The sequence below is a fragment of the Zootoca vivipara genome, chromosome Z2, assembly GCF_965207765.1.
Source record: "Zootoca vivipara chromosome Z2, rZooViv2.hap1.1, whole genome shotgun sequence".
Classification (NCBI taxonomy): domain Eukaryota; kingdom Metazoa; phylum Chordata; class Lepidosauria; order Squamata; family Lacertidae; genus Zootoca; species Zootoca vivipara.
This window is the reverse complement of record NC_142585.1, coordinates 22,815,805-22,937,700: the sequence shown is the minus strand read 5'-3', so window position 1 is coordinate 22,937,700 and position 121,896 is coordinate 22,815,805. Positions and strand designations below refer to the sequence as shown.

At 43.7% G+C, this 121,896-nt stretch overlaps 1 protein-coding gene and 1 long non-coding RNA gene across 4 annotated transcripts; both read right to left on the bottom strand.

The window, feature by feature from the left end:
- Nucleotides 1-1,091: 1,091 nt before the first annotated feature.
- Nucleotides 1,092-59,532, bottom strand: CYSLTR1 (cysteinyl leukotriene receptor 1). Of its 3 annotated transcripts, XM_088664611.1 has the most exons (3): nt 59,130-59,532; nt 51,164-51,289; nt 1,092-2,716 (listed from the first exon to the last, which is right to left on the bottom strand). In XM_088664611.1, the coding sequence occupies exon 3, from the start codon at nt 2,697-2,699 to the stop codon at nt 1,662-1,664; it is 1,038 nt and encodes a 345-aa protein (XP_088520737.1). In that variant the 5' UTR covers nt 2,700-2,716; nt 51,164-51,289; nt 59,130-59,532; the 3' UTR covers nt 1,092-1,661. The 3 variants fall into 3 exon arrangements, with proteins under 3 accessions (XP_088520737.1, XP_034957969.1, XP_034957967.1); XM_035102078.3 differs by lacking the exons at nt 51,164-51,289; nt 59,130-59,532 and adding an exon at nt 26,448-26,772; XM_035102076.3 differs by lacking the exons at nt 51,164-51,289; nt 59,130-59,532 and adding an exon at nt 26,475-26,772.
- Nucleotides 59,533-72,789: 13,257 nt separating this feature from the next.
- Nucleotides 72,790-79,835, bottom strand: LOC148686584 (uncharacterized). Its single transcript, XR_015948788.1, has 3 exons — nt 79,716-79,835; nt 73,911-74,020; nt 72,790-73,299 (listed from the first exon to the last, which is right to left on the bottom strand). It is a non-coding gene; the product is annotated as an uncharacterized LOC148686584 (long non-coding RNA).
- Nucleotides 79,836-121,896: the final 42,061 nt, after the last annotated feature.

Sequence of the window (121,896 nt, the reverse complement as noted above, 5' to 3'; positions counted from 1 at the left end):
ACAAACTGATGACCTGAGAAAGCTCTGTGAGCCTCCAGGATATAATGGAATGTCAAAGTGCCTGTTGAAAGGGAGGGGAAAGAAAGTGAGAAGAGGAAACTGGATTACCGAAGCCAGGTGTGGAGAACGTTTAGCCCTCTGGGTGGTGTTGAACCACAACTCCCATCAACCCCAGCAAGCATGGCCAATGGCCAGGGATGTTGGGAGCTGCAGTTCAGTAACATTTGGAGGGCCAAAGGTTCCCCACTTAAGTCCTTTGCATCTTATACTAAGTACACTGGAAGGTGGGATTAAAACTGGTGTGTGTATCCAGTTCCCCTCAGTGTTCAGAGGGCATTTGGCTCTGCCCGCTGACTACTTGCGGTGTCACATGCATGACGCCAGGACATCACATCGGGCCCCCTCAATCATCTTGAAAGATGGCACCTCTGAAACAAAGTACAGTGGTACCTCGGTTTAAGAACAGTCTGGTTTAAGAATGATTTGGTTTACAAATTCCGCAAACCTGGAAATAGTGTCTTGGTTTGAGAACTTTACCTCAGTCTAAGAATGGAATCCGAACGGTTGAAGGGCACTGGTGGCGGGAGGCCTCATTAGGGAAAGGGCGCCTCGGTTTAAGAATGGTTTTGGTTTAAGAACAGACTTCTGGAACAGATTAAGTTTGTAAACCGAGGTACCACTGTACTTCTTCACACAGCACATATTTAGGGTAGTGATGGTCACCGATCTAGATGGCTTCAGAAGAGGATTAGAGAATTTCATGGAGGACAAGGCTATCAATGACTACTAACCATGATGGCACTGTGTTCCTGAATGCCTGTTCATAGGAGTCATAAGTGGTGGAGAGCACTTAGGGGTCCTAGGTTCCTATACCTATTCCCTTTCCCATTCTCCGGAGGACCTTCACCCTCCTTTACCCAGTTATAGCTATGCACTTTCTGCGAATCAGATCACTAGGATGGGATAGTGACTTTGCAACACTTAAAAATTAATTCATTTCTCTTAATTTGGAAAGAATCTTGTGGTTGGTTAAGTGTTACTGGGAACTGTAACTCAGTGAGGGGTAAACTACAGTGACCAGATTTTTGGGGTGTGTGTGTGTATGTGCTTCAAAAGTGCTGTGTGTTCCTTTATCTTACAACAAGCAGTATTTAGTCATTGTTTACTCTTTAGCATTGCCTCCACAAGACCACTTGTTTGCAAGTCAAGTTGTGAAGGACACAAATGCTTGTGCACAAGCAGTCCTGGATGGATGGATGTATTGATGTATTGATTGATTGCTTACTTGCAATGCACAATTACTGGGCAACTGTGAGATAGCCACTATCTTTCAGCCCAATCTACCTTGGAGGTTTGCTCTGTAGATAAAATAGAAGGAGGAGAGAGAACCATGTACACTTCCTTGAGCTTGGAGAAAAGGTGGGACATAAATGTGGCAAATAAATATGACAAATCATCCCGCACATCTACTAAACCACCAACACACATGGGATAATGCACCTCAGAGGGTATGACTGCTGCAGAGGTATCTGAATGACTCCAGAGGTCATGCCAGTTCCAGGTTGCCTTGCACCATCATGTTCATAACTTAAGAGTTAGCAGTGTGCCAGCTTTTTTGGGTTCCCACCCTGTACAGAACTTTTTTGGAGCTTCTGCAAAGTCTATAAGCCCATCTCTTCTCGTGCCTTCCCATTAGCTGGCTCCTCCTCAAAGTTCTTTAAGGACATCTTGAACTTGTGTGCCTGTGACACACTGGAGGCTGAGCCCTTTCGGAAGGTAGAAAGCCTTTTGCGAAAGTTGCCTCCAGAGAAGAAATAGAGAAGCGGGTCGAAGCAGCAATTGAAAGCTGCCAGGGAAAGCGTTATCACCACAGATTTCTGCATGTAAAGGATATCCTCACAACGTGAACCCCCTTTCATCATGAAATGAATGTGGACGGTGCGTTGGACATGATAGGGAGCAAAGCTCAAGAGGAAGGTCAAGGTGACAATGACAATCATCCAGATGGCTTTTCGGTGGGCTGCTTCTTTTTTTTGCAGGGAATTTTTCAGCAAGGTTCTTATGATCATGGTGTAGCAGGCGGCGATGGTGGTGACGGGAATGATGAAGCCAATAAATAATGCAATATAATGGAGGACCACCAGTTTCAGCATCTGATCTATTGGTGGGGGCTCAAAGCACTTAGTCTTGTTGCTCGAACTGTCCAGGTATGAGCCACTCAGCAGAAATGGCACACTTGTCAGTATCACGAAGATCCAAATGGCCCCGCATACCAGCACGGCTTTCTTCCGAGTTACAAACCTGAGGTTCTGCATGGGGAAAACAATGGCAATGCAGCGGAAGAAGCTCATGGCCGTCATGAACATGATGCTGCAGTACAAGTTGACGTACATGGCGTAGGAGCTGATCCGGCATAGGAAGTCACCAAAGAACCAGTCTCCCTTGTGGACATAGTACACCACCCGCAGAGGCAGTGTGCACACAAACAACAGGTCTGAAGTAGCAAGGTTGACCATGTATATCTGGAAGGCTGTTTTCTCCTGGAATGTTCTTATAAGGACACACAGCACAAAGCCATTTCCTAATAAGCCGAACACCGAGATTATAGAGTACGTTGTAGTGTACACTTGATTCCGGAAATCATCAATGGTGGCACTGCATGTCGTCACGTTGCTCTGCATATTTTCGCCACGAGTCATCAAATTGAACTCAGATCCTGTAGTGCAAACATGGGGGTTGGAGGAAAGGAAAGGAAAGGAAAAGGAAACAGTATTATTGTGGTGATTTTATACAACTTTTGCAACTGCAAAAGTGAAAGTGAAAGAGATGGCTTTACAGGGCTCCCAGTGAGCCAGTAAGCTGCAAATTAATAATCGGATCTGAGACATCAGTTATTTGAGCAAGCTGGTAGAGACATTATTTCAGTGACCTCTGGATGTGAAGTAGTTAGGGAGAATTGTGAAACCATTATTCAATATCAAGCTGAATAATCAGATCTATCAATCAGTTAAACATCTGGTGATTTCAAAAGGTACCCCCTTCGTTTAATTGTTGCACTTAAGAAAATGCAGCAAATTAAAATAATTCTAATTACTTGAGCACATGTCCTTGTACAAGCTCCACCTTAAAAGAAGCATTTTCTTCCATGTGTGGAGAAGACATTTAATTCAAAATGAATCTTAGTCTTCCATTTCAAACTATTGCTTCTGTAATATGTGAAGGTGTCTGTATTTACTTGACAGATTATAATTAACTGAACAAAATTCAGGCATTTTATTGATGACTAGCTGGCCCGGCCACGTGTTGCTGTGGCTCATCCCTGTGTTTCCCCCCACCCTGTCCCAATCCATGACGCATCCCATCTCCCCCCCACCCCCTGGCTCAGCCCTGTGGTTTCCCCCACCTTGTCCTGACTCATAACCTATTCCGCCTCCCCACCCACCCCCGGTTCATCCCTGTGATTCCCCCCACCCTGTCCTGACCCATGACCTATTCTGTCCCCCCCTCCCCCAACACACACCCATGTGAGTCCCCACCTCCATTCAGGCTAGTTCGGCCTAGTCTGTAAAGGCGAGCCGAGGTGCTGTGGAGAGGGAAGGTTTTCTAGCTACAGTATTAGTGTAGCCGCCGATAGAGGGCGAAGGTTTTATAGTTGCGGTAGCAGTGTAGCCGCCGCTAGAGGGTGCTGTTTTGCAACCTCTTCTGGCTTCTTTTCCCCAGCATGCACTTGGGGGTGAGTTGTGTGTTCTGAAACATGGTTTTTGGGGTTTTTTACATTGTGCAGGTGTGACATCTGTCTACACAAACGGTATATGCTTCCTCTCACATTAGCATGGGACGTTGTGTGCAAATTTGAACGCTATCGGTCAAGCGGTTTCGGTGAAAAGTGGAAACACATTCACATGCCCTTTTTACATTTATATATATATAGATGAATGGTCACAGGGCAGGGCTGAATAAGGGGAATTGCTCTTTGAAACCTGCTTTTGGACCAGTGAATTATAGCAATGTTGGTTTTGTTTTGAGCTGGAAATCTGCTAAGCGAGTTTGAGCAGTTGTCCAACATGCTGGGAAAGGGAATTTTTTTACATTTTAATGGAAACCTACAGAATTCACATTTCCTTAAAGAAATAGTTTTTAAACTACACAAAGTGAAGCACAGCTATCCACCAGAATTTGCAGATGGTGACAGCAGTCACGAAATTAAAAGACGCCTGCTTCTTGGGAGAAAAGCAATGACAAACCTAGACAGCATCTTAAAAAGCAGAGACATCACCTTGCATACAAAGGTCTGTATAGTTAAAGCTATGGTTTTCCCAGTAGTGATGTGTGGAAGTGAGAGCTGGACCATAAAGAAGGCTGATCGCCGAAGAATTGATGCTTTTGAATTATGGTGCTGGAGGAGACTCTTGAGAGTCCCATGGACTGCAAGAAGATCAAACCTATCCATTCTTAAGGAAATCAGCCCTGAGTGCTCACTGAAAGGACAGATCGTGAAGCTGAGGCTCCAATACTTTGGCCACCTCATGAGAAGAGAAGAATCCTTGGAAAAGACCTTGAAGTTGGGAAAGATGGAGGGCACTAGGAGAAGGGAACGACAGAGGACGAGATGGTTGGACAGTGTTCTCGAAGCTACGAACATGAGTTTGACCAAACTGCGGGAGGCAGTGGAAGACAGGAGTGCCTGGCGTGCTATGGTCCATGGGGTCACGAAGAGTCGGACACGACTAAACGACTAAACAACAACAACAACAATTTTGCAATGCAGAGCTTTAAACGCAAAATGTACAAAAATAGGGGAAAGCGTGTATTAACAACAGACACTTTAACTTTCAAAAATGCATTGTATTAGGGAAAGTATGATTTGCAAAAAAAACCTTGAGAATGGAAGAATGTGAAATTGAGAGAATTTTAAAGCGACAGAGGCCAGAACTTACAGATTCATCTATCCCAGAAGATTCCCTGGACAGAAGCTCATGCATTCAGCCTTGTATCCTGCGCAGTTATCTGCCTATTCACTATTTCTGTTGGCATGGCAGACAATGTGATTACCAGAAGGGGGCGATCCTGTTTAAAGAGAGGAGTGCTTTACCAATGAAAAGAACTTACTGTTTCCTTTTACTGCGAGTGGCTGGCTCTGTTGGGAAGGCTTTAATACTAGCAGCTAGCTCTCCTGCACTGCCAAACTGGGAATCTGATAACACGGAAAACAGATAAAACGGTGTCTGATTTTGCCTTGTGCACAGATTATTATTTTTCTACCACACAGTTTACTTGCCGGGGGCGGGCGGGCGCGTGGGGGGGGGAGTAAGCTGCATTGAAAATAGCAGGACTCACTTCTGCATAAAGATGTTTAAGGCTTTATTGGAAACCTGTTATCCATGTGCACCAGTTGGGATTGCAGAGCTGAAAATCAGAACACACTGGCCTGTGCCATCGTTCAGGGGGTGAAGGCCGCTGGGGAGTTAAACCCCCTGCCTCCCAGGAAGAATATCACAGCAAGGGGGAAATCAGCCTGGGCCCAGCTATTGGCCAAAAAGTGCCAGCACCAAAGAGCTTACTCCTTTACCCCTTGCCAGACAGAACACTTATAAGAATTTTGTAACTAAGAGCTGGTTCCCTTAATATTCATTTTTCCTCCTCTCTCCCAATTTCCATTTCTTTTATGTTGAGCCTTTTAGACTGCGCAACCTGAGACCATTGACCCTCTTATTACTGATACATGCAGAAACTATTTTAGGTGTGTCTGATATGTGCGCAAACGTGCACACCACAGTGAACCTGGAAGTGATCTAAAAACATCACAGAAAGGGAGCAGAGGTGCTTTGGCACGACCTTTTTATGGTTGCCAGGCACCTTCCTGGAAGGTGCTTTGGCAATTGTAAAAGGGTCGCACCCAAGCAGCTCTGAGAGGCTCTGGGAAGTGGTGGTGGTCGAAACAGGGGGGAAGCAGGGGAAGAGAGGGAGGAGGTGAACAAGCAGTGGTGGTGGGATGGTGGCAGAGGGAGTGCAAGCAAACGGCGACAGGATGGTGGGGGAGATGGTGGGCACAGTGTGTAGCGACATTTTTCATAGAAATATGGCACTGCCAATACCTCCCCCCCCCACTTACTCCGGACTTTATGCACCATTTCAAAGAAATCAGATGAAGGCTTGCAGAGGCAGACGCCAAACCAAAACCACAAGCTGCCATTAGAAGTAAGGGTGTATCTACTTAGACACGGCTCAAGGTATTTATTTCTACAGTAATTGTTATGCTACTTGGGGAAATGAAAATAGTGATCCTGTACAGGCTTACTCAGAAGTATGTCCAATCAAGTTCAATGGGATTCCCCCCCCCAGGTAAGTGTGGGCAGAATTGCTGCCCCTGAAGGACCAGGTGTGCAGCCTGGGAGTCATTTTGGACTCACAGCTGTCCATGGAGGCACAGGTTAATTCTGTGTCCAGGGTGGCTGTCTACCAGCTCTATCTGGTATGAAGGCTGAGATCCTACCTGCCCGCAGACTGTCTTGTCAGAGTGGTGCATGCTCTGGTTATCTCCTGCTTGGACTACTGCAATGCACTCTACGTGGGGCTACCTTTGAAGGTGACCCGGAAACTGCAATTAATCCAGAATGCGGCAGCTAGACTGGGAGTGGCCACCGGGACCACATAACACCGGTCCTGAGAGATCTACACTGGCTCCCAGTACGTTTCCGAGCATGATTCAAAGTGTTGGTACTGACCTTTAAAGCCCTAAACGGCCTCGGTCCTGTATACCTGAAGGAGCGTCTCCACCCCCATCATTCAGCCCATGGCTGTCTCGAGCAGGTCGGGCGCCTGGCGCTGAGGCGCGGAGATCTCTCTGGCGCCCCTGCCCTCGCAGCGCGCAGCGCCTCCCCTGCCGGCCCGGCACCCTGGTGCCCTGCACCACCAGGACTGCACCTAGAGCCAGGCCTGATTCAGCCTGGACACTGAGATCTGGCACCGAGAGCCTTCTGTTGGTTCCCTCATTGCGAGAAGTGAGGTTACAGGGAACCAGACAGAGGGCCTTCTCGATAGTGGCACCCGTCCTGTGGAACGCCCTCCCCCCCTCAAGGCAATAAGCAACTATTTTACTTTTAGAAGACAATTGAAGGCAGCCCTGTTTAGGGAAGTTTTTAATGTTTGATGTTGTACTGTTTTTTTTAATATTCAGTTGGAAGCCGTCCAGAGTGGCTGGGGAAACCCAGCCAGATGGGCAGGGTATAAATAATAAATTATTATTATTAATTATGCACCACCACTTTGGGCCCTTCCAGACTGGTGTTTTATTGCAGGAGAATTCTGCAACATGTTCTTGACATAATGATAGTGCACTGGTAGTGGATTTATTTTGCTTTAGTTTGTTCTGTGATGCTTCCCCAATGCTACTACTGATAGCTCAGTTGTTTAGAGGGTGGTGCTCATAATGCCAAGGTTGCAGGTTTGATAGCAGGTTGCAGGTTTATGGGACAGCGGTGTATTCCTGCATTGCAGGAGGTTGGACTAGAAGATCCTCAGGATCCCTTCCAACTTCACAATTCTATGATTACAGCCTGGAGAGGCTATAGCACAACCAGATCAGATCAGAAATAAATCAGAATGTTTTTGGCCGGTGAGGAGTACTGAAGCAGTCACCTTGGGTGGCGGGATTCCATGGGGACACCCCGCCCTTGCAGCCACTGGGGTGGCATGGCAGCAGCTTCTGGCAAGGTCTTGTGGAAATCTCATGAGACCTCACCAGAAGCCACCATTGCACAACCCCAGTACGTGAGGCTTCAGCAGAGGCAGGGCAGCGCCTTCCTGTTTTGCCTCAGGCGGCTAACCTCTTGTTTGTGATATAAAAAGTTATGGGATTTCTGCAGGAAGTTATATTATATGGATTGGCTGGAAATTAGGCAGTGTGAATAACCCAAAACCTTTGCAAGCACAAACAGTATTGAAAGCAGGGTTGCATCATGAACACAAGTCATCATGAGTATGCAGTAAAAAAAAAAAAGGATGTCTGGAGCGGCGTTGTTGCAAAATTTCAGAGTGTGTACCCTTAAATCTTCCACTAAAAGTAAAATGAAAATCTGCCTGCAGGCCTATTGCCAGTTTCATTGGAGAAGCCCCAAGTTCTACTCTTTTGAAAGAGAGGAAACAATTGCTCTGACCACAATGCAACCAGGGAATTCCTCGCCGGAATTACTGTTTCTGATTGTGGTTGTGCATTTCTTGGAGGATACCCAGAGCATAACTTAGAAAAGGAGTGGTGCTGAAACCTAGGCATTCTCCCCTAGAAGTCATATCATTTGGTCTGAAAGATCATCCGCCCAATCCTAGAAATCTTGAGTGGGCGGGGGGTCATGCAGAGGCTCAATGGGATTGTATCATACCCTGCTTGGGCTGAGGAAGGCTGTAGCCAGGTGAGCTGAGTCCCTACTTGGTTTGCTATTCCAGTGATGGGCAACTTCAAGGCTTGTGTTCTCATTATTTAGGGTTCTTTATATTTGGACCTGGACTTTGACAGCCGTTCCAGAGTATTGCTGTCTCTGACGTAGGGGAAAGGAGCATAGCTCAGTGGTAGAGCACCTGCTTTGCATGCAGAAGACCCCACAGTTAAATCCCTGACATCTCCAGGTAGGGCCAGGAGAACCCTGTCTGAAATCCTGGACAGCTTCTGCCAGTCAGTGTAGACAATACTAAACTAGATGGACCCAAAGTCTAACATGGTCTATAGCAGCCTCCTATGGTCTTATGTAAAGTAGGACAGATGCCCCCCACCCCCAGCTGAGTCCTGGGGCTGTTAAAATGATACAGGTCTGAACTGTGACAAGATCTGACTGAAATTAAGTCTGAGATTCAGTAAATTTGCATAAACCACCCTAGTTTTTATCAGGAACTTGTCTAGAAAAAAACCCTACAAAACATTTCCTGGTAGTTTTAAAACCTTTCTGGCTCCACTAAGTGGAGCATTTTACCATATCATAATTTATTTCTGCTAGTTAATTTCAACTTGTTAACTGATATCATTTTGTCATTATTATTATCTGCAGCCCGATTTTATTTTTGTAACTTAGTTTTAATCTCTGATATAAACCTGCTGTGGTCTTCACTTTGAAGCAGAGTGTAATAAATATCTTTTAAATATAAAGGGTAAAGGGACCCCTGACAATTAGGTCCAGTCGCGGACTACTCTGGGGTTGCGGTGCTCATCTCGCTTTACTGGCCGAGGGAGCCAGCGTACTGCTTCCGAGTCATGTGGCCAGCATGACAAAGCCGCTTCTGGCGAACCAGAGCAGCACATGGAAATGGCGTTTACCTTCCCGATGTAGCGGTACCTATTTATCTGCTTGCACTTTGACGTGCTTTCGAACTGCTAGGTTGGCAGGAGCAGGGAATGAGCAACGGGAGCTCACCCTTTTTTTTATATATATAATTATATTTATTGGAATTTTTACAATAAAAAAAAATACCACACAAAAATACAAAAGCTTAAAAAATAGAAAAGAAATATTAAGAAAAACAAAAGAAAAAGCACAAAAAGAAAAAAAGAGAAAAAAGAAAAATAATATCTCTAACAATATCTTGTCCCCGACTTCCCCGTCCCTCCCCTCCCGGGTCTATTCCGTATCAAATTTCACAACTTCTTTTTTTTACCCCACACAACAATTTCTATTAAATTTTAAACTACATTACTTTTAACTATTTCTAATAATTTCCTTTAGCCTATAATTTCCCCCTAAAAAGATAAACTATTTCCTGATTCAAATTCTATCCAATCTTATAGCTAAACCTCAAATCCCACCCCCTCCCTCCCCAGGTAGCAGTTTCCCCTTTTCCCCGGCCAGCGTCTTCATACTGTCCAATTTCAAGCCTTTTGATCCATCCATTCATCTACTTTATATTCCTTCTTTACCCCACACCCACTCTTAGCCATTCTAAACCACCCCATTCCTCCTTCTTCCCCTTCTGTTGTTTTAATTCTTCCACCAGCCTCCCACCCTCATCTTTATTTCCAGTATCCCCTATTTCCAATCCTCTGTCTGGTCTGCGTCCCCTCACTCTCACTGGGGGGGCAATGGCCAGACTCTTTCCTCCCTCCTCAGTTCCTTTGTTTCTATCTGGGATCTGGTCGCCCTCTCTCACTGGGCAGACCAGGTCCCAGAGTCCATCTTGGTCCTTAGCATCCAAAATCACGTAGGTGGTCAATGCTTCCTCTCTCACAGGTTGCATTGATTTCTCAGTCCATTGCTCCTTATTTTCAGTCCGTTGTTCAATGATTTCTTCTTCTTCTTCCATTTCTAAAATTTCCGTTGGGGATATCTGTTGTTGGTCTTCTTTTAAAGTCTGGATGTTAACTTTGCCATAACGTACTTCCTCTGTCATTTCTCTAATAAAGTCTAAAATATGTTGCAGCTCAACCTCCTCCATTTGCAAGCGGGTTGTTTTGGCTGGCAGCCTTCTTTGTCCTTCTATGTTCCCGTGGGAATTATAACCTGATCCGCCAGAGATGGTGCTGTAGTGTCCAAACTAATTCCTTTGTTTGTTTCCAACCATATTTGTCATTTATAATTCAAACAATCAACTTAAATGTAGTCCAAAATGTAATCCAAAAAAGAGAGATCACAGAATCGCAACAATTACTCTTTATAAATCCTTATATTATCAACTGGTCGCGGCTTTAGGCTCCTGCCCCCGGTTTCCGGGAGGGGGGTTCTTGATCACAATATCAAATTAACCAACACAGTCTAAAATGTATATATTCCCCCCCCCTTAGTTCTGCCTTCTAAGGGGGGATACAAGTTCAATTTTCAGGGGGATCCGCACCCCTTCTCTTCAATCGGCTGCAGGCAAGTTAGTTGTGGCACAGCCTTCCGGGTAGGGGGGGGAACGACCTCCGTTTTTTATTCCCCTCCCAAGTCCAAATTCTTCTTTTAAAAACCAAATTGAATTATCTTACTCACAGTCCAGATCTTAATTTGAAGGTATCTGCCGCTCCTCTGTCTCCGGCTCGGAGCTTCCCGCTACCGGGGTAGCAATGGACCCAAGGCTCCGCCATGTACAGCCTGCTCTCGGAGGCTCCGACGGGGGCTCTCCGGGCGGTTTCCATGGCTTTTTTTGGAGCACTGCTGGGTATCAGCCCCCAGAACGCTCAATCTGGGGATTCTCCGGGAGGTCGCGGCGCCCGCGCGACTCTCCCCCTCCCCGGTAGCGGCGGGTGTCTCGGAGACCGAAACGAACCCCGCCGGCGGCTGATGGCGGCAGACCGGAAGTCCGAGCAACGGGAGCTCACCCTATCGTGGGGATTCGAACCGCCGACCTTCTGATCAGCAAGCCCTAGTCTAGGCTTTGTGGTTTAGATCACAGCGCCACCCACGTCCCTTTTGTTAAATATTGTAAAATATATTTTACAATGAAGCTAAAACCATTTTCATACCAGTGGTTAATAATAAAGTTTTTGGTGATATCTACAAAGAATAGAAACGAAGGAGAAGAATTATAACTTAGAGCAGAACAATAAAAAAGTACCATCTTTATGGGTGGTCAAAGTGACTTTTAATATAAATATTAGATTGAACTGAGCTGGGGAGTGGGAGAGAGGTGACAGCCAGGTGAGAAGTTGGGTCCAGTGTGGACGCACTGGTGCATACAATCCAGTGCTCCTACTGGATCAGCTGCATGATTTGAGATTACCCCATTCTGTCCCACTTAAGCCCCATTCAGGTAAGCTGCAGTGATGCCCATGTTGGGATAGTGGTTCTGTGGCTCAAGGTATGCAAAGTTCTGGCCAAAATGACAGAGGGAGGGAAATGTCCCTGGAACCGTTCTTGAAAATGTTTACTTGAGAAAATAACTTGCAACAACTGTAAATCCTTTCAGTAGAAAAGCATGCCCAGAAACATGCCTAGCCTCCTCCCATGTCTATAACTGTCCATGCCTATGATGTGAAATTCAGTTTCTGTTTATGTCTTTGGTGGCCTTGATCCAACAAACATAGAAGCTGAATCATATATCAGAGGCTTTTCAAGCATCCTCTCAGTAGGCTATGTGCACTTTGCCCCTGGGATTCCACAGAAGTTGAGCACTCTCTGAAACCTCTTCCCAATCAGCCTACAAATTTGCAAGCAGGACAGGCTGTGCAAAGGTTAACAGGCTTTCTGAGAGGAGAAGAGGGATATGACATGGAAGGAATTTTAGAAGTGGGAGAGTAGGAACAGGAAAGGGTGCAGCCAGAACTGATAAATGGACTAAAAACTTGTCTCTTCTTCTATGCAAGTCACCCTGAAGAGCCATTACCTGGCAGTGGAGGCTGATCCATTAGGGTGAATGGGACACCTCAGTTAGTCCTCAGCAAGTTTCACCCACCTGCTTGCCTTATCTACAACCAGTCCAGTACTGCCTGCCAGCTTCATCCTCCTCCGTAGTCTTTATGTAGCCAGCCTTTATGGATAGCGACAATTCACTAGGATTAGTTGGGCCTGCCTGTCTTTGGCTCTGGCTCCGCCTACTCTTGGCATTTTAGCAATCCCAATAGGCACTAGGCACCTGTGCCTGAGATGGTTCTCATTTTCCCCACTCAGGAAGTTCATATGCAGCTGTTCAAAGGTGGAGCAATTCTCCACTAGAGAGTAATTCTGTTTCTCAAAGTGCTTCCCAACAAATGAAGGCATGGTCTGTGCATCTTTGTCTGGGTGGCCAATATAGAATTAGAGAGTTGTAAATAACCTGTAAGTCATCAGGTTTGGACCTATGCTAGTTGCTTCATTTTCCACACCTAAATCTTGTCTGAATGAATGAATTCATGTGATGGCCTCTGAGGCAGATGCATGAATACCTACGTCCTGGAAATAGTGGTTGCCATATGTCCTCTTGAGAGTCGGCACAGCAATCAATAGTTAAAAGTAGAAGTTGGCAAATGTGTCCTATTTTTTGCTCTTCAAAATATGGCAACCCTATTTTCACAAAGGGATGGATCTTGGAAATCAACCAACCCTAGCCCTTTGCTCAGTGCAGGACCTGCAATTCAAGATGCAGCTACGTCATCCCTGGCAGATGGTCCAACATCTCCTTAAATTCCTCCAGTGAAGGCTTAACACCTCCCAGGGGCAGTTGGCTCCAGTGCTGAACAGCTCATAGCTAAGTACTTGAAAGACTTGGGGTGCATGCTCATGACACAATTTTGCATAAAATCTCCACATGCTAATTTATATCTATAGAAGCAAATTTTAGTTGACTTTCAGAGAGGAAGAGCATTCTGGTCTTTGTTGTCATGGCTTAGTCTGAGTAACAGGGTGCCAATGGGATGTAGCTCAGCACACTATGTGTGGATCAGACCCTCTGCTCTACCAGTGGCAGACTTCAGTACCATGGTGCCCTGTGCAATGCCAGGTAAGTGGGCACTGTGTTTTGGGAAGGAGACACAAGGTTCTGGCAGGTTCCTACAGCCCTCCCACTTCCTTCCCAAAGCTGGGAAAGTGCTAACTAGTCTTTGAGAAGGAGGAAGGAGATTTCTAGGACTCTGTCAGAGCCTCACACTTCCCTCCCAAAGCACAATGCCTCACTAACCTGGGTTTGAAATAGTGCCCCCTTGGCTCAGAACTGGGTGCATGCACACCACTGACACAGCCCCCAATCTGCCCCTGGCCTTACCAACAATGTATTGGAAATAACTATTGCTTAGTACTAACACCACTCCTCTCTCTCACACACTCTTATACATATTATTTGCACACACTTAGCTTTCCTAATTCTATCCACCTGTTGCAAGGTTGGAGAACTTCAGGCACAGGGACCAAATGTGGACCCTCAAGCTACTCTATCTGGCCCTCGGCATTCCCTCCCTAAGCCATACCCCTCACCATCCCTGCTCTGCACCTTCATTGGCTAGAATGTCTCCTTGAACTCTAACCATGCCTCTTGTCTACCTACATAAAAGATAGAAGATAGATAGATAGATAGATAGATAGATAGATAGATAGATAGATAGATAGATAGATAGATATAGATAGATAGATGATAGATAGATAGATAGATAGATAGATAGATAGATAGATAGATAGATAGATAGAGCCAGGACTCTGGTCCACAACAATACTTAGCCAAATTATATATATGGGTATTTATTTAACAAAATTGCTACACCACTTGATTGCAGTAAAACCGCTAAGCGCTTTACAAGAAGTATTAAAACTGTCAACATGAAAAGAAATTAAAATAAAGATAAATAAAATTAGCAGCAAGAACAGCTAAAGCACGTCAACATCTGCCTGGGTGGATAGGCTTGCATAAGCAAAATGTTTTAAGCAGACACTGAAAAGAGTGCAGCGAAGAAGGCTCCTGCCTGACATCTACAGGCAGGCAGTTTGAAAGCGTAGGTCCTCACTAAAAGACCAATTTCTTACAACTGAGGAATGAGTGGCACCTGTATCAGGGCTAGTTTTGCAGATCAAAGGGGTCAAGTGGGCACATATGGGGCAAGGCAATCCTGGAAGTGCACATGAAGGGCTTTGCATACCAACAGCAACACCTTGAATGTGGTCCTGAAACAAATCGGGAACCAGTGCAGATCTCCAAACAGAGGTGTTATACAGTATGTGGAAAGGTTCTTCCTTCTGTCAGCAACCGTGGCGCAGCATTGTGTGCTAACTGCATTTTCCAGATTAAGTGGAACCTCTCACACTGTGGAGATTTCAGCCAATGGATCCCACAGTGTTTGAAGGATGGTTTTAATATTTATAATTCATTAAGGTGATTTCCATTAAAAGAAATTAAGTGATACAGAAAAAGAAGAAGGAAAAGTGAACAACAAAGATACATATAAAAGCGTATTAGTCTTAATTTTAAAACTAATGACACCTTAGGTATTGAAGCTAATACATTTTCCCACTATCTGGGTAATAATGAAAGTTCCAATCATATTTTACAGTCTCTATATTGAACTTATGTATTGTTAATCTATAAAAAGTAATTGCTGGCTTTTTATTTTTGAATGAATTGTCCAATTGCGCCAATATCTCAGGTATCTCGGAAGTTGAAAGGGCTGGCAGCTCAAACACACTGGTTATGAGATGATGTAATTGAAGATATTGCCATTGGGCTGCATCTGATAGATGATATTTTTGCCTTAAAATAGCAGAAGTATAAAATTCCATCTTCCCTATCTATCAGTTGGTGCAATGCCAATACACCTGCTTCCATCCAATTTTTCCATATCCCCATCTTTTTTTTTTGCAATTCTTAGTGTAGGGTTTCCCCACAGAGTAAGTTTAGCATGTGAAAATGGATCAAATTTGTTTTTATTAGCCAATATATTCACCTGAGATTTCAAATATTTTGATGCTAATATTGTCCAGCCAACCAACCAAAGGTACATATATTCTAGGGTTGCCCACATTGGAAAATTAGGGCCAACAACTGGATTCCAAAATTTAGTACTTGACTGTCAATGCTTAGCAATATAATTCCAAATTTGGAATTCCAAAACCGTCTTCTTTAATTTGTAGCTGCATTTTGTGCAAGGATATTTTTGGTGTTGCTGAGCCCCAAAAGCATTTCCTAAACAATGAATTTATTTATTTTTAATATGATCCAGATATAAAAACTGGAAGTCCTCTCAGAATACAAATGAATCTGGGAATAATATTAATTTTGAGTGTTAGAAGGGATGGTGTCTATCTGCACCTATTAACTTAGATATCTGCAGTGGTGGAGCTATGAAAGCTATTCTACATTATCTGTTCTCTGGTTCCATTTATATGAGGCCATTTTTACGGCCTCATAAAAATCAGTGGAATTTCTAGGTAATGATAACAAAAAGCATACAAACGACAGCTAACTTTTCTTTGGCTGCGGTGAGAGGGCAACGGAAGTGTTTTAATGTGAAGGCAAACACCTTCTTATCCCAGATAGTTTTTCAATAAAGATACTGTGGTCATACAGTGGTACCTCAGGTTACAGACACTTTAGGTTACAGACTCCGCTAACCCAGAAATAGTACCCCAGGTTGCTTCAGGATGAGAACAGAAATCGCATGGTGGCAGCGGGAGGCCCCATTAGCTAAAGTGGTACCTCAGGTTAAGAACAGTTTCAGGTTAAGAACGGACCTCCAGAATGAATTATTAAACTGAGGTACCACTGTATAGGGTCTTAAATGGCTAGGAGGGTGTGTAACGTTTCAGCTCGAAAGTGGGTTCCAGCTTCCATCAGTCCCAGCCAGCATGACCAATGGGTCAGGGATTATGGGAGTCATAATCAGTGCTTTTTTTTTAAAGGTGCTAGTACTCACAATGAAGTCATTGCAAAAAGTGCCACTTTTAACACTGGGGGAGAGAGGAAGGTATCGGTATTGGGTACCTTTGAGTACCCCCAGAAAGAAGCACTGGTTATAATTCAACATCATCCAGAGGGCTACAGGTGTCCCAGCCTCCCATCACTATGTTAAAGGTAATAGCTGTTCTCATTGTGTACCTGCCAGCAACTGGTATTCAGTGGTATTGTGCCACAGTGGAGTCCTGAAAACATGGAAGTTCCAAATTGCCCTAATAATGAGTAATCACTGATTGAAGATAGGGTCTGTCTCGGTGGGGGGATGGATGGACCTCGGGCTCTCCACACATTGTTCGACTACTACAACTCTCATCAGACCCAGCCAGAATGGTCCAGGGTGTGGGATGACAGAATTTATAATCCAGGGTCACAGGTTAGTCACCTCTGGTTTTATTATGCTGGTGTTACTGGGTGCCTAGTTATGGCTGGTGTTATGTTCATAATAATGCTCCAACTACCGCACAATTGCGCTCATTTCACACGCTAGCAAGGTTATGCTTAAAATTCTACAAGGCAGGCTTAGGCAGTATGTGGACCAAGAACTCCCAGAAGTGCAAGCTGGATTTCGAAGGGGCAGAGGAACCAGAGACCAAATAGCAAACATGCGCTGGATTATGGAGAAAGCTAGAGAGTTCCAGAAAAACATCTACTTCTGCTTCATTGACTATGCAAAAGCCTTTGACTGTGTCAACCACAGCAAACTATGGCAAGTTCTTAAAGAAATGGGAGTGCCTGATCACCTCATCTGTCTCCTGAGAAATCTCTATGTGGGACAAGAAGCTACAGTTAGAACTGGATATGGAAGAACTGATTGGTTCAAAATTGGGAAAGGAGTACGTATATTGTCTCCCTGCTTATTTAACATATGCAGAATTCATCATGCAAAAGGCTGGACTAGATTAATCCCAAACCGGAATTAAGATTGCCGGAAGAGATATCAACAACCTCAGATATGCAGATGACACAACCTTGATGGCAGAAAGTGAGGAGGAATTAAAGAACCTTTAGTGAGGGTGAAAGAGGAGAGCGCAAAATATGGTCTGAAGCTCAACATCAAAAAAACCAAGATCATAGCCACTGGTCCCATCACCTCCTGACAAATAGAAGGGGAAGAAATGGAGGGAGGGAGAGATTTTGCTTTCTTGGGCTCCTTGATCACTGCAGATGGTGACAGCAGTCCCGAAATTAAAAGACGCCTGCTTCTTGGGAGAAAAGCAATGACAAACCTAGACAGGATCTTAAAAAGCAGAGACATCACCTTGCCGACAAAGGTCCGTATAGTTAAAGCTATGGTTTTCCCAGTAGTGATGTATGGAAGTGAGAGCTGGACCATAAAGAAGGCTGATCGCTGAAGAATTGATGCTTTTGAATTATGGTGCTGGAGGAGACTCTTGAGCGTCCCATGGGCTGCAAGAAGATCAAACATATCCATTCTGAAGGAAATCAGCCATGAGTGCTCACTGGAAGGACAGATCATGAAGCTGAGGCTCCAATACTTTGGCCACCTCATGAGAAGAGAAGACTCCCTGGAAAAGACCCTAATGTTGGGAAAGATTGATGGCACTAGGAGAAGGGGACGACAGAGGACGAGATGGTTGGACACTGTTCTCGAAGCTACGAACATGAGTTTGACCAAACTGCGGGAGGCAGTGGAAGACAGGAGTGCCTGGCGTGCTCTGGTCCATGGGGTCACAAAGAGTCAGACATGACTAAATGACTAAACAACAACAATGTTCATAATGCCTTTTTATAGAATCCTAGAATTGTAGAGCTGGAAGGGACCTCGAGTCATCTAGTCCAACCCCCTGCAATGCAGGAATTGCAGCTAAAGATAGCTTACTATTTATACAAATCTGTAGTGAAATTCCTTTGCTTTTGGTATTCCTAACTTCCCCAGAGTTGACCAACTTATAGGGCTCGTCCACACTGCTTATTCCACCGCTTATTCCACCACTTTCTTTCAGGAAAACTGGCTATTTACTGCTGTTTATTCTGTGGATTGACGTTTGTTTCAATTAAGGGGTAAACAGTGGGTTTTCCCAGGGAAAGTGGCGGGACAAATGAGAAACAGCTTGGCCTATGCCTAGAAAGTGTGGGACAAGCGGGAAAGCTCTCAAACCCCTGCTTTTAAGGAACAGGACAAGCAGAAGTGTGGACGAGCCCATAGATTTTCTGCCATCAGTCATTTAATAATATAATTCTTCTTTTCTGTTCCAATTCTGCCCATATGCGGTTGTATAGATTGCTGCACTTTCCCTTGATCTTCCTCAATCTCTGGACCCCAAACGTTTGAATAACTGGATATTTTCACAGACTATCCATTCCTGTCTGTATTACAATGTTTACGTTTCCAACTAGTCATATCTGTTTCAACTGCCATGTGCCATCTAGCTGTTATTTTGCAAAAGTTTCTCAGTAGATGTATCTTTGATATCATCAAATGTACTCTTTCTCCCAAACCTTCTCTGAGATTTCATTATTTGTACCAGCAGACCAGCTATTACAATATAATTATTCATTACATTTAACTTTATCAGACTATATTTTTTTATATTTGAATATTTTCAAGATAATTCATTCATGTTAGTAACTTTTCAGACTTACATTTCCTTACCTATCCTGTTCTATCTAATTTACTTTGGGAGCTTCCAGCTGGGAGCTTAATATTGAAAATAAGTCATTCAGATATTGCAAGCTGGATATGGGGTTCAATGATTTTATGTCTTATTGGATTTTCCAAGGAAAGGGAGAATCAGTAATAAATGTGGAGGATGAGGGCTGACATTCTGATGTCAATGGCATTGTGTAGATACTGTGAAAAAAAATGCATGCATCAGCACCCACCCCATAATAAACCCCTTTCTGCTTTTCATGCAGAAGGTCCCAGGTTCAACCCCTGACATTTATTTATTTATTTGATTTCTATACTGCCCTATACCAGAAGGTCTTAGGGCGGTTCACATAAAGGATCACATACATAAAATCAAAATGCAAACGACAACCCAATAGAACCCCCTAAAAAGAGCCAGCATTTTAAAAAGGATGTAGTTCAGGTCAGGCAAAGGCCTGGTTAAAAAGAAAAGTTTTTGCCTTGCGCCTAAAGGTGTATAGTGAAGGCGCCTGGCAAACCTCCCTGGGGAGAGCTTTCCACTGACGGGGAGCCACTGCAGAGAAGGCCCCGTTCTCGTGTTGCCACCCTCCTGACCTCTTGAGGAGGAGGCACACAAAGAAGGGGACATCTCCTGGTATGTACTTATAAAAATACAATTTCATTTTTTAAAAAATGGTTTACAACAATCACACACACACACACACACAAAAAAAACTTTAAAAAAACAAAAAAAACCCAACCAGATCACCAACTAACTATTACGGAAACTGCCCACCTGAATTGCCTGCATAAGCCTGGCACTAAAGAAATGTGTTCTGCAAACGTTTAAAGGTCAAGGCAGAAAATACCTGCCCAGTTTGTATTGGAAGAGCATTCCACAGAGCTGGGTCAATGACCATATAAACTCAATTTCATGTCAGTATCACATGAGCCTCGCCAACTCAGTGCACAGCCAGTATTGCTCCCATACAAGATGATAGAGATTGAGTTGAGATATTAGGCTTCAGGAGGTCCCTAAGATGGGACCAAAGTTATTTAGGGTTTTGTATATTAATACAAGGATCCTGAACCTGGCTCAGAAATGCAGGTGAAGCATATATATATATATATATATATATATATATATATATATATATATAAATTTATTTTTTATTTATTAAGGATTTTCTTGGGTTACAAAGGTAGTGCAATGTCTCAATTATTATTATTTCCTTCTTCCATGTATCATTTTTACAGAAGCATATTGTTGACCATGTTCCCAATTGGCATTATGGCTGCTGCACTCTGCACCAGCAAGTGCTTCTGCACCAGTTCCAAGCGCAGTCCCACATAGAGCACATTGCAGTAATCCAGCCTTGCAATTAGCAACCCACAAACTACAGTGGTCAGGCTATCCATGCCCAGATAATATGTCTGCAGCTGGAAAACCAGACAAAGATAGTAAAAGGTGCTCCTGACACAGAGGACATGTGGGCAGAGAGCACATATAGGAGAACCCCCAAGCTCAGTGGCGGAGCTTCATGCTCTGGCACCGGGGGTGGGGGCAGGGCTGGTGCCCATTCTGGGGGCGGGGTGCACTTCCCGGAGGGGCGGGGCACATGTTCCAGGGCCGTGGCGCACCTCCCGGGGGCACACCGTGACTCCCAGAGGGGCGTGGCGTGCATTCCGGGGTTGGGGCGCGACTCCCAGAGGGCCGTGGCGCACGCTCCGGAGGCAGGGCAGATGCCCGTGATGGCGCCCCTTGGAGCCCGCCGTTCGGGGCGGCCCGCCCCCACTGTCCCTATCTTTCTACGTCCCTGCCCAAGCTACATATCTGCTCCTTCAGAGGGAGCACTTTCCCATACAGAATGGGTAACTTGCCTGTCTCCCGCACATGGGAACCACCAACTCAAAGAGCATTCATCTTCCCAGGATTTATTGTTTATACCAGTTTTTTGCCAATAAGGTGGAAAGACCTTTCTGTGAAATCTTATCAATTGCTGCTGGCAATCAGTGGGCTCGTCCACCTTTCTGCTTGTCACATGCCTAGAAAGCACAGCCTGGCGGTTTTCCACTTGATCCATGCTTTCTAGGCACAGATCCAAATGGTTTCCTTCTTGCCCCATTCCTTTACGAGGGAAAACCTGCTCTTTAGCTCTAAACTGGAGCAAACTTCAACCTGGAGAAAACCTGAATTGCTGATTGCTCTGAATGAGTGCTAAAGAGCGGTTTCCCCCCCAGGGAAAGCAGTGGGGCAAAAGGAATAAGGATAAGCCCAAGTGTCAACAATACTGAACTAGATGGACTAATGTTCAGATTTTATGTAAGACGGTTTCCTAAGTTCATGTAAGAGGAACTTGCCCTTCACATGCCCTTCTGAGGAACTAAGTTGCTCCTTGGGGAAATGCACTCGGTTATCACCAAAAAAGAGGACACGTTCAAGCCTAAATTTCAACATACTAAAGTCTCATTGGCTGTTTCAATGGGAGAGTTAAACGTGTGCGTAGGTAGGTAGGTAGAATTGTGGGATGGATTGTACTAAAGATTTCTTCCTGGGCAAATTTTAATGCCCTGAAGAGCCCTGCATAATCAATATGAGGAGTGAAGTAATCATGCCTGCCAGCCCCACCTCCTTACACATTTTGCATGCATTGCTTATTTATCTATATCTATACTATACACCCGTGGGACGCTGGTGGTGCTGTGGGTTAAACCACAGAGCCTAGGGCTTGCAGATCAGAAGGCCGGCGGTTCGAATTCCCGCGATGGGGTGAGCTCCCATTGTTCGGTCCCAGCTCCTGCCAACCTAGCAGTTTGAAAGCATGTCAAAGTGCAAGTAGATAAATAGGTACCGCTACAGCGGGAAGGTAAACGGTGTTTCCGTGTGCTGCTCTGGTTTGCCAGAAGCGGCTTTGTCATGCTGGCCACATGACTGGAAGCTGTACGCCGGCTCCCTCGGCCAATAATGCGAGATGAGCGCCGCAACCCCAGAGTCGGTCACGACTGGACCTAATGGTCAGGGGTCCCTTTACCTTTACCTTTATATTTTTTTGCATCCAGTGCACCAAAATTAAAAGCACTACAAACTCAGTTAAAGTTGTACCATAATAGAACAAAAATACATATACTGTATTAACTGAATATCAGCAACTCACAATAAACCCTCACAAAGGAGGGGCTTGGAAGGAATGATGTGATCTTTACACCACATAATTTGCAATGCACAGATCACACAATCCATCACATTGGACATGGGTATCCATGTACATCTGGCCTCCTTACGGATGCTATAACTTAATGCAAGGGTCCAGGAGTAGCAGGCACAACCACAATCCCACTTCATTATACCATCTGCACATGGCTTCCATGGATGAAAAGATGGCAAGCTATTTACCCAGATCCCTCTTCCCTTCAAAGCTCTTTTAATGCAAAAAACATGCACACCCCCACCCAACAAAGGCAGTGGTGGTTGGAACCCATTGAGATGGGGGGGGGCTTACACTTCCACTTATCCTGCTGGTTTCCCCCAGGGAAAACTGCTCTTTAGCGCTCAATCGGAGCAAATGGCAATTCGAGTTTTCTCCAATTTAGGGGTAAAGGGTGGGTTTCCCCTTGAAAACATGCAGGACAAGTGGAAAATTTCTTGGACCTGTGCTTTCTAGGAATGGGACAAGTGGAAATTTGGATGAGCCCTGGTAGCGCAGAAAGCAGAGATGACCAAAAGTAGCTGGAGGCAATGCCAATGAAAAATAGAACCAACTAACTCTAGTTTTGCCTTTGTCCTACTGAGCTCTAAAAGAGGAACACTGAAACTTAAGAGGAGGAAGTTACAGGTAGGTAACCGTGTTGGTCTGAGTCGAAGCAAAATAAAAAAATTCCTTCAGTAGCACCTTAAAGACCAACTAAGTTTATATTTTGGTATGAGCTTTCGTGTGCATGCACACTGTGTGTATCTGAAGAAGTGTGCATGCACACGAAAGCTCATACCAAAATATAAACTTAGTTGGTCTTTAAGGTGCTACTGAAGGAATTTTTTTATTAAGAGGAGGAAGTTGACATCCAGTGCCACCCCCTGGAGAGAATTTAAGCTTAAAGCAGACAGGACAGACTGAGATCGATGGGCCTATTTGCCCTATTTGCCCTAACAAATCAGCCCCCAGGTGTTACAAAATGATACCTCTGCACATCTCCTTCCACATCCTTGCTATTTTCAGAATGTTTATAGGAGTGCTAAAAGGAGACATCATTTTTTCTATTTCCAACTTAATTCTCCAAGCACCTCTCTTTTTCTATTTCTGGTGTTCCTAAGGTCTACAAATATAAAAAGAAAGAGACTAAAAAAACCATTGCTGAATGGTAATATCTTCAATGACAGCACCTTTTGGTGCCTGTTTATGAACTGTCAGCTTCAGAACCTCCTGCATTGGTGGAGGGAATAATTGGATCATTATAGGGTTGCCATACGTCTGGAATTTCCTGGACATACCTGGAAGATTGCAGTCAAAAGTAGTTTCCTGGCAGAAATTGGCCAAATATCCGGAAAAATCCAGACATGTCAGTAATGCCGCTCCCCACCCCCCCACATTTTCCTCAAAAATAGCTTTAAAATGTCCATTTTTGTGATTTTGTAAAAACAGCTCAACAACTTTTCTGTCTGGATTTTCACCTTTTGAAATATTGCAACCCTACATTACAGAAAGTTAAACCTGTAGTTGTTGGTTTTTAAAAATAATTATTTTTGGAATGTTGTAAAGTGAATACTCAAAGTGCTTAAGGAGCAACATTAGAATCTACACTAATGTTGGTTTTAAAATTGAGGCTGCTTCAGCAACCACAACAAAGATGTTTTGGGTATACTGAACTCAGCAGTGTCTTTACAGGAATGGTTGGTTCAGAGAGACTCTGGTGATGTAATGATGATAATGTCTCATTGCAACATACGATGTTGCAGTACCCTGTGGTGTCTCACTTTTGGTCAGAAACAGCTTCTTGTATTAACTTCCTTTTAGAAATATCTTTGATGTTCACACACTTTTAAACTACATTCCTATGATGTAGGAACTCACAGACGAGCTGTTACGGTTGCAAAGAGACTTATACTTCAAGGTCGGGTTGCACTGCTCTTTCTAAATTTGAATGGATTTATTTTAATCATTAATCTTGGATTTATGGACAGTTTATATTCATGTATATATTTAAATTAGGATGGTTGGATTATTATTATTATTATTATTATTATTATTATTATTATTATTATTATCTTTTCTTGATGGAATATTCTTCTTGGTAATGGAAGCCAACATTGCTTCTTTCATCCCTCCCCCTTATGTTAAATTTTAAATAACCAGTATTGAAATCAGTAAAAATAATGACAACCCAATTCTCCAAGTGTTGTTGCTTATGCAGGCAAAACTGTATCACCTCCTCCACACAGGAGGAAGATACTGGGCAGCCTGTACACACTGTACAGTCACAACCTACATTTAAAGCAGTATCATGCCACTTTAAGCAGCCATCAGTTCCCCAAGGAATTCTGGGAGCTGTGGTTTCTTAAAGGTGCTAAGAGTTGTTAGGAGACACCTGTTCCCCTCACAGAGCTACAATTTGCAGAGCTGTTTAACAACCACTCCCTCCTCACTGAAAATTCTGGGAACTTGTTTTCAGTGATTTACCTCCATAATCCCTCGAACCCCTCCCTAAATTTGGCCCAGAAGAACTAGAGAACCCCCCAGATCAAATTTAAGGGTGGTAGTGAGGTGACAACATGGAGAGGGCATTGTTCAACATTGCTTCCATCAGCTGAGTGAGATTATTTGATGCAATACTATTAGAAAAACAACAGATGTCCTTGCTTTTTATGAGCAACTCTGTTAAGTCTCATGTGAAGCAAGAAAAATGAAGAATGGCAGTCCGCTTGCTAAACAAGTACCACTGGGAATTATCGCTCTAGTGCAATTGGTACATGCAGAGAGAAAAGATTGTTATGTGCTTCTCACTTCCTCAGTCAATGGAAAGTTCTGGGCCAATTCTAAGTGGCCTGGTTTCCTTTGGATGAGAGAGACTTACACTGGCTTTGTTCCAGTTGCCTCATTTGTGGATCAACAAATAGAGCAGATGTTGGTGCAAAAAGGCAGTCCTGCTATGCAACAGATCCACCAAGTGTCATGGGTACCACATCCAAACACACCAAGATTCCCAACTCCCAGGAAACCATCTCCTAATTAGTAAGACTCACTGATGAAACATCCATTGACAAGTATCTGCAGCTACTTCACCTCTTGTCTTGTCTTGGAGACACCTAGTGTCACAGCTTTGCAGGTTCAATCCCTTGCATTTCCAGGTGGTGCTAGGGACCAATAATCTTAACTCTATATCATGACAGCTTCCTGGGTTCCCATGATCATTCTGGACAATGGACCGGTAAGGTGCTTAATATAAGGGCTTATCCACACTTACCTTTCACCCTGTGCTTTCCAGACACAGGTTTGCACTTTAAAGCTCTGTGTCTGGGCGCTCTCTCTCTCTCTCTCTCTCTCTCTCTCTCTCTCTCTCTCTCTCTCTCTCTCTCTCTTTCTTTCTTTCTTTCTTTCTTACCCTGGAACTTTCCCCTCAAAAGCACAGTCTTTAAAGTAGAAGCACAACAAATGGAAATTTGGGTTTTCCACAGATTGCTGTTTGCTCTGATTCAGCAGTAAAGAGCAGGTTTTCTTGGGGAAGGCTCCAGAGCAAAAAAGAAAGTAAGCAAGAAAAAAGAAAAGTGCTTGGACACAGAGCTTTAAAGCATAGAAAAGCCATTAAGAGTGGTTGGGCAGAAGCCATAACAATATGGGTCACATTGACACTATACATTTAAAGCACCATTATACCACTTTAAACAGTCACAACTTTCCTCAGATAATCCTGTGAAATGTAGTTTGTCAAGTGCACAGAGAGTTGTTCAGAGAGCTGCAATTTCCCTGACTTCTCTGGGGGAAGGTGTGACTGTTATTTGAGTGTGATATTTGGTGTGACATTTGAATGCCTTAAATGCATGGTGTAGATGCTGAGAAGCTAGTTAATAGTTGTAATCTCAGGCATTCTGATACTGTATCTAGGCATGAAAGTCCCAAGATGCTCACATGGTTTTGACAAGATGAAGAGCCCAGCATGATAAAGGTGCACATTTCAATTGTCTTATCACAACTCAGTCAGAAATGCCAGTTAATAATTGCTCTGGTAATGTGCTTCTCTTCCTCCTCTGATAACACGGAGAAAAACAAACAAACAAACATAGGGAAAGCCTTGGTCATTGAGCTAAGATTGAAAAGATTTCTGCTTTATGAATACCTTGCTTGTTGCATCACTCAGAGTTTCACATATCAGCTGTCATATGACAGGAAGGGTTTATGGCACAGGTCTGTTTATATATATTGCAAGAGCAAACTACAGAGAGGCAACATTATCCACTGCACAAATTAGCCCCAACTGTGAAGCCTTTAGAAGGCTATACAACAAATTTGCTAACATACATTTACATTCCTTTACTTCTTAACATATCAAAACTTACATGCAAAGTCTCAGGCTAGCTACTTACAAGCTTTTCTTCATCATCAAGCAAAGTGGATAATTCCGGGGAAGAATTCTTGCGCTAAATGTATCACAAGTCAAGTAGCAAAAACTGTGATACTGAAAGCAGTTGCTTCTGATCGCAGGCAGAACAGTTCCTTCTTTTAGAAAGAGGAAAAGGTGTATCCTGTCTTCTGAAGAAAAATGCTGATGAAAAGTTGACTAAATCTCTGAGGTTTACAGGAAAGCAAAAGGATTTGAAATGCAATAGATGTTCTGCTGCTACTTGTATCCCAGCTGCCTTAACAGACCCTTTCTGCTCCACTGCCTGGAGCATAACGGTTAAAAGGAAAACCTGCAAAGGTCCCACCCCAGATTCTTTGGCAAGGGAGGGGCCAAGTCCTCCCTAGATGGTAAAAATGCAAATAAGTCCACTATGAACTGTTTGATTAACCAAGCCCTGTTTCTTCTTTCTCGAATACTATGTGTCCTTAGTAAACAGAAAACAGTTGCGATTGTATGCCTTATATTGTATGCTCGTTCCTTGCTTCTAATTGTTGTTCCATTTGTTATTGTGGTTACTACTACTTCCACAGTGTGGGAGTTGCAAAGATGGTCACAGTTATGCTATCTTGAGATAAAGAGCACTGATTATATGGGGATAAATGCTGTAAGTGGGCTCAGACTGAAAAATCTCAGAAGAATCTGAGTTGAGGCAGACTCATTACGCCAGCTCATGAAAGAACATGTCAATTGCTAGGGTTCACAACAATCTAAATACTTTTTGTCACACACTTTCTTCAATGTACTTTCATCATTTCCTCCCCCCCCCGCTCTTTTAGTATTAGCACTCAGGAGCTCTATTTACTCATTCTCTTTTCATGCAAAAGGTAAAGAATGGCCTGGACGGTTAAGTTCAGTCAAAGGCAACTTTGGGGTTGTGGCGCTCATCTCGCTTTCAGGCTGAGGGAGTTGACATTTGTCCACAGACAGCTTTCTGGATCATGTGGCCAGCATAATTAAACTGCTTCTGGAGCAACAGAACACCATGACGGAAACCAGAGCACATGGAAATGCCGTTTACCGGTAATATTTATCTACTTGCACTGCTATGCTTTCAAACGGCTAGGTTGGCAGGAGCTGGACAGAGCAATGGGAGCTCATACTGTCACAGGGATTCGAACCACCAACCTTCGGCAAGTCCAAGAGGCTTAGTTGTTTAGACCAGAGCACCACCCATATATAGAACTAGGGATGCTGCTTCACTCTGCATCCCACCTACCTAGCCCCTTGCCAACCCTCTCCCAGTGCACACGACTAAGCTCCCCTCCTTTTGATGTTTAGTTGTTTAGTCATGTCCGACTCTTCGTGATCCCATGGACCAGAGCACACCAGGTCCACTGTTTTTCCAGGGAGTTCAGGTTTGAACAACCCTCTGGGTTGGGCTAGGCAGGCTAAGAGACAAAGGCTGAACCAGTTTTTTCCCCCAGACACAATTCAAAACCCTGGGTTAAATGTGCTTGAGAAACATACTTGATTCACTCACACAAACACAAGCATTTAAAACTGCCATTTTGGAACATGTGAGTCACTACGAAATAAGATATATCGAGAGAGAGAACTAGTATTTTGCACTGAAATGTCTTTGTAAACCATCAGGGATAACCTGACTGGCGGTTTGGTATATAAATATAATACACACATAAATATAAATATTATTCATAAAATAAATCATGTACAAAGCCTTACATGATTTGGGGCCTTAGAGTGAAGACAGACAGACTTTCAAACATGCTGTGGAAAGGAGAGAAACACACATTTCCTGAATTCCAAGGCATTTGTTTTCAGGGCAGAGATTGACTGAAGCTTATTGACAGCTATTGCTTCAGAGAAGCAGCAGCTCAGACAGGGAATTTGCATATGAGCTGAAGGATCTACCTTTTCTTGGCACTCAATCAGGGCCTGATCCATACCAGTGTTTGCATATGCATACCCAGGGTTGTTTGTTTTTTTCAAAGCAGATTTTCCAACTCCACAAATTCCCCATCAGACACCCCAAGCTATTTTTTTAAAAAAAGCCAAACGAAACCTGAACAAACAGAAAGCATTTTTGCTCTTTGTTTACACCCTCTGTCAGTGGTCATTTCTTCATAGGAACCAGTGATTCTTATCTGCTATACAGCGATGATGCATTTATGAATCTGCCTTCATTCAGTAACCAGCAGGCACAAAATCAAGAGTGGTTTAAGGGTTTTTAGAAGGATGCCATGAGGCATTTCCTGCCCAAAGTGATGAAGGTGTGCAAGACAAGGTTCCGGCCCAAATGAAGGGTTTTAATACCATTTGGGCAGATAATAATAATAATAATAATAATAATAATAATAATAATAATAATAATAATAATGTATTATTTATACCCCGCCCATCTGGCTGGGTTTCCCCAGCCACTCTGGGTGGCTTCCAACAAACTATTAAAATACAGTAATCCATCAAACATTACAAGCTTCCCTAAACAGGGCTGCCTTCAGATGTCTTCTAAAAGTCTAGTAGTTGTTGTTCTCTTTGACATCTGGTGGGAGGGCATACTACCCTTATATAATTTAGGTACATGCTTTCCCTGGCATGGCCTGTCGTTTGAGTCCTTAATAAGCACCTTTGTCCAACATCTCTAATTTCCTCCAATTTTTCAAACCGGATTACTGCACAACATTTGATTTATTTTTTTAAAAAAATGCAATTCCACTTTTTCTGTCTATCTGTACACACATATCATGTATTTGCTCTCTTCCTGTGTAGCGTCAAAGGCAGGTAACTGGGCACAAATTGGGCAATAATAACTCTGCCAGTCCTGTCTTGCACTGCAGGAACCTCAACTAGATCTTCCTTCCTTCCTTCCTTCCTTCCTTCCTTCCTTCCTTCCTTCCTTCCTTCCTTCCTTCCGCACCATCCAATTTGACCCTGCTGTGGTTAGTGATGGTTGCCATATTTAGAGCCAGGAAGGAATTTGCCTGCAAACAAGCCTGTTTCCTCATAGCAATAGTCACAACTTTAAGCAGGCAAGGCATTGGGTGGAATCTTTTAGTCTAATATGAGGTGGTGCATCACCCAACCTCAAACAGGTGCGATTTTAGGGTACCCAGTTAGGAGGGGGGTCTAGTGGAAAGTCTCTGTCTAGAAGCCAAGTGTGGGGCAGACAGGCGATAGAGCTTCCAGCAGTAGCCTGGGAGGGCCCCCTCAGTAGACCTGCATCTTGAGGAGGTCTCATAATCCCAGGAATGTTCAAGTGTCAGACCTCCATCTGGAGGCTAATAATGAACAGACACCTAATACCTGTGCCAAAGCCTACTTACATCTGTAATCAACAAAAGTTGTGGGCAATTTTAAATCCCAGGACATTGTCTTGTCCAGTTTGCTACACCTAGGCCTCCACTCCCTGGGTCAGGGGTCACTGAATGTGGGTCTGCAATACAGAGTTAGATGGTTTGGCTCAGAATAAGGCAGCTTCCTACCGGTAGGTTCCTATGCAATCAAGAGAAACGGCTTGACTTTCCACAAAAATGTTCCTATGCAGCCAGCAGAGGGTTAACAGGTTTCTTTACAAATAAATTGGTTTAAGGATGATCATCTTGAGTGCTCATTGTTTCAGTTACAGTAACATGGCAAGAAGAGCACTTTTCCCTAACCTAATTGAGAGCTAGCTATACCTCATGCATTACCCAAGTGCTATCTTTTGTAAACCATTATGCTTCTCCGGCAGCTGTTTGGAGTCGGCATGGGTCATGTGTTGCATCAATGCCATTTTTTGGCCATCAAGTCATTTTGCATAGCGCACCAAAGGCCTTGTAGCAGCTCTTCTGCTGCTCCCCAATGCTTGTAGGTTACCCGCAGAGTGTGTTTCAAAAGTGCTAAATGATCAGATAAGGCCATTTGTTGCAATGCAAAGCAGCACAGTTTAAACTACTTCCTCCCAGCACACAGCACTTCTAATAGCATTAAATTGCTTATTTTCTGCAATTAGAAGAATGACCTCTCACTTTGCTTCTGTTTTAAACAAAGTTAATCTCCTGGCACTGTATGGTGATTATAATTTCACCCCTTGCACAGTATTGATACATCAGCAGACAGGAGGCTGACATTTTGGAAAGGAAGATTGCTGCTCCAAAGGCCACTTATGCATCACTGGGGGGGGGGGATGCATCACCAGAGGCATAGCATGGGGGCATGGCTCCAGGCACACATTTTTGATGGGGTGCAAGCAGGCACCCCCACGACAGACATGGAACCCTGGCAGTGGAGGTCTAGTGAGCAGGTGGGTGGAGGCAGTGGGTGAGGAGCATGTTGGAGGTGGGCTCTGTTCACCCTCTGCATGGGCCCCTGGAGTGCCCCCACCCCGGCGGCCCAGGCCACCAGGGGGACACAACACTTGCCCTACCCACGGCACCAGCAACCCACACTATGCTGCTGTGGATAGCCAAAGGACAAGACCACAGATTTGCCTAAAAATCGCAAGTGCTATAATTTAACTAGAGATGCAACACATCTTGCCATAGTGGCGTAGACTCTGACCAGGTGGTCTGCATGTCCAGGTGCTAGATTTCTGGAAATCTAGCAGAATCTAGTGGAAGTTAAGTACTCATTTCTGTATTAATTGCTTCCAGAAAAGACGTGGGGGAGGGGGGGGACTCCAATTGCAAACCCATTTACTTGAAAAATCACAAGCTGAAGCGCTGTGGGTTAAAGCACAGAGTCTAGGGCTTGCTGATCATAAGGTCGGCGGTTCGAATCCCTGCGACGGGGTGAGCTCCTGTTGCTCGGTCCCAGCTCCTGCCCACCTAGCAGTTCGAAAGCACATCAAAGTGCAAGTAGATAAATAGGGACCGCTCCGGCGGGAAGGTAAACGGCGTTTCCGTGTGCTGCTCTGGTTCGCCAGAAGCAGCTTTGTCATGCTGGCCACATGACCCGGAAGCTGCCTGCAGACAAACGCCGGCTCCCTCGGCCTTTAGAGCGAGATGAGCGCCGCAACCCTAGAGTCGGACACGACTGGACCTGATGGTCAGGGGCCCCTTTACCTTTATAGCAGTATATTAAGGGACACAGGTGGTGCTGTGGGTTAAACCACAAAGCCTGGGCTAGGGCTTGCTGATCGGAAGGTCGGTGGTTCGAATCCCTGCGACTGGGTGAGCTCAGTTGCTCGGTCCCAGCTCCTGACAACCCAGCAGTTTGAAAGCATGTCAAAGTACAAGTAGATAAGTAGGCACCACTCCTGTGGGAAGGTAAACAGCATTTCCGTGTGCTGCTCTGGTTCGCCAGAAGCGGCTTTGTCATGCTGGCCACATGACCCGGAAGCTATACGCTGGCTCCCTCGGCCAGTAAAGCAAGATAAGCGCCGCAACCCCAGAGTCATCCACAACTGGACCTAACAGTCAGGGGTCCCTTTACCTTTATGGCAATATATTGATCCAAATGTCACAATTACATAGCACAGCAAATAATGCAGTGTAAAAAGAACATTAGGAATCAGGGCAGGAATGCTGGCATTGTTGACTGTTGTTGACATCCATCTGTCTTGGGAGTCAATGGAGGAGTGTGCCTTTGTTCTGTTGCAACTGAGGCAGATCTAGGTGTCCAGTTATGCTACTGCAGATGCACCATGACGTTTCTTCTCTCTGCGCTCCTCCCAACAGTCATTCCTCCTCTGGTCACTACTATAGATACACAACCTCCAGGCACTGTGATTGTCTGTTGCCAGCCTTCATGTCACACTTGCAGGCATCTTTGTAACGCAGAGCTGGTCTACCACTGGGCCTGGAGCCTGAAGCCAACTCCCCGTAGAGCACGTCCTTAGGAATCCCGACATCTTCCATTCTGTGGACATGCACCCTGAGTTACCCAGATAACTTGTTGGGCCCCCCCTCATGATCTTGTGCCTTCTTTACAATTGTTAATATTTTTAAATGACATGGGGATCTGGCGATGGGGAAAATCTCCACTTTTTTTTTAATTGCCAGACACAAAACTTTCAAAGACATGTGGATCTGCCAGGAAAATAGGGGAGGGGGGAAGAGGTGAAATATCTTTGGAAAGACATCAAGACTTTGGGAAAGTGATTTATATTTTATCATATCATTTTGCTAGGTGACAAAGTTATAAGTATTTGCAGCAAAACTGAGAGCTGAAGTTGTGTTAATATATCTGTAGTGTGAGAAATAGATGTTTTATGTCCAAATGATTTTTCTTTGTGTATTTTGGGCTTATATGGCTCTAAAGGGTGAAATGTGCTCACCTTTCCCCCCCTTTTGTTGATAGTAATTGCACTAAAATAAAATCCAAAGATGGCCTGTGCTGGGACAAGTGAACATATGTGCTTCTTTGGACATCAGGGTGGGTGGGTGGGAATCTAAAACGAATGACTAAAAGATTTTGGTGCTACATTTCAAATGTCTTTAGAAACAAAAATGCAGCAAGAATTGGAACCACGGAGCTTTTCCAGATAATTTAACTGTGTTTGGATGCAATCCTGTGATCCTTTATGGTAGCCTTTCTCAAGCTTGAGTCCACATATGTTGTTGGACTACACTCCTAGTTAGCAGGACCAGTGGTCAGGGATGATGGGCGTTGGGGTTCAACATCTGTGGACCTAAGCTTGAGAAAGGCTGCTTTAGCTTTATGTATGCTATTTTTTACTAATCTACACATGCTTATGTACACTTTACCATAGTATATGCATTTTGCACAAATTACTTAGCTGGTGAACTGCACTGCCAAATTCAGAGAAGTGCAAATTTCAAGCTGAAACCTAGTGGATTATAGGATAAGGCAGTTTAGTTACCATCTGTTTCTATCTCTCTCTGTGTGTGTCTGTCTCTTTCTTTCTGCATGCCCACCATACATTTAAAGTACATGCCCCCCCCCAATCCCAGGAACTGTAGTTTGTTAAGGATGCTGGAGATTGTAGTGCTGTGAAGGGTATACTACAGTTCTCAGGATTCTTTGGGGGAAGAAGTTATAATTGTTAAAACAGGATGCCATCTTCTGGGGCCGTCCTCTAGCATGAGTCACATGACCTGTGCAAGATTGTGCCCCTGAAAAAGTGCTGCCCCCCCATGAGATCACAATGCCAAATTGCGGCACCCAAAATGGGCTGCTGTGCTCTCACCGGGGGGGGGGGGGGAGAATGGGATGCCCCATTTGTCCTGGGACAGTTGAGGAGTATGGTATAAGTGTGCTTTAAATGTACAGTATGGTTGTGACCTCTCTCACATACACACAGACCTCCTTTGGGTCTTACAAAAAGAGCCGTCTCAAAGGATGCTGTCTACAATCAGCAATAAAATATACAAACAAAGAACTGGCACATTGAAGAAGCCTTTCCTGCCTAGGCAGGGGACTTTCCTGCTGTGCCCAAATGCAGAAAACAAGAGTGCCTTTTTGTTATTGTGGCATGGTGGGGTAGGGTTAAACTCCCTTTCCTTTAACCCTTTGCAATCTGCATGACATATAGTTGTTTGTTAAGGTATGAAAACAGAGAACTCATGGTTAAGAATGTGTCTCCATGTTTTTAAGGAAAGAAACATCAGAATTATTAAACACAAAGCAACATTGCCAACTCTGTTTTGCAATTTACTAACAAACTAAGGTGCTTCAATTGGTTTAAAATACAGTAAAACAGAAAAACTTTACAGGAAGTTTCCCAGCTAAACATTTGTTACGCACAATGAGCAAGCAAATGACAGGAAGCTTGGAGTGAAAGGGGCAAGTCAAATATGAAGATGCAAGCCTTAGAAAAATAAAAGTTTGTTTTTGCTTTTTTGTGGGAAGTGTCAGGAAGTTAAGCAAAATGCTCCACTGTCTCAGGAGCCCTGTCATTCTGACCCCAGCTTCTCTTTCAACCACATTTTGCTCATCTGAGGCCGAGAAAATTATTGTTCTCGTCAAGACATTGTTCTTTTGCAGGCATTGTTTATTTTGATTAGTGTTCTTAACACTACAGAAATTGCATAGAGCACTTTCAGTCACTTGCTATTTTTGAGCAGGATTCAATTGCATAGAATTGCATAGAATTCACGTCGTGCAATTAAAGTTGATTTGGCACTTTTGCCAAATCTGTTTTTGCAGTAAGAAAAGTGATGGGGAAATGCAATGGGAAGTATGGGATAATAATTGCATGTCTTCTTCTTTGGTGATTGCTCAAAGTTTCTCCCTTTCCTCCTGAGTTTGAGCATCTTCAAAGTCCATGACAGTTTTGGTAAAGGCTGTTCTCCAATTGGAGCGCTCGCAGGCTTTTCTAGTTGTCGGTGTTTAAACTACATTTTTAAAGATTTGCCTTGAGAGAGTCTTTAAACCTCTTTTGTTGACTACCAGCATTACACTTTCCATTTTTAAGTTCAAAATAGAGCAGTTGCTTTGGAAGATGATAATCAGGCATCTGAACAACATGATCAATGAAGTCATTGCTTCAACACTGGTGATTTTTGCTTCTTCTAGTACACTGGCATTAGTTCGCCTGTCTTCCCAAGTGATGTGTAAAATTTTCAGAGACACCATTGATGGAATCTTTCAAGGAGTTGGAGATGGCGTTTTACAAGCATACAGTAAGGTTGGTAGTACAATAGCTTTGTCAGCGCCGTTTTAAGCGCCCCTGTCGCCATGGTGCGCCGGATCTCTCCAGCGCCCTTCCGCCCCGTTTCCCAGCGCGGTGGGCGGGTGGGTGAGGCGCTGCTGCGCGGCGGGCGGGCGGCCAGGCACAGCGCGATCTCTCCGGCGCCCTCCCGCCCCGCTTCCCAGCACGGTGGGCAGGTGGGCGCCGCACACAGCAGCGCAGCGGACCGGCCGGCCAGCGGGTGGGCGCAGTTCGCGGCGCCATGGTGCCCTGCGCCACCGGGGGTCTACGACGAGCCGGCCCTGAGCTTTGTAACAAGTATTTTGGTTTCCCTGTGAATGTCCCAGTCCTTAAACACTCTGTACTTCAATCAGGAAAAAGCTGCACTCATGCAACTCAGGCGATGCTGGATTTCAGTATCAATGTCAGCCCTTATGGAAATATAACTGCCCAGGTAGGAGAAGTGATAACACTTTCCAATGTTACACCATTGAGTTGGATTTGTGGTGCTGCAGAGGGCTTGTTTTGTGTTTGTTGGTGCATAGGGTTGGTGCTTATAGTCACACCTGTTTCTAGCCCACATTCTGTTTTCGGCCCTGCCCACAACTGACATGTGATCCCAATAAATTTTCCTGCGATGTATTGTGGTTATCAAACTGAAAATATGTCTCTCCAGCTCTCCGATAACACATTTGCTGTACAACCCCCTATCTTTCCCTAATCTGCCACCTTTACAGCTGTCCTTTCCCCCCCAGTAGGAGGGTAAACTCTTAATTAGAAAGTAACTGCCCCCCCGATCCCTTTCAAGAGGATAAGCTCTCAGTTAAAATGTAATTCTTTTCCTCTATCCTTTACATGTTCAGCTTTGACCCCAACCCATGTCCTCCAACATTTTCTGTGGGAATATAATTGTATTGCAAAGTCTATTTGTCTTACAAGTGCAGAGAAGGCACAACTCCAAGGAGTTACGTGCAGAATGGCTAACTGTCACAGTGAAAGCAGCCAGCTCCTTTGCTTCTGTTATAAGGAATCCTGATGTTCCTAAGTGGCCACAGTCAGTAGCAGCTGATGCACAGCTATTTCTGGCCATGGAAAGATCCAGGCATATAGTGGTCAGAGTCTTGGACTGAGGCTTGCTGGAGGGATACATTCCCCAGTAGGTAACCTCCTGGGGTGGGGGTGTCACATGTCAGTGGTGGGAGGAGCCAGACACAAGAACTGGGCAGAGCAATGCATGTGACAATCACACAAGAGTCTGTATTCTAAAACCCCCCCCCCCCCCAGAAATGAATTGTTTTTTGGATGCACCCACACATCTTTCCATCCAAGCAAACAGTAGGGCTGGGCGATATCTGGCTTTCAACTTTGTGATATCGGGTCCTCCCTCAAAGAGGGCACGTGTTGCGGTGAGACCTGGAGTCCAACACCCTGTGTTGTGGGTAGGTAAGATTGGTCAGCCACAACACCCAATTGGTAGGACCCTCAATGTTGGGTTCAATCTGGCCAATGGGGCACAGCCCAAATAGATTGAGGGGCCTATATATATACCCATGCACGTGACCCAGAGCTTCCTCTTTCGGTACGGGTATTCGGAACAGCAACAGTGTGTCCTCTGTGCAAACGAGAGAGAGAGAACGATTTACCTCCGATGGATTGTCTTGGTGATCTTTTTCCTTTCTTCCCCTTCATTCTCCCAGTAGTTATTATTCCCTCTGGTTAATTCCCTTCCTTTGTGTGCCTTTCCTTCCCCCCAAAGGAGCTTTTGCCCCATGGGGCTTCGGCCCCTTAAGCGCTCCCAGTCCATGGAGCTTATAGCTGCCTGTTAATTGTCGGCTTTCACGAAGTGGCTTTTTTCCTTATGGTCCTGGCTACGCTGCAGCCTTGGTGGCTTGGAAAATTTGTTGGGCAGCCAATCGCTTGAGGCTTCACTGAGAGTTCCCTCTCCGAGCAAGTTATATTTGCTGGTTATTCTGCTTAAGGGACTTGGTGGGAATTTCCCAGGGCCATTAACCCCTTTCCTCCCAGTTTTAACGCGATCACCATTTTACCTTCTTTCAAGGGGGAGGTCTTCACCCAGCTGATTTGGCGGGAGTGCCATCTTGTTTTGGCAGGAGCGCCATCTTGATTGCGGGGTGCCCCCTCTTTAATCCCGTTTGTATTTCTGTAATTCCCCTTGTTTTATTGAGAAGGTTTCGGGATGCCTATTAAGAGGAATCCCAGTCCTGCTCTCCCTTCCAAAAGGGTGATTAGAGGCCAGTAGGGCTGGGCGATATCTGGTTTCAACTTTGTGATATATCACCTGCTGAACATTATTATATTCCTGTACTACTATGTCACAATGTTTGAAATAAGGATGGAGTTGGTTTTCAACTTGATATATCACCACCTAAACATCGTAATATACTGATATATCACAATGTCTGAAATAAGGATGGAGCTATGTAGATGCATTGGCGGGCTTCATGCTCCCATATTGTGATTTTTGCATAGCACACACACACACACACACACACAGAGAGAGAGAGAGAGAGAGAGAGAGAGAGACTATGATTTGCAATATATTGCCAGTTCAGAAATTAGAAAACTAACATCATGACATGGACTTGAACATGGGCGTACCCAGGATCAAAACTAGGGGGGGGGCACGCCAGCCACCCCCCCACCCAATTGGCTGGCTATGACGTGGCTGGGATCCTGCCAGGAGGCGTGGTCAATGTCCACACCCCCCCCAGAGGGAAGGGGACTGTTTCCAGCTGTTGCCAAGGCACACGGAGCCACCCGCGCTTGTGCTTCTGCCTCACCCGCTCCTTTACTGGCAGCGGTGACTAAAATGAGGCATGCAAATGAAGTGCCTCAGAGCATTGTGGGGCAGCACTTTCTGTGCTGTGCTCGCTGCAACTTGAAGTAGTGTGGGCTGAAGTTAGCCCAGGTCCAGGTCCAGCTTTCCCTCGACGGAGGCAGCTTGCTGCCACTACTGCCGTTTCGCTTCAGCCGAGCAGGCCGAGGCGGAGCACAGCTGGCTGCGTCCTGGCCTGTTGTGCTGTGCTCTCCCTTTTTTGCTTCTAGGGGGGCAGCTGCCCCCCTGCCCCATGCTGGGTACGCCCATGGACTTGAAACCAGTTTTGGATGATATATTGCCCAGCCCCAATGCACATAATGATTTGTGGTATATTGCCAGGTCGAAAACCATGAAACTGATAGCATGATATGGACTTCAAACTGGTTTTGGACAATATATATGAATATATTGTCCAGCCCTAGAAAACAAGAGGCATTATCATAGTTGAATAATACAGGCAACACACTGAGAGAGTTGCAGAGAGAGTTTGTGGTCTGAGGTGAGCCTTTGCAAAATCCTGAGGGTCAGGTACAGAGGCTTGGGGAGGTTGCATTGCCTCCACATCTCTGGAGTAGGATCTGAAAGACTCAGATTCAATGCTCCACTCAATGATTAATCTCAGTCATTCTCCTGTCCCAACATAAAAGAATGGTTGTAGTTTTGGACACACAGAATTCTTCTGATGTGTCTGCCCTGTTCACATTTAAAGAAGGTGGGTAGGGGTCTAAACCACAGAGGTACCGCACCGGTGGGAAGGTAAACAGTGTTTCCGTGCGCTGCTCTGGTTCGCCAGAAGCAGCTTATTCATGCTGGCCACATGACTCAGAAGCTAGAGTGTAGGAGTAGTTCTGGGTGTTGCAATATGCTTGCAATAAGTTACCTAGACCAATTGGGAGGGATAGACAGAAAGGCAAACTATTCATTCCTTGCTGATTCCTTCTTAAATAATTATCTGTCATGTAGATTGTGTTCCAGCCTTTGCTTTCTTCCTGCTTCTTCTCCAAGTTAATGTGTCAATTTGTTAAATTCTTGACTCCATGTTCACAGAACATGCAGCTGGGTCTTCCTAAGTGCAGAACCTTACATTTGCCGCTATTGAAATTAATTCTGTTAGTTTGGGCATAGAATCATAGTATCATAGAGTTGGAAGAGACCACAAGGGCCATCCAGTCCAACCCCCTGCCAAGCAGGAAACACCATCAAAGCATTATTGACATATGGCTGTCAAGCCTCTGCTTGGGTGGGGTTATTGCCCAGTTCTCCAATCTGTTAAAGTCATTTTGAATCCCAATTCCGTCTTCTGAGGCATTGCTACCCCTCCTAGTTTGGTGTCATCTGTAAATTTGATGAGCATCCCCTCAATTCCTTCATCCAAGTCATTTATAAAGATGTTGAACAAAAATGGGCTCAGGACAGAACCCTGCATGACCCCACTTCTCCCCCCCCCCCCGGATGACGAGGAACCATTACTGAGTAATCTTTGGGTTCAGTCAGTCAACCAGCAACAGTTACCTCGTTCAAGCCACATTTTACCAGCTTCCTTACAAGAATATCGTGGGGGACTTTTGTCAAAAGCCTTTCTGAAATCAAGATACACACTATGTCCACAGCATTCCCCTGATCCACCAATAATGTAACTTCATAAAAAGAAAAAAGAAATGGGATTTTTTAGAAACCCATGCTGTGTTTTAATAATCACAACATCCTTTTCTATGTGTTCATAGACCGGCTACTGAATGATCTGTTCTAGGACCTTTCCTCGTATCAATGTCAAGCTCACCAGTCAGTAGTTACCTGGGTCTCCTCCCCTGCAAGATCACTGAAAAAAGATTTGTGGCAAGTCTTAGATCTCTACAGCTTAGATTTTTCTTGAAACCAGGTCAGCACCAGCAAGAAACAAAGGGTCGGACTTCATTTTGCCTGTGGCATGATTGAAACTTTAATTTGAATTTCTTGGAAATGCACCTAGTCATCATCTGCCAAGAAGCAGGAATACTTCGTACCTGCAATTCCTCTGCACAGCCTTAGGACAAAAAGAAATTACAGCTCATCAAGGGAAATGTGGGTGTTGCCATGGGGTTTCCAGAACTGGCTGTTTTAATCACTCCTTTACATTTGGAGAAGTTTGGGATTATAGGAAATACATTCATTGGTAAAGATTTGCTGCTGCATAGGTCTTTGAGGGATGTTTGGAAGCAAAAAGGAAAACTTATCACATAGGCTGTGTACATGCCATTCATTTAAACACCCCCCAAAAAAAGAATCGGTTCTGTATACTTGAAGGAGCATCTCCACCCCCATCACTCAGCCTGGACTCTGAGGTCCAGCACTGAGGGCCTTCTGGCAGTTCTCTCATTGCAAAAAGTGAGGTTACAGGGAACCAGACAGAGGGCCTTCTTGGTAGTGGCACCCGCCCTTCCAACAGATGTCAAGGAAATAAGCAGCTATCCTATTTTTAAAAGAAATCTGAAGGCAGCCCTGTTTTTAATATTTAATTCTGTATTGTTTTAATATTCAATTGGGAGCTGCCCAGAGTGGCTGGGGAGACTCAGCCAGATGGGCGGGGTACAAATAATAAATTATTATTATTATTATTATTATTATTATTATTATTATTATTATATCATGGGAACTGTAGTTTTCTAAGAGTGTTTTGAGTCATAGCTATGTAAGGGGTAGAGCGGGTGGCACTGTGGTCTAAACCACTGAGTCTCTTTGGAAGGTTGTCAGTTCGAATCCGCTTAACGGGGTGAGCTCCCGTTGCTCTGTCCCAGGTCCTGCTAACCTAGCAGTTCGGAAGCATAAATAGGCACCACTGTGGCAGAAAGGCAAACAATGTTTCCGTGTGCCCTGGCACTCATCACCGTGTTTCACTGTGCCAGAAGCGGTTTAATCATGCTGGCCACATGACCTGGAAAACTGCCTGTGATCAAACGCTGGCTCCCTCGGCCTAAAGCGAGATGAGCGCCACAACCCCATAGTCACTTTTGACTGGACTTAACCATCCAGGGGTCCTTTACCTTTACCTTAGTTTCCAGCATTCTTTTTGGGAGGTGAATATGCTTTAAATTATGGTGTATATGCAACCCACATTTGTCTTTCTTAAACAGCCTGTGGTTTTACCTCTTGCACTTGCAGACCCTTTAAGTGTGCCTATTTTCCAGGAACGTTCCTGATTTAGAGAAGCTGTCTCAGTACCTTATTTGATTCCAACATGTCCCACTTTTCCTTAGGATGCCCCTATTTTCATTGGAATAATGTTATGGAGTGACCTGATCCTTGAGCCATCTGAAGGCAATCCTGTATAGGGATTTTTTTTAAAAAAAGTTTATTGTTTTATTATGTTTTTATAGATGTTGGAAGCTCCCAGAGTGGTTAGGGCAACCCAGTAAGATGTGTGGGGAATAAATAGTAAAATCATCATTATGGAATGGGTCATCCCTATTTTTATTGAGAAATGTTGGAGGGTATGAACTTACCTTCCTCATTGGTAGCTTGCCTCCCACTGCAAATAGTAGACTTGGGCTTGTGTGTGTGAATATACATTCCAATTAGGGCGGTCACTTATGCATAACTAAAACATAGAATGTATTACCCCTTCCCCCAAAAGAGGAGGAGGAGGAGGACATTTGCATAAAAATTGCTTATGCTGATTTTCTGTATTGTTGCAAATTTAGGATAATTACTTTCATTTAAATAGAAATATGACACATCTCACTGGGGTGGGGGGGGGGTGGGCAGTCTGTGACTTAGGCTCCATCTGCACTATATATTTTAAGCACTATAATACCACTTTAAACAGTCCTGGGAAGCTGTAGACTGTTAAGGGCACTGAGAGTTGTCAGAAGATCCCATCCCCATCAAAGAACTACAATTCCCAGAGCAGCTTAACAGTCAATCCCTCTTCAGAGGGAATTCTGGTCTGTGAGGGGACAGGGGTTTTCCTAACCACACCCAGCACCCTTAGCAAACCATAGCGCCCAGGATTCTTTCAGGGAAGGTCATGACCGTTTAAAGTGGTATGATATCACTTAAAATGTATGGGGCAGAGGGCATGTATATAAGCCTGCTCAGTCTGTTGCCCATGGCACATATTTGCTTATGATAACTTATATGCATTGATGCAAATTTAGAAATCATTACTATAATTTGAATAGAAATATCAGAAATACATCTCAGCATAGTGGAGGAAATGGCGACCATGTGATCTGTTTGCAGGCTCTGTCTGCTAACTGTTGTTGATGTTTAGTCATTTAGTCGTGTCCGACTCTTCGTGACCCCATGGACCATAGCACGCCAGGCACTCCTGTCTTCCACTGCCTCCCGCAGTTTGGTCAAACTCATGCTTGTAGCTTTGAGAACACTGTCCAACCATCTCGTCCTCTGTTGTCCCCTTCTCCTAGTGCCCTCCATCTTTTCTAACATCAGGGTCTTTTCCAGGGAGTCTTCTCTTCTCATGAGGTGGCCAAAGTATTGGAGCCTCAGCTTCACGATCTGTCCTTCCAGTGAGCACTCAGGGCTGATTTCCTTCAGAATGGATAGGTTTGATCTTCTTGCAGTCCATGGGACTCTCAAGAGTCTCCTCCAGCACCATAATTCAAAAGCATCAATTCTTCGGCGATCAGCCTTCTTTATGGTCCAGCTCTCACTTCCATACATCACTACTGGGAAAACCATAGCTTTAACTATACAGACCTTTGTTGGCAAGGTGATGTCTCTGCTTTTTAAGATGCTGTCTAGGTTTGCCATTGCTTTTCTCCCAAGAAGCAGGCGTCTTTTAATTTCCTGACTGCTGTCACCATCTGCAGTGATCATGGAGCCCAAGAAAGCAAAATCTCTCACTGCCTCCACTTCCTCCCCTTCTATTTGCCAGAAAGTGATGGGACCAGTGGCCATGGTCTTAGTTTTTTGATGTTGAGCTTCAGACCGTATTTTACACTCACCTCTTTCACCCTCATTAAGAGGTTCTTTAATTCCTCCTCATTTTCTGCCAACCACAAGGTCCCCTCCTCTTTTCCCTTCTTGTGCCTCCTTAGGTTGATACCAGACTTGAACCAGACAGCGCTCCAAACTGAGTAACCTTCAGAAACTCCCATTTGCTTCAGCCAGTATAACCGATGGGAGTTGTAGTTTAGGGGCACCAGGTTTCTGAAGGCTGAAACAGAAAATGCCTTGAAACAGAGGATTGACTGGCTGCAATATTACCAATGAAGTGTTTAAGTCAGACAAAAAAAAGAAAGAGTTTTTTTTCTTTTGAAAAATAGTTGTTAGAGAAAATAAAACTAAGTTAATTTCTAAAATGTATAAAATTTTATTAGAATGGGAAACAAAATAAGAACAGATAAAACTGGTAATGATTCACTGGGTGGAGCACTTTGGTTATAATATTGAATTTGCAGCATGGGAGAGGTTTTGGATAAAAGGTTTAAAATTTTACAGCATGTTACGCTTTGAAAGAAAATTATATGAAAATGATGTACCATTGGTATTTAACTCCTAGTAAATTAGCTAAAATGTATAAATCAAAGTCTAAAATGTGCTGGAAATGTAAAGAGAAAGAGGGCACCTCTTATCATATGTGGTGGCCATGTAAGGTGATAGAGGGTTTCTGAAAAATGATATATAATGAATTGGGGTGCTGCTGAAAATAACTTTGCAGATAGCTCTCCAGATAGAGGGTTTCTGAAAAATGATATATAATGAATTGGGGTGCTGCTGAAAATAACTTTTCCTGAGAAACCAGAAGCTTTTCTTTCAGGAATTTTAGGTGTGGAGATCCCAAAGCATCATATGAAACTATTTATGTACGCGATCTCGGCTGCCCGGATTCTCCATCTTCCCAGAGATGGAAATTCCAACCAAGGAAGAGTAGCAGATAAAACCAATGAACTATGGTGAAATGCCAAAACTTACAGGAAGAATTAGAAAGAATTAGAAACCAGGAAGAGGCAGATTTTAATAAAGAATGGAGAAAGTTCATAATTTATATTGTAAACAATTACATTCATTGGTAGGTTTGACAGAAAATTTGTAGTAAAAAATTGAATTATAGATTGGCAAAGGATTTATAACAATAGAGTTACAGAAGAGATGCAGAGGGAAATCATGATATGAGGATCCACAAAGGGGAATTAATGTTTTTATTGTGTTTGTTTATTTTACTTTTGCTTATTGTATGTAAAATTGAAAATGCAAAAATAAATTAAAGTGTATATATAAAGAAATGAAACAGAGAACTGTGCTCTATAAAGTAGGACAAACAGCAGTTACAATCAGGAGCACACTGGGGCCAAAGGATTAAAGCCCCTCCCTCTGGCCATTCTGGTTTGTGCGCACGCACGCACATACATGCACGCGTGCACACGCACACACACACACACACGCAGGCTATTTGTTAAAGAAAAACTAGCAAGGACAAGCTGACCCTTAGATGTGTGTGTCTTTATCTTGTGTATCTGAGCAGCCTAAAAGAAGCTCAGAAATGGAAATGATTACTATTTCCATGGAACTAGAGATGTAGCTGGGAGCATATGAAGAAGCAAACACTGTCCTTTGTATTGGTAATACTGGTAATATTTAGCTGGAACAGCTTTTTAAAGCAGCTATGGGTGGAAAAACACGTATCAGCCATGGAAATATACCTTTGTAATGTGTAAATAGCGAATGATGAATGACATTTGTTTATGTTCTTTCCCCATTTTTCTCAGCAATAGCTGTAAGCAATTTAGAACTCTTCCGGGGTCCAGACCTTCTTTGAGAGGAAATGGTTGTTGAAGTTTTGCCTAACCTAATGACTGTTTAGAGCAGCCTTTCTTAACCTTGGTTTGCTAGATGTTCTTGGACTACAATTACAACTCCCATCATTGTGAGCCAGCAAGCCAGTGGTCAGGGATTGTGTGTGTTGTAGTACAAAGAAACATGGGGACCCAGAGTTGAAAAGGCTGGTCTGGAGTAATAAAATCAGAGAATTGCAAAGTTGGAAGTGACCCCAATGGACATCTAGCCCAACCCCCTGTGGCATTACAAAGGAATAAAGTTTCTTAATAGCTGTGGAATGTCCCCAGAACGGGCAAATGAAGGATAGACAGGCAGAAGTACTTGAAAGAGTACAGCAGCTGGTGATTTTTAATGTGTTTGCTTGTTTCTAAAAATGAAGGGGAGCCAAAAATACCCTTCAGATATCATTGGACACCCAACTCCCATCAGCCTAAACCAGGATTTCCAATGGCTGGGGAACATGTGAGATATAGTCTAAAACATCTGGAGGGTACCAGGTTGAGGAGTTGCTATAGATGAACTAATATGCAATTCTCTAAATTGTTGCAGGTGCTATTTAGATCATGTAAGCTGGGGTCATTGAATCATTACATTGGAGAATTACTTGAAAAATTACTCTTGAATAATTGAGAATACAGTACTGTACTAAATTCAGTGAAGTTGAAGAGAGCACTGCCTGAGATATTAACAGTTATTTTTAACAAGCCCATTGGATCAACCATGGTTCTATAAACAAGCTTGGGATGGTGACAGCCATCTGCCTAAGTCTCTTCTACTTGACTAAAAAAGGACTGTGGTGGAATAATTGTCTGTTCCTTGGCCCTTAAAGCAGTTGGCAATTCTAAATGGAAAGAAGAGAGCTGAAAGTTTCTCACTGGAGTTAGTCAGACGTGCGGCAACAGTGTTGTTGGAGGGAATTCAGAGGAAGAGTGATGCAAGTTCAGAGAAAATAAGCTAAAAGAAGATCAAAAGAATTGTATTCCCAAGCATCTTGGCCTAAAAACAAGGTCAGTTAAATCAGAAAGAGAACGTAGCTCTCACAGAGATATTCATGGCTAGAATATTCAACATAACTAAGATAATTACATGCACAGGGAATGTTATAACAGAAAGGTGTGTTTATATTCTCTGTGCTGTGATGAGTGGAGCATTTCAGAACTCAGATTATGGGAGGGGGAGGTAGAGGGACACTTAATGAAATTCACAAGCCCCACCAACTGTCAGGATCTAGTGCAAACATTATCTTGAGGTGTCCATGACCACTTCCAGACAATCAGTTTATTGAGCATTTCTCCTGATTTGTTTGCAAGCAGATTAGATAACATTTTTTTCACAGCAGGTGCTATCCCACACTTTCCAATGCATTTTCTCTTCACTTCTCTTATTGCAAAAAGCCTGATCTTTTGAGGACACAGGTATTTTGTGCAAGATTTCCCAATCAACAACAATTGTGTATCCTGAATTTGCCCATATGTGATGAATCCCACCAGATAAAAGCAACTGACTGGAAGCTCCCCTCAACAGAGGAAGAGTTGTGGAGCCTGCATAGACCTCTGGTACAACTGGGGGCCCTGAAAAATCTGCTTTCACCATACTGCAACCCAACTTATTCAGCCCATTCAGGACATTGTGCCCAGGTTCCTGATGAACCTTCATATCCCACCTGGACCCCATTCCATTCACCTCCATCCTTCCAGGAACTGAGGCAGGATTGGACCTGGCAAGAAGGCAAGAGGTGGAAGAGGAGTGCTTGCCTGGCTATTATCAAACATCTATTCAGGAGAAGGGAGAAGCCAGGAAAGTATTAGGAGTGCCCTTTGGTCCAGCAGATGACCAGTTTTGGGATGAGGAGGTGGCCTGTAGAATGTAAACTTCATAGGTGAGTGGTGTCTCTTCTTAAGTGCTTAGGCAATTACTTGGTGGCACCAAGGGCAGACTTGGTCAACTAATATGCCTCCTTTTTATAGATCTAAATTGAGTGGAGCAGTAGTGGCATGCAAGGGAGGAAGAGTACAAGTATCCCATGGTTTTGAACAAGTGGGTTCTCTCCAGTGGCAAATTTGTACTAGCAGAAAGTGCTTCCAATTGTGCCAAGCAAAGCATCCAATTTTCACCCATCACCTCCATCCCTCTGTGCTTCACTACATCCCAGACAGTCCTGGAGGTGGGAGGCATAAGTGCATAGGAGAGAATGACAACATTTCAATAACTTGCTTTCTTGTATGAGCAGAAATGCTTTCTGCTAAGGCAGAGGTGGCAGGCAGCCTTCAGTTTGCAAGCTAATCTTGACCTGCCAGGGGTCCCAATTCGGCCCTGAGACCATTTTCCAAAACCACACCCACCTGTCGATCAGCTGACATCACTCTGATGGGCAGTTGACATCAGCTGGGGGACAGGGTGCGGTTCAATTTTCCTTTTGGCTTTGTATGCTGCAGAACCTAACCTCCCACTAACCAGCTGATGAGCAACGCACTTCCTGATCACAAGGTGGTTTACACTGAAACCCCTGCTAAAATAAAAGGTTTTTGATTGTTCCATTTTAGTAGCACTATGTTGACTGCGAGGTGTTTTGGAGTCCCAACTTTGGAACATCAATATACCAAATAATCTGACGTTATTGTGACATCAAGTCACAAATCTTGCCTATGGAGCTAAACAGGTTCCTCAACTCCCCGTGGACTAAGCCACCACGTACTGTATAAAGATCTTATTGGATTCTCAGAGATATTGCTTGAAACATGACCATGGGTACGAAACATCCCTTGGAAGCAGCTTGGTTTAGGTAGCCTTTTCTTTTCCATCTTCAGACTTTGCAATTGTGCAATTCAATTAGCAAAGGCCAGAGCAGAGGGGGGGGGGGGAAACCTCCGCATAATGGACTCTGGAGCATATTGATGTCAGGCTGTGGGCTAAGGAGCAAAAGCACTAATTGGTAGTACTGTCCAGAAGGAAGTACTGAGGCGCCAAGGTTGGGAAGAGCTAATAAATCAGGGCAATAATAAAATGATGATGATGATGATGATGATGATGATGATGATGATGATGATAATCCATCTTCCAGGCTTCGCTAGACATGTAACAGAAAACTATATTTCTATTTGACCCTTTAAAACAACAATCAGTCCAGAAACACCAATTCTATGAGATTGACATGCTCCACCTACCCATCCAAATTATCCACACACCAATCTAATACGATGGGTGAGGAAACTTTGCTGGCTGGTGGGCCACATGCTTAACTTGTCACCCTGGAGGGCTGTTAATTACAGTGATGTCGGGTGATGCTGTGCTTGGAAGCCCCAACTGCTGTGATTTTGAAGTGCATCACAGGACTGTTTGAAAATCCCTTTGCAAATATCCCAGAGCTGCTCTTTGAATCTCAGATTTTCAGAGATTTAAAGAGCTGTGTGGGGCTGCTTGCAAAAGAGCTTTCAAACTTGCTGCTCTTTGAACCTCAGTGGATGAGTGGGGGTTAAATCCTGCTGCTTTGGCTGTATGTATTTGTTCCCAACAGTATCAAATTTGGCTCCCCTGTCCATTGGAGTGATATTGGCTGATCGGCAGGTGGATGTGGTATAAAAATAAATGGCTTACTGGCCAAATTGACACCCCACACAGGCCAGAGTTTCACCACCCCTGAAATAAAACACCTGCAATAAAACACTTTTAAGCAGCTGCAGGATACAAAGGCAGAAACCGTTTAGGAGACATAGCAACATGGGATATTTCACATGCAGAGCAAATGCGCTACCAATACGTTATGACTCTTCCTCAGATAGAATAATAGACTCACATAGAGGTTTGTCATATTCAGGTACAGTTAATTAAATTAGAATCATCCCCTTAAGTCAGGTATGGGAAAGCTTTAAACCCCACAGATGTTGGACTGGACCATCCCTCTCCCCATACTGGCCCTGCTTCATGACTGAGGCAGAAGTCATCCTACAAGATGGTGAATAAGCATTACTTCCTTCCAATCATGGGTCAACTGGTCACCCTAGGCATGGATGTACCAGTAGTGCATGTGAAAAGGATTTAGGGGTCTGAGCAAGGCAGAATAGTGTGGTACTATTACTTCACTTAATCAGGACACTATACTTCTGTTGATGGAGCCTAGAATAGCATTTGCTTTTTTTGCTGCTGCCTCACACTATTGACTCATGTTAAGCTTGTGGTCTATTATAAAACCTAGATCCTTTTCACATGTACTATGGGTAACTCAGGTGTCCCCAGGGGCATAGGAAGGGAGGGTGGTAGTGGCGCTCCGCCCCAGGCAGTGCGATCCCGAGGGCACCATCATGGCTGCCCCCCCTGCCCACACTGGGCACGTCGCCCCTGCAGGCGGTGGTCCCCGCCCCCAGAAAGCGCACCATGCCCCTACGGGCGGCGGTCCTCACCCCCAGAACGCGTGTCACACCCCTATGGGTGGCGCGCCACGCCCCCAGAACGCGCGCCATCCCCGCCCCCGCCTGCTCTCCACCCCTGGTGCCGGAGTGTCCTGGGAGAGTGGGTGTCCCCAATATTATATTTGTGCAGCTGGTTATTCCTGCCTAAATGCAGAACCTTACATTTGTCCCTACTGAAATTCATTTTGTTAGTTTTGGCCTAGCTCTCCAATCTGTTAAGGTCATCTTGAATCCTGATTCTGTATTCTGCAGCATTAGCTATCCCTCCTAGTTTGGTGTCATCTGCAAATTTGATGAGCATCCCCTCAGTTCCTTCATCCAAGGCATTTATAAAGATGATGAACAATGGGCCCAGGACAGAACCCACTTGTCAGCTTTTTCCAGGATAACTCTTTAGAGTCTTGGAGAGAGGTCATTCATATCCCCACTACCCAATGCTTTTTTTCTGGGGGGAAGCAGAGGTACGTACACCCCTAAACATTTTGTGAATCTAAGTTTGGCCTCATTAAGGGGCAGTATTCCAGTATGAGTAGGAAAATGAGAGTACCCCTAAGCGTGTGTTTTTTTATATAGAAAAAAGCACTGCCAATACCTGATCTTCAGGTTTTCATACATTCACATGGATACTCTTTCAAAGAGGAAAAAGTATTTTGTTGGGTCTATAAATCATATGTAAGCCTGCCCCCCATGTTCTTTCCACTTAAAATAGAAAAGTAAGAAGCAATCCCTCTGCTTTTATAAACTGTACTCTCCCACCCTTCGGTCTGACTAATAGTGACTTTTTTGGGGGTCATTATTAAGATTTCCTAAGTGCAAAGGAAGAAACAGTTAAAAATAAATATGAGATACTGACCATCTGCTTTTTGTAAGTAGTGTTTGACGTGAAAAGTGACAGTTATGGGGAAATTAATCCCTTCCCATAAAAAAATATTATAAACCTAGAATTTCCAGAGGAAGAAAACAGTGCCCTCTCCCTCCCAGGCCAAACCATGGACAGAAAAAGTACATTTAAAAAAAAGTGAAGGAGTTACAGCAAAATCTAATAGTGTAAGCTGACCCTTAGGCTGCACTGGTTTCACTGGGACTTGCCTCTGAGGAGTACCATATATAGGACTGCATAGTTAACCTCTGCAATGTGTGTGGCCTTCACTTCTGACACCATGTAACAGATTTGGATTCAATATACAGTACTGAGAAATGGCAAGAAGAAAGCTGCTGAATAAGACTAATTAATGCACAATGACCACTCCCCACACCGAATGGGGGGTGCCTTTTGTGTGGTTGCGCACAGCCCCCTGGGATCCCAGTTCGGGCTGGCTTCACCCTCCCCAGGCCGGATTACCTGAAGGTCTCCGCCTACCTCAGCCAATCGCCCAATCCCGCCTGGGGAGGCATTGCCAGGGGATCGGCCAGGTAAGGGGAGGGACCGTCCTGCCCACACAACAGGAGGTGAATCTTACCTGCGAAGCATCAGTTGACTCCAGAGCTTCTCCCACCTCACCCTCCCTCAGTTAAGTTTTCTTTTGCAGGTTAACCTTTTCTCCACAGGTACGCAGGCACTGCTATGTCGTGGTCACTGTTGAAGGGCCAGAAAGGAATTTTCCTGCATTGGCAGGTTTTGCCTTTCCCGTAGCAAAATGTCACAACTTTGGTGGTTTCAGGCCTTGGACGGAATCCTTTAGTCTATTTTCCTAAATGGGGGGGGGGCGTGAAATGGTGAGCCACACCCCCTTGTGGCAGTGATCCTAGGGTTCCCCATTAAAGGGGTCTTGAGGGGAGGCATTGGCTATACACTGAGAGGTTATCATTGCCCCCCCTGAGACGGCGGGCAAACAGGGAGCGGGCTCTCTGCTTGAACATATGTTCTCCAGAGGCAGCCCAATCCCCACACATTCTGGATAACCTGATGTCTCCCAGATCCCCAGCTGGGGACTGGGAAGGATAAATGCCCAATGCCTGAGCCAAGGTCTCCCTACATCTGAAACTTAATAAAGTTGTGGCCAATTTTAATCCCATAGCACATTGTCTTGAGTCATTATTCCGCTCGGGGGTCGCCTGGGATTTGGGGGGACTCCGCCTGTCCACGCAATACTTACTACAGTGATGGAGAAAGATTCTTCTTCTTCTTCTTCTTCTTCTTCTTCTTCTTCTTCTTCTTCTTCTTCTTCTTCTTCTTCTTCTTCTTCTTCTCTCTCGTGTGTGCTTTAAACCCTATTGTCCATCTATTAACAAGGAAAGAAATTGCATTAAAAATTACCAAAGGGAGGAGAAAATTAGAATGAAATTCTCAAGAGTTGGATATATGATTTGTGATGTTGCAGGTGGGGTGAAAGGTGGTTGTGAGCATCCTCTCATTCTACATTTATGAGACTATTTTCTCATAAATAGTCTGCACTCTGTAGCCTTTTTGAGTTATGACACTTCAATCAAAGCCCGTGGGAAGGCATCATGAGGTTACTACTCTCATGGGGCTTTTGAAACTAGGAAGCATGGTTAGTCTATGAAGCTGCAGAATGCCGGAGAAATATTTGATGGGAAACACCCACTGCATTTAGTCATCTTGCAATGATAAGGCATGCTTGAAACCTGGCATCGGTGCTATTTTTCTAGAAAAAGAGAGGGCCAGAACTCACCATGACCACCTCCCTTCTTCTTCTTCTTCTTCTTCTTCTTCTTCTTCTTCTTCTTCTTCTTCTTCTTCTTCTTCTTCTATCACTCGTAGCCGAGTAAGATTGTCTTCCATATACACGGTTTTAACAATGGGTCCATAAGTGACTGTGGAGGCCAATTCTGGATCCACATGTCCTTCCACAGTGGGGACATTGGTTTCGAGGTGGGAGTTGATCACGATGTGGATATGCCAAGTGGGCCTTCCATGGCGCCCACCTGAAAGGTGCCAGGATTGAGTTCCAGTGAATTCCAGAAAAGAAAGAAGAAGCCTCTAAAGAAATCCTCGTTTCCCAAGAAGGAGGAAGAACAACTTTTCAGAAACTGGAAAGTTGATTTTGGTACAGCACTAATCCTTGCCTAAGCAAAAGCTTTAAAAAGTGTCATCTCCCATCTGATCTATAGCACACAAAATCTCTTTGAATAATTTTCAGGCACACCACATTCAAGGAAGGGGCACAGCAATTCAGATAAGAACCTAAGTTCCTTGACAGATCAGACCAAAGGCCTTTATAGCCCAGGATCTTGTTTTCCACCATAGAAGCCTCTGAGAAGTCCACAAGTAGAATAGAGGGGTTTGCTATGGTAAAACCACAGAACTGTAGAGTTGGAAGGGGCAACAAGGATCATCTAGCTCAACCCCCCACAATGCAGAAATCTTTTACCCAACGTGGGGACTGAACCCATAACCTTGAGATTAAGAGTCTCTCACTCTACCAACAGAGCTATAAATGATACAATAAGAAATATCAACACCAAATGCCACAGTATATTTACAAAGCATATGTAGTTAAACTAACCATGGCTGTGGGGATTTTAGTATTAGTATTAAACTGTAAATAACTTACGTATATAACTCACAATAAATAACTTACGTATTCTTGTGTGGGTGGTCTATGTAAAGTCAATGCATATATTGCTACATTTGTTTGGAATCATAAGAAAGCAGTTTTCCTAAGTGTAAATTATGATATAGTTTTTCCAGTAAAGGAATGTCTATACTAATCCCCCATCCCCACCCCGCAGCCTGCCTCCTCCACATATCAAGAGACAGTTTTTGACTGCTACTGGGGCGTATTCTTGATTAGAGAAACTTCATTTGGTACAGAGTTCAGCAGCCAGGTTGCTCACTGGAGCAAGATGGTTTGAGCATATTTCATTGATCTTGGTCTGACTGCACTGGCTGGCAATTAGTTCCCAGATGCAATTCAAAGTGCTGTTTTTGACCTATAAAGGCTTAAATAGCTCAGGACAGCAATACATCAAGGACTACCTATCCTCATATGAACCAACCTAGACCCTGCATTCATCACCTGAGGCCCTTCTTTGTGTGCCTCTTGCGTGAGAGGTTCAGAGGGTGGCAAAACGAGAAGAGGCCTTCTCTGCAGTGGCTCCCCATTTGTGGAATGCTCGCCCCAGGGAGATTTGCCTGGTGCCCTTGTTGCATATTTTAAGGCACTGCACAAGAAAGAAACATTCCTTTTCTCCCAGGCCTTTGGCTAATTAAACAATCTATGGCCTTTTAAACAGGGGGTGTTGATGTAGTAATAGTAGTTGTTGTTGTTACTATGTTATGCATTTTTGTGTTTTTATCTTGTAAACCTGCCTGTGATCCTCTGATGAAGGGCAGTATGGAAATTTAAGAAATATTAGTAGTAACAGTAATAGAGGTTGCATCCCACTAAATTGTACTCAGAGATTAATGGACCCGAATTAATCATGTGCATTAATTTCAGTGGGTCTACTCTGAGGATGACAAAGATTGGATACAACCCAAGGACTCTGAATTCTGGGTTTTGTTCAGAGATAGGCTGAAACTGCAAAACTTTGCAGGCTTTCTTGGAAGGAAGCTCCATTGAAATCAGTGGGACTTGCTTCTGGGTACATTTGTACAGGCTCAGGCTCTAAGCCTGTAACCTACTATACATTTCCTTGGTATTTGGGGACAGGGTGTGGTTGGTTGTCTGTGGTTGGCCACAGTGGGGTTTGTTTGCATTTGCGAGGGTGGGGTGGGGTGGGGGTGGGGCTTGTTGGGTCAGGTAAACCAGATTGATTTGTATGCTGTCAGGAGATTCTTGTTGTTGTATTGTTGGGCTGTGATGTGATAAAGGGGAGCCATACTGGGGTGAAGGCGTTCTCTTCTATTTGTCCTGGTGTCAGTTTCAGTTTATTGGTTAGCTTTTCTAGTAAGGCCTTTCCCCATACAATTTGATACTATTGGTCCATGTTTACTTCTGACAGGTCTCTCCAGTGTCTGGCTATGAGGCTTCTGGCTGCTGAGAGTAGGTGGGTTATAAGCTCTGTGTAAAGTGATTGGTCATTATGATCTCGGAAGATGTTCAGTAGGGACCAGTAGGGCCACTTCTGGGGTGAGTTCTAATACCTGTTTAGTTATTTTGCATATCTCTTTCAGGACTGCTGTCCAGAAAGGTTGGATTTTAGGGCATTCCCACCACATGTGGAGGTGCAGCCTCTCCAACATCTTAGTGAGGTTCCTGGGATTATGTGGCATAGTTGGTTGGTGATGTAATTTGATTCTATGTTGGAGATTCTCCATCTTCCTTCTGAGGAGGGGAGGTGCAGATACATAGCTGCCAAGTCTCCCATTGAAAAATCTGGGATCACCAGCGGTGCGGCACCGGAAGTCGCTTCTACGCATGTCTGGACATACGTAGAAGCAACTTCCGGTGCCGGCGCTGCCCGATTTCTAGTGCCCAGACATGGGCAGAGCGGCACCCGAAATCGGTTCTGTGCATGTCCAGACATGCACAGAAGGAGCCTCCCTGGCAGGTAGGAAACCGGGGGATTAACGGGATTTTTTTCCTATTCGGGATAACAGCGGGAAACGGATTAAAATCTGGGGGTTTCCCGCGAAAAACGGGAGACTTGGCAGCTATGTGCAGGTATCTGGGGCTTATTCTTGACTTTTTTGTGAGAAAATAAACAAGTAGTTTATTCTGCTACTTCTGGAGTTGGGTTGGGGGAATCCAGATTGGGAGGGTTTGGAATAAATAGGTTAGTTTTGGGAGGGAGTTGATTTTGATCATGCCTTTTTTGTCTTAGAGGGATGAAGTTGGTGTTGTTCTATTTCCTCAAGCCACAGGGGCTCGTAATTGTGGAGGTATAGTTTGTTGAGGTTTCTGGTTGTTTGAACTTCTAGGTACCTAAATTTGGTGTGACAGCGTTTATCTTTGTGATGTTGGTGAATTCCTTTGGTGTGTGTGTGTGTGTGTGTGTGTGTGTGTGTGTGTGTGTGTGTTGAAGCACATAGCCTCAGATTTTGCAAAGTTTACTTGTGGGCCTGACACCAATGTGAATGTGTTGAGTTCCTTAGCTAGGGTGGTTGCTCTGTTTATGAGGTCTGGTGTTGTGACCATCAGGTCATCCGCGAAGAGCCCTAGTTTGTAGGTTTTACCTTTTATTTCCACACCCTTAATACCTGGGGCTGCTCAGAGTCGGATTGATAGGGGTTCCAGGGCCAAGATGAATAGGAAAGGAGACAGTGGGTATCCTTGTTTTGTGCCTCTTTGGATTGCTATGGTATTGGAGTCCATATTGTTAACTCTGCATTTTGCTGAGGCTTGAGAGAGCAAACCTTGGTTAATTTGGAGAACTGCATCTTAAATTGGGGGCCCCAGGATGTTTTAGAAGCCCCAATAGATTTTGATGCAAAATGCTTAATCATAGTGGTTTGCCTGCTGGAACCTCTCCTGGAGAAAGCAGCCTTTGTTTCAGAGACATATTATATCCAGACTAGATTACTGTAATGTGTTCTGCCTTCAAAAATGGTTTGGAAACTTCAGTTGGTAAAGAATGTGGCAGCACTATTCTGTACTGTTTACATTGGCTGCCTATTTGGTTCCAGACATAAAGTGAAGGTTTTGGCCGCTCCAGCCCTGAAACAGATGTGGTGGGGGGACCTTTTGCCTTTCAAATGTTGATAAACTGCAACTCCCATCATCCATGGCCATCAACCATACTTGCTGAGGCTGATGGGAAATTTAGTTCAGCAATCTAGAGGGCCAAATGTTCCCCACACTTGCCCTAAATAGTTTGGAACCACATTGCCTGAAAGATCACCTGCACCTCTAGCAATATGGTTATCTCTTGCCTGACAATAAAAGAGATTAGGTTGACAAGTGCCAGAGGCAGGGCCTTTTCAGTGGTTGCATCATAGTTATGGAATATGATCCTCTAGGAAGTTTCCATGGCCACTTTCTTAGATATTCTTTTAAACATACACTCTCAGGAATTTTTAAATATGGTTATTATTATTGTTATTATTACCTCCTGTGTCTATAGTTTAACTGTTGTTTTATGGCTCATTTTAAGGGTTTTTTATTTTTAAAAATCCATATATTTATATACTGCTTAATACCACAAAAGTATTCAAGTATTCTACAAAAAGCAACACATACAATATCTACCTATCTAAATGCATGAATTTATTTATTTTTATTATAAAAAACCTGTAAGACCAAATAAGTCAATCAAGTCCCTCTTCCCAGGAAATTCTAATACAGTTCCCAGGATTCTTTGGCAGGGAGCCATGACTGTTTAATACAGATGTCTTCAACTTTCTTCAGACCTAGGACACACTTTTAACCTAAACTTCCATTTGGGGGCACGTTTCTTAAATCTTTAAGCAACAGCTCCATGGTGGTAGTGCTTGGATGAGGCCACCACCCACTAAGTTGAAGACTGGTGGTTTAAAGTGATAAAATACTGCTTCAAATAGTGCAGATGGGGCCTTAACCTGTTCAGATTACTTTTTTTTTGGAGGTTTGGGTTAACAGCATCATGAATTCCACGGAACATTTATCAGGAATTGACATCCTTTTAGTTTTAAATTTGTCATTCCCTGGAAATATGTCCAGTTCTTTGGGAATTCTTAGGCCCTCTAGGGATGCACTTATTTTTACTATAACCTCTCAGTAACCCTGGCTGTGTTTCTAATGTCAAGCTTAACTGTTAAGATTTATCACAGAGGTCTGAGTCATTAGATATATTCCTCACTATAAAAGATGGAGGGGGTATCTAGTAATTGCACTATTTATTTAATAGGATAACTTAAAAGTATTTTGTCTGTATAAAATTTTGTCTCAGAACAACTTACAGCCTTTTTAAAAAGAACATACTGTACCTTAAAAAAATAAATCAGAATTAAAAAGATTTAAAAGCTATCATTAACCAGAAGTGCTCATTCTGCAATGACATAAAAGGGGCACATCCCATCCCACCCAACTAAAAGATAAACACCAAAAGGTAAAATATGGTTGGCCATTAGGCCATTGTCATCATTAAGAGCAGAATACATTGAAAAATCAGCAGCAGGCGTATCAGCTGGGCAATCTCCCCTCCTTCTCCCCACAACAGTGCAGCATGCTCGGTGTTTCTCTGGGAAAGTTTCAGAATCATAGAATTGTATAATTGTAAAGTTGGGAGGGACCTCAAGGACCATCTAGTCCAACCCCTGCAATGCAGGAATCTTTTGCCCAATGTGGGGCTTGAACCCACAGCCCTGAGATTTAGAATCTCGTGCTGCACTGGCTGAGCTATCCCAGAGAAGTAAGTTTGGAAGAGGAGTTCAGAGAAGTCCTGGATATTTGTTTTAAACAATTACAGATTTCTCCACGTTTCTGATCTACCAAAAGATACTGCTTTGTGATGCAGCAGAGAATGCCCTAAAGGAACTGTGAGCTTTATCATGATGAGAATATGTCATTGGAATTTTGAAATCTCTTGGAACTGTTGGATCTTCAAGCTGGTGTGTTTGTGTGCGTTTTGTGTGTGTTCAGTGCAGCCCTAGGGCTGCTGAAGATATACTACAACCCTGCTTGGTGTATAGTCAGTGAGTCATGTACATAAAGAACACATGTTGAGCTCATAAATTATTTGTTGCTTATGTTTTCTTCATTTGATGGGCTAATGCACCTGTATGAATGGGAGGTCCACTCTCCAGATCACACTGCTGTTGGTGAGTAGTTGTTACAATTGATCGGGTCCTCCCTCAAAGAGTGTTGCGGTGAGCCCTGGAAACCGACACCCTGTGCTGTGGGTGGGTAAGATTGGTCAGCCACAACACCCAGTTAGTAGGTCCCTCAATGCTGGGTTCAATCTGGCCAATGGGGCGCAGACAGAAACGGATCGACAAAAGGAAACGTGTCCCGGCATGACTAGTGTGTGTGTGGCCTGTCTCTTTAAGAGTCATTACTATAATTTTTATTATTATTCATTACTTTGTCAGTGACTTACTACAAAATAAAAAGTCTTAAGGAAAATTAAGATAAAATGCATATAACCAGAAAATGCAAAATGCAGTGTACTAAGTACCTAAAATGCTCATCCAATAACATTTTGTTACAAAGGTGGGTGCCTGCCCCTCTCTCCACCAAGCGGTGGCAAGACCCCATGGGGTCCCAAGGGTCTGTGTCCCTTTAGAGAATAGAAGACGCAGTGCAGGGCAGTCTCGAGCAGGTTGCGCGCCCTGGCGCTGAGGGGCGGAGATTGCTCCGCCGCCCTCGCGCCCGGCCTAGAGCTAGCCCTGACGCAGCGGAGACTGTTGTGCTTTAAGAAATATGGTTTATTCACCTATTTATACCTTGCAGTCTGCATGGAGGGAGTTCACATCTTTCAGCATAGTCATTCCAAGAGGCAGTAGCATAAGCTGCCTGCAGCCAGCACCCTCCAAAGATGGATATCAGCCCTTCTTCCTCCTTCTCTCTCCCAGAAACCTCTTGCTTGAAAACTCCATTTTCCTGTCCCCTCAAACATACACCCCATCACCTTGGTAACACCTCATGCCCTGAAGGATTCCTCTCTTCAACTCCTTTTGTCCTGTTAGGTTTGCTCTTCCTGCAGCCAGCCAGGCAAACCAGCCTAGGAATTCCATTGCAGCTTGCATTCTCCTTTCTTATCACAAATAACCAAAACCAAAATAACCAAAATAACCAAAACATTTATTAATTTCTAGGGTTTACACTAAATCTATAACAATTTTAATAACAATTCCTACCCATCTCACTTAAAGACGGACACCATGTAGGAGGCAAATGAATTACAAAAGGTTTGTATAAAGAAAAAAGTCTTAGTTTGATGCCTGAAGACTGACAGGAAGTGCATCTCATTGGGGATAGATGGAGCCACCACTGAAAAAGACCTGTTCTCGTGTGGCCACCCTCTATGCCTCCAGAGCTGGAGCACCCACACGGACAAGGCCACATCCCAAATCACCACCCATCTAATAGCAATATGTGAGGGGGATCTAAAGGCAAACAGCCCCAGATGATCATAAAGCATAGCCAGGTTCCAACAGGAGCAGGCAGCCCTTGAAATGCACCACTTAGCACTGGTGTAATCTCTGAACACCTCACACAATCCCACTGCCATCTTCACCTCACATGCAGCCTGGGCAGATTTGCTGCTTTTTCCTCAGCGCAGTTTTGAATAATTTTGGAGAGTTGCTGCAGATTGAAACCAACTGTGTCAGCTTTACAAGGGGAGACGCTGATCCACTGTGACACTCCCAGTGCACACTCCAAATTCTTCCCATGTGGCTTATGAGGTTAAAGCCCTTCCAGATATCTGCATCGTTAAGGGAATCACACCATATAAGGCTAATGAACTAGTCGAGACAGGCACAAAATTCAATCTTGATTTAGTTGCACAATGCGTTCCTTTCCAGGTGGCAGATTGCCAGCAAGATTTTGTCACTCCTCGGCCATGGCTATTTATCTACAAGTGTAACCTTGCAACAAAACATTGCAGTGTGGAGTACTCCTGTTTTGGATTCCTGCCAGCCAGTCACGTCCTTTCCCCAGGACACTCCAATTTAACCCCCTTCTATTTTTCAGTCCCCCCACTACCATTCCATGCCAACTGAACATACTCAGTCCTCAATGGGTTGTTTGGGATTATTTTTTCCCAAATGTTTTTGAACTACTCCACAAAAGGCTGTCAATGACCATTTCTTGAGCTTACATGGCAGCCTTTTAGCTTCCCTCGGAGAATTGTGTTTGCTGTTAGTATATGGCTGAAGCAGGGATCTTTATTATAGCCCAAGGGCTGCATTCCTTCATTGGCAACTTTCTGGGGGCTGCATACCAGTGATGTCTATGATGTTTGGAATGAGCTAATTCAGATTTGCTAATTCACTGAATTAGTTAAAAATATAAATGAATGACACCTGAATGTAGTTGCTATAATTTCCAAGTGAACTGGATGCCAATTAAGTTCCTTTTGCAGTGGAACTTGCAAATTTGTGCAATTTTAAATTCAGTTCCATTTTAATTTTAATTCAACATCAACAGAAGTATAGTGCCAAGATCAAGGGAAGTTATAGTACCACTCGGTTCTGGGTGCCTCAGCTGAACAAGGATATTGGCAAGCTGGAACATGTGCAGAGGAGGGTAACCAAGATGACTAAGGGTCTGGAAACAAAGCCTTATGAGGAATGGTTGAAGGTGCTGAGTATGTTTAGCCTGGAAAAGAGGAGACTGAGATATGCCATTTTAAACAACAACAACAACAACAACAACAACAACAACAACAACAACAACAACAACCATCTTCAAATATGTAAAGGAGGATGGAGGACGTAGCAAGCTTGTTTTATTCTCTGGAGGCTAGGACCCGAACCAATGGATTCAAGTTACAAAGAGATTCTGACTCAGCATCATGAAGAACATTCTGATGGTAAGAGCTGTTCAACAGTGGAATGGACTCCCTTGGAAGGTGATGGACTCTCCTTCATTGGAGGTTTTAAGCAGAAGTTGGATGCCCATATGTATGATCTAATTGAGATTCCAGGAGGTTGGACAAGATGTCCCTCAAGGTCCCTTCCTACTCTAAAATTCTATGGTTCTGTGGTCTGAAAAAGCATCTGGAGGGCCAGACAAAAAGGCCTGAAGGGCCACATTTGGCTCTGAGGTTTAGGCCTGAAATTCTTCACCTTGGTATATATGGGATTACTGTGAACTGTCAGAGAAACACCTATTATTATTATTATTATTATTATTATTATTATTATTATTACTATTACTACAGTATTATTATTATTCCCATAGCATGGCTTTAAAATAGGGTCTAGGTAAATTGAAATGTAGTGCTTACAATAGAAAGCCACTCTGCAATGTGCAAGGATTCAGAAACCCTGCAATGAATACTGTCAGCTTCAATCCAACAGCTTCTCCAATTCCCTCTACCTCCTGTCTTGTCCTGAATAGCCCCTACACAATTTTTCTTTAGGACTCATGAGACTGGTAAGGCACAGAAGCTATTTAAGATCTCCTTCCTGAGCCTTGCAGTTGTTGGGCTTGTTTGGACTGTTCTGCCCTCCCACTCAGCTCTCCTTCGGGAGTGTTTTGCTAAAATGCTTATATCTCCTGGGACTGAAATCTTAGCCCCGAGGGTCACTTTCTGGAGTGTTGCACAATTCAGGTTGCACAATTAAAGTTGATTGGGAGGCCTTGCACCACATATCCAATTCCTCAAGGTCAGACACTTTGTGGTAAGGAAGGTGACAGGATGGAAAACGCACTGGGAATTGTAGGATAGTACTTCCTTCAATGCAATGCCATCTAATATCCTTGCATATAAACCATGGCATTAGTGTAGCACCCTGCTTGTGGTTGACACTTAGCTGGAATGAAGTATTCAACGCAGCAATAGAGAAATTAAAATAATAATTTATTTGTCAGACAAATAAATGATAGGCACAGTGGTATAGTTACCAAAAACCTCTGCCTCCTCTAGCCCTGCTGGTCAGCACTTATATTCCCTCAGCCCAGCTCCCTTGCTCCTCCTTTTGGCTGCCTCTGTCCAATCAGCTTGGTTGAAATTCCTATTGGCTGTGTGCTAGAGCCAATAATAAAAGATACACCCATTTCCTATTACCTTTTATGGGAGACAAAGAGCTATATTTCCTCATTAGCTCCTGGCTCAAAAGAGAAAATAAATCCTATAGGTTCTACAGTATGACGTTACGATTTCAGGCCAATTAAACAGAGAACCCAACCTCCCGCTGTTGTATAAATCGTTATATATGTGTCTTTCTATATATGATGGGCAGTAGAGAGGATAATAAAACCTCCCATAACAGAATTCGGATGAAAACTGCACCAGCTTAATTATACATTTTACGTACACCCACAGTTTCTGATTTTGTGAAACAGCATTATAACAATGCTGCGCCACTACTACAGTGAGACCAGGGTGGTGTTGGTCCATGCACATTGCCCAGGCTTGTCCCCTACTTTGGTGCTGCTATCAGCACAGCTATAACAATGCGAGAGGCAGAAGTTATGAGTTACCAGTCTCTGCAGCCACAGCAGGCACTGTGATTCTCCAGTGGTTTGACTTCGCTTCTGGAGGAACACTGCAATGTCTCCCGACAACAACAAATGTTACTAGGTTCTTAAGAAATTAGCCCGTTGTCCTTTTATTTGGAGACTATGACTTTTTGATCAGTTTAGAAATTGGGATAAAAGGGCATAATTTTCCCACCTCCATGTTTTGCATCCAACTCTGCACTAAAAAACCAACACTGATAGAATGCAGGGTTATTTATTATTTTCAGACACCAGCTGGGCATTTGGGTTTTTGGGCTGGGGCCAGCTGGGTGCGGGGATGAAGCATGAACTCTTTGAAGTGGAACCTTGGTTCTCAGACTTAATCCGTTCTGGAAGTCCGTTCCAAAACCAAAGCGTTCCAAAACCAAGGTGCACTTTCCCATAGAAAGTAATGCAAAACAATTAATCCATTCCAGACTTTTAAACAACCCTTAAAACAGCAATTTAACATGAATTTTAGTATCTAACAAGACCATTGATCCATAAAATGAAAGCAATAATCAATGCACTGTTCTATAAAATAAATAAGACAGTGCTGTAGATGATAAAAATAAAAATTATTATTTTTTCTTACCTGCACTGATGATAGCTATTGTTTGGATGGGGAGATTTTATCCATTTCTGCAGTCACACAATCAATCAATCAATCAATCAATCGCTGAACTGAGTTCCACACAGTCACAAGAACAAATTAACTGAAAAAGCCTCAAAAACAAAAACACAAAATTAATAGCAAAAACCAAAGTGCCAAACTTAATCCATTCCGGAAGTCTGTTTGACTTCCAAAATGTTTGAAAACCAAGGTGCAGCTTCTGATTGTTGCAGGTGCCCTGGAAACAATAGCTGTCAGCCACATCGGATGTTCGGCTTCAGAAAAACATTCAAAAACTGGAACACTTCCAGGTTTTTGGCATTTGTGTGGCAAGGTGTTTTGAGAACAAGGTACCACTGTAATTGGTAGCTTATAATAAGCCCTGGTGCATAATTGACATGGATAGGCTGACTAGTTATGACTGTATTGTCAAGGAAAATACACTAAAAATCTCATTTGGGGGCATCTGGATCCCACTTATGTTGTTCTAGAATGGCCACAATTGGATTATGAAGTGGAATGTCATGTATTCCTTGGGTTACGGATCTGCTTATATGTGTGATTTTTTATGGCTTAACTTCAACTTTCACCAACCTGGTGCCCTCAACAGCTGTATCATCTGGGGCTTAAAACATCTGGAGGCATCAAGCTGGCAAATGGTAGCTTAATTGGTGTCATAGCTGCCAAGTTTTCCCTTTTCTTGCGAGGAAGCCTATTCAGCATAAGGGAATTTCCCTTAAAAAAAGGGAGAACTTGGCAGCTGTGATTGGTGTGTACTTGTATGTCCTCTGTACACTTTAAACAAAACATTAAAAAGCATTCAGAAGAGCCTGAATATGAATAAACTAGAAATATCATTTACCAATAACCAAGCTAAGCATATAACAATGTGATGGGGCTTAACATTAAATGCTAAAAATGTCTGTCCTGGGAGAAGACTGTTGAAACTTTCATGAGCTGCCTGACAGTATACTTTGTGAGACATGATTATAATTTGTTTGATTCCACTCAGTAGCTGAAGGATTTTTTGTTTGTTTTTTACGAATTATAATTTTTTTGAGGAAATAACTTGGCTGCATTTATTCCCATAGGAACACAGATTTCATTCACATGGCAGTTTATTCCATTTTCCTGATGTTTCCCTAACTGTTAATTTCCACTTTTTATATTACAGCTTTCACATGACTTTGGGCTTATCCACACTTGCCTTTTGCCCTGGTCTTTCTAGGCACTTTAAAAGCTCTGTGCCCAAATGTTTTTCTTTTTGCCCTGTGAAACCCGCTCTTTAGCACTCATTCGGAGCAAATTACAATCTGGGTTTTCTGCAGACTGCTCTGCAGATTTGCTCTGATTGAGTTTTAAAGAGTGTGCTTTTGCCAGATACATTCTGGAGCAAAAAAAAAAGGGGGGGTGGCGGGACACTCTGACACAGAGCTTTAAAGCACAGGCCTTGCATGGAAAGAGCAGAGGAACAGTAAATGTGGATAAGCCCACGAAAGCAATTTCCATAAATATGCTCTAATATAGTGCAAGAAAACTACAATTCCCAGTGTTCCCTGGAAAGAGGGATTGATTGTTAAGGCACTCTGGGAATTGTAACTTTGTGAGGAAAATAGGGGTCACCTAACATTTAAAAAGGTAAAGGGGCCCCTGACCATCAGGTCCAGTCGTGTCCGACTCTGGGGTTGTGGCGCTCATCTCGCTCTATAGGCCGAGGGAGCTGGCGTTTGTCCGCAGACAGCTTCCGGGTCATGTGGCCAGCATGACAAAGCTGCTTCTGGCGAACCGGAGCAGCGCACGGAAACGCCGTTTACCTTACCACCAGAGCGGTCCCTATTTATCTACTTGCACTTTTGATGTGCTTTCGAACTGCTAGGTGGGCAGGAGCAGGGACCGAGCAATGGGAGCTCACCCCATTGCAGGGATTTGAACCGCCCACCTTCTGATCAGCAAGCCCTAGACTCTGTGGTTTAACCACCTGGGTCCCACCACCTAACATTTATCACCTAACAATTATCACTCTGAACAGACTACAGTCCCCAGGATTCTTTGCAGGAAGTAATGACTGTTTAAAATGGTATGATATTGCTTTAAATGTCCAGTGTGAATGGGGCCCAGGCTAACTTCAATATAGTAATGACATTAATTCATATTACATTTCACTTGGAATCAGAGCACAGGAAATGGTTCGTTTCGGTTTTACCAAAATTAGTAGGTATTGGCAAGAAAGTAGAGGGGGGGAATTCATTGATAGACCCAGCGTAAGAGATATTAATAGTTTGGTTTGGACTAGGTAAATAAGGTTAAAAGAAACTAACATTTTAATATGTTCCCAATAAGGCCCACAATGCAGAGATACTGAAGATAATAAAGAGGAAGAAAATCAAACAAGCAATAAAAAAAGCCTCCACAAACACATGGGCACGAGTGTTTCTATTATACTGCAGGTCTAATATAGCAGAGATAAGAGCCTCATAATAGCTGGTCATTGCCAAGTCAATAAAAAAGGTCTCTTCAAACAGAGAGACGGGAATTTAAGATAACATTCCATACTAGATATTGACATCGTGTCTCCTATGCAGAATGAGCAATATATGCTCCATCCAACAAGGCTGTGGTTGTGACATTCTGGGTGTTCATGCTGTGAGCCCACCCATTGGAACCTCAGATTGTATATACTGTATGTGTCAATAAACCATATATCCTAAAGACACCACTGTCTCCACTGTGCCTCATTCTGAGGAAACTGAAGTCTGGGTAAGCGCCTGGAACCTCTGGAATCTCTCACCAATTGGAGACTGGTGTGGCATGCAACATTAATATGTTCATAATAGAAAGATGTGAGAGTAAGCCTTATGTGGTTATTGTTGTTTCATATATTGATTAATGCCAAAATGGGCATCTAAGCAGTTTACAATGTATGAAACTAGTTACACAAACATTCCATAATAATATGCAATAAAACAATCCCATTGAGCAACTAAAACGGGAGGCTCCATAATAATTAAAACAGGAGGCTCCGGTGGAGAGGTAGAGGGAACACCTGTGTAAACACAGAGGTGTGTCTTCGAAAGCCAGTGGGATGTCAATACAGGTGAGATATCTGTTTCACCAGCAAGTTCATTTCACAACACTACTGCCACCAGTGGAAAAGCCCACCTTCACAAACCACCAGGTCAACTAACTGGAGAGGATGACACTTGGGAGCCCTCTGGCTCTCCTGCAAAAAGGTAAAGGTAAAGGACCTCTGACAGTTAAGTCCAGTTGCGAACGACTCTGGGGTTGCGGCTCTCATCTCACTTTACTGGCCTTGGGAGCCGGTGTTTGTCCGCAGAGATTTTCCGTGTCATGTGGCCAGCATGACTAAGCCACTTCTGGCGAACCAGAGCAGCACATGGAAACGCTGTTTACCTTCCCACCGGAGTAGTACCTATTTATCTATTTGCACTTTGACATGCTTTCGAACTGCCAGGTTGGCAGGAGCTGGGACTGAGCAACAGGAGCTCACCCCGTCGCAGGGATTCAAACTGCCAACCTTCTAATCAGCAAGCCCTAGGCTCTGTGGTTTAGAACTTCCGCGTCCGCCACCCACGTCCCTGATGGCTCTCCTGTAAGACATATGTAATACAAAGGAATTTAAAGCCACAGGGGCTCTCTTCTCCCATGTGAGCCGTCCTTCCCCTGAGATGTGCACCAAAGGCCACACTTTCTCTTGAGTCTCCCCACCTTCCGAGGTTAGGCAGACATGATCACAAAGAGGCCCTTTTTAATGATGATGCCCAAATGGTAGAAATCTCTCTGTGTGCACATCCCCCTGGTACCTTCTTTAATATCTTCAAAGCACAAGACAAGGGCCATTGTCTTCTTAACATCTTAACCTCCCAGTTAGACTACTGCATCATGTTTTAAGTGGGGCTGCTCTTAAAGACAGTTTGGAAACTACAAGTAGGGCAGAATTCAGCAGATAGATTGTTGACCTAGGAGGTCTGGAAAATACTGCACCAATTCTGGCCTGACTGCACTGCTTACCCATTAGTTTCCAAGCTCTGCTTTTGACTTTTAAAGTCCTATGTGGCTCAGGTTGGCAATGCCTCAAATGCTGCCTCTCTCCATGTGACCTAGCACAGACCCTGCTGTCTTTATCAGGGATCCTTCTCTGTGTGCCCCACCTGAGGGAGATGCAGAGGGTGGCCACACAATAATGGGCCTTCCCTATGGAAAGCTTTAGCTAGGAAGACAAGCTCACAGCCATCATTGCCAGGCATGAGGTGCCAGGCTAAATTGTTCACTCAGGCCTTTGGTAATTAAGTTGCCTCCTACAGCTCATCTTTTTGCAGGTGGGTAGGACTGGTCCTAATTAATATGCTATTGGATGAGGATTTTATGTATTCTGTATTGTTCACTGTTTTTTAATTTTTGTGGTTTTAAATTGTGTCTATCTTTTGGGGTCCATGGGGGTTCAGTGGCACAGCTTGACCCAAGCAGATTCATGCTGAAAGCCTCCCTTACCAATGCATACGTAATCCACAGCTACTGATACTGGATCACTCACCTGTGATACCAGGTGTGGGGCAGATGAGTGTAGTTTGGGAGAAACGGCTCACAGGCCCATTAGTCCACAAAGTATCTGTGCCAGGCCCATTAGTCCACAGAGTAAGCCCTACTGAGATCTTATGCACAACCTAATGGGAGAAAGACCCACTGAACTCAATGGGGCTTATTTTTGTGTAGACATCCATAGGACTGCACCGTTAGAGCCCAGTCCTATGCTCATGGACTTGGAAGTAAGATCCACTGAATGCAACTGGATTCTGCTCCCACTGCTTCATAGTGCTACAGCTCCATCCTCCAGTAGGGACCAGATAGGGTTTCAGACATGGCTCCCTTCCTACTTTTATATTTCAGTTCCCTTGCAACATTTTAATGCAATGTTACTTAAAAGTTTCAAATATGTGCGTAAGAGCAGTATGCATGCATACATTTCATCGGATTTTGTGCTAAAGATATATTTCCATTGGATGTGAGTTTGCTTTTTTATTTGTACATTGATCTGGGTACATGAGCAGACTCGACTCTACTTCTTTTAAGCCTTATTTGAGTTGAGCCTCAATGTCAATACTCTAGGTGCCCATCTGGTATTTACTGAGAGCACATTACCAAAGGCGGGTGTTATTACACCATATCATGTGCCCACAGATATTGCAATGGAACACAGTTATGTACACAGCTCCACCTTCCCCTCAGCTGCAAACAGACAGGAAAATTCCCAGCCATCTTCTAATCATTTTCTAATTCAGAAGTGGATTTAGAACAGTTTGAGCTGTGTGGTCGCCCTAGGTGCACTGTTTTGGAGGGCACCTTTTCAAAGCTTGGTAAGGGCTCGCCCAGCTTCAGGAAGGAGAATGAGGGCTCTGACAGGGTCCCAGAGTCCTTCTGCCTCATTCCCAAAGCCAGGCAAGCATTTACCAGGCTTTGGGAAGAAGGTAAGAGGACTGTGCCAGAGCCGTGCACCTCCTTCCTAAAGCCCTAGTTAAGCAGGCACTGTGAGGGTGGGTTAGTCATCAAAAGGCCTTGCACAGGGTGCCATATTGCCAAGGCTATTTGGGGCAATTAACCAGAGCAAATTCCCAAGGTTTGCCATATTTCAAACAGTGAAAATCTGGACAGAAATGTCGTTGAGGTTTTTTTTGGCAAAGTTTTTGAGCTATTTTTATGGACAGATATGTCCAGGAAATTCTAGATGTATGGCAACTCTAAAATTCCCTGAAAAAGGATTGTAGCTCCAAACCAGGGACCAAAAACCTCAGGCACAGGAAACAAATGTGGCCCTTCATTGGCCCTCCTTCACACCCTGAGGTTTTTTTGCCTGGCTATAATCTATCCTTGAACTCCAGTAATGCTTCTTGCTTGCTAGAATGAAAAATAGGGATGGGGTGTCAGTAGAAACTAGCTTCTGGTACAAAGGTAGCATTTACATTTAGTTCTCTGCCTGCTTTTGCCTCTGGCATTATGCCCCTGGAAAGTTGCCCAGATAGGACTGTAGCCCTTGAGCTGAAAAAGGTTCCCCACCTCTGACCTACATTGCCATTACTAAGAATATGAAACCTATAGGACGTGAGCTCTCAGAATGTGCTGCTTCGTTTGCATATAAGGTAACTGGGTTGCTCTCATTGTGGTGAGCTAAAGGAAGCCTGAAACTTGGCAACAAAGCTTCTTCGCCTTTCAGGGAGAGCCCCCTTTCAGCCCCTCGTGTGCCTTTTCAGTGTATGTGCAAGTAGAACATGATGTTCTACTTCCCCCCCTCTTCTACCACCTTCCTTTTGAAAAACCTGGTAATTTATGACAAATGCTTGTGTACGTTTTGTCTGGCATGTATGAGCAAGATGGAGTGCCTTTTAAGCGCAAAAGCAAGCTCTGGCTTGGAAGATCATCACCAGTCACTCAGTAGGATTTATAAATAATAATAATATGTAAGCATTTATGACAATGAAATGAAGACATCTGGTGTTGGCAGATCCGGGTGACTAAACCCAGTGCTATCCCAATAACATAGGAAAAAGGAAGTCCCAAAATATAGACATAGAGCTGCAACTCTATGTCTGTGCAACTCTACAAGCAAAGTGAAAGCAAAAGAGGAGGGTTCACCAGTGTGTACCGTATGAGGAATGCGCTGGCAAAGCAAACCCCTCTCATATCCTGCAAGTGTCCTGATTTGGTTGGAACAGTCCTGGAATGTCTAACACCACCACGGCTTCTGCCTTGATACTGGGGCTCCCCAATTTCTCCCAACCAGCAGATGGGATGCCATGGAAGCAGCCACAGGGGGTGGGGGCAGCAGTATTAGGATTTGGGAAGAAGGCGGGTGGACTCTAGGACCCTGTCAGGGCCCTCCTGCCCAAATGCTCCCATCATAGACGAGGAGATATCTGCAGATATATATATGGGGCAGATCTACACTCATGATTTTTAATGTTAAGAAAGGGTTAAGGAATGGTTTTGATAACGTAGATGGACACATGAAGTACTACAGTACTTTTAATGTTCATGATGTATTATTAAAACATGACACCAGAGGGTGCTGCAGAGCAACCAGCACCAGGGAAATAGCATTTTGATCAAAGAACAAAGGTAAAAAACACACACACTTTAATTTACAATTATGCCCTGTGGTGTTTTAGAACGACATATCTAATATTGTTCTAATAACGTTAAATAAGTGTAGATCCAGCCTCTGTGTGATACATAACGCTGTGTTACATAAAGTCGACAAAATTAAAGAACTTTGCATTCTTCACTTTTATAATAATTCCCACACAATAAGGGGAGACATTTCTATAAACAGAAAAAAATATTTATACCGGTATATATATTTATGGGATTTTACATATCCACAAAGTGGATATCCACTGAGATCAGTTGTCCCAGTGCATCCCCCCCTGTGGAATCTGCCCCAGCCATTTTGCTGGCTAGGACCCCCGCCCAGGCAGCCCTGACCCCTCCCCTTAAAAACAAAATAAAACCTCTGTAAAAAACAGCAAAAAACAGAACAAAGAAAAACACAATAAAACAATAAAACCAAGAACAGTAAAAATTACAAATATACCAAAATTTAACAAATTCCCACACCCAACTAAAAATCCCTCCCACCCCAAAGAATATAAAAAACATAAAAATTCTTTTAAAAGCATTTTTAAAAGAACTTTGTGCAGCGGTAGCAGTCCCTATGAGGCCCTCCAGGCCCCGCCCTGGGCCAGGTGGAAAGAGGCAGGGACAGGGCCTGTAGGCACTCACAGCAGGAGAGTCCTGGGCAGCACCCTCACTGTTTCCTTGCTCCTGCCCCCCCCCCAATATTAGTCATTTGCTGTGTGTAATGGGCTTTTATATATTTTTATGATTGTGTATTATTGAAAAAATCTATTTAACAACAACAACAACAATAATAATAATAATAATGAGGGCACAAAACCTTTCAAGCATAGGAAAACTCAAGGGTCATGGGAATAAGATGATGCTTGATGATGTTTATATCTTACATGCAATGAAGCCGAACGAAGTTGATTACATGGGAAATAATAACACTTCCTATAAAAGTTCCATGCCGTTGAATCATTAAAAGTGACACAGGAATTTCTAATGTGCAGAAAAGTCATTATGGGGTATTTTTAATATTCATGGTGAGGTAATAAAAGCAGAAAATGAAATACTTATTTGAGAAATGTCTGCTTATCTTTATAGGATCATTCCACACAATGAAGAAACTGATGGCTCATTTTGACCAACAAATACCAGAAAATAAGGCTTCATTCCCTGGGAAAGTTGCAATTGAAAGTCTATGTGTAAAGGTCAGACGACAACTTATTCTAGGGGGAGACTGAGACATGTAGAATAGGTGAGGTGATCTCTGCAAGAACTTGAGGGCACTGGTTGCTTCTCTAGAAATCTGACGGGTTAGCAGTGAATGTTGGGATATTTGCTGAGGGTGGTTAAACTGTAAATATCCACTTATGCTCAACCTTTGTAAACAAACACAAGTATTATAACCCACAAAAGGAAAACAAAAACTGGATGAGCACTGAAACCTATGGAAATTCACATTGGGGCACACATAGCAATTGTGGTGAGAAATGGGATGAATAGAACAATACTTGAGAGGAGAATGCCCTCAATGCCAACCTCTCTAGGATTGGTTGTAATGAAAATATTCTCTCAATAGGTCGTTGTAAGACCAGTGACCAATACCGTGTTTCTCATATTATAAGACACGTCTTATATTTATTTTTTCCTCAAAAAAAAACACTATGGCTTATTTTCAAGGGATGTCTTATTTTTTCCTCCTCCTCCGGCCGCAGCCGGCATTGCTGCTGCGCCTATCACTATGTCTTATTTTCGGGGTATGGCTTATATTCCTTGAATGCTTAAAAATCCTGCTATGGCTTATTTTATGGGTATGTCTTAAAATATGAGAAACAGGGTAGACTAACCTCCCCCTGCATCCAGTGCCCACATTCACCCTTAGTCAACCTTAGGGGTCATATGCCTAAGGTGGGCATGACTAAAAGTGGGTTTGGCCACTCTCCCAAGCATACAATGTATAAAGCATATCAACACCCACAGAGGATACCAGTGGTGGCTCATGACTACTGGAACTGGTAGGGTGGAGTGCTGGGGAATCAACTGTTGGTGTAGACAGGGGCAACATAGCCAGAGCTAACTAATTCTATATTTGTCTCCCATACTTGTCCCTTTTGAGTTCTACAAGGGCAGCATTGAGACTGAGGAGGAAGAAGCTGACAGGAGGTTCTGCTTCCTGAACTGGTTGTAAGAATGAAGGCAGGTGAGGAAAGATTGAGGGTGGTGGGGCAGTTCCTGCTTATGGACCATTGGACCCACCTCCACCGGAGGACAGACACTGATGTATAAATTGTATATACAAAACAGAATAAATTGGTACATTTCAGGGGGCCTTAGGGAGCAGAAAAATTATTTTGCCTGCCAGTATCCGAACAGTAGGCAAAAAAGAAAGATTTTTTTAAAAGCTTTTTTTATCATTGCCACTGCAAAGGAAACACTATAATTGCCCCTGGTGGAATTCCCATTCCCTTGTAGGGGCATGGAAGCTTTAGGGGTATCATAGCCAAACAGAGATGTGTACCCATCTTTTGGGTTTTAACATTTCATTGTAAGGGTAAGGAAACTATGGACTCAGGATCCTTCAGTGTTCCCCTCCCTATGCATTCATGGGCAGCCGAATTCCTTGGCAATTATTCAATTATAAGAAGAGATTTTGTTTGCTTCTGATGACTTGCAACCATTATTTTAATGTCATATTTCCCCCCATTATTATTTTTAATTTCATCAGAAAACAAATCTAATTGCTGTTTTCCATCTGGGCTAATGGCAGTTGACATCATGTCGATTCTTGACTATACAGAATCTTTATTATTAATGTTTTGTCTCTTTCATAAGTACCAAATATGTTTAGTCCACATCATTTACTCATTTTTAAAGCTCTAATAGATGACTTACAGAATTCTATACACTTTTAAAAAATCTAACAAGAGTATAGTCTAAATGGATATATATATATACATATACACTCTTTTGAAGGGTACTTAATATTTTATTTTATTGGATTTATAAAATACTTATTGAAAACTCTTAACTGGTTTACATAATGTTGCAGATAATATTCCTTTACTCATATTAACTAGAAATGTTTTTCCTTCTCCCCATCTGGTCTGGACGTATCATTGATCAACTGACTCTTGGAAATATCATATGGCAACAGCCCTCTTTTTTTATTGGATTTTATATAATTTTACGAAGCTATAAATAAAAACAACTAGTAAGGCAAAATAACAGGAAATAAACTTCTCGAATTCCCCACCCTCCCACCCCCCTAACCCTCAGTGGTACAGTTAGATTCCAAGTTAGTTAAGAATTCTAATGCTGGTTGGTTTTGAGTCTGGGTGGAGTTTCGCTTGCGGAGATGAAGACAACCACCAACCTGTCACAGTGATGCTGTTTGACATTCATTGATATTTGTGGATGTTATGATAGCCATTATCTGTAGTTGAATGGATGATAATTGGTCTGTCCCATGGTTGTCATGGCTTTAAAGTGCCTGGTTTGAGTGACATGGAAATTGTGTGTTACCTTTTCAGCCACAGCCAGTTTTCATATGTTTTTAATACCACAATCCTTTTTTTCTGAACAAAAAACCACCAATTACTAATTGTTCAAACTTCTGACAGTGATCAAAGTATGTGGGAAGAGTGATCCATTCCTTCTATATAACTCTATGTTTGCTAATAGTGGGGGGAAGGTGGGTTAAAACCACTGAATATACTTCCATAATCTGTTCTCATGACTCAATTCTATGTTACCCTTAGAGGCCTCTTTATAGGAACTATAGAAACCTCCATAACCACCCCTCTTCTACCACCAGTGCTCCATTGGTGCTTGACGGGTGGGTAACAGGTTAAGGGATGCCCTGAATCCTTAGGATTCTATATTCCTGCATTGCAGGGGACTGGGCTAGATGACCCTCAGGGCCCCTTCCCACTTTAGGGACGCAGGTAGCACTGTGGTCTAAACCACTGAGCCTCTTGGGCTTGCTGACTAGAAGGTCAGCAGTTCAAATCCCCACGATGGAGTGAGCTCCCGTTGCTCTGTCCCAGCTCCTGCCAACCTAGCAGTTCGAAAGCACACCAGTGCAAGTAGATAAATAGGTACCACTGTGGCGGGAAGGTAAATGGCGTTTCCATGCGCTCTGGCTTCAGTCATGATGTCCCGTTGCACCAGAAGCAGTTTAGTCTTCCTGGCCACATGACCCGGAAAGCTGCCTGTGGACAAATGCCAGAAAGTGAGATGAGCGCCACAATCCCATTCCTAAATTTCTTTTCACACGAATCATTACTGGATGCCATTTATTTAGTTCCCTTTGATCATTTTCTTCCTTCCTTAGCATTGTTGTTAAATAAATCAAGCTTAACTGTTCCCAAGTCTTTCTAATGATAGTTTGTTTTAGTTGGTTTGTAGGTACCCCCCCCCCCCGGTTCTGGCATATATTAAAAGTATCTGTGGCTCAGCACTTGCAGTAATTTATTGAAGGATCCAATTTGTCTTGCACATTGCTTACCAACAGGTCTCTAGACAGGCAACATTATTGGCACTGCTCTTAGCTCCCTCTGGTGGAAGAATGTGTCATTGATCAAATGTTCTAGTTAGAGACTAAGTTTCTCATTGGTATGAGCTTTTGTGTGCATGCACACTTATCCTTAGCTGCCAAGTTATCCCTTTTTTACAGGGATTTTCCCTTATGCTGAATAGGCTTCCTCGCGAGAAAAGTGAAAACTTGGCAGCTATGACTTATCGGTTATTGTTTCTGTTAAATGAAAACTTGCAAATCAGGGTCAAATCTATGAACTTACAGTAAAAACAGAATGTTTCTGCACAATGCATATCTTGTCTTTTAGATTAGTGGTAACTGACTGATTTGCTATTCTTCTTTTAAATTCAGTGGTTTCTGCTAGGGATGGACGAACCCATCACATCCAGTTTCTCTTTGTTTCTCTTTCTCCCTATCTTATATGCAGTTTGTCACATTTCAGATTCAGTTTGCATTTTTTTAAAGTCCTCATAAAAATTTGTCAATAATTTAGTGCACATTTCTCCTAATATAAACACATTTCTGCAAGCAGATGGCTGTAATAGAGTTCATTTCTGTATGATGCAATTTTCATTAGCATATGAAAACTCTCCCAATATTAGCATATTTGTACACATATGGGGGGGTTTGGAGAACTGCATCACAAAATTTGGAGAAGTATCCGTTTTGAAGGATAGCTACATTTTGGTTTTGCATTGTTTTGAGAAGTGCAGATTTGCTGGTTTCTGTTCCACTGTGATTTGAACTGAATTTCTCTGCTATCCCCAGAATCTGCATACACTGGAGACTCCTTAGGCATGGTACCTCATGTTGCGAACAGGATCTGTTCCGGCAGCCCGTTCACAACATGAAAAGGCCGCAACATGAAGCACCGCATCTGCACATGACGCAATATGACACTTCTGCGCATGCGTGCAGGTTACAGACATGCCGAACCTGGAAGTAACCCATTCCGGGACTTCTGGGTTCGGCGCATCCGTAACCTGAAAAGATGCAACATGAAGCGGACGTATCATGAGGTATGACTGTATAAAAGTTTGTAAGTTAAAAGAAGCCTGGCTCAGCTTGAAAAGGATCTGTGAAACTTTGGACAGATAAGATGTAGCGGAGTCTGTAACCCGAAGTGTTTGTAACCCGAAGCGTTTGTAACCCGAGGTACCACTGTAGTTATACAAAAAGAGAAGGAGAGTCAGGGTGAGCCCTGACCAAAGGCCTGGCGGAACAACTCCGTCTTGCAGGCCCTGAAATCTCCCTGAGGCCCGGGATCTCCAAGATGTTATTATTTTCAGACTGTAAGGTCCTCCGTGGGACATACCAGGAGAGGCGGTCCCGTAGGTATGGGGGTCCTAGGCTGTATAGGGCTTTAAAAGTTAAAACCAGCACTTTGAACCTGATCCTGTACTCCACTGGGAGCCAGTGCAGCTGATGTAGCACTGGATGAATGTGATCCTGCAGTGAGGACCCCATAAGGAGTCTCGCCGCGGCATTCTGAACCCGCTGGAATTTCTGGAGGCAAACATACTTGGTACACTCTGACCATTAAAACATTGTTCTAGTTACAGGTAGGTAGCCGTGTTGGTCTGAGTCGAAGCAAAATAAAAAAATTCCTTCAGTAGCACCTTAAAGACCAACTAAGTTTATATTTTGGTATGAGCTTTCGTGTGCATGCACACGAAAGCTCATACCAAAATAAAAACTTAGTTGGTCTTTAAGGTGCTACTGAAGGAATTTCATTAAAACATTGCTGATGAAGAATTGTCGAAACAGGGCCTTGTCCTGGGATTTTTTTCACTGGAATTTATTTTTTCACTGGAATTTATTTATTTTCATATTGGAATTGATTCCTATTTGAATTCATCATTACATAAATAAAACCTTTTTTAGATTTACTTGAAATTCATCTTCCTCCTGGCCCAAGTTCTTGCAATTTACTGGTTCCATCAGTGCTGGATTTTCAATGAGCCTTGAAAACCCCTTTCTTTCATGCTGGTTTTAGTCGAAATGCTAAACTAAGTTTCAGAGTCTGAATGGTGCATATTGATGCTGTTTTTAACTTGTTCTCTCATAAATTCTTCAAACTACTTTTATATGAGTATGTGGCTTGCTTTTGAAATGTCTCAAAATGCTGTTTGCAATGGCTGCATTTTTTTGGAATAGGGTATGAATGATGTGGGAAAAGTGGATAGGAAAACTCTCTGCATCATAAATAGTAATAATGCATGAAGTGAATCTGAATGGTGGAATATTTAAGACTGAGGAAAGGAAGACCTTTTTACAAAGTTGGTTACATCATAGACGATTGAATGAACAGTTTAAGGAAGACAATAAGAAAAAAAATTGTTATATAGTTTCAAACTTTCAAAAAGAGATAGTCAAGAGTGACACGAAATTACTTTAAAAAATGTAAAAAAAAATCTCCTACTTTATGGGGAAACATTAGATGAAATGGTAAAGTCAGCAAAAATAAAGTGGGCTCAGGATTTAGGTCATAATATACAATTTGAAGATTGGGGAAAGATGTGGAAGGTGAATCTAAAATTTACAGATTGTATCTTACTGAAAGAGAATTATATGAAAATGATGTATAGATGGTATATAACACCAGAGAAAGTGGTCAAAATGTATAAAAAGGGATCAAAAACTTGTTGGAAATGTAAAGAAAAAGATGGTACATTCTATCATATGTGGTGGGAATGCAAAAAGATTAGAAATTATTGGGAAATGATATATAATGAATTGAGAAAAATGTTTTAAAAGACTTTTGTTAAGATACCAGAGGCATTCCTCCTAGGAATTTTAGAGTAGACCAAGATGTAAAAAAAGAAAATTGGAAATTATTTATGTATGCAGTTACAGTAGCAAGAATTATATTAGCACAAACTTGGAAGGCAGAAGAAATACCAACGAAAGAACAATGGCAAGGAAAACTTATGGAATATTCAGAACTGGCAAAACTAACAGAAAAATTACATGAAAAGGACAACAAAGACTTCAAAAGAGAATGGGAACCATTTACAACACATATGAAGAGGCAACATAAAGAAATGGACTCATTTGAGTAAACAATCACGGCTGTATACAACAAAAAATAAGACTATATGTATTGGGAAATTTGGGGGGAAACAATACGTAGGGTGAACAATATGGAAATAAAACAAAATGGGAGTATGAGGGAAGCCCAGGGTGGAAATATGAAAAATTGTTAACGATACATTGTTAGAAGAAGTATATGTACATGGAAAAATCAATAATAAAAAAGACTGAGGAAAGGAAGTGCTTCTTCACACAACACATACTGTATTTAAAACTGTAGCATTAACTACTAGAAGATGTAGTGATGACCACTAACACAGATGATTTAAAATACGGATGATTCAAATTCATGCAGCATAAAGTTATCAATGGCTATCAATGGATACTGTCAGTTGCTGAAATCACAAGTGGAGAAAATGCTTTTGCACTCAGTTTCTGCTCCCAAACTTCCTTCACCTGCTTGGTCACTTTGAGAACAGGACGAAGGACTAAGTGCCTTTGGTCAGATCCTGTTGTAAAGCAGAATATTGCTCTGTAAAAATGTGATATGAGGCAAAAATCATTGTTGTCCCACCAGTTCCTGGGCACTGAGCCTTCTTCCTTTGGTGGTTCCCCACAGGGCAGTCTCGAGCAGGTCGGCCGCCCTGGCGCTGAGGGGCAGAGATCGCTCCGGTGTCCCCGCCCTCACAGGGTGCAGCATGTTTGCCGCCCGGCACCCTGCCTACCGGCCCGGCGCCCTAGCACACCGCACCACCGGGGGTCTACCTAGAGCCAGCCCTGGTTCCCCAGCTGGTTTGTCCCACCATTCCTCTGCAATTGCCTCCCTGCAAAGCAAAATCCTGCTCCAGACCTTTGCATTCAAACTGTGACTAACTTTCAAATAAATGTGCTTAAGACTAGTATGTCACTAGTTTTGCTGGAATCCATGACACACAATATCCCACTCATTTGCAAGCAGTTTGGCTTATTTCTGAGTAAATGCAGTTTTTAAAAGACATCCAAATATAAATCCAAGGCACACAATAACCCCCACCACCTGCAATTGCAAGCAGGTGAGCTTACTTCAGAGTAAATGCACAGCTTTTTTAAAAAAAAAAAACATATAAAATACCTGTAACACTCAGTGTAGTGAAAAGTAACTCAGTGTTGTTCCCAGCGGTAGCAGCAGTGAACACAAAATGAATGTAAGCCCAGTGAGCTAGAAGTCCCTTGAAGAAGCTGTGGGTTGGTCTTTTGGCTCCAGTGGCTCCTCCCCTCTGGGTTCAGCACTGCTACCAAGGTCAGAGAGTGGCAGCAGCTGGAGCAGAAGTCTCAGGGCAGGCTGCAGATTTTGGCACTGGTGCCATTTTGGTGGCAGCTGAGGTGGCTGTTTCACCATCAGCCTGCTTGGTTGGCAGTGGCTTCACAGGCAAGCAGCAAGCCCAGCAGGATCTCACCCCCCAGAGGCAATTGCCTCAGGGTGCATCATCATAGCACCAGCTTTGTTTAGGAGAAATTCGAACCATGAGGACTTTTTTTAAAGAAATTGCAAACTGGTGGGGAAATGTGGACAGGGCATATAAATATTGCAAATAAATGCATAGATACAGGGAGCTGAATGAACTTTGGTTTCCCGAAAAACTCTGTTAACTCCAAAATGCAATTGCCACTTTCAAACCAGAAGCAACCGTTCATCTTTTGAGGCCTCTCTGTGTGAAGAACCACATATTTACAAGGTACTATGACTTCATAAATGTATTGGTTTTGGCTTCAATTTGAGCTGTTGGTTTAGGAAGTATTCCCTTGAGTATACTCCCAGGCAAGATGGAAACAAGATTACAGCTCTGATTTGCCAGTCAGGCACACAGAGGTCTGTTTATAGATTGTCATAAACAGCATGGAAGGGTGGAGCATGGAATGCAAGTCACTGGAACTGCAATTTTACCCCAATAATTTACGATAATTGAATCCATGCCTGCTGCCACCAAATAAGCCAGGGCATTCACCTGGATGTTGATTGTTATGTTAGGGGGATAAATAATTTAAAAAGTGCCTCAATGCAACTAAGGATCGATTCTCCAATTATTCCCCCTGAACACCAGCTATAATGTGTGGGGATGATTAAGGAGGCAGGAGAGGATATATTATTTAATGATATCCTTCCTAACTTGTGCTAGCAAGTTTCATATTCTAGCAGAGTTCCAAACATCCCCCTTTTAAAACTACGCAGCGATCAGCTTGTTGCTGACTCATCTGAGTCTTACTATTAAAGATTCCTTCCTGGTAAAATCCCTTCTAATCCCTCTTAAAAAGAATAAACACAAGAATTAACGTTAACATAAAAGTAGTTTACTCACAGATTCATTCAGGTTCACAGACATATCCCTGAAGGCAGGCTTAGGTTACATAACAACTAGAACTATTCCATAAAGAAGTTAGTCCCAAGTGACTGCGACTAAACAAAATGGAGAACACACACGGATCAGAACATGGAGGCTGTGTGCTCCTCTATGCTAGTACAACAGACCACACCCTCTTCAAGTCACATGTAGTGGAAGTCTGTCCCAGATCAGGAGGAAACAGGAAGCCTTCTCCGGAGTGGTACAAACCATCCCCTAACATGTCCACTGTACAGTGGAACCTCGGTTTATGAACACCTCGGTTTATGAATTTTCGGTTTATGAACGCCGCGGACCTATCTGGAACGGATTAATTCACTTTCCATTACTTTTAATGGGAAAGTTCGCTTCAGTTTATGAACGCTTCAGTTTATGAACAGACTTCCGGAACCAATTACACCCATGTTTCAGTTTATGAACGCTTCAGTTTAAGTACTTTGCGGACCCGTCTGGAACGGATTAATCCACTTTCCATTACTTTCAATGGGAAAGTTCGCTTCAGTTTATGAACGCTTCAGTTTATGAACAGACTTCCGGAACCAATTGTGTTCATAAACCGAGGTACCACTGTATTTGATTGCAGTTTTACATCTCACATAATAGAGGTGTCTGGGCTTGACCCAGGAGGTTGCAACAATGTCCGAACAGCCCAACATAGCTGCCAGGTACCCCATTTTCCCTGAGAAACCCCTGTATTTTCTTACCGTTTCCTGCAGGTGTCCCAAATGGCAAAATACCCCGTATTCCCCCGGATTATGGTGCTGCTGCCGGTGGCCATGTTCTTCTGGTGCTGCGACTTTCGATGCCGCTGTGCCCATTTCCAAAATGTCCGCAGTGCCAGAAGTCGCTTCTACGCATGTCTGGAAGTGCGTAGAAGCGACCTCCGGTGCCGCGGCGCTGCTGATCCCGGATTTTTCAATCCAGAACTTGGCACCTATGCAGCCCAATGACATCCCAGTTGTCACAGCAGCAGAGTCACAGACAATGTTAGCCAAAGAAAGGCCAGACTAAAGCTCCATCTGAGCTATATAATTTAAACAAGCATCATACCACATTAATTGGTTATTCTCCCCCCCCCCCAAAAAAAAATACTGGGAGCTGTAGTTTTTCATGGTACAAAGTTGTCAGAATCCTTTGGATTGAAGTCATGATTCTTTAAAGTGGTATGATGCTGCTTTAAATGTACAGTGGAACCTCGGTTTACGAACACCTCGGTTTACGGATTTTCGTTTTACGAACGCCACGGGCCCATCTGGAACGGATGAATTCACTTTCCATTACTTTCAATGGGAAAGTTTGCTTCAGTTTATGAACACTTCAGTTTAAGTACTCCGCGGACTCCCTGGAACAGATTAATCCACTTTCCATTACTTTCAATGGGAAAGTTCGCTCCAGTTTATGAATGCTTCAGTTTATAAACAGACCTCTGGAACCAATTGTGTTCATAAACCGAGGCACCACTTTATAGTGTATATGGCAGCCTAAGAAGATAAGGTGTGGCTTTGTTGCCATGGTAATCCACTGCTTCTCCTGCCAGGAAGCCTGGGAGGGTGAGCAAAGACTGCAGCCTATGTGATAATTGAGAAGAGGATCAGCCCCAGGATCAGAGAGGATCAGCGCCAGAATTCTCTGGAAAAGCAGAACAATGGAAGAGAGCAGAGGACTCTGGTTGTTTTAGGCGACAATCCTATACAGTATTCACTTCCCTGTGAATAGGCCCCATTGAATTTAGTGGTTATTTCTGAATAGCTGTGGGCATTATTCCCTGCATCCTCTCATATGAATGAGGCTGGAAGGGAGTGTTGGTCTCATGAGTGGTATTTATGTGGTGTGTACATATGTCAAAACAGTCCCTGATTAACCAAAGGAGGCAGACCCTTTTTAATGGTGGCTGCCTCTGGTATCTGCATTACACAAAGCCTCTACATGTAAGCCTCTTCACTGGCCTTCGTATGCGGAGTACTGCATGCAACATGCAGTTGTTCAAAGAGGAAGAGCAATGGCATGGATGGGGCTAAAAGTATGATCCAGTTCCATTGTCTACACAATCACACCATACATGTCAGAAATGTATGCATGGGGCCTAAGAGCTCTGTGGCAGCACTATCTGCCTTGCATGCAGAAGGTCCCAGGTCCAATACCCAACATCTCCAGGTAGGTCTGCAAACTAGATGGACCAATGGCCTCACTCTGTATACAGAACCTTCCTTGGTTCTGGGAATAAGGAATTATCATAATAATCTGTTTAATTCTGTGGTGCAGATGCACCTCTGAACATAGATAGCCAGCACATTCCATGCCTTTATTGATGTTCCCATATTATGCCTTTTCAGCCTTGAGCTGTGGTTTGCGAATTACAGGGATGGTTCCTTATTTTTGGAACTATGGAACTGTGTTTTTGGCTCAGTTCTTCTAACAATAAAACCTTTTTAATGCATACTGACAGATGTTCTGCACCCTTGGATAGGATTTAGAAAAAAACATAGCATTTGCGGGGAGCACTAATATGCTTTCTTTTTTACGAAATGATGAAGAAGTCAGATATGTGCAAACGGCTCTTTCTTCCATGAATCCCCATGAGTTCAATGTGTCTTACTCCCAGGGTATTTCCTACCCTTTCTCATATATGGCCAGTGTTGGATGGGGGAGAGAATGATCTGGCCAGATCCAGTCCCCCCACTCCTAGTTTATGGGATAAGCAACATTGGGCAAGTGTAAAACTCCAGCAGGTTTGAGAGAAGAAAAGGCTAGAATGTTTCTCCATGTTTTGCCAGTTTTCTTAATGGAATGATTTGCCCCTACCCCCCAAATAATTTGACCTTACTTATGTTCTGAAGCAGAATAGCTAGGACACGGGTTTAGTACTTTGTCAAAAGCTAGACCCCAAAGGTGTCACTGTGGCATGAGGTGGCCAACTCAGGTGACAGATATCTAGTCAATCACAATGAAGGGCAGCAGCAGGGTAGAAAAACAAATCTCTGATCTAACTTGAAGTGTAATAATAATAATAATAATAATAATAATAATAATAATAATAATAATAATAATAATAATAATAATAATTACAGGATACCCCATCCATCTTGCTGGGTCACCCCAGCCACTCTGGGCGGCCTCCAACAGAATATTAAAATACAATAATCTATTAAACATTAAAAGCTTCCCTAAACAGGGCTGCCTTCAGATGTCTTCTTAAAGTCTGGTGTAGGTGGGTTCCCATGAGGCAAGACACAGTGATAACAGCAAGGACCTTTATTGAACTACAAAACTAGAAAACAGAGGCCTGAGCTACTCCCACTCCCAACGTGATTGGCTGTCTACACTTCCAGACTGTGAATCATGACTCAGAGTTCAAGGGCCAATAGCAGAGGCCAAAATCCTGAAATGTTCTGTGATTGGACAACATGTAACTATGCAGAACACAAGAGTTCAGAATCCTTAGTCCAGACTCAAGCTCAGGCAAACACAGATCACTGAATACATAACATAACTGGTACAAAACACAAGCCCCAGTGAGATGAACAGGAGCTGTTCAGTGCACTAGTGGAGAATCAGTGATGTTTATGGCCTCAGATACCAAAAGGCCTTGAGTCAGCCCTACGTCTACCCCACCATTTTTAATACCACATCAACCACTTCATCTGCTGCTTCCGAGACCTTGGCCATTGTCTTTCTATCACTGAAAAGAGTCCTTATTGTTGTGCTCAGGACTAGCCCTACCATTAGGTGGACTGAGGCAATCACCTCAGGTGGCTGATACTGGGGTGGTGGATGGAGCCTTTAGCCATTCCTTCTGAAATCACAGGTCATTCCTTTCTGCTGCAGAGCTATGTGTATCACAGGCCTGTTGTGCACCCTCAAAACTAGCCTTCTGCTCTCAGATATGCTGAGCAGTTGTTGGTGATGAAGTAAGATTCAGCTATGAGGGCTCATCCACACTTCTGCTGGTCCAGTGCCTAAAAAGTGTGGGCCCTGTTAATTTATTTCATGGAGCCTTTCTCTGGCCAGTTAAATCTGGACATGTTACCACAAGAGGGAGCTATATGTCCTTTGATGGGGATTAAAACTGCAAACAGATTGGTTGGTTAGTTTTTAAGTAAAATTGTCTATGGAAAGGGAAACCTCCCATTCCCATTCTCTTCAGGAAAGACCCCCCCCCTTTTTTTTGAGGCCAGGGCAAGGAGGTTAGCGAAAAGGACAAGGGTTCAATGATAAGCATTTGGTCATTCTCACACATTCTGTATTCCCAACATGACACAATACACAGCGTACTTTGGGAGCAGGGAGGTTGAACAAATGTCACATTGAGGCAACCCAAATTCTGTGCTAACAAAGCTGGGCTTGGTAGTCTGCATAAATCATGCAAATTCAAAGTTGTATAGATCGCCTTTACTTGGTGTATTGTATTCTTCAGCTATTAGTGATGGGGAATCTCAGATTTCCACTGGAAGCTGCTGTCAAGTTTTGATTTCAGCTAGCAGATCAAGGTGAGCTAGGAGCAAGCAAGGTAAATAACCATTAGGATAATACAGCTAATGCCTTCAGCCAAGTGTAGCCAAGGTAAAAGTAAAGGTAAAGGGACCCCTAACCGTTAGGTCCAGTCATGGACAACTCTGGGGTTACGGCGCTCATCTCGCATCATTGGCCGAGGGAGCCGGCGTACAGCTTCCAGGTCATGTGGCCAGCATGACTAAGCTGCTTCTGGCGAACCAGAGCAGCACATGGAAGTGCCTTTTATCTTCCCTCCAGAACGGTACCTATTTATCTACTTGCACAATGGGAGCTCACCCCGTCGTGGGGATTCAAACCGTCGACCTTCTGATCGGCAAGCCCTAGGCTCTGTGGCACTCACGTCCCAAGGTAGTGCCCTCCAGATATTGCTAGACTACACCTCCCATCATCATAAGAACATAAGCATTGCCTGCTGGATCATGTCAGTGGCCCATCTAGTCCAGCCTCCTCTTCCCAGATGCCTATGGGAAGCCCGAAGGCAGGGCCTGGGTTCTATAGCTCTCCCCTCTCCTGTGGTTTCCAGCAACTGGTATTAAGAAACATTATTCCCTCCTAGTGTGAAAGTAGAACATACCCATCAGGGTTAGCAGCCTTTGATATCTTTATCTTCCAATTTGTCTAATTCTCTTTTGAAGCCACCCAAGTTGGTGGCCTGCTGGAGTGAGTTTAACTATGAGTGCTGTCCATCCTCCCTCCCCACTCACACAAGAAACTAAACACAGCCAACCACAAATGAGCAAACACATCCTAAGATGAATCCCGACCTCTCTCACCAACAGAGAAGCTGCACAAACGACGCTGACGCCAAACCCCTACACATATCAAGAAAAACAGAAACATCGACGATCCACCACATCCAACTCCCCATCCTACCCACCTCTTTCCCCCCTCCCTCATAATGTCTTAATAAGTAAAATTGATGTGTAAAAATGATGCATGAGACACTGCACTACCTTTGTAACCCACGAAAATCCTTAATAAAAATAATTATTAAAAAAAAAAACTATGAGTGGTGTGTGAATTGTGGGCCAAGTTCTCCTGGGACTGATGTGAGTTGTATTCCAATAATTTCTGGAGGTTAGCTACCCCACTTTATGTCCTCAGATCCCTAGCTCTGTGAAGCTCACTAGTGACTTTGGGCCTTATCTCACAAGGTTGTTGTTATTGAGAAGGTGGGGGAAGAAGGGGAAAAGCAAATTCATGCATTTATGCCATCTTGAGTCTCCTGGGGGAATTTTTTCATGTCTTTGCAGCAACCAATGCTAGGTTGTAGAAGTGCCTATGTTTCTAAATTTTCTCTTTCATTTGAATACATTTGCATTAAACTTGTTTGATAACTTTATGTTCTTCTTTAGCAATATGGACCTAGTGTATACTGCTTAGGCCCTTAAACCAGCCCCGGCCCAGGAGCTATGGGACAAGCCAATACTCAGGACAAGAGAAAAAGTAAAAAACAGAACAAATGAGGAAGCAGGGCTGAAGTGCAACCAAGGATGCAAAGGTACAAGAAGACCTTGCTGCTCAAACAACAGTCAATTGGAATTGGAAGCTCTTTCACACTCCTTCCTGCTGTCCAGGAGGATGCAATGGTCTGCCAGAGTAAAACCATTCAAGGGCTGGAAGGTACCTGTGTTTTCCCGAAAATAAGACACTGTTTTATATTTATTTTTCCTCAAGAAGACACACTATGGCTTATTTCCAGGGGATGTCTTATTTTTATTACGTGTCCAACCTCGCCTCTTCCTTGGTGCCCTCCAGAACCGCACCTATCACTATGTCTTATTTTCGGGGAATGGCTTATATTGCGCAAATGCTTAGAAATCCTGCTACGGCTTATTTTATTATGGGTATGTCTTATTTTCGGGAAAACAGGGTATTTCATTGTGAAGTTGCCACTTGCAGTTCAATGGCTCACCACATGGGGCAGCTGTCAACAGATCCCTGTGTTTCCTGACTGCTGCCTTTGCTTCTTAAGATTTCTCATGCATCTTATGCACAAGGGATGGCTTAGGCCTTACCTTTTGCTTACCTTTTGCGCTTTCAAGGCACAGGTCTGTGCTTTCCCAGTCCATGTCTGAGCCCTTGCCTCACTGCTTTCCTTAGGAAAACCCAACACTCAAAAGCCTAGACCTGTGCCTAGAAATGTGGAGCAAAGCTAAGTGTGTATGAGCCTTACTGTGGCCTCCCAGATGTTTCTTGACTACAGCTCCAGTAATCCCTGGCCATTAAAAATGGTGGATGAGGCTGATGAAAGCTGAGCATCTGGAGGGCTACAGGTTCCCCATCCCTGGTATATATCTGAAGACTCCCACGGTAGACATAAGGACCATAAATGTGCTTTCACTTCCACAAAGCCGTTGAAAATTGAGTGTGTGCCCATAACCACACACTGTGGTTTTCCTGCAATGACCCTTGATCTTAAAATACACCTAGTCGGCAGCAGTGCCTGAACAATCAGAAGTAATGCCATGGCCAGTGCCCCTGTGCTATAGAGCAATGACCAGGGGATATTTTATATTTGAGCCCAAAGGTGATAGGCCTTGCAGAGAAAGGATTGACACAGGGCAAGCACAGGGATGTATTACACAAAATTTGAAGCAATGGGGAAGACTCAGAGATTTCCTTTCCTCACCCTCAGGGCAGGGAGCAGAATCACAATCGTAATACCTACTTTCTTGTGTTATGGCTCTAACAAGCCACTTATAGCTTAATATACAAAACTGATGAAACTTACAGACCAATCTTATGCACATTTTCTCAGAAGTAATACATGCTCAGGGCTCGTCTACACTTTCTCCTGCCCTGCTGCATTTACCCCTGGGAAAATCACTCTTTAGCACTCAATCAGAGCAACAGACATTGGGGTTTTCTCGAGATTGATGTTTGCAAGGGGGGAAACCACTCAGCCCCTTGCTTTCTAGGCACTGGACAAGCAGAAGTATGGATGAGCCCTCTGTTGGGGAACTTACTCCCAGTTAACCATGCAAAGGATTGCAGCCCCAAACAGTGCTGGACGTATAATTTTTGCTATAGGTGGCAAATGTCTATGCTGCCACTCCCCCTCTCCCTGGCTGTGAACTCCCCCTTTGTGAGCATTCCAGCCTCCAATCTCCTGATTGTCTACCAAGACACCCCCTGCCCCAGTAATGGGCTTCATTCCTAACTGGCACTTGAAGACGTTTGCTTTCACCATGAGCCCCCCACCAACTTCAGGAGAGGTGTTACTGCTTGCTGATCTGGACTGGATTCTCTTAAACATGGCCAAGCTGATGTGGCAGGAAAGGGGAAATGACACTGTAGGAAATGGGGCCAGGTGGTGATCCTCACCCCTGCAATTTTCCCCAAGCTCTGTTTCCATATGCTGCTTTAAGCTTGGTGCTAGAGCTGTTGGCATTAGTTAAATACCCACCCACCCAGATGTTATATAGCAGCTGGATGCTCAACCCCTTCCTGGTCCTGGCAGGTGATTCCATGCACTTCCCTCCTCCTCCTGGGTAACCTCATTCTAGCTAGCTGGGCACCTTGGTGGCATCTCTGAAACTCTAGCCTGGCTTAGCATCTTCACAGCTATTGTGGTCCTGCAAGAGATAGGAGGGTTGTGTGTGAGAGCCCAACAGGAATCCAAGCACCTAGTATGGGGACCTTCAGTTCTGGTGCAGAGATGTCTAGGTCTGATGACTTTTCAGGATCAATGGTAGTATGGGGATCTGTTGAAGGGACTTTCTGAAGAACCCTCAGGTTCAAAGTCTGGGCAAGGCTGTATCCCGATGCAGAGTCAGGAGTCTTCAAGGGTTGGCTGTTGTCCTCCTGCAGGGGCGTGGGCCTTGGCAGGTCCCCAAGAAAACCTACCCTTGACGCCAGCCCTGCTGTTAAATAATAAATAATATGAAGGCACAGGGAGAGGAGATCATTTGGAAATCAGCTCACCAAGCTTGAAAAGTATGACAGAACAAGGAAGATGAAACACCAAGAGGGTAATATTTGTTATATCTCTGGGTGGATACAGTGATGGGATGAGATGAAAAACAGATGCTGGGTGCAGCTGTGAAAAGCAAACACTGGTCAGGCCACGAGCAGAAAGAAGAGATGATAAAGTAATGCCATATGCTTTCTGTCCTCATGGGATTGTTTAAGGTGTTCCCTCAAAGTGAAAATTATGGATAAGGCTATAGTATACTCTTGCGGGGGAAGAGGGTGTAAAATAAACACAAACAGAAAAGAATTACACGTTAATTTAATAACTCCGCAACCACATAACCCAAATGGATCAAATTATGCACGAATGAACGCATCTGCTTATGCTGGATAGTTCAGTTTGCATCTGCTTATTATGAGAAAGAGATAAAGAAAACAACTCATTTTATACTACTTGTCCTTTTCTGACTATAAGAGCTGAGCCTTGAAGACAGTAGGCAATGACAGGTTCCTTGCCCCCCCCCACCCTGCAAACTCTTGATCCCAGTTTTTGGGTATGCATTTCTGAACACTCTGTTCCTGGAGCCACCATTGGATGCTGAAAGGCAGACATCTGTAGGTTGAATAGTGAGCCCACTGTGAATCCAAATATTAGCAGGGACAAACCTGCTAACTGAACCTATATTCAGAGCAACTCATTTCTTTTGCCTCCCAGAGAAGTCTGCTATGCAGAGAATTGATTTTCTGGCCCATGTGATGTGTAGTGATTATAAAGCTAGGTCCCTCCTACTACCCTATCTGTCTGTTCAGTGCTGGTTAGCTGGCTGTTGTGGCAGCCCCAAAGCCACTCATCCATACCTCACCCAGAGCCATGCTGCAAGTTTATTTTAAAATGTGTTGGCTTAAAAGGAGAAGCCACCAAACAGACATTTTAGATGAAAATGGGTGACAAACTGGAGCATATCTAGAGGAAGATAATTATAATGGCAGTGGAGTTTGGTAACCAAACTCTGTAAGAAAATTCCTTTCAGTAGCACCTTAGAGACCAACTAAGTTTGTCATTGGTATGAGCTTTCATGTGCATGGACACTTCTTCAGATGAGCTCATACCAATGACAAACTTAGTTAGTCTCTAAGTTGGGGGACGCTACAAACCATGTAAGGAATGACTGAACAACCTGGGGTATGTTTAGCCTGGAAAAGAGAGGGGGGAGGTGAGCTATGATAGTGATTGTCACTATCTGAAGAGATGTCACAGAGATGATGGGGACAAAGTTGTTCTCTGTTGCTCCAGGGGGAGAACTAGAACTTAATTTGTATAAATTGCAAATGTGCAAATTTTGGCTAATCCAGGAATGGATAGCCTCTAGCCTAGGGTGTGATTTTGGCCTTCCAAGCGCCTCTTTCTGGCTCACAGGGCTCTCCCCACACCCTAACCACAGCCTCACCAGCTTTACTTTGCACACACACACCCCAAGTGTTTATTTGCCTAGCTTCAACATGTCCATGAAATCAACCTCTTGCTTGCCAGGACAGAGGATACAGAAGGGTGTTTGAAGAAACTAGCTTAATGTGCAAAGGCTAGACAGGACTGATACAGCCCCAGATTGCTCCAGGTTTTCCAGCACTCCCAGGATTGTAGCAATGTGCAGGGTAAACTGCACTACCCAGGATTTGTGTGCATGTGTGTGCTTCAAAAGTATGGTATGTACACAACCTTTGATGGAAGTCTTGTTGAGCACATTGTGGGGTTCTTAAAGAAGAGTGGGAACTAGTGAAAGCTGCAGAATGCAGATCATCAGAGCAATATATTGTAAAATAGAAGAAAGGGCACTCACAAAATAAGGTAAGTACAACACACAAACTCTCTCTCTCATACACACCAATGAAAAATTCACCAAAGTTTTTTCTCCCCTTTGATAATTTCTAAATTCAATATTCTTTTCTTTCTTGGCAATGGCTGGGAAATATGTGGGAGGAATTTTCAGCATGACGTTAACTTAGATCTCTCATTCTCCATGAATTTGTTTATCAATGTTAAGCCAGTAATCCTCTCCATATCTTGAAGCAGTGAACCCCATAGATTACTTGCACACTTCGTAAAGTATACAGGTTTTCCCCCATTTTCTTGAGGTTTACATTGCAGGCCCCTAGGTGCATAAGTAAGATTGCATAAAGTGGAGAGAACTGTATAAAAAGCCTCTAAATGCCTATTCCCCCTGGTCTCCAGCCCTCTCTCCTGCTCTCTCTCCAGTCCAGACCAAAATGTCCAGAACTGAAGCTCTGGGGCCAGTTGAAGGCTGGAGGATGTGCAGGAAGGCAGTTGCTGCTGCTGCTGCTGCTGCTGTGCTACCCCTCATGTTAGCTGTTAGATGGGGAGGCTGAGCAGCCCAAACGAAGCCCTGTTGCACCTCAGTTCTCCTTGGGACTTCTTCCGACCTCACCGACATCCTCTTTGGTCTCCAGGGAGGATCTCTCCAGCTCTCTTCTGCCACTGCCTGATATGATTCTATTTATTTATTTCCTGGCACCATGCATATACACAGTCATGTGCTGACAGAATGTGTGTACTGTGTAATAAACTTTCTTTTATTCGGCTAAGTGACAAGAACCATATAACGCTTACAGTGACAAGTCGCCACTCAGCCCTGAAGCTCACTGGGTGACCTTGGGCCAGTCACTGCATCTCAGCCTAACCTACCTCACAGGGTAGTTGTGGGGATAAATTGGGAGGAGGAGAGCACTTTGTGCAGCACCTTGAGCTCCTTGGAGGAGAAGTGGGATATGTATATACCACTCTCACAACTTATGCACATTTAACATGTGATTTCAACTTTATGCAGTTGATGGCTGGCTGGTTCTTTCTATGCAGTGTCTTCTTGGCACAGAAAGAGTTTTTAAGTTCTTTGCCTTGCTTACTAGGGTCTCTGAAGCCCTCACAAGATCTCAGATAGCTCCACAAGATCTCGCGAGAGCCTTCCAATGCCCGTGTGAAAGCCTCCCAGAGTTCTTTGCCTTGCAAGTAGGGGTAAGACCCATTCAGTGTGCGAGCTCCAGAAAGATTGCTTGTGTAGGGGTGGTTCCAATGGGTAATTCTGACAACAGGCAACTCCCCATTTATGCAGGTGTTGTGTTCTGAGGCACCGCACACGTCAATGGGACATGCATAAGCCCGCCTTGTTCCACCCCCTCCCTGCCCCCTTGCAGTGCAGAAAATGGCATGCATGTCAACAGCTGTGTGCATGCCAATCACATACAAATGGGGAGTTCCCTGTATAAAGTATTTTGGCTTTACATGCTATCCCCAGAACGTTACTCCTGCGTAAGCTGCGAGTGATCTATATTTTTTATTATAATAATAGTGTTCATCCAGATCTCTCTGCCTCTTTGCAAATATGCCAAGGGAGATGGTGAAGCAGAGTGTTTTCAAGGGAAAACAAATAGAAGGATTAGTGCTTTGCCCCTTCAGACGCTAGCACAACCGCAAGTTATTAAAGGGGAATGTATAAATCTGTTACAAAGAATACGAAGCTCTTGCAGAAAAATGAAAACCCAGACATCCATCCATCCTTCCAACCAACCCCCCCCCCCAATGATAATTTAAACTCAATTGTCACAGTGTTTCTGGAAATAATCTGGCATTTCACTCTGCCACAGATTGGAGACTTGTGGATGGCAGCCATTTGACCTATAAATGTTGGAGCCTTGACTTAGTGTGCACTTGTGTCTTGCTCATCAATCCTTTCCTCCAGGCTATAATGAAGTCTGGTGACAGCTAACAGGTTTTGTCCTGTTGCTCAAGGAGAAGCTCAAGCAGATATGACAACACATCTGGATGCGCTCTGCTTCTAACAGCTCTCTGCGACACAGCACAGCATCCAGAGCAACCTTTGGCTAATGGCTCTGGAAGAGTGCATGGAGACGTCTGCAGATAATTTAATCGGAAATGACAAAGATCTTGAAATATGAGACAGCAGAGGTTAAGTAAAGCACCTTTCTAGGAGGGAGAACAAGGGATATTTCTGTAGCGGCATCAATCAGTTTAAAGGCCATGACACCACCATGTAAAAACATATCAGTGGTAAACACTGAGTCAGACCAAAGGCCCATCTCATTCAGCATATTAATTTGACAACAGCTGGACAGGGGCTCAGCGGGGTATGAAGGCAAGGCTTTTGGGCAGACGCCTAGAGCCCCATTCAGCAGGATGAGCAGGAGGCCCCCAAGCACAGCAATGCTGATTTATCACAGTTTGAAGCAAGTGACATAATACACATGATCATAGGAGCCAAAATCCCTTTGTCCCCCCTAAAATATGTGAGGGGCTGCCCCCCCCCAAGTTACTGAGCATTGCCACTCAAATGGAGTGTGTGCACTGGTTATGTGATCAATTTTGCAGAGTGGGGTGTGCCTCCCCCCAATGTTTTATTCAATTTGGCACCCCTGCACATTGTCATCTAAAGAGGACTCTCCCCAGAAAAAAAATCTGTTAAGTCCAGAGCAGGGCGGTCCAACTTTTCATATCAATTGGGATACAAGAGTACTTTGACATGGAACCTGTGGGCTGCATACTGTCTTGGTGTATGTGTGTGTAGTGGTGCCAAAAATTGACACACACCCCCAACCCTCATGCTGCCTTCCTAACAACAACAACAACAACAACAACAACAACAACAACAACAACAAATTCATTACTAGAGGGACCCGACCATGTGTTGCTGTGGCTCAGTCATAGTGGACGATGGTAGGGTACCCCTCCCTCTGTTGTCCCCAGGGAGTGTTGGCCCCTCCCCCCTGTATCTCCATTCCTTGACCCCCACCCTTGGGAAAGGAACTAAGTCATGTATTATAGTCATTGGCCAGTAGATGGTGCTGTGTTGAGTTCCTTAAAATTGGCTTTTACCTGCCTCAGGTGTGACATCTGTCTAAGCAAACTGTGTAAGATTCTTTGTGTATTCGCATGTGATGTTGTGTCAAAATTTCAATGCAATCAGTGAAGCGGTTTCGGTGAAAAGTGGAGACACACAAACATGGTCGGTTTACATTTTTATGTATATAGATTTATACTCCACCCATCTGGCTGCGTTTCCCCAGCCACTCTGGGCAGCTCCCAATCAGATATTAAAAACACAATACAGCATTAAACATTAAAAACTTCACTAAACAGGGCTGCCTTCAGATGTCTTTTAAAAGTAAGACAGTTGCTTATTTCCCTGAAATCTGATGGGAGGGCGTTCCACAGGGCAGGCACCACTACCAAGAAAGCCCTCTGCCTGGTTCCCGGTAACCAGGTAAGTGAGGCATTGCCTTTGGGAAGGAGGTGCAAGAGTCTGGCAGGGTCCTAGAGCCCTCACATCTGCTTCCCAAAGCTGGAGAAGTGCTAAATAGGCTTTGGAAAGGAGACAGGAGGACCCTGTCAAAGCCCTCACACTTCCTTCCTAAAGCCTAGCAGCTCACATACCCAGCAGTGTGGTCACTGTGGGGTGGGGGCGGGGTGGGTAAATGTCACCAGGGGCCGTCCAAAAAGGCCTGAGTGCTGCATGTTGGACCACCCTGGTCTAGATTCTAAAATCACCTGGTTGCACCTGGGGGAGTCTGATCCACTAGGGCAGAGCTTTCCAAACTGTGTGTCACAACCATAGCTGCCAAGTACCCGTTTTCCCCGGGAAACCCCTGTATTTTCTTACCATTTCCCGCAGGTGTCCCGAATGTCAAAAGACCCCGTATTCCCTCCGGATTACGGAGCTCCTGCCGGAGGCCATGTTTTTCTGGTGCCGCGCCAGCACTGGAAGTCACTTCTACGCACTTCTGGACATGCGTAGAAATGACTTCTGATGTTGCTGTGCCCATTTCCAAAAGGTCTGCAGCGCCAGAAGTCGCTTCTACGCATGTCCGGAAGTGTGTAGAAGCGACTTACAGTGCCGCGGCGATGCTGATCCCGGATTTTTCAATCCGGAACTTGGCACCTATGGTCATGACACGTTGGTGTGTCTGCTGCAGTGTGTAGGTGTGTCACACGAATGCTCTCTGTGCTCTTCCTGGGGCTGGAAATGGGTTAGTTTGCTACTAAAACTGAATTACTGTGTCGTGAAATGATGCATATCTAAAAAGTGTGCCACCAACAGGGAAAGTTTGGAAAGCTCTGCATTAGGGTCAATGGGGCACTGCCCCAGCAAGCTCAGTCTGCCCTCAGCCAGCTTCCCTCCCTCCCTGCCTGCCTGCCTGCCTTCTTTCTTGGAGCCAGACTAGAGGGTGGCACTGCCTGTCATGTCAGCTTCCTTTTCCTTAGTCTCAGTGTTGAATTTGTAGAACTCAGCAGAGAGGACAGGGAAAAAGCTAGAATTAGCTGACTCTTCCTGTTATTGGTGCTGACTCCAGCAACCATCGGTCATTCTGCCTTCCGCCCTACCTCTCCTGATAGGCATCAGCTATCGCAGACTGCACCACAGCTGATGCCATCAGAAAACAAATAAGCTAATAAATTCATGCCCAATTTTTCATCCCCAATATCAGGCAACTCATGTTCTATTCTTTTACTTGTATCCATAAAAAAAAAAAGATTTCATTTATGTGTAAAAGTTCTATCTCACCTTTCAGTGTCAAGTGTTCTCAGGGCAGATTGCAACAAGAAATGCATAAAACAGTAAGAAAGTCTGAAAACAGTAATCCCATACCCTCCAACATTTCTCCAATGAAAATAGGGACATTCTTTTTATACCCCACACATCTTGCTGGGTTGCCCCAGGTACTCTGGGCAGCTTTCAACATATATATAAAACATAATACAGCATTAAACATTAAAAAAAAAATCCCCATACAGGATTGCCTTCAGACGGCTCAGGGGTCAGATAACTCCATACCCTACAGTATTTCTCCAATGAAAATAAGGACATCCTAAGGAAAAGTGAGACATCAAATCAGAAACTGGGATGGCTTTTCTAAATCAGGGACATCCCTGGTAAACAGGAACACTTGGAGGGTCTGCAATCCATATATCAATTCAAACCTACAACAGCATTCTTTTAACAGCAGGCCAGTATCTCTAGATAAGTAAATCCAACCCTCACCCCCAAAATGCTGGTGGAAGAGCAGATTTTTCCATTGCTTCTAAGTTTCTCCAATGTAGTCAGTTTTATCTAAGAAATATGAACATGAGATTTACTAGAGACTTGGTGAATAACTTTAACATCTCAAGCAGGCATGGCTGGAATGCTGAACAGGAACGACGTTTTGTTGTGGGGGCACCTTACAATAAATGACATCACAACTATTCATGAATGTGGCCTAATATTAGACATATGACCTTTAAGAAAGAAGAAGAAGAAGGTTTTCTGATATTCTCATTGTGTAATCATGTACTGTATGCTTCCTCTTTGTTGGGGCAAGTAAAGAAATGTAGCCAGACTGGCAGGGCCGCTAACCATTGTTTGGCATAATCTTTTTATTTCAGGCTGGATGCTGTTTTTAGTAATCCAGAATTTCTTACAGAAGAGATGACAATACAGTAGTACCTCAGTTTATGAACACAATTGGTTCCGGAAGTCTGTTCATAAACTGAAGCGTTCATAAACTGAAGCGAACTTTCCCATTGAAAGTCATGGAAAGTGGATAAATCTGTTCAAGACGGTCCGCGGAGTACTTAAACTGAAGCGTTCATAAACTGAAGCGAACTTTCTCATTGAAAGTAATGGAAAGTGGATTAATCCGTTCCAGACGGGTCCATGGAGTACTCAACCTGAAGCGTACTTAACCTGAAGCATGGGTGTAATTGGTTCCGGAAGTATGTTCATAAACTGAAGCATTCATAAACTGAAGCGAACTTTCCCATTGAAAGTAATGGAAAGTGAATTAATCCGTTCCAGTTGGGTCCGCGGCGTTCGTAAACCAAAAATTCATAAACCGAGGTGTTCGTAAACAGAGGTTCCACTGTATGTGTAACATTGAATGTCCTCATCTGTATTGCCTTTTTAAATGGTTCAGAAACCGCACCTGGTGTAGAATTCAGAGGCCAAGGTGCTCATTATTGTTAGGCACTGGGCAAAAACTTTCCTTTTTAATTTGGCCTTTGGCTGTTAACTACCTATGGCCTTTTTACATGGGTGAGATGTTTTCACATAGGTTTTAATGCTGGTTTAAATGTATGTAATTATGTGTTTGTTTGTTTGCTTGCTTGCTTGCTTGTTTTTCAAATATTGTAAGTCACTTTGAGTTGCCATGGCAAAAAAATGTGACTACTACATTTTAATAATAGTAATAGTAATGACAACAGCAGCAGCAGCAAAAACAAACAAACAAACAACAACAACAATTTATTTTTGTATCCCACCCATCAGACTGGGTTGCCCCAGCCACTCCGGCATAGTAAAAAATTAAACCTTAAAGAGCTTCCCTATACAGGACTGCCTTCAAATGTCTCCTGAAGGTAATATAACTACTCAGCTCCTTGATATCTGATGGGAGGGCATTTCACAGGGTGGGCGCCACTACTGAGAAGGCCCTGTACCTGGTTTCCTGTAGTTTCACTTCTTGCAGTGAGGGAACCACCCAAAGGCCATCGGTGCTGGATTTGTGTTCAGGCTGGATGACAATGTATTTGTAACCCTTTTCATAGAATCATAGAGCTGGAAGGGACCCCAAGGGCCATCAAGTCCAAAACCCTGCAATGCAGGAATCCTGTCCATAGCCATCCTTAGTTGGGTTCGAACCACCAACCTTCTGCTTAACAGCAGGATGCATTTACCCATTGCACCACAGAGGGTCTCAAATACATCACCTATTCCCTCTCACATGATTATAACTGCATTTGGGTGGAGAACAGGTGTGTATGTTCTGTAGGGATGGGTGAATCCATCAATTTCAGCTGCAGTCTGTTTCTCATTCCTCCAGTCTTAAATTCAATTCTCCACATTTCCATATAAGTTTTCATTTTAAAAAATCCTCCTGAAAATTCAGCAGAATTTTAGTGCAAATTTATCCTAATATATGCATTGTTGTATGCAACATTGCTTTGCAAACATGCATATGCTAGGCAATTTCCCTTAATTTGCTTAATTTCCCTCATTTTTTATATGCTGCTTTCACTAATATATTGCTATGCACACTTTACCCTTGCTTATGCATTTTGTGGACATTATTTGATTGGAGAACCACATTGCAAAACTTGGAAAAGTGCAAATTTCCAAGGGTGGCAGTGTTTCACCTTCTATATTGTTTTGAAAAGTGTCAATTGGGTGAGTTCACCTTGAAATGCAAACTGAATTGAGTTTCTAATCTATCTCTAGCACTGTTCAGGGGCTCTGCTGCCTCATTCACATTCCTCACAGCCCATCCCTGGAGCTGTCCATACATTTGAACCAAACTTATCCGGCAGGAACCTGCTCTACGTGTGTTGACTCCCCACACAATTAGAATCTTGAGCATGCATACTTCCTTCACCATTAAAGCACAATCCTTCCTTCCTTCCTTCCTTCCTTCCTTCCTTCCTTCCTTCCTTCCTTCCTTCCTTCCTTCCTAGGCTCCCTATGCCCTTACAATACTCTACCTGTACTGCAACAACATTGTGATTCCTCCAACTTCCCCCTTGCATTTTCACAGTGATCACATGCTACTGTTACAGTGTGAGACCAAACACCAAAGAATCACTAAGGGGAAATCCCATTGCCCATCCCACCCATGTAATCTCATGCAATGGTCTGTGTAAACCTTCAGACACTGTTAACTATCTAGACTTCCCTTTGACTGGAATTTGGGAGGTATATTGTTTATCGCAGTAGGCTCAGTTCCACAGGAATTCCCCTAAACCAGTCAGATTGACATGGTCAAAGTAGAAATGAAGTTTTTCACATCTTCAGCCCTTGTGCTTCTTCTTAGAAGTTGCTAGGAATCACATGTGGGGAGGGTGCTGTGGCACTCAGTTTCCACTTGTGGGGAAGGGCTGTAGCTTTGGACAGGCTGGATCTGGAACACCCTAAATCAAAGGTTGAATCCTGACAAGACAGAAGTACTGTTTTGGGGGGACAGGGGGCGGGCGGATGTGGGGGACTCTCTGGTCCTGAATGGGATAACTGTGCCCTTGAAGGACCAGGTGAGCAGCCTGGGAGTCGTTTTGGACTCACAGCTGTCCATGGAGGCACCGGTCAGTTCTATATCCAGGGCAGCTGTCTACCAGCTCCATCTGGTATGCAGGCTGAGACCCTACCTGCCCACAGACTGTCTCACCAGAGTGGTGCATGCTCTAGTTATCTCCCGCTTGGACTACTGCAATGCGCTCTACGTGGGGCTACCTTTGAAGGTGACCTGGAAACTGCAATTAATCCAGAATGTAGCAGCTAGACTGGTGACTGGGAGTGGCGCCGAGACCACATAACACCGGTCCTAAGAGACCTACATTGGCTTCCAGTACGTTTCCGAGCACAATTCAAAGTGTTGGTGCTGACCTCTAAAGCCCTAAATGGCCTCGGTCCTATATACCTGAAGGAGCGTCTCCACCCCCCACCCCCATTGTTCAGCCCAGACACTGAGATCCAGTGCCGAGGGCCTTCTGGCGGTTCCCTCACTGCGAGAAGCAAAGCTACAGGGAACCAGGCAGAGGGCCTTCTCGGTAGTGGCGCCCGCCCTGTGGAACGCCCTCCCATCGGAGGTCAAGGAGATAAACAACTATCTGACATTTAGAAAACACCTAAAGGCAGCCCTGTTTATGGAAGTTTTTGATCTGTGATATTTTAGTGTATTTTGGTATTTGTTGGAAGCTTCCCAGAGTGGCAGAGGAAACCCAGCCAGATGGGCGGGGTATAAATAATAATAATAATAATAATAATAATAATAATAATAATAATAGCATAAAGCAGGGACCTTCGGAGTGATTCTGGGCAGCAACCAATCAGTCATGTTGGGAAGCAAGATTTTATAGAATGTCTCCTAATATGGGGGGAGGGGGGCTCTAGTCAGGTTTTTCTGTAACACAGTGGGAAAATAATGAAGAGACTTGCAGCATGTTAGAAAGAGTAACAAATTTTATAATGGCATACATACTTTTGTGGATGAGAGCCCACATCATCAGATGCAGCAGTGAGATTATAGCAAGACTGGGGGACTTGTGGCCTCCAGATATTGGACTTCAGCATCTGTCAGCTCCAGCCAGCTTGGCCAATGATCAAGGATGATGGGAAATGTTGTTCAGCCACATCTGGAAAGCTCCCCCAGCTCTGACTTAACTGAAGAATTAAACTTTTTTTTAAAAAAAAAACCTACTGATGGAGATCACAGATGCTCAAAAAGTATAGGGACTTGTTTATTTATTTTCATTGTTACCTTTGTTTCAAGTAAATAAGCAGTTTATCTGTTACTTGAAGAAGATGGGAAAACCTGTATTTTGGAGCAAAAAATCAAGAGCAGCTTTAAAGGATCAGGGATGGAGTGTAAGAACTATGCCTTTTCTTTTTCACTTCTTTGCATCTAAAATGACAAACTACCTGACAATAAACTTATCTGGAAGTTTATTAATGGAAGGAAATGAAACAAGAAAAACAAAACTCTTATCTTTCAAAGGGTTGGGAAAGAGAGAGAGAGAGAGAGAGAGAGAGAGAGAGAGAGAGAGAGAGAGAGAGAGAGAAGTACATTCTCTTGAATTGCTTTGATATCAAAGCATTCTGAGTACCCAAAGTCTTTGGAATGAGCATCAGGTTTTGTTATCTTCAGAAGCAACCCTCCACAAATAACATGACAGAACTGATCATGGTTCCCCTGATGGTTATGAAAACAGTATAATTGAATAAAGTTATCTTAGGCTGGCAAGCCCATTTATGTAAGAAATGCTGAAGACATTGGCTGCAGTGCTTTTAAAAAGAAGCACATGTCAGAGAGTGTACAAACAACAGGGAATGGCCATGCACTCTTGGGCTAATAGGTTCCATGTGCTTATCATTAGGCTACGGGAGAGTTGGAAGGGACAAAACTGACCAACTAGAAGACCATGATTGCAATCCTGTGCATGTCCACTCAGGAGCAATTCCTAGAGGTCAATGGGGCTTTCTCACAGGTAAGACCTATGCTCGTCCCATCTAAGGCACTGAACAGGGTCACTGTGCAATGGAGACTGGCCCATTAGAGGAAATGGCGTGCTGCCCCATCAATATCAGTCTGCCCTCAGCTAGCCCCTACCTGTCTATCTCTTACTTATAGTCAGTCCAGGGGGTGGCCCTGGCTGTCAGCCTCTTCCTTAAGCTCAGTGATGCCTTTGAAGAACTTGGGAAAGGAGACAGGTCCAAAACGAGAATGAGTTGGCTCTGCCTGATATTGGTTCTGTCTCTGTCTGCCATTTGCTTTGGCTCCACCTACTGTTGACCTCCCTGGTTTCTGCACTGACAGTCCTAATGGGCAGCAGCCTCCACAAGCCATGTCCATATACTCATTGGATTATTTTGGGGTGTCCCCCCCAATAAATAGATATTCCTCTTGAAAGTTCGGGGATCGCTCAAATTCTGATACCATTCTCTTGTTTCTTGGTGACCAGTTCTGTTGGCACTTATCACCTGACTTTGCTATTAGAAAGAGTGCTATAAACCATAAGGATTATTGCTATTGGTCAGGCCAATAGTAATAATTAGACCAAATGGCACACTAGTCCAGCATCCTGTTTGCAACAGTGGTCAAACGGATAGATGCCTTTGTGAAGTCCACAAGTAAGGCACAAGGACAATAGCCTTGCTCTCTCTGTGGCCCCCCAGCAACTGGCAATTCAGAGGAACTAGCAATTCAGAGGAAGATTTTTCCATTCCAGTCACTGCTCCAAAAGATTGTTATGGAGCACAAGCCAGGCAGGAGGTATGCAAGTGTAGCCTATATATATAGGGTCCCAGCCACACACAAACATGAATGCAATTATATTGGATAACAGAAAACATTTTACAGGATTGCTGGAGCTGAGCAGCTCATTCTTTAAAACAGAAAACAGCCCCCCAGAGTATTTCATATAGATGAAACTCTTCCAGGAATGCAGCTGCATGTTTGGCTACCCACTTCTAACTAAACATTTGTGTTTCCACTCTCCTACAAGAGGATTCTTAGGAAGATTGTGAAGCTATACATCCCTGCGTTTAAAGAGATAATTTATGGTCCCTCAACAGCTGCAACAGATTTGGACTGTCCAAGGGTATTAAATCTAGAAATATTTAGAACAAGATGCAAAATATTGCTTCTGTCAACTAAGGCCTTTCCCCTGATAATAGCTTTGGTTTAGTTAATAAAATAAAAATTTAAAAAACACCAAATGGAGCAACTTTCCTACCACCTCACTACTCCTGCGTAATTTTTACATTGTAACTGCTTCAGTGATCCAATGATCCAATGAGCCCTAAGAAATGGCTTGTTTTGTGGCTTGTGGTCTTTGCCAATCTGCTTGTGTTCCACAGCAGGGAAAGGATGGTTCCCTACTCCAGCCATTTTGTGACAGCAAGCATGCTTTTCAATAGTCTTGGGAGATATCAAATATTACTTTCTGGGTTTTAAAATTAGCAACAGATGGCATGGTGCTATGTTTGTTTCAGTGTTTACATCGAGTTTTACTCTCCAGTTTTTGTTTTTGTTTTTAAAAGAATGATAGTGAACATATGTGAGCTATTCTACAGTTGTAAACATATTGTATACTCGTTTTTGTTATCATTATCTGACTGTAATCGATCCTTGTTTTCCAACAGGCTTCCAATTCTGCAAGGCACACCAAGTTAACCATCTGTTCAATTTATGTGAATTCAGGGACTTATAGTTACAATAAGAAATACTAATGGGAATCTAATGGATGAATTATGTGAGTATCTGCAGCATCAGAGGATGCATGGTCAGTTTAATTCTGAGTTCAGAGAGAGAGATTTTTGTTACTATCGCCCGGAAGCCCTTTTTATAATCCGCCTGGAAGGAAGGTACCCAGGTGGCGCTGTGGGTGAAACCACAGAGTCTAGGGCTTGCTGATCAGAAGGTCGGCGGTTCAAATCCCTGCAACGGGGTGAGCTCCCGTTGCTCAGTCCCAGCTCCTGCCCACCTAGCAGTTTGAAAGCACATCAAAGTGCAAGTAGATAAATAGGGACTGCTCCGGCAGGAAGGTAAACGGCGTTTCCATGTGCTGCTCTGGTTCGCCAGAAGCAGCTTTGTCATGCTGGCCACATGACCTGCGGACAAACGCTGGCTCCCTCGGCCTATAGAGCGAGATGAGCGCCGCAACCCCAGAGTCGGACCAGACTGGACCTAATGGTCAGGGGCACCTTTACCTTTACCTTTTTACCAGTAAGTTGCTTTTATCTCTACTTAAATAATTCTGCTTGAGGGTGATTCCACATGAGGGATGGACGAATTTGTCAGTTTCTTGTTTTTCCAGTCTCAGATTTTGTCTGCCCTGTCCCTATATTATTATTGTTGTTATTGTTACTGTTATTTTGTTGTTGTTGTTGTCCCCATGAAAATGTGTGACCTAATTCATGTGCATTTCTCCAAAAGCATGCATTTTTGCCTAGTATGTGCATGTTTGCAAGCTATTTTCCCTCTAACAATGCATGCTATTTTCACTAATGCAGGTTTTTGTTTGGTTGCAATTTTTACTAATATACATATTTTGGTACACTTTTTTGACAAGAGAACTTCATTGTAAAATTTGGAGAGATGCAGATTTTTAAGGACAGGTGGTGTTTTATTTTGTCTGTTGGTTTGGGAAGTGCAGATCTGATAAGTGTTGCCTAGCCCCCTCATCTATTTTGTAAGATTTCAACAGGCACACCAAAAGAAGGCCAAGACATTTTGCTGCCTCTTGGCAAGGGACAAGTTGGTGCTCATCCCATTCCACTTACAGAACAGACCAGTTGAATTGTTCTTCCAACACTGGTGATAGAGTAGTATTTTCCACTGTAAAATACAATCTTGCTTAGGATGCACAGGGCAGGCCACTCTGCACACATAGCTGAGTCCTTCTGTAGAGGGGGACTCAGAAGAAAGATTGTCTGTTACCATTGTCCCAAACACTGTTCACCAACTACTAGCTCATCTTGCCTAAGAGTAGAGCTGTCCCAGAGGTACATATACTTCTCATACTTATATCTGCAACCTTCAGGCTAGAAATGTCCTCTTTTTCTTCCTTCTCTGAAAGTGGATTCTCACTGGGCTAAATATGTTGGGATGTTTCTGCACTTTTATACAAGATCTCAGTATCATACCTATCTGCTCATTTAAGCCTTGGTGGAGGGATCTGGGTGGGGGAAGGCAGGAAATGTGCATTTTTTGGGTTTGTGTGCAAGAGAAATCTTCCTGCCCTATTGACATATCTCATGAAGTTATTCAGACGTGTAGCCCTGTACACACATTTTCTTGGGAGTAAGTGTCACTTGGACAGTGTTCTCGAAGCTACGAACATGAGTTTGACCAAACTGCGGGAGGCAGTGGAAGACAGGAGTGCCTGGCATGCTATGGTCCATGGGGTCACAAAGAGTCGGACATGACTATATGACTAAACAGCAACAGCAACAACAACAAAGTGTCACTTAGAGGGACTTACTTCTAAGTATATATGCTAAGAATTTCACTTCCAATTAAAGAAAGGTAGGCTTGTCCAATTTTTTATTTTTTTAAAGCTCAGAACCAAATTCTTCTGATCTATTACAAATTTTGTTGACTTGCAGCTGTTCTGTGGGTTGGGTTGGGGAGATATCTTAAATGCTGTCAGTTGTAAAATGTCCTGCCTAGTACTCACTGGGCTAATGGGGGCCTGTTGACATTGGGTATTTATACAGATGTGTGGCCAAACAGGACTCAGTGGAGTCTCAGTTCTGAATATAGCAACCTCTGCCTGGAAATCCCTGTGCACCCAAAATAAACTCTATTCAGGAAGAACCTCCCATGTGTATTTCAGAAGGAAAGAAGAAGAAGAAGAAGAAGAAGAAGAAGAAGAAGAAGAAGAAGAAGAAGAAGAAGAAGAAGAGGAGTTTTTATTTGATATTCTGCTTTATCACTACCCGAGGAGTCTCAAGGCAGCTAACATTCTCCTTTCCCTTCCTCCCCCACAACAAACACTCTGTGAGGTGAGTGGGGCTGAGAGACTTCAAAGAAGTGTGACCAGCCCAAGGTCACCGAGCAGCTGCATGTGGAGGAGCAGGGAAGCAAACCCGGTTCACCAGATTATGAGACCACCACTATTTAGTGGTGTAGCTAGCTGCCTGGCTGCCCGGGGTGGCAAATCTGAAGGCACCCCGCGGAGTGAGGCAGTTTCGGTTGTATCGGGGCTTCTCCTCCATGGCAGCGACTGTGTCGCACGGCAGCAGCGGCCGTCAAAGGTGGTCAGCCCCGTCCAGCCTGCTGCCCCCCACCCCCTATTACTATGCCACTGCCACTATTAAACACTACACCATAGAAGAGCCCAGGCTACATCAACGACTGCAGAGCAGCCCTCATTAGAGTGACATGGCAGAAGAAGATTCATGTTGTCACTATTTAGGTTGCTGTTTAGGTAGACAGAAACAGCAGTTACTCAGCCTCTAGTAGCCTTGGAAAATTACTTGTAGCTGAGCTAAAATTTCTCGGAAAAGAGTTTTCTGTCAAATTTCTGAATGTCTTCTTTTTCAAACCCTTCCTAAGCTGCCTGTTGTTTTGGAGGCAGGGCAAGGAATAATTCTGATATTTATTTATTTATTTATTTATTTAAAAACCTGTTGAAGAATTTTATTCTTCTGGGGGAATATTTCTCTCAGAGGACTGGCCCTCCTCCTTTAAAGGGGGTTTTCAGTTTGGGGGAGCTGTCCAGGGAAGGGCTTGGGGCACACTGTGAGGAGACTAGGAAGGGATGGGTGAGGTGTAACTGGCCGAGGGTTTAGTTAGGTGCAAAAGGAGGATGTGCTGGCCTGGTATGGGGGGCAAGGTGGTCGGCAAAAGGGCTGGTCAGCAAAAGGTTGGTGGGTAGGTGGGGCTGGCAAGTGAAGCAAGCAGGGTATCACTCCCTAGTAATTAAAACAGACATGCAAAGCATCTCACCATAGTAGGAAAGACAGAGACCAGGTGACCAGATCTGCTGTCCAGCTGCTAAATGTTGGCAGGCAATGTCAAGGCCTCCCTGGTCTCCCCTCTTTTGGTTCTTTATCTTTAGGCAGGATTTGGACCAGACCGACTTTCAAATATAGGACTCCTTCAAATAGAGGACTGGCCTCTGACAGTCCTTTGAATTGGAGGGATGTCCTCTGTAAAATAGGGCGCATGGCCACCCTGGATGCTTTGCGTGTGAATAACCCCAAGTATAGTCCCTGATATCTCAAGTTCAAAAGGATCAGGTATTGGCCGGTATGTGGCTAAATCTTCGGCAGAAGAGCTGCTGCCTGTGAAAGCCAGCAACAGTGGGTTGGATGGACCATTATATTTCAACCTTTTCCAAAGGAACTTGCTATGCTCACCTGTAGTCTGTAGTCTGGCAAACCTAAGTAGAAACCTAAGTAGAAAGGAGTGAGGTTGACTCTGAAATTGGGTGCCTTCTCCATTGATCTGTTCAACATAGGAAGCCTCTGAATACCAGTTGCTGGGAATCGCAAGTACGGAAAGTACTGTGGCTGCTGCCAGGATAGGATGCTGGACTAGATGGGACTTAGACCTGATCCAGCAGGACTCTTCCTGTATTCTTAGAATATTAGACCAATTCATGGAGGATAAGGCTATCAATATCTGTTGGTCACAATACCTATGTTTTACCTCCATTGTTGGAGGTAATATGCCTCTGAGTTCCAGTTGAATCACAAGTAATGAGAGTGCTCAGGTCATGTTTTTAGTTTTCCCACAGGCATCTGCTTGGCCACTGTGAAAACAGGATGGTGGGCTGGATGGCTCTTCTGACATTCCTATAATCCATGCTGCCACAATTTCCTGATATAACAGTCTTGCTTGTGTGTGGCCAACACCCTTTCTTATTGGAGCAGGCTGCTACATGTCCCAGCAAAGGCCTCAATCTGGCCAGAGCTCTGTTATTTAGCATACAAAGAATACTGGTTCCTCCAGCCTCATTGATGCACAGGCCTCCTGTTTATCTTGCTCTCTCTGTTCCTCTGTAGGTCTTGGATACTTCTCTGGTCTTTTTTGGATGAATGAGATAGCAGGCAGCGTGTGTTTCCCCCAAGATTCTGGATGAGTCTGTAGTGGTTTAGTAATTTGACAGTAAGTTCTTTTCCTCCCTCTGCCCTTGTTGCTAATTTCATCCCATTGTATGCGAAGCTCTCTGCCAACCGTCTGCAGCTGTAATTTTGATATTTTACTAGAGAAAACACTTAACATTCTTTGGTGTAGGGTTTATGGAAAATCCTTGTCTTGGGTTATAAACAGCCCTAATGTTTTCCAGCTGTTGTTCTTTCATATCTCCAAACTCCCAGTGTTGACTACTCACTAGTGCATATTCACCTCCAGGGAAGCCTTAGGCAGCACACCATCAGTCAGGAATCTAGGCAAGAACTTTGATTCATTCTTTCTGTCTCTCCCTGAAACAACAGCAAAGAACAGCAATAGGAAACTCCTGATTCCATCTGGATACAACTACCGTAAGTTCAGTGCCACCCAGTGACTAAGCTGTAAAACGACACTACTCTCTCACACACCAAACACAACTGGTGGATAAGCAAATGCACAGGAAGACCAATATGTGCTTTTCCCTATCTTAGTATAAAAGGGGTTCAAAAATTCATGTGTGGGTGCAGCCAGACGTGAAATCATTTTAGCTGTAAGCTCACTTTGCAAATGAGCTCACCATATCTTGGTCAGATGTTCTGGTGTTCTTCTCCAGACAGAGCTCCTGTTGGCTGCATTAGCTGGCTCTGCACAGCACTGATTGGCTGGGAACCAACAAGGTCACTAACTCCACTTCCCTCTCCTCTCCAAAACAGTTTCTCAACACACACACACACAAACTGGTTCTGAATTTTATTTTACTTTAAGAGAGAGGGCATTAATGTAGATAATAATGCTTAAAAAGCTTTTGAAAGACAGACACCACACTTGATGAATAGAGAGAGGAATGCAGTAGGCTATTAAATGAGTGGTCAAGCTACTGGCTGGTAATCTGTCTAAAGGATTGCAAAGGTGGAAATTGCAAAAACAAAACAAAACAAACAAACAAACTGAGTTTGGGCAAAGGAGAAAAAATTACAGAATTTACCCAGTTTGTATGTATGCCTGTGGGCACCCTCTGTCTAGATTACACATTTAAGCCAGTTTCAAACTTGTCTAATATATGGCTGAAATCAAGGAGTACCACCAGGGCAAGAATTGGGGGGAGTCATCCACAGCCCCATTCAGCAAAAGTAATACTTATTACCACACAAAGAACTCCCATTGTAAAGCCATTCTGTACAGAGTTTAAAATTACATAACTGCACCTCTGCTCTAACTAAGGATGACTTCACACATTAGGTAGGTGGATATATTACAGGGAATCACACATCTCATTCGACACTTCCACCTAGAGACTCTTGTGATGGCTGAGCCTTGCTTCTTCTCCATAGGTAAAGGATTTTAAGTACAGGATCTCAGATTCCCTGGTAAGGAACCATGACATCACTGGAACTTTATACAACAGCCTTGTGTTAACAGGAGTCATTGCGGTAGTTTCCACAGGGGAAAAGTTATGTGCATGTGTGGGTCCAAACCAAACAATTCAAAATGGAAAAGGAGACTAAGAAACCCTCTATTGCTTCTTCTCTATAATGTCGCAATCACCCTTATCATAACTGCAAAGGAAATCCAGGAAGATAGAGTCACCAACAGGAACAAGGTAGAGTTAACATCTCCCTGCCCAGGAACACAGCAGCGGGTTAAACAAGGCAATGATTTCTTAATTACCAAAGAGGAAACATCAATAAACACTGGCAACCAGCAGCTGGAAAACCTATGCCCAGGAAAACAAATATAACCACGGGTTTTGATTGTGAACATTCACAGCAGAGGTTACTTATTTTGGCAGGCACAGATTTAAGCCTTACAACTAGCAACTCTTTAGCTGGTGCCTAAGCAGAACCATGTGTCCCCTTGAAAACAAAGAGAAATTTAAACCCAACCCCACTTGTGGAAAAGAGGGGGTAAGAGAGCTGGAGCTAACAGCTGATGCTAAGGGCAGAACTTAACACTTCATGGAAGCACATGTAAGAAAAGCCATGAGAAAAACAGGTTTGGTGAGGGGGCAGTTTTTGTGGAGAAATGACAGAAGTGCTTTAATCAGGGAGAGAGGGGCCACATGTGGCCCTCCAAAACTTTTTATCTGGCCATCAGGATTCTTCCGCTGACCACATTGCCTTCCCAACCATGCACCCTCTCCCTAGGCCATAACATTCTCCAGCCCTGCAATGCACCCTCTTTGAGGGTGGCTGGAATGTGGCCTTTGTTGTACAGTTACTGACTCACACTTGCATTCATGAAATGGATGGCCTGAGTTCATGTTGCAAGTGTGGCTGAGCAGGCTCTCAGCGGCCTCTGCTCTCCGCTACTCAGTTTTCTCTCTTTATGCTTCCTGGAAGAAGTGAAAAAGGAGCCATGTGTCTTGGCTCCCAACTCAGCAAATGCCACAAGTAAACTGAGTCTCCCTAAAATGAGCTGTTAAAGCCTGCATCTTTGCCAACTTGCAGATTGCACTATCCTTTTTGTAAGAAAACCAAGTACTTTCCTTTTTTTAGTTGTTTGTAACCTTTCTCATCTTTATTTTATTCCCATCCAATGGAGACTTATTTGGTGTAATTCTGTGAGTAAAATATTCACCTATCTACAAAGCTAAGTTCCCGTGATTTATTCTAGCCAATGTGTTTTTTGTGGGGAATGTTTGCTTAAAGGTGGATGAGGCTAGATGTAAAATCTAACCAAGTTTTAATGTGTGTGGGGAAAAGTCTTCCCCTACCCCAGTGCTTTAATACTTTCTCCATTTATCATCTCTTTGCTCCAAACTGCCTCCCTCAAGATGGTTTGCCTCCACAAAAACAGTAGGTATGTGTGTGTGTGTGTGTTACTCTTGGAAACATGCTTTAATGTGAAATCCTTATGTTCAGATACAGGAGCATGGCCGACCCCCACCACAGCTTTTCAACGGATGTCAATAATTTCTTTTTTATATACTTTTCTTCCTCTTGCTGTGTCCTCTTTATAGTGGATCCCTGTACTCTATATAGTGGTACCTCTGGTTAAGAACTTAATTCATTCTGGAGGTCCGTTCTTAACCTGAAACTGTTCTTAACCTGAGGTATCACTTTAACTAATGGGGCCTCCCACTGCCGCCGCGCGATTTCTGTTCTCATCCTGAAGCAAAGTTCTTAACCCGAGGTACTATTTCTGGGTTAGCAGAGTCTGTAACCTGAAGCATCTGTTACCTGAAGCATCTGTAACCCGAGGTACCACTGTAATGGAAAGAAATGGAAAAGTTAACTTAAAATACTGGAAATACATTTGAAATAATATTCACCTGTAAAGATCCCAAAGTACATATCCTCTTCTGTTTGTACCCAGTGTATTCTTTTTTGTATTTTGTTGGAAGGTTTGATTGTGTTCAGCTATTTTTATTCTGTTTTCTTTGGTGTAAGAAATGTAATAAGATTGAAATGATAAAAAAGATAATATAAAATTCTTCCTGAATTTTTTGAAGGTCAATCTGCAAATTGTAATGCTCACTTATTTGTTATTGTGCAAGGTCTGAGGCAACTGAGAGATGACCAGGAGAGGTAGCAACTTGAGAAAGGGAAAATCCGAAACTGAAATTAACAGATTCATCCAGCCACATTCTCTGCCACCACCTACAACTTTGATAGAGATGGGGAGGGAAGCAGTGTGTTAAGGGAAGGGGTTGCTTAACTCCTTTCACTCCTTTTTCTCTGCTCCCAAGTCCTCTGTTTCCCCAATCTGAAACAGGGCTTCAAACAGGGGTAAAGGTAAAGGTAAAGGTACCCTTGACAGTTAAGTCCAGTCACAAACGACTCTGGGGTTGCGGCTCTCATCTCGCTTTACTGGCTGAGGGAGCTGCCATTTGTCCACAGACAGTTTTTCCAGGTCATGTAGCCAGCAAGACTAAGCCGTTTCTGGTGAACCAGAGCAGCGCATGGAAATGCCGTTTACCTTCCTGCCAGAGTGGTACCTATTAATCTACTTGCACTTTTTGGTGTGCTTTCAAACTACATGCTTTTTTTTTAAACCCTGGGGTGTGGGGAAGCTTCTAGGGGGGTGTTTCAGCATGGAGGAATGGAGACTGCTGTTGTGATTGGTTTGGAAGTCCTTCTGTGTGCTTATGAGGATGGCGTGAGAAGTGGATTGGCAACAGGCTCTCCATGAATAATTGAAAAAGGAGCAAGAGCTCCAAAGGAGATGTTTATGTATGGAGAAGGAGGTGGCGGCGGGAGGGGGGGGGTAAGCTGGCTAATATTGCAGTCCAATTCCTTAGTCACATGTTTGTTCCAGAAAACATTCACTTGGATCAAATTACATTTTTAGGAGGGTTTTCTTGTTCTTTTCCAATTGTGTTACTTCTCTCAGAACTCTTTCACCAAAAAAACCCCCATTGCTTTAAATCCTGCTGTTGTCACTGAAAACGCAGCATCTGCTCATAAAGGGGCAGTAGTGTGGCTTAAATTCTTCGATGTGCTAATCACTTATTTGAATATAAGCCCTGGAACCCCATTGCAAGCAAAACTGAAAACTCGGAAAAGGAGTTTAAGGGGAAAGGAACCTAAACTATGCACCAAAATTCTGTCTTGAGAAAAACTGAATTCCAAAGCCTGTCTTTAGATGTCGGTTTGCAAAAATGTGCTTGATTTGCATAATTTATTCTGCTTGTCCTACTTAGGGGGAGTGGGAAGGAGTCGCAGTGCAGTCCCTGACCACTTTCCCCCAATGGTTTCAAAGCAGAGTAATACAGTCTTTGAAAATGGCAATTCCACTTGTGATTACAGTGTCTCTGACTTAACAAAACAATATATTTATGGGAAGTAAAAGGTCACATAACAATAATAAAAATGTATCACAGGATTTAAATAATATATGTGCTTTGCAATCTTCCTCTGAGTAGCACTAGAGCACCCAAATATAATTTAGGGGGCAATAAATGATTGGAACATTAAAATGTTGCCTACATTGACTGTTACAGTATAGGTATATACTGGACTCGTAAACTACAACTATTCCAGAATGCAGTAGCTAGACTGGTGACTGGGAGCGGCCACCGGGGCCATATAACACTGGTCCTAAAAGATCTACATTCGCTCCCAGTACATTTCCGAACACAATTCAATGTGTTGGTGCTGACCTTTAAAGCCCTAAACAGCCTCGGCCCTGAAGAAGCTTCTTCACCCACATTGTTCAACCCAGACACTGAGGTCCAGCTCTGGGGGTGGGGGTGGGGCTTTCTGACAGTTCCCTTATTGTGAGAAGTAAAGTTACAGGGAACCAGACAGAAGGCCTTCTTGGAAGTGAAAAGACTGGCATTTCCACGCGCTCTGGCACTTGTCACAGTGTCCCGTTGCGCCAGAAGCGGTTTTGTCATGCTGGTCACATGACCCACAAAGCTGTCTGTAAACAAACACTGGCTCCCTCAGCCTGAAGCAAGATGAGTGCTGCACCGCATAGTCAAGTTTGACTGGACTTAACTATCCTGGGGGTCCTTTACCTTTACCTTCATAAATTATCATTATCATTATCATCATCATCTTCCATTTGGAACAGCTTTACTTGTTTTCTCATTGGAATGTCTTTACATATTATAATTGGATATTCTATTGCTGTAATCTGCCCTGGAACCTTATGGTGAAAGGCAGACAAGAAATCTCATAAATAAATAAATAAGCAAGCAAGCAAGCTGCCATATAAAGAATCAATCCATTTAGTTCAGCATTCTATACTGACTCACAATGGATCTTCAACCCAACCCTATGTTCATAGCTGCCAAGTCTCCCGCTGAAAAATGCGGGATCAGCAGCGGCGCGGCACCGGAAGTCGCTTCTACGCATGTCTGGACATGCATAGAAGCAACTTCCGGTGTCAGCACCGCCCAATTTCCGGTGCCCATACATGGGTAGCGCGGCACCGGAAGTCGCTTCTACGCATGTCCGGACATGCGTAGAAGCAACTTCCGGTGCTGCTCTGCCTGATTTTCGGTGTCCAGGCATGGGCGGAGCGGTACCGGAAGTCGCTTCTACGCATGGACATGTGTAGAAGTGACTTCCGGTGCCGCGCTACCCATGTATGGGCACCGGAAATCGGGCAGCGCCAGGACCCAAAATGGAGCCTCCCTGGCAGGTAGGAAATCTGGGGGATTTATGGGATTTTTTCCGATCCAGGCTGCCATTGGGAAATGGTTTAAAATACAGGAGTTTCCCGCAAAAAATGGGAGATTTGGCAGCTATGCCCTATGTTTGGTGCTTTGGAAGCACTTAGCACAAGACTTGCAAATCAACTTTGCACAGCGCTTCCCAACCACCTGCAAACCAGCTAGTTCCTGGGCACTTGGGGAGCACAGCACACAAAGGGGTCATCACCTGACATCATTCTGATGTGCATTGTCCTAACCTGTCAAAATTAGCCTATGGGGGTGAGGTGAGAGAAGGAATGGGTCTGCTGGGCCAAAAAAAGTTCCTAAGCTCAGGATTACAAGGAAGAGCTTCCAATCAGGTAGGCTACTTTCCAAGTCTTTCTAACTGTAGTTTTTGCATTCTCGCTTTCCCCATCTTTGTGTAATGACCTAATGCATGATGAATGGATTATTGGATGAGTAGTGAATCTCCCTCAAATTTTGTACTGAGAATTAGGAATTCCTGGAAAATTGTTTAAACCTTAGAATGGCAAATAAGAAACAGAAAACTCACGCCAAACAATTTAATTTATCTGATGGGGCCAGTGTCAGCACCTCATATCCTTGAGCAGCTTACTGTCGTATGACTCTGTTAAGGTTCCTCGTGGGTTAAAAGGAGGCTCCAGTTATATTACCGGTAGGAATTGAAAGTATGAAAGTAAAGATTGATGCTAAAGATGTTTCAAAACACATTGAATTGCAATAAATCTTCTTGGCTAGCAATTTTTGTAGCACATTTTCTCCTTTTTACATGATTTCTGAGCCTGTTTCCAAGGTCCTTGTCCTCATATCAAAGTGGACAGTTGCAACCACCAAATAAAGTTCTGTGGGGAGTTGGTAACCATTTGTGTGCTGAAACCTGTCCTCACCTTTGCCCCCTCCACAAAAATTCATTCCACTGCAAAAGCAGGATCTGTTTTTCTGCCTTATTTATTTATTTAGATGATTTATGCACTACTTAATTGCAATGGTCTACAAATTGCTGCAGAAATGTGGGGAACTGATTTTAAGCTTGGAAAAATGCGGAATGGAGATGGCAGAAATTGGCAGTTTCTCCCATCCTTTTTTCCAAGGGATGATCCTTGCAATAGATTGTGTTGCTAAACTAAATTAGTAATTAGGTATAATAGTGTGAGACACAGGGGTGGAAATGCAAATAAGGGGGGGAATATTGAAAAGGTTTTTTGGGGAGGAACCTAGAACTACTTAGTATTCTAGGAAAGAGGCAGTATTTATCAAATAAATATACATTCTAAACTGATCAATGTTTGTAAATACAACTTCATAAAAATATATTCCAAGTCTTCCTCAGAATTAGAAGAGGTGGTTTTGAATAGGCTTGGACATTTTGTAGCCTGTAATGTTTTCTATGGAACAAGTTACTGGCTTCAGTTTTTCCATTGTTTCGTTTCCTATTAATTGTTCAGCTGCATGGTGTAATTACCTAATAACCTTCAGGAATCTGGCATCATGATTACAGAGTTTATTCCAATTTAACCTTGTAATTAGCTACTTAATTCAAAGTAAGGGGCATGCTAGTTCATGAAATTCTAGGTACTGTCATATTGTAGTCAAATCAGTTTTTGGTTTCTTCCTGCCCCCCCCCCAGGTCCTTTTTCTTTTCACTTTCTTATATTTACACCCACCCACCCCCTTTTTATACTTTTTACTCCTCTTTATCTTGACATGGAGGCACTGGATCCTTCAGAATTATGACTCTTTTCATAATTACACTAACCTCATTCTCTTCCTAGAAACTGTAGCCCTGTGGAGAGGTGCAGCCAATAAGTAGCAAAAGCAACCGGGTTTGATTTCCCGCTCCTCCACATACAGCTGCTGGGTGACCTTGGGCTAGTCACACTTCTTTGAAGTGTCTCAGCCCCACTTACCTCACAGAGTGTTTGTTGTGGGGAGGAAGGGAAAAGCAGAATGTTAGTCGCTTTGAAGAAGAAGAAGAAGAGTTTGGATTTGATTTCCCGCTTTATCACTACCCGAAGGAGTCTCAAAGCGGCTAACATTCTCCTTTCCCTTCCTCCCCCACAACAAACACTCTGTGAGGTGAGTGGGGCTGAGAGACTTCAAAGAAGTGTGACTAGCCCAAGGTCACCCAGCAGCTGCATGTGGAGGAGTGGAGACGCGAACCCGGTTCCCCAGATTACGAGTCTACCACTCTTAACCACTACACCACACTTGAGACTCCTTAGGGTAGTGATAAAGTGGGGTATCAAATCCAAACTCTTCTTATTATTAATCCTCTTCTTGTAGAATAAGCTGCAAGGGTGTATGCAGATGCAAATGAGCCACTCAGTTCCATACACAGCTAGATAACTTTGTGGGGAAGGCAGCAAGATCAGCAGCGGAGCAAGCCAACCAGGAACCTGTGTGCCCTGCGCCTGGGGGCGGGGCCAGCTGCCCACGGGGGCAGGGACACCCTCCCACAGGGGCACCGCAGGACCCCAAGAGTCTGCCTGCCTCCTCCCACTCAGCTGAGGGAGAGATGGTGGGCAGACCGTTTGGGGCAGCATGGAGCCTGCAGGCACTCAAGCCACCGCGTCACTCCCAGGAGAGATGCGTGGCTTGGGCACACTGCAGGCCCACAATGAATGCCACCCACCATTTTGTCACCCCCCCCCCTCAGTGGGGACACCCGGGGCGGACCACACCTACTGCATAGCTATGCTCCTGAGCAAGGTGCCTTCGGTTTTGGGTGCCAGACATCAGAACTAGATTGTTAAAAACACTGAAAGAAGCCTATTCAAAAACAAAACAATCACTGCAGCAAAGGCCATTTTGCTTTATTTCTTCAGCTTTTTAGCACATTTCTCAGATTTCTGATAATGCAAACATAGTTTCCTGGTGACAAAGCAATAAAATGTCAAGATGCTGGACAGAAAAATGCTGAAATTAGCAGCAGCTGAGACCCAGTCGAGTGAGTAGATGCAATTCTTTGTCCGTGCAATATGTGTTGCTGTCTCATCTCCTTAGCTTTCTGAACAGAAGGGTTACATGACCCTAGCAGGCAGGACAGAATCCAGACACCGTTGCAAAAGTTGATGGGACAGAGCTTTGTCCTGAACCTCCTGGCCGCTGGTGGGTACATGATGGCCAAATATCAGTCCCTGCTCATGCTCTGATTCATCCCTCAACATGTTTCAGAACACATACCGTAATTATCCCGTTTATATTAAAAGGCAGAAAAAACTAGCTACAGCAGATGCTTTAAACAAAACACATTTTTTGTTGCTGAAAGTATGCAAGAGCGGTTTCCGTTGTGAAACTTACTCTCCCCCACCCCCTGAAATTTCTTTGCTTCCCTGCCTCCACACACTTAAACCTGAAATAGTGTTCCTGAACTTGATGGTCACGCTTGCATGTACTAATACTCCAGGCTTCCCAGCTTATTGTGTGGTTTATTTTGAAGAGGAGCATGCTGAGCCATGCTGCCCATTTGCCCCTGCTTAGCTCCTCCCTTGGGATGAGCAGGATAAACAGACCAGGAAACCTTGGCTTCCCATTCTGTCTGAGCCAGAGATTTCAGCTTTTGAGGGAGCAACAGATCTGGGAACACAGGAAGCTGCTATATACCAAGTCATACCTCTGGTTAATCTATGTCAGAATTGTTGATACTGAGTGACACTCCAGGGTTTCAGGCTGGGGAAATTGCATGCTGAGGTCCCCAAATAAAACACAATTCACACAGAATTTTTGTTTAAGGTTTTTGGAATAATTTTTTGGCCACAACTTTATTGATTACAGATTGTAAGTGGTTGCTTAGGCATTGGTTCACAACTATCGTTTCCCACCTAGAGGTACCGTAGGAACAGAACTGACATCCACAAGCCTGCGAAAGTCAATAAGGGAAAACATTTTTGGGTAGAGAATAGAGCTGTGTGTCAGGCCCTCACCTCTTCCCAAATGCTCCCAGGGGCTCTTGCGTGGCCCTAGCCCCTTGACAGGGGTTTGGACAAGAGCATGGCGAGCCCCTGGATTCCTTTAATGGAATACCCTTGCTGCAGCAACATTGGAGGGGCAGGCACAGCCAACCATACCCCCCCATCAACCAAATTTAACCAATGCCTAACCGACAAGTTGTGATGATTTTGCTACGCAGTAGGCAAACTGTGCAAATTCGGCTATTGTGTAGTACAGGCATCCCCAAACTTCGGCCCTCCAGATGTTTTGGACTACTATTCCCATCATCCCTGACCACTGGTCCTATTAGCTAGGGATCATGGGAGTTGTAGGCCAAAACATCTGGAGGGCCGCAGTTTGGAGATGCCTGGTGTGGTACCTGCAAGTTAGCTAGAAATATAGGACTGTATACAGCATTCTGTCTGCTAGCAAAAAGGGAAAGCTTTAAATGATGTATTTACAGAGGTATCCAGTGCAACAATTGTGCCTGCGGAAAGTTGTTGAGCAACAGATTGTGCTATCCATTGTGCAGCAAAGGTACCAGCAACTTGCTTATGCATTCTTTTAAGCAACAACATTTTCCTGGCTCAAAACATTTCACCAGCAGAACGAGTACACAGCTTAGTGCCTCTAACTTAGCACTACAAAGGATCCAAACAATAGATATTAGCCTAGACATTGCTATGAGGTGGCTCAGACCCCCTGTCTTTTTGTGCTGGACCCCAAATCACATGGCCCCTCCCTTTTAAAAACTTATTTAAAATTTTTGCATTTAGGGTGACTATAGTCCTGATGAGATCCCAGTCACTGATCATCTTAATTTGCCCAGAGACTTATAAATTAGCACATACAGGTCTTATGCAAATGTGGGTATGGGGCAGTGCCCCAAGTCATTTAAGGAATCAATTACACTCCTGTGCTCCTGAGGAATAATTACATGTAGAATGAAGAAAGGGTATGGGGAAGATGCCCTCCTGCTCCTCTGAAATGGTGCCCCTGAAAATGAAGACCAAGTCATCTGTGAATCGTGCCTATATTAAATTGAATTGTGAAGCAAGGATCCAGTTGCAGTTCCAACAATGAGCAATCTCTCTCTAAATCTCTCTTGTCCTATGTGCTGGGTAACCATTTGAAATCAATACACCTTGAGATTATTCACGGAGCTTATAAGAGACAACAGAGATTGGCCCATGTAATACATGATACAGTGCAATCATATTCATTGTCAGAGAAGAATTTGTGTCCGCTTGTGGGAAGTGCTACACATAATGTCTACTTTGTTGACGCATACCATTCTATTATATTTTGCATTATAAACAAAGATTTCTGGAATCTGCCTATACAATAGTACTCTTTAGGAAAGAGAGCCCTTGGGGAGCCACTGAGATCCTCATTATTAGACAGCCAACGTTCATATTATGGGGGTCACGTTCCCTGCTTTGGATTAGCAATTACTCTCTGGAACATATGGCCAATTACTTTGCCTAGCATCTTTTAGCATACTCATCTTCTGTTGCTCTCACTACTTCCTGGGGAGGTGGCAGCGGGGGATGATTTCAACTAAGAAGATGCCTTGTCATAAAATACTTTTTGAGTCATTTGCTCCTTGTTTCCCATATGTATTTATTTATCTTTGTCTTATTTACCATAGAACTGCATTCTACCAAGCATCAATATTTCCTCATTCACTTCATTCTTCATGCCACACTAGAGAGGTCCCCCTCTCCTTCTTCCACTGTGCCAGGGTCAGAAAAACAAGTTTTTGTTTCCCAGAATTGTGTGCTTTGTTTTTTAATCACCACCTATATTATTGTAGCCTTTCCAATGCTAATTTCTTGAAAAGGTCAACCTATAGACCCATTTTGCATTTTCATATATAGTTAACATGTTCTATACCATTTTAAGATAATTTCCCTAAGTTTCATTATCTAGCAACAATTTTTCAAAGTGGTATTTTATAATTGCATAAAACAACTAGAAAAGTGACATGCAGGATTTCTCCCCCCCCCCCTGGAGTTCCATTTAGAGACGTTTCCAAGAAAATAGAGAATAAGTTAGTGATCCTTTATTGTATTGATAGTTTTGCCTTTCCATTCGTTGAACTGGCAAAAAAACAAAATCAGGAAGGAACAAAATCAGATGAGCTTATTACAATAAAAGCTTGGTTGAGCACTTTACATTGGTCACAACCAGAGCTTTTTTTCAGCAGGAACTCGCAGGAACTCCGTTCCGGCACCTCTCAAGTGGGTGCCATTGCCATTATAAGAGAACAAGGGAGGCGTTCATGGTGAGTTCCAGCACCTCTTTTTCCAGAAAAAACAGCACTGGTCACAGCACACTTCCCCCCTCAGCAAAGTAAAAGTAAAATTTAAATGTTTTTAATCTATTCTCTTCTTTGAGGTTATTTTTTTGTTGTTGTTTAGTCGTGTCTGACTCTTCGTGACCCCATGGACCAGAGCATGCCAGGCACTCCTGTCTTCCACTGCCTCAGGCCCATCCTAGCCATAGAGGCTAGTGGTGCGGAGAACCATGGCGCTGGGCGCTGGAAGGGCGCCAAGTGAGCGCAGGGTTCCGGCGATCTGGCCAGGACTGTGCTCCACGAGCTGAGAGGCTGGGCCGCGTCTCTCTCCTTCTCTGAGGACTCCGTGCTGCGCCTCCTTCTCGTTTCCCCAGCGCTGGGTTCCGCTCAGTCGAGCTTCGCCACCAGCGCGTGCACAGCGTCCAAGCAGCTCTTGCTGGTCCCGTGGTGCGTGCGCTGGTGGCCTAAGCTTGACTGAGCGGAACCCAGCGTTGGGGAAACAAGAAGGAGGCGCAGTCCTTGGAGGTGGCCTCCCGCTGCTGCCGCGGTCTGCTTGGCACTCCCGGGTCCTTGGAGAGGCTCTGGAGCCAAGTCTGGCCGCTCAGGAGCTGGTTTGGCCAGCAAGGCGGGAGGGGGCTGCCTGTAGCCCACCAGCTCATAGAAGGGCGGCTGCCTCAGCATGATCTCTTTGGTGCTGCACTTTCAGAGGGGGGCGCTGGAGGGACCTTAGCGCCAGGGCGCTGGATGGGCTTAAGAAGGCCCTGCACTGCCTCCCACAGTTTGGTCAAACTCATGTTGGTAGCTTCGAGAACACTGTCCAACTATCTTGTCCTCTGCCGCCCCCTTCTCCTTGTGCCCTCAATCTTTCCCAGAGTCAGGGTCTTTTCCAGGGAGTCTTCTCTTCTCATGAGGTGGCCAAAGTATTGGAGCCTCAGCTTCATGATCTGTCCTTCCAGTGAGCATTCAGGGCTGATTTCCTTCAGAATGGATAGGTTTGATCTTCTTGCAGTCCATGGGACTCTCCAGCACAATAATTCAAAAGCATCAATTCTTCGGCGATCAGCCTTCTTTATGTACACAAGATATTAACTGAAATGTGTTTAACATGCAACATTTCTTGTGACCAATGTAACGCGACAATGGTGCAACTCACATAGCATAAATTGGTTGTCCTAAACCTCTTTTGGGGACTGCTGTATTTTCTTCCCTGATAATTTAATAATTATTAGGGGAGCAATCCTATGCACAAGAAACTGGCATAAAGCAAGCCAGCGTAAATTAAGAGTCAAGTTACACCAGATCCAAACTCTGTTCAGAAGTGAGGCTACTGCTGCTGCTCTGCCTTAGCCTGACAGGGGGGAAACAAGCCTTTTAAATTAAGGTTACCAGATATCCCCGTTTCCCGGGGACAGTCCCCGGATTTACAAATCAATCCCCTGACAAAATCCATCTATTTAGCAGGAAGTTGAAAAGTGTCCCCGGATTCACTGGAAAAAATCTGGTAAACTTAAAATAGATGTTCTATGCTGGGTTGCCAGGTTACATGAGTGAGCTGATGACCTGCCTCCCTGGCCCTAACCGTGCCAGACCTCCAGAATACCCCCCTAAAACCATCCAGGATGAGTAAGTTATGCCAACATATATTTGGCTAAGCCAGGCTCTTAACCGGCCACTTCTGGATTGTGGCGATGCACATGTGCACAGTCGCACACATATTGGACAAGTGTAAAACAGTCGTTGCCTGTATTCACCCATTCCCACCCACACAACTATAGTTTGCTATCCTTCAAAAAGACCTCTCCATGGAGCCCATCCTGTTTCGCCTCAGGGAAAAGTCTGTTATTTCTTCTCATAGCCCCCCAACTTTCCTTCCAGGCTTTGGAAATAAAACACAGGAGAAGGGACTAAGGTCGCCTTTTCCTTCCACCCCAAGCCAACTCCCATTTGCTCATGTTTCCCTGCCTTAAAAGGAACTGAATGCCATCCAGGATGTTATCTCATTTAGCAGGATATATTAGTAAGCTCAGCAAAAAATAAGTAGACACTTGCTTGCTTTGAAATCTCTTCTGAATTGTGTGTGTTTTTTGTAAACAGGCTTCCTTCTTCTCTGCAAAGAACAATGGACAACATTTGAGCATCTCCTAGGTGAATGGAGGACAATGTGTACACAAGCATACCACAACAGAACCAGTGACGAGTGTTAAGATCAAGCTACTAGTTTACTTGCCAAGGTTAACAGCAACTCTCAAGCACAGCTTTGCAGGAAAATACCTGCTCTGTTTATCCAAAGAATGGGGCCTCTTTATCATAACCGTGGTATGCCCTACACAGACTTGTTCAAGGATGATTTCTGAATAGCACGTTATCCTATCTTTTTTTTATTAAAAAAACACACAGCGTGGGAAGGGGTATCACTGCAAGTTACAATGTAAACATGTGCGATAAAACTCTTGTTTATATCTCTTGTTCATTTAAAATTATTCCTGAAATTTTATTTTGAATAATTAGACATGCATGAAAAAGCCTACAACTTGTAAGTATATTGATCATATTAAAAACTATTACACACACCTTAGTATCTTTGTACCTGACATTGCTTGTGCATTCTGAGAAATGAAAAAGCTTTGTTCTATTTTTTAAATAGGTGGCTAAAATCAATTTTGAAAGCTCCAGCCTACCATGCTTGATTCAAAAAGCAACACAACACAACTCTGCTACTGCTACTACTTATTAAATTTGTAGACTGTATCCAAAAATAGGCAAAAGACGGCTTCTTAGTCTCACAAACCATCGTGCAAAATTTGGTTAGTGGTATCCAAATGCAAAGAAAAAAGTCAGCTTTCCAATATACAGTATACAGTACTTTACATTCCTTCAGTTTTATACACATACATTTTATGCTAAATCTGCAACAAATCACTTTAAATGAATAAATATTGAAAAACCTTTTCTAAAACCTATATACAGTAAATATAATTTCTATTAATGATGTACTGTCTTAGCAGCTGTAATGTGTCACTTAATTCCAAATCAAATCTTTTCCTCTTATTACCATTTCCCCCCCCTGTCTCTAGGGCTGCCCCAATACATTTTGGCACTGCAGGTGAACTACAAAGTGGGACCTCCTTACCTGAAGGGGAAAGTGAAGACCTACATGGAGATCTGCTGCCCCTGTGGAGGAATGA

What these genes read in the sequence shown, in the direction of transcription:
- CYSLTR1 (XM_088664611.1), bottom strand. Translation starts at nt 2,699, where the DNA reads ATGACTCGTGGCGAAAATATGCAGAGCAACGTGACGACATGCAGTGCC.